General features: G+C 41.5%; 1 protein-coding gene and 1 long non-coding RNA gene across 10 annotated transcripts; one reads left to right on the forward strand and one right to left on the reverse strand.

Moving 5' to 3' along the window:
• Positions 1 to 30,565: 30,565 nt before the first annotated feature.
• On the reverse strand, positions 30,566 to 38,734 carry IRX5 (iroquois homeobox 5). 3 transcript variants are annotated; one of them, XM_075940305.2, is made up of 4 exons: positions 38,388 to 38,734; positions 36,492 to 36,725; positions 34,725 to 35,130; positions 30,566 to 34,362 (listed from the first exon to the last, which is right to left on the reverse strand). In XM_075940305.2, the coding sequence occupies exons 3-4, from the start codon at positions 35,101 to 35,103 to the stop codon at positions 33,566 to 33,568; spliced, it is 1,176 nt and encodes a 391-aa protein (XP_075796420.1). In that variant the 5' UTR covers positions 35,104 to 35,130; positions 36,492 to 36,725; positions 38,388 to 38,734; the 3' UTR covers positions 30,566 to 33,565. The 3 variants fall into 3 exon arrangements, with proteins under 3 accessions (XP_075796420.1, XP_075796421.1, XP_014428029.2); XM_075940306.2 differs by lacking the exon at positions 38,388 to 38,734 and adding an exon at positions 38,164 to 38,262; XM_014572543.3 differs by lacking the exon at positions 38,388 to 38,734 and having other exon boundaries at positions 36,492 to 37,173.
• A 1,752-nt stretch (positions 38,735 to 40,486) lies between these two features.
• Positions 40,487 to 96,184, forward strand: LOC102443395 (uncharacterized). Of its 7 annotated transcripts, XR_012906744.2 has the most exons (9): positions 40,487 to 40,665; positions 41,827 to 41,890; positions 48,107 to 48,218; positions 48,445 to 48,522; positions 50,035 to 50,143; positions 51,346 to 51,411; positions 57,262 to 57,375; positions 95,603 to 95,886; positions 96,025 to 96,184. It is a non-coding gene; the product is annotated as an uncharacterized LOC102443395 (long non-coding RNA). The 7 variants fall into 7 exon arrangements; XR_012906747.2 differs by lacking the exon at positions 51,346 to 51,411; XR_001368119.4 differs by lacking the exons at positions 95,603 to 95,886; positions 96,025 to 96,184 and adding an exon at positions 56,797 to 57,069 and having other exon boundaries at positions 40,489 to 40,665; positions 57,262 to 60,082.
• Positions 96,185 to 144,179: the final 47,995 nt, after the last annotated feature.

The raw sequence follows: 144,179 nt of genomic DNA on the forward strand, positions 1-144,179 counted from the left end.
TAAGTGATCAAACAAGTCAATTTTGAAAAGACAGAAATTTTAAACCTCTTATTCCCTTTACAAATGAACAGTTTACTCACAGTCCCAATGGCTGCAGGCTTCAGTTTCACTTTCCCTAGGCCTCTGCAGTCCCATCCATCCTCACAATAGGTTGTAGTCTTTTGTTCTTTACACAGCAATGATATGAATGAACCCTTCAGGCACATTGTTCTGTTTGCTACCTCTTTGACCACTTGAAATACACCTTTTCTTAGTTAATACATTTATTTCTGGTTTATAATACAACCCAGTTTATGTAATTTCTAAGGGAGGGAGGATGAGAGACTGTACATACCTTCCTTCTCATTGAGGAAGGAGGACTTCATGCTTTTGGGTTTGTGAATGAGTGGGGGTGAACATCCCAGTGCTGTAATAAATGTCTTAAGCTGAGTTTATGCAGAACTGATCTCAGGGACTGTATCTGCAGCTGGCTGTGACCCTGCCTGTATGCTTTGCTGGAAGAAGCTGGAGAACCTGGCTTAGCAAGACCAGGTAAAAGGGGACCTGGGTTCACTGACTAGGCAGGTTCAGTGATATCTTTAAGCACTTCAGTTGGCCTTCTAGGGGTCCCAAACCGTCACAGGGGTGATCAAAGTCTAATTCATAGAATCATAGAACCATAGAACTGGAAGAGACCTCAGAAGGTCATCAAGTCCAGCCCCCTGCTCTAGGCAGGACCAATCCCAACTAGATCAACCCGGCCAGGGCTTTCTCAAGCCAAGACTTAAACACCTCTAGGGATGGAGACTCCACTACTTCCCTAGGTAACCCATTCCAGTGCTTCACTACCCTCTTAGTGAAATAGGTTTTCCTAATATACAACCTGGACCTCTCCCACCACAACTTGAGACCGTTGCTCCTTGGTCTACCATCTGTCACTACCGAGAACAGCCTCTCTCCATCCTCTTTGGAACCTCCCTTCAGGAAGCTGAAGGCTGCTATCAAATCCCCCCTCATTCTTCGCTTCTGCAGACTAAACAGACCCAACTCCCTCAGCCTCTCCTCATAAGTCATGTGCTCCAGCCCCCTAAGCATTTTGGTTGCCCTCCACTGGACCCTCTCCAATTTTATGTGGGGTTTTCTTTTTTCAAAATGTAGTAGTAGCAAATCATTGACCATTCTGAAATGGGCTCTGGTCCTGCAATGATCTCCAGGGAAGCACCTCTCTCAGCTCCATGCAGAACCCCTCCGTTGTGTTCATAGTAGGATCAGAACTTAGGATGTCAGAACTTAGGTATGCCTGATGGCTTATTGTAAGGTCCTATATCACTAGACAAATTAATGTTCCACTGAGACAGCATGTTCTCCACAATGCAAGTTTATGAACATGCACAAATCTTTTGTACCGCCGTTCTCATACACTCGTCTCTAAATGTAGTGTTGTCCATTCTTATGAGAGACTTTGAAGAAGGATGCCATGCTGCCACAGTCAAGCACAACTCATTTATGCCTCAGCCTTATATTTTATTTTAGCTTTATTGCTTTATTTCATATGGCAGGATCACTGACAACTCCACATTTCAAACCATTGGAGCTGCAAGAACACAGGGAAATATTATTTGTGCCTAACTATTCAGCAGTAATATAGATTACCTCAAGCAAGGCCATTTGCTGTGTATCTGCAGATAACTTAGCACATTATCTGTTACAGCTCTGCAATTCATTCTTGTTCTCTCTCTCTTTTATCACATTACAATATGTGTAGTCACTTAGAAGTGCATTTTTTAAAACATTGCATGTGTGATATGTGCAGGAGGGGAAACTAAGAAGCAAATATCTGAAATGTTTTTGAGCACACAGCTCCATGTCTCGGTTATTTTGACAGTTCACCTCTTCATGTCATCTGTCTCTCAGTCATCTTGAGTCCTACTGTGTTATCTCAAAACAACATATTTGGAGTCATTATCTCCTTTTAAAAATATCCATATATTTATTTATTATAGTCAAAGTAGATATGTCTGCCTACAGAAAATATTGGTTGGTTAATTCTTGTTTCACTACCTCTTTAGAGTTCTCTCTCCCCTATTGGTAGCCAGGGAAAAGGTCCATATTCTAATTAATCCACTTAGTGCACAGGGTCAAGGTCAAGAGATCCATCTGCATCTGGATACTACACTTCTAGCTTCATCGTGATTTCACACACATTCATGATGTAGCCTATTGTTAAACTTCTCCTTCCAGATTGTGAAAGATAACAAGGTAGCTAAGAATAGGCAGAGATGACAGTGGTATAAAATATTAATATAGCTTTATACAAAGCAATCTGCAGACTTCCTGCAAATGCTATTGTGTTTTATAGTTTATCATATTAAAGGGACGCAATCAGCTTGCAGTCTAGCCCATTTCAAGAGTTACCTGTAGATGTAGGTACTGCTTCAGCCAGTGAGTACCCTGCTAATTTTTTAGAACCAAGTTTTAATGTTTTTTGTTGCTGGGAAAAGGGAGACCTACTCAAACAAAAGGGGAACAGAGTGAATAAGCATTTACAGTGAAATTGTCCCCATTACAATGAAATTGTCTAAATACACAATGCTGTAAAATGCACAAAGTAAATACACCCACGGGTGAGGGGATAAGAAGAAATATTTTCTCCTATGTCTCTGTGTAAAATTGCTATTGTTTTGTTAAAAGTAACACAAGTAAGTAAATGTATTGTACAAAAGTGTCTTTTTTTTAAGTTTCATCCTTTAAATGATAGGATTAAAAGGAATAACATACCAGGCTGACTGATTTTTCTGAACATTTTATTATCCTGTCTTGGCATGGAATTCATTTGCCACGTTGTCCTAGTTTCCATTTCCTGTGTTTGAAACAATAACTTAGTAAGACAAATTATACATGATTATTTACATTTTTTCAGATTCTTCTAGGCACTTGTTTGGTAGGCTGTGTTGGGGCAGGTCCCATATTACAAGCGTTGATTACTATGCCAATGAGATGATGTAATGATAGTACGGGAGTGACTATGTAAATACATGTGTCAAGACTCGGAGCATGAACAGAGTCTCATTCAAATCCATTGTAGCCAATGGACTCCTATTGATCAGACTCCCATCCTAAGAGAGTGTCTGCATTGCAATTAAACATTGGTGGCTGGCTCATGTCAGCTGACTGATTCAAGGGGATCAGGCTGCCGGGTTCTAAACAATTTTGTAGAGGTGTTTGGGACTATAGGGCCTTACGAGGTAAATGGATCCCAGAGCTCAGGTTTCAGCCCGCACCAAACAGAAACCTCAGTGGCCCGTTTGACCTGGCTTTTCTTATAATTAGGACAAGTACTATGTTTTCTCTGTCTCCAACTCAAATCCTGAGTGCTTGCTAAAGAGTACAGCTTTGTGCAGGCCTGGGCAAAATAAGGCCCGCAAGCCATTTCCAGCCCACCAAGCCCCTGGATCTGGCCCAGGAGGCAGTAGGGAGTGGAAGGCAGACTCCCCTGCTTGCCCCACAGCCCCATGTGCCATGCATAAAAGTGGCTGCAGGGCTCCATTTCTGTTTCGAAACTGGGAGGAGGGGAGTTTTAGGAGCCTTCCCACCCCCAGCAACATTCCCATTGGCCCGTTTCTGGCAGAAACCAGCCAATGCAAGCTACTTGTTAGAATAACAGACAGCTAAGAAGAATCACACCCCCTCTCCTGGGCTCAGTTATTCATGAAGCACATGGCCCGGCAAGCTGGTTGGCTGGGAAACATTTTAAGCTTGGCAGGCAGGCAGGCTAGTTTGGCAGCTGACAAGTAAGTCTCTTGACCACAGCCTGCTTCTGGCACCTCAGCCCTTTCCTGCCCCAACTCTCTGCCTCCCCTCCCCCACTTAACATACCCAACCCCTCTGTCCCCCTCTTACACTCATACCCCCTCCTACATCTAGCACCCCAAACTCCTGCTCCAGATCACAATCCCCTCCTACCCTAGGTCACATCCCAAACCCCTGCACTCCAGTCTCCTGCCCTAGGTCTCAACCACCTGCTTCATCCCAACTCCCTCCCAGACTCCAATCTCCCTCCTGCACCCCAGTCCCTTACCCCAAGCTCCCCTCTGCCCTCAACCTCCATTCCAGACCCCGCATCTCCATCAATATTAGAGTGCGACCCTCGACCACTTTCCATAATCTAAGAGTGGCCCCTCCATCAAAAATTATTGTCCACCCTTGTCTTAGTTCCATGAAACACCTAAGGAATATGGACTCAGAAGAACTGTAGTTGTCAAACAGACTGACATTGCAATGTTTTGAAACCATCCAGAAGTAAAGTGTGGCTACCGCTAAGTGCAGGAGGAGAGGTGTTTTGTCTAAACAATCCGCCTTGCTCCCAAGACCTGTTATGTTTCTGTAAAGATTATCTAGCAACCAGAGAAACCAAAACAGTGCTGCCCCCACTAGCTCCACAGCTGGGAACAAAACAAGAGGAGGTCTGAAATAACTTTCCTTTCCTTCTTATGCTGCTGGAACACCTCCACTTCCCTCCTAGCCTTCCCCAAAATGCATTTAAAAGAGCTGGCAGAGGTGAGGCCTATGATCCTATCCACATTAGCCCATAGAGCTAGCCATGAAGCAGTTGGACCACAGGCTATCCATGCACTTGGTGCTATGTGTGTATATTCCTTCTCCAAACTGATGATTTAGGAAGACGGATTTCTGCCTCTTCCATCTGTAAAGGAAGGTGAATTAATCTTACCTCTCTGGTAGAGCTGCTAGAAAGATAAATCTGTATTAATACAGTCCTTTAACAAAAACAAAAAGGTATCCAATCCTATTTATGATATCTAGGATGTTTGTATCTGGTGTCCACCCTCTGGATATTACAAAAATATAAAGTAAGTTATAAAAGCTAGATTTAGGTTAAGGATAGTAAAAGATTCGTGGAGACCAAATATTAATGGCAATGGATATATGAATTAATCATAAGTTAGTACCATAAGGAGAACTGGTTTGGTTTGGTTTAAAATAGGTTCTACATTACAATGAGACTGTTTCAGACCTCAGAAGTATGATGAGGGTCTCAAATTTATTGGGTGGATTCTGCAGTTATTTTAAAGAATAGTCTTCTCTAGTAAAAAAACATTGAGGAATCCTGTGGTACCTTGAAAACTAACAGATTTATTTGGGCATAAACTTTCACTGGTAAAAACCAGTTTGTCAGAAGCAAGTGGTTTTTACCCACAAAAGCTTATGTCCAAATAAATGTTAGTTTTTAAGGTGTCACGGGATTCCTCATTGTGTTTGCAGATACAGACTAATATAGCTTCCCCTCTGAAAGTTCTCTGCTAAGGCCAACTTTAAAAGATATTCTTCAGCAATGCTGACCTATACCTGTGTGATCCTGTACTTGCTAAGAGTTATGCTACTGAACTGAAAAGAAGGGCATCAGTTATGTGGTATGACATATGGATCTCTGAATAATAAAACATGGATTCAAAAATCTAGTATGAATGGTACATCTGATTGCATTTAGAAGATTCCTTCACTGCAAAGAGTAAGAATTGAAGCCCCAATACGGGACTTACGAAAGCAATTTAACATGTGGCTTCCATCCAGTTTCCCTAGCATTTTCCCCTCTTTGTATGAAACAATAACAACAACATATTGCATGCATGGGATTGTGGCTAAAAATAATAACTGGGCTGAGCAGCTGGAACAGCCGTCGTAGTTTAGTAGCAAATCACTGGCCTCGGAGGCTAGAGACCCAGATTTAATTCAACCAATGGGTTTTCCATGTAAGACTCCTGTATTTATTGCTATGTAATTCTGTTTACCCCAGAGAAGCATATAATGGCTTCCAGTCAGGCTTTGTAATATAGTCTGTGATTCTTAAACAGCAGGACTCTTGTTAATCTTTTTTTCCGTTGTTATTGACACATCTCCCCAATACCCTCTAGGAAAATTATCCTACATCTGAAATGTTGGATTCTGCCTAGGTCTTATCTTTTTCTAACTCTGGAATGTTCTTATTTCCACTCCAGAGCTCTCCTCGTCGTTCTCTGCTTGCTTGAGTCGTCACTTGTGATTTCTGTTCTTTCTGCTTTAAGAATAAAACACTACCTTCAGAGATATCAGTAAGAGAGGTCCCTCAAAGCTGACTAAGGAGCGGTCCAGATGTAGGCAGGAACTCAATATGGGAATCCCCCCTCCAGTACCCAAGAACCTACCTCACAGTGGTTGAAAGAAAGTGGCACAGAGCTAGATTCTCAGCAGGTGTCAATTGGATATTGCTCCACTTATCTTCTTCTGGTGCAAGACACTGCTTCTGTGGAATTCTTATATTCTTATTTCAGTTGCAATGGAGCTGTGCCAGTTTATACCCTACTTGAGGATCTGGTCTGCAGTCTTCTTCATCCATGCCCAGTGCCATGAAAACCTCACATCCCCAAATAAGGAAACCCTATGATCTTTATTTATCTCATTTGTTTTCAGTGGCGACACCCAGAGACTTCAATAGTCGAAGCTGTTGAAAGTTTATCTTAGAATCAAGCAACAGGTGTTAAAAAGGTTATTAATGTTTTCCAAGTAAAATTCTGTTTACTTCTCAAAGTCTCCGTCAAGTCTGTTTGATGGGTATTCATCGCCAAATTCTCTGTAAACTAAGTACAATTAATCTAGGTAGCAGATTTTCTGATATAATTTGTGACACATAATTAACAGATCAGAGGAGGGTCTCTTTTTCTATTATCTGACATTTTCAGAGTAACTACACTTGAATTCTGCTGCTCTTTATTAATACATATTCACATTTTATCAGCTTTGCAGATTTGAATGTTACGCCATTCTCAATACTGGATTACCCTGAAATAAAATAAAATTGTAGGAGTTTCCCTATGAAATGTTACTCTAATAGTAATTGTTACATCCTGATCTATCACTCCCTATGGTACTTTGGAAAAATATGACTCTGTATCCCCATCATATTAGAAATGCAGAGGAGTAGGGAGGAAATCATATTACTGACAGAATGGGGATGTGTCAAACAATGTTGCTCTCAAAATAGTCAAACATGTGGTCATAGCAGTGTAGCTGGTGTGCAGTTCTCACTGGTACTTTGGAAAATCTGGTGCCTCTTTTACATGTGTAGAAACATGCTAGCCTTATATTAATTAATCACAGTTAGATCTTGCATGTTGTGTTTCTGTACAGCACAGTTATGTGAGATCTTTTGAGGTTCTCTGTTCAAACAGATCTCTGTTTAATTTGAAAGGAGATACTCAGGGCTGTTACATTTTTTAAGCAAATCATAAATATTAACTTACGGGACTGATTTTTCAAGAAGTCATTGTGCATCTAACTTGTGCATACTATTTATAAAGTGCATTCTTATAACTAAGGACCAAGTTCAGCCACCTCTGCTCATTGTTGCTTTGTGAAAAGCTCTTTGGGGGGAGGCAGTGTCTGCAATGTAAGATTACAATTCAGTGAGCGCAAATGTGGCAGAATCTAACTCTAAATCCTCAGCTGGTGTTGAAGGAGGGCTAATCAGCCTGAGGGCTGGACCATTAGCTAAAGTAGATTGGCTTTAATATGCCTATGTCACTATGCAATAGGAGTTTGCATCAGCTGAAGATCTGGTCCCTCTTTTACATGAGTAGAAACATGCTAGGCTTATATTAATTAATCACAGTTAGATCTTGCATGTTGTGTTTCTTTACAGCACAGTTATGTGAGATCTTTTGAGGTTCTCATAGTTAGAGCTTAGACTCTATCCTTGGAAAATGTTTTCTGAATGTATTACAGGTGAAGCTACAACCATGAAGTAGTGAAATTTAGAAGAAACCATACAACAATGTGTATTTAGTAACATTTATATCCTGCAGATCGTAATACAGAGCAGTATCTTTCTTAAACTTCTGTAGGCATTCAGTTCAGGTTTAATTTAGATAGATTAAGAATAGAAAATGAGAGACCTTATTTCAGTTACTTGAAAGAGGCTTATATTGTCATGTCAGAAAGGAAAACAGAGGACATGTAAAAATACATCATGTAATTTAAAGAGTAAGCTTAAAAGCCCATGAGTACTGGTTAAAATCCACCTATTCCTGTTCTACTCCTGTTCTCAAAATATTGATTGGCACAGAACACTAAGGAGGTGGCTTCAACAAACACAATCTCTGTAACAGGAGCTTGAAAAAAATGTATAAACAGATGCTTTTTCGGTACATCAGCCTCCTAAACTAGATTCTGTGATGACTTCTATTTTAACTTTTCGAGCAAATAAAGATCTTTTTAAAAGCAAGGAAATTGTTCATATTAAAGAGACTGGGACTTTTCCCCCTACAATGATTAGATTAGAGTCTTGAGTCTGGCTGAGCTATACACATGACAGCACTGGAGAGAGGAGGGCAAAGTGGCTTTATGCCCCCATTTATGCCCCTGGTTCTTGGGACTTTGTCAAAAGCTCCTTTTGCTTATGCCGAGATAGCTGGAGAGCAGAGGCAGCCTGGCCATACCCCTTTTATCCCAGAAATGAATTGCATAAAGCGATGAGAAGAGGGGATGGCACAGAGCATCTGTATTACCAAGGAAACCCCTTATGTCAAGAACAGATCAGAGAGCTGGGGCATAATCTGAAAGAAACAGTCATAAATTGCACCTCCGTATAGCCCTAAGCACCAAATAAGTGCAGCAGAAATACAGAGTCACATGCCCTAAAAAAATTTATCCCCGAGTCACAGAATGGAAGAGTCAAAATTAGAAATCAAGTTATTGCTCTCCAGCCTTGTCTACAATACACATGCTGGCAAAGATTACTCCCTATTGTAGAAGCAGCATATGCTACTCCTTGTCGGTGTAGTAGCATCACATCTCCGAACAACATGAGCTATGCTGCCAGAACCCCTCTTGCGTCAGTTGCCAAAACCCTGGAGGGGCATTTTCAGCCTCCAGGGGTCGATTTTGGCCGTCGCAGCCCGGGGGGGCATATACAGTTGCCAGAATACTTGTGTCAGTTGAAAAGGTGTTTTTTCACACCTCTGTCCTACATTGCCAAAATTTCGTAGTGCAGAGGTGGCCTCAATCATAAAGTCAAACCAATATGCAAGCCACCAGCTCATTGCATTTTTGTTTTATCTACATACTGCACTGACACAAGAGACAGAGAATGCAGGATGGTGTGATGTGGTACAAAGTCTGTTTGTGGAAACCATGTTAAGCAAGAGGAGAAACCACAAATGAATTAATAAAGAGATTCTAAAGAAGCGCTAATGAAACCTTTAAGTCACACCATACTGTATTTGTATATGTTCCTCACACATTACAGAAAGTTAGTTTAGGGATGTTTTAGGTTTTTACATATTATAGGATTTTTTTAACCCTTTCACCTGTGAAGCTGGATATCTTCATTATCATGAGGTTAGCTTGCTTTTAAAAGGTTTTTATTGCCTCTCTCTGACCCATAAAGTTAATTTAGCATTTCTGTTGGTAATTACGTCATGATTTTAAGTCTTATGGAAATACCAATTTTTCACGTATCATTTTCCTTTGTGTGAAGTCCAGCTCTATAGTGATTTCCTGTGCAGGCATTTGAGGAGGAAGTCAGTATGAGAACAGAGTCAAGGCATTCACCACCACCTGAATCCAATTCTTGCTGCCTGCAGAATGGAGGTATTCAGGCACTGTGAAGCCTCCTCCATCTATGATGGCCTATTCCAAGTATTTCTCCTGAACGGATGAATGTGATCCTAAGCCCTGGCTCTGACACTAGGGCTACGATTTTTCTTCTTTAGTGTACATCTGAGGTAGCCTGTCAGGTGAAGGCAATTATGTCTTATAATCTATTAACTAATAAAGATTTACATGATACATTTTGATTACATCAAATCCAGTTTTAACATTTAGCCAGGTGCATCCCTTAGTTTGCAAGACAAATAATTGCCCCTTGTGTCCAATGGGTTAAAAAGTACATCATTTCTACTGCCATGTCTATTAAGTAAATAAAAGACATGATCCAAACCAGAATGCTTGCCCCCAAAAAATATAGCCAGATCTAGAGCCAATGCATTCTGCTGCATAAAAATACCATGCTTGAAGTATGTCTGACACACATACCAAATACTGGCTGCATAGTTAGTAGAATTCAAGAGTTTTAGAAACAAGGTATGTATTAATGCTCACAAGATCTTAAACATGTGTTTAACTGACAAAGCAAAACACCTATTTCTGTCTCTCAGGCTATGTCTACACAGCAACATTATTTCAAAATAACGAGCGTTATTTTCAAAATAACATAGTGTGCGTCTACACAGCCGGCAGTTATTTCGACATAATGTCGAAATACTATCAAGCTAGAGGACTTCTTACCCCCAACTCCTGTAACCCTCGTTTAATGAGTAAGGGAAGTCAGAGGAAAAATGATCTATTTCGAAATAAGTGCTGTGTAGACAGCACCAAATTTGAAATAAGCTATTTCTAAATAACCTACGCAATTGATGTAGCTTATTTCAAGTTAAGCCCTGCTGTGTAGATACGCCCTCAGTTCTTTGGTAGATAATAATTGGGTAATATTTGATCATTTAAAAAATAAAATGAAATAAAAATAAATTCCTGTGGACATGTGTCCCCTGTCCCTCAGGCCTTATATCAGCATAGGTCAATGTTACACTGGTGTAAAAGTGGAATGGCGAATCGGGACGATTATTTCACATTTAAGGTCATGTTAATGATAAAAACAACCAGCTTTAAAATTCTCAATTCAAGGAGTCTCTTCATTCTTCCCATATTCCTTCCCTAAATTGTATTAGTTTATATCACAGACCTCTCTTTGTTTAATCAGAGTGTTTGCATTTAATATTAGTTTCCCCACTTCCTCCAGTCTCATTACTTACAATAATTCTTGCCTCAACATTGAAAGGTAATGTGGTTGTGATGGTGCCAATAGCATTTCAGGATAATTATGATGACAACTGTTAGGAACATCAACTGTCATTTTAAAACATAAGTGTACATTTATGTGTACTAAATAGAATCTCAGAATTTCATAAGTGAACTTCAGCAACAACTTACCTTTCCTTGCTCTGCTACTAAGGAACAGTGGTAAGTACCTTTGGTTTGATTCTCCAACTGCAAGATATAATTCAGTCCTGTTGACTTTAATTGCAGCCACTCGTATCCTATACAAGAAACTAGAGTCCTTCCTGAGCAGCTGATTATTCAAGGTCTGCTGTGATCCTACCAAAGGACAGAACACAGCCTTTGTGCAGAAACTAACCACCAAGAGCACAACAGAATCCATGTTGTCAAAACCTATACTCACTCTTAGGGCATGTCTACACTAGGAAATTATTTCAAAATTAATAACTCCTGATAACTGTTTCAAAATAGTACGTCCACACTACAGGGAAGCCTCAAAATTATTCTGAGATAGGCTCTGTTAATGTGGACATGCTTCCTTGACTTAGAGCCCCAGGAAGCACTGGGGAATAATTACTTTAAATTACTCTAGGGCATAGGGCATGGGTTCCCAAACTGGGAGGGCATGAAGAAATTCCAGGGGGGTGCGAAGCGACCCAGTCCCCCTTCCCCGGTCTGTTCCTTTTGGGGGGGGGTGTCAACAAGTTTTGCTGCTATTTTTGGGGGGGGGTAGGGAGAGAGGGAGCATAAGAGTTTTTCAAAAATCAAAAAGGGGTAGTGATGCCAAAAAGTTTGGGAACCACTGCTCTAGGGAGTAGTTATTTCAAAATTGCAGCAGTGGAGCGTCCGCACTACCTCTATTTCAAAATAACTATTTTGAAAGAAGTATCATTCTTTGTAGAAATCAGGAGAGATTATTTTGAAGTAACCAGCCCATTATTCTGAAATAACGGGCTTAGTAGTGTGGATGCTCTGCTTGTTATTTCAAAATAAGGGGAGTTATTGAAATAACTCCCTAGTGTAGACCCAGGCCTATATTGCAGTACTTCTAAGACAGCAGGTGTTAAAAGTCTGAAAGAAACAGGCATTGTGGATTGTAGGGAAAGTTTTTGGGAAAGGTTATGTGAAGCACAGAAAGTATATTTCAAAATGTCAAAGGAACATACCACAAGTGCATTAAAAGGATGGAAGTTGAAAATAAGAAAATAGTGAGAATATTTTATAACATTCTGGCTGAAGTCAAAAGACAGCAGTGGTTCTACGGTTAGCGTCTGATAAAAATTTGTTCTGTAACTGCTGCTGAAAGACATTCTAACTTGCCCCATATTTAAGATGGATGAGAAGTTTGTTATCAAACAGCCCAGGCTTAAAAGAGTCGAGGAACTGAAGGTTTGATCTTTAACACCAGATGGAAAAGAGAAAGATGAAAGAAAAGTTAAGCAAAGACTTTTCCTAAGCTGTACTGATTACTAGAAAGCTTATGACATGGTCTGCAGTATAAGCAGAAGTGAGTGGTGACCCTTGATATTAACCAGCTCACCCAACAGTTGTAACCCCACCCCCACACATGCAACTTTAACAGCTCATACTGCTGGTATATTACTACATACTCCACTGTAGAAGCTGACACAGTATTTTCTCTTCAAGTTGGCAAAATGTTGTGACACCTTTAAAGTACAGTTAAAGTCCAGTTAGCTCCTCCGAACACTCAGAATTTCGTAAAATCCCACTTCACAAAAGAACATTATTTCTCCTTTAGTACAAATAGCAATCCTTAGGTAAGTGTATTTGTTCAGTTATTTACTTACAGAATGTTTACTGACTCCAAAGAGTTAAGTTGGCTGAAGATGTCTTGACCCAGCATGATATCCCCAGTGAAGATTTAATTATTGTATATTGGTTCTCTTTGAAAAGGTGTAGCACAGGCTGCATAAAACACTACCTGTCCCTATTTGATTAGAATGAGGAAAAGAGTTGTAGAATTTTATTGCATCCATGATGTTTTCTTCTGACACTGGCCTTGGCAGTCTCCACAAAAACGGGCTTGGCTTGTGACGGGTCCAGGACCTACCCCTGCTGCAGCTCTGCATTTAAAGTGTATTATGAGCCAGGTCCATGATTTCAGATCTGCCCCCACCCAGCAACCAGGGGCTGCTGCCACCCCACACTGCTGCCTCTTTATCAGAGGCAGCAACACAGGGTAACAGACCCAGATCCATTAAGGTATTTGAATGCCTAAGTGTCAGATTTAAGCCTGGTATTGGTTCCATTCCAATCCACAAAACTCCTACCAAATCCTGTAGCAGGTGCTTAAACTCACTCTGCACCTAAAATCATTGCACCTAAACTTTCAGGGTAAAAATTCCCTAGCTGGCTAAGTTTCTGCCTCTGGACATATGCACTTCTGCTTTTTTCTAGCTGTCTGAATTCCTATATCTCTCCTATGCCCTGGAGCAATTCAAAAAACAAGAGAACGTATGAATGAATCTGCTACTGATGTTTGTGGGGGACAAAATGATTGTGGTTGATTTAAAATTGGGATCCCATTCAAAATTTGATACAGGAAGTGGTGATGCCCACAGTACTACTTTTACTCCAGTGGTTAGAGCTTGGGGTTATTTTGATGATCCCGATTCAATTCTCCCTTCTCTTCCAGAGGAGAAGAAAGAATATGAACAAAGATTTCCCTCCTCTGGGAACAGCGTTAAAACCCTTGAGCTATGGGATATTCTGATGTGAGCCTCCTCTATCTGTTGAAACTGTTTTATTGATTAGAGCAGCACAAGTAGACCCATGGTCCTCCGCTTCCAGATGTGTACAGGTGACTCCTGCACTTATAACCTAAATGATTCCTGGAGAACCATCGTAAGTCGAGCCATCATAAATCAAACCCTTGTTTTCCATTGGCGCAATGTTGTAAATGGCGGTTCCAGTTCCTGGAAACCCATTTCATACCCTAAAAACACAACCAGGTGGGATGCTACTGTAACAGAGCCAGTAACGACTCCTAGCCCCACCCGCTGTGATTCCCATGAGGCCACGTGGTGGAAGAAACAGCTGTCCGCTTTGCCTCCTGGGAGTTGTAGTCCCCAGCATGCTGGGCTTGAGAGGCCACTCTGGGCTGGAGCAGGGCGGTTGCTAGGGCCAGGCCACACAAATGTGCCAGGCCCACAGCGGTGCTGATCAGAGCCCAGAGCAAGGCCCCAACCTGGCAGGGCGACAGTTCAAACACCGCCTGCTGCTGGCCGGCACTGGTACTGATGCGTGGAGTCTGCATTGTATGCCATCGTAAATGCGGGGGGTCGTAAAGTCGGGCGGTTGTAAGTCAGGGGTCACCTGTACTCTAATGCAGTGGTTCTCATCCTTTCCAGACTACTGTACCCTTTTCAGTATATGACTTGTCTTACACAACCAACAAGTTTCATCTTACTTGAAAACTTCTTGCTTACAAAATCAGACTTTAAAAATGTAAAAGAGCGCACTGTTACTGACAAACTGCCTATTTCTCATTTTTACCATATAATTATAAAATAAAATGATTGGGATATACGTATTGTACATACATTTCAGTGTATAATATGTAGAGCCCCCACAGACATAAACAAGACATTGTGTGAAATGTAATATGTATTGACTTTGCCAGTGCTTTTTATGTAGCCTGTTGTAAAACTGGACAAATATCTAGGTGAGTTGATGTACTCCCTTGAAAGACCTCTGAATATCCCCAGGGTACATGTATCCCTGGTTGAGATCCACAGAGCTCTGGGATACTACAGAGTCATTCTCTCATATTTAGCATCTCACAACCCTTGTTAAGTAGCAATTAGGAAGTAGCATTATCCCCAGTTTAGAGATGGAGAACTAATGCATGGAGAGGTGGTCATTTGCTCAAGTAGTCACTCAGGCCGTGTCCAGACTCAGGGTTTTTTTCGGGAAAAGTAGCCTTTTCCCGAAAAAACTTCCCCTGCGTCCAGACTCAAGCCGCGTTCTTTCGAAATTATTTCGAAAGAACGCGGCTTTTCTTTCGATGGCGGTAAACCTCATTTCACGAGGAAGAACGCCTTCTTTCAAAAGTTCCTCTTTCGAAAGAAGGCGTTCTTCAATGTAAAGAAGCCGTCTTCGAAAGAGAGCATCCAGACTCGCTGGGTGCTCTCTTTCGAAAAAGCGGATTTCTCTTTCGAAAGATCCGCCTGCAGTCTAGATGCGATCTTTCGAAAGAGGCTCTTTCGAAAGATGCTTTCGAAAGAGCCTCTTTCGAAAGAAGCCTGCAGTCTAGACATAGCCACTGTCCGTGACAGAACTGAGACCTGAACCTGAAATCCCAGTCCAGTCCTCAACCACAAGATCATCCTTTCCCCCATTTCTAATGTCTAAAGTTCTATCGCTCCCTTATGAGTTGAGCTATTCCAGTGGTTCCCATACTTGAAGCAGTTTTCTGTTCATCATTTTGTCAGCAGATCCACGGCATGGATTTTTGACTCTTCCATTGAAAGCATATGGGCTTTTACAAGCAAACAAGTGAATCTTCGAGCTTGGAATCGCATGTGAACCAAAGTTTGACTCTCAGCCAAACAATTTATTCTGGCTTTAATCAAGATGTCTTCTTTTAACTTCAAATATCATTATTTTTTTAAATCCCATATCAGAACTTTTAGTATCATATTATGAATTGAATAAATGCTACTAGTAAAAGATACTTCAAAGCACTCTGAGTGATAGCCATTATGTTAGTTAAAATACTCATCAAAGTGATGTAATTAATATACTGGCAAAATAAAATTAATAGTAACAACGAAATATGTGATTTATATTTTGAACTTGCAAAGCCTTCCACACACACAGCTTGATTTTTATTTGTTTTATTCCTGCTTTTGCAAATGAGACTTCTTACTCCCTTCTGCCTCTCCAAACCATAAGTTGCCTCCTCACATTTGTTGAGACTCAATCATGAATTCAGTGCCAGCCATGTAGAGTGTAGACTATAAGCAGTCCTTTGATTTACGAAGTAGTGTCCGTAGAGTAGGGCCTTTGGTTCCACCTTAAATAAATGATCACATCTATGATGCAATGGACTAGATTCTCATATACCTAATTGTTTTGGTACTAATTCAGGAAAATACCTCATACAGGACAGTTGTTGAAGCATGCATTTAAGTCCCATTGTCTGGAATGGGGTTGAAGCATGCACCTTACACTAAGCACCTAATCAAATGCTTTCTTGGAATAGTACACCATGTACTGAAGAATATAAAAATCTGGCCCTATGTAACACATTTACAATAAACTTATTTTATTGCAATTTTTATTTAGCACCTACATCATACTTACATGATAGTTTTTGACCAATAATTATTTTAAAACTCCTTATAATAGTTGACAGAGTAAATGCTGTTCACACTAAACATTTTTAACAGTTACATTTATTTCTTCCTAGATTCAGCTGATATACTTTTTCTTTAGATTTATAAAATAATCAATGGGAAATAAGAATCTAAAAACCTGCAAGATCTAGGCCCTAAATAGCTTAAAATACCATGAAGAAGCGGGAGTCATGGAGTAACACAATAATACTGAGTAGTCAGCAGCACAAAAAGAAACCAAATCCTGCTATATCTGCCATTCATGAAAGTTGATGGTCACAATTCAAAAGCCCAGTCAGCTAATGGAAGATGTATATGTGGCAGCCAGGCAGCGATGACTAATGTAGATTGCGCAGGCTGTTATTTCCGGCTACGTTCCACAGTGCAAACCTGAACCATCATTACACTCAGCTGCAACTTCCAATGCAAGTTCTGAGCCTCTGTCGTTCTCAGTCACCTCAATGGTCTTTGTGAATGCTCCCCACCTCTGTAAATCAACCTTCTAATTTATAATCCAAACTAAACAGGGATTTTGGTGCTTAATTTTGGCACTCAACTTTGAGACGTTAGCTTTTATTTAGGTAAAAAAAAACAACTGAACGGTAGCTGCAGCCCAATCTTTCCATACCATAGATAACAGAGAACTGGGCTATCAAGATAGAATAGCAAGGGAATCCCTTTCTGCCATCTAGTTCTGCTCTGCTGTCTTTTTGGGTGCTATTTTTATTGGTCTCTCCCTTGTCACTGATTGGTTGACCAGGAAAGGAAGACCTCACATTTAAAGTGCATGAGAAGTGGGCCATTCCATTCCTCTTTCTCCACTCACACCTTAGGTTAGCTCATCTGTCAGCCACTATCACTGCACTGATTTATCAATACACATATTACAAGGAGGTAAACTGGTAAGATTGTGTGTTGTATGCATTCATCAACTTTGGGTTCCTCTTTTCCTTACCAAGTAACTAGGGCTGGTCAGAACTTCAAATATGAGTTCTGTGGGACATTGCAATGTTTGTTTTCATTCCAAATTGGAACAACAATATCAAAAAAGTTCCAAGGAAATAAAACTTTTGTTTTATTTTCCAGTGAGTCAAACATTGTTTTGATAAAAATCAAATGTTTCTTTCAGATTTCAACTTTTTCTAGAACTATTGTATAATAGAATCGAAAATTCTTTTTTAAATGAAAAGCTGTTTCAAATCCAAATGTTTCATTCCAAATGAGGTCAACCCACATTTCACCCTTACCTTTTGAAAATACTTTTCTAACTAAAATGTAATCAAAATTGACACCTTTACACAGAAAATTTTCATTTTTGGTTTCAACAAAACAGCATTTTCTCATGCAAAATTGTTGAGCTGAAAAATTTTGACCAGTTCTATGAGTAACATCTCAACACTGGTCTCTCAGTATTTGGCATTCATGGTAACTATTTGCATAGTTATTTCATGATCTCATTTTTCTGTAGTGTGAACAGCTTGTAATATAGATCCTTGCAAGGAGTTAAAACTTTGTGATGGCCTCAGCTATAGGGTGATGAACAGTGTCTGCCTTAGTATTTTGATAGAAATGTAGTCGTGTTAGTCTGGTGTAGCTGAAACAAAAACCAAAAAACAGGACTACATAGTCCTGTTTTTTGCCTTAGTATTTGGCATTATTCTATGCTACCAGCTAACTTCAAAACCTACTAAAAGTAGCAGCTACACCTACCCTGATAGCAACTTCCTATTTCTACAGGAGTGAAGCATTCCAGGCCCTAAACACAGGCTGCCCTGGGACTGAGGCAGAGTACACTCTGTTCCAGGGCCTAAACACAGGCTATACTGGGACTGAGGCAAAGTGCGCTCTGGATTTCCCTGCCAAATTTATGGTTCTTTGGGGACTGCAGCCAGATGGCATAAATTAGAGCAATGGAGAGAATCTGAGAAAAAGTTTGAGAATCTGGGCCTTAGTGGGTTTTTTTAATAATCTCTCTTGAGGGGCTTTATCAAAGACATTTTGAAACAGTCAACCGTTCACTGTTAGCCTTTATCCACTACTGAGTAGCCATGATCCTAAAGCCACGGTTTCCCTTTACAGAACCATTCTTGGGCCATTATTTTCAGCTAAATGTTTACAGCTCTATTTTGAATGATCCTGGTATGACTCATGTGTCTGTTATTGGTGGGGGAGGAGAAAGGAGTTTGTGAGTGTAAGTAAAATAGGTACAAGGTTTGCTGCTCTCCCATCCTTCCGTTTCATGACAGATTTGGGGCAAATATTTTTGTAAGCAACTCAACTACTTCATTCTTAAGTTCTTTCAGGAACTCTTGATGGATTATAAATGATCACTCACATGTTTGACTGTTTGTTGTCAGCCTGCATTCCCCATAATCTGCATACTCACAGGGACTTGGGCAGACATGTATACATATATAGGATAGCATATAAATGCTATCATTGCTAAGATACAGATCACGTGTAGATTACCTAAACTATTAGTAGTCGAGCAATTTTTCATATTGTTATGTAACTAGATACCTGTCATTTTGGGTAGAAAGTGAACTACACCCAAAGGCAGAGTCTCATCCTGATCTGTAAGAAAATGACATGCATTAAAAAATCCACATAAAAGGAAAATAACAGGTTCCCAGGTGTCTGGGTTTTGTTAAAGATTTCACAGTGCCTTTCTGAATGTCCCCCAACTGGGATATAAGACTTCTATTCCTGACACAGAGGTCATATTCTAAGGTTTTAACTTTTTAAAGGAAATCTTTTGTTTTGGAAATACAATAAATTATCATGGTTTGATTTCTGCCCAGCTATACGATGTGAGATGCTACCTCTTCCATTTGCATCTCACCATGCAGGAATATGCAAGAATGGACCAAAACTGTCTTCTGAAGGTATAAATCATTGCAAATGCATTGTAGCTTCTTGGAAGGTGTTTCTTCTTTCTGGTCACACACTGGCTCCAATCCCTGAAGTCAGCTTTGTAAATCAAAGTCTTCACAGAGCTCATATCAGAATTGATCTACCTTCATCTATTAACCATTCACTTAGTGGCATTGCTTCCTGGACCCTTTATGTATCATACTTTTCTTATTTTTCTGTGAGAGATTTACATGATAGTTTGATCTGATAAACCCTATTCTGCATTGGTGATACAAATCAAAAAGAGCAGTGATTAAGAACCCTAGAAGCATTTCATACATATATATTTCATACATAAATATACATAATTACAGCTCTTAGCAATGACAAAATGCTTTGTTTTCCTAGCTCTGCCTTTGAACATCTCTAATTACCACTCAAACAGCATAAATTTCACATGGTCAAGAACTATCAAGCTTCTGGATCACTGGATCCTTGGTGTTTTGGCATGAAAGTGTATATGGATGTAGTTCATTGCCAGAAGTTTTTGAAAGTAAAGAAAAATTAAGTTTTCAATGTAATTTTCCCACTATTGGTTTCAAAGACAAAATCAATGGGGACCCTGCTACAAAGGAGAAGTCGAGGATTGGCAGAAACATTATTTAGTCCTACTTTCAGGCAAAAGAAAAGTGTATTTTTTTTCTTTTCCCTGTGCACCATTACCCCTCACCTCTGACCTAAGAAAGACTTTACGTGGTGTCATAATTTAGCAAATTACTTCCTCAAAGGAAGGTCAAACATTTTACCATTGGATCAATAGGAAGCGACTTACAAATCATGTGTATTGATCATTGTAATCATTCAGAGGAATGTAGGGCAGACACTAAAATCACATGCACTTAGTCTTAATTGCCCACATTAAAGCAATTACGCCCCAAAACTGTCATTGTCTAATGCTATGCACACTATGCAGCTTGGTAACTTTTAGCAATACATATTTAATCATAAGTCAGCCTTTTAGGTTTGTTGCTCTAAAGATCTACAATATTTCTGTAATTATTCTATGTCTTTTTTTTTTCTCATCAGAGTGTGTTGCTGGTTGGGGCTGGGATGGGGAATAAGATAGTATTGCTGCTGGTATTCAGTATATATTTTTTACAGCTGCACTATGTGCTAGTGACACAGGTACCAAACGTGACCTGAAATTGCTAATGAACAGAGAGCATTTGTAAAAGCAGTCACAGGTCAAGGACTTGAAGATAAAATTTGTTGAGCTGTATGTTGATGGTAGGTTTGTGCGAGAGGTGTTATTTGAATGTGCTTCTAAACATTTATTTCCTGAGGGATAATTTTACCTAAAAATGTCTCAAACAACTAGACAAGCACCAATTTGCCAGTGTTAAAATAAATGTTTTTTCTGCTTATTTAAACATCAGGTGGATGCCTCCTTCCTTATGTCATGGGAGCTGAGGTACAGTCAGGCTCAAGAACTTTTTGTTCTGTTTCCGTGGACACTGCCCTGAAAAGAGTTATCAGGAATTTCTTGCGGTGCTTTTACAGAAATCATTTCAGAACAGGGCTGTAGAAACATACAAACATTTTTGAAATATTGAACCCAAAAAGTGTTGTAAATCTTTGCTGTTGAATGTAAAGCTCTGTTAGAGTGCAAACAACGTCTACCCCAAATGTGCCTCCTCTTTACTATTTGGAGGAGACGGGTCTGATTCCAAAGCAGATTCATGAGAGATTTTATCCTGCTGACTTTAGTGGTGCTAGTTCAAGTAACATATTTGGTACCAGGGCTTTAGGAAAGAGCACACTGTCATGACATGAGAGGGAAGCTAACCCCACGCTCCCTCCCAGTGGATTCACCAAGAAGCTGGGAGACCCTTGGACCAGGTGGGCCTCTGATACCTAGGCCAAGGCAGTAATGCTCATGGCCTAGGAGAAGCAGTTATACAGGCTGGCTAGGTGAGTGCATTGACCGCCCCTGTTGCTTCATCTGGCACGGGCCTTTCACTTTCCCAGTGCCTTCTAAGGATCACAGCACAAGCCATGTTCTCTGACCGGAATGTGGCCGGAGTCATAGGAAAGGCTAAAAAAAGCCCACCACTCTCCTCTCCCCAAAATGCTGCTGTGATCTCCAGGCCCTTTTGTACTCCAGTTGCCTACTTCTCTGAACTTCACCAGATGCTCAAATGCCCCACACTAGTAAAATCATGGAGCGTGTCTCCCGGCTTGCTTGAATCTATCTCCTGAGACACGGGGCTCCTCCCAGCACTGGGGACCCTACGTTGGTGCTCCAGCCTCCCATGACTCCTGGGAGGGCAGGAGTGCACAGAATCTACTAGCCTGGGTCCCCCTAAGCTGTGGTGTTCAAGGGGAATGTGGGAAGTGTCTTTCTCCTCAGTCAGGGGCCAGGTCAGTGAGGGTTGTTTTGTTGGTTGGTTGGTTGGTTGGTTGGTTTTTTTGCTTCTTCCTGTGTGAGGCCTCCAACCCCATAACTGATTTGTCTGTGGGTCAGCAGCCCCTGACCCAAAAACAGATTCCCCACCCTTGACTTAATGTCTCTCATCTGAACTCTTAAGGAGAACATGATCACGTGCTCCAGAACGATCATCCAGGCACCCCATTCAGGGACAGACATTTCAGTCTAAGAAAAAAAACCTGTAGTCACTGGGAATCCAACCGCTTGTGATGAGTCCCAGCAGAGTGCTGTGTTACCAGCAAATATTGTGAAAATGGGGTAGGTTGTGCTGTGCTGCGAAGGCCTTATCAGACAACGTAGTCCAGTGCGGTATGTGCACTAGGCATTCTGTGTGGTTCCTTTCGCTCTTTCATTCAAGCAGCAATAAAGTTGCTTGGCTCGATCCTTTATGAAAGTTAAAATTGCTTTGCCTCCCTCCCCCCCCCCGCTTCGCTTCTCGCACCTTATCTAGTTTCTACATTCTTCCCACTTCAGTAGTCAAAGTGATTGAAAAGCCGAAAACTGAGCAGATCCATCCCTGCAGCAACTTTCCTCACATTTCTCATTTACCATTTTATCAAACGGGCCCTTTGTCTCCACGGTCCCCTGATGTTGCCTCTGTTACATGGAGATATTCTTCAGGTCATGTGGGTTAAAAGGGGGCTAAAAAGGAGATCATATTGGACTTGCTTTACACAGACATGTAGCATTAGCCCCACCATCCAATAGAGGAAAGATATACTACTCCTATTTGATGAGCAGCAGGCCAATAAATTCATTAATCATCATTTTATGCCTCATCAAACACTTCCCAAGTTCCTCCATGGGAGTTATACAAATTAGCCACTGAAAAGGCAGTAATTTTAGTTTAGCTAGGTAAGTGCTTTTTGATTGCCTTCCTGAACAATGCTTCCCTTGACAAGCTAATAAATCAGCCCTTTCTGAATCAGAAGTGCAGCAAGTGCGAACAATAACTCCACATAGTTTCTCCCCTGATTTCAGCTGGAAAGGCCTAAGAGGATGATCTGGGATCAAAGTCTCTTACTTTATTGCAGAGCAAAAGCTTTCTTTATGAAGAAGAGCTAACGGTGGGAGGGGCACTTTTTTTAATCAATTAATGAGCATTAAAAAGGTCTTGAAACAAAAAGGAGGGCTAAGGCCAGTCTCCCACTGCAGTGACGTCGTCAGGTGACCTTGTGTGTAGCCGGGCCAGGCTTCCAGCTCATCCTGTTGTCCTGGGGAAGTGGTAGCAATGTTACAAATGTAGCCCTGCTGGAGCTTGGTGAAATATATTCCGTGCAAGCCGGGTGGACAGGTGAGGGGTGGCTGCATAAATCTAGAGGCTGCTGTTGTCAGGAGTAACAGATTACCAGGGGAAGTCATAATAGAGACTGTATTTAATCTGCGACCAATTGATTCCTTGAGTGTTTCAGGTATTTGTAATGTAGGTTTAGATTTGCTGGGTGGCTTTCCAGTAGAAAGCCTTGAGGGTGTGCAGTCTTATCATTTTTTTTTCCAAATTGCTGCCTTTGACGGTATCATCTTTTTTTTTTTTAACTTGGCCGTAAATCATTTCACTAATCAGCTGTCACCAGCCAACATGCATACATTGGCATTCAGCCGGAGAATTTGTTTTGGAAGGCCTTTAGCAACCAAAAGTATGTTTGTATCAATAACCGTCTGTTAATGTCTCATGCATAGGGATGTAGAACACCAGAAAGAACAAGGAAAGACAGAATTAAAGGGGGACAATTTTGGAAGAGGTATTAATTGCCTGTTGAAGCAAATCCCTTCCCCTCAGGTAGCCTAAGGTAAACTAATTGCCTTGAGCAATTACTCCATTAGAAAAACCGCAGGGTTTAGTGATTCAATATCAATAGAATGCTCAGCTACAACTGAAAGGGAAGTGAGTTAACACGTGCAAGGTGCTAGGTTCCAGTAGTTTAACAGAGTGTTACTGATTCAGCTTCTCCAAACACCACTTGTCCTAATAAGCAGCAAATAATTACTCTGCTCAAATGTGGTAACGGGTAGGCGTCCTCTCAAACTAGTCTAGACCCAAGGTATTTTAAGTACAGTGTGTCTCTTCTCTTCATTAACTTTCCTTCCACACATCACTGCATGCCTCTGAAAATAACTTGGCAAACTAGGAGTCCCTTTATCTCTTATCTTGGGACCTGATCCAATTAAATAAGTGCACATTTAAAGTTATATCCATCACCAGGCATGAGTAGGGGGAGTTCTGTGGTTTGCTTTAAGTAAATAAGTCAACTTCATTAAGCAAGAGGTGTTGGGACAAAATATACCAGATGAGTCTGAATAATGGTGATTTTAGCAGTCCCTGAAGTGAAGGTAGGAGGCAAAGGAGATTTGAAAACAATACCCTGCAACAGGTGAAAGTCAGCAGAAGGTGTCTGCCAAGATTCTCATTAACCAAAACACTTTTTTCATAAGTCTACCTAAAACACCACAAAGAAAGAAAAAGATATGGATGGTGATTCCACAACAGTCTGCATCAACCACGCAGACCTGTTCTCAGAACTCTATACTAGTTCCAGCATGCTCTAATTATAACAGATGAGTAACGACGTGGTGAGGACATCTACGTTCTGGTATTTGGGGGCGAAGTGATTTCTGAAGCTTTTACAAGTAGTCTATCAAACCACTGGAGTTCTCTGGGCATGAGGTTTACTGTCACTCAAAAAAGACTTTCCAAACATAAGACATTTATTTTAAATCAATGGACTCAACGTACAGAACATTAAGTCTTTTCTTGTCTTGCTCACTTACACATGGTTTTGCCACTGGAAACACAGCAAACCTGCTCTCTTGAAAAGAGGGGGGAGGAGAAGTGGCGAAGAAAAGTTAGCCAATAGAAAACAAAGGAAGGAAAGGCTTGGTTAAATTAGTGCCACAAAAAAGCGCAGAATTTGTCCCTTCGTTTCTTAGCCTGTTTGCAGAAATGTTGTCTGCTTAATGGAAACAATGAAAACTCAGATAAATAACTACTTGGCTGCCTCTCTTACTGCCCTTAGTGTTTCTGTAAATTAACAGTACAAATAACACAGATTGCTTTCATCTGAAGTAATTAGGACTATTAAATAAATCCACCACCCTCGAAACTATCTACAGCAAAGTGATTGTTTCCTGAAGTATTTTCTGGGAATGGCAATAACTCTAGGCCACATACCGGCGTATTCATACACACCCGTTTAAAAAAAAATCAGCTACTTTTATACCGATTTGATTTCAAGCATGTACTGTATATAAAATCAGACTGAGATCAACAATCTGATGGGTTGGGTAGCTAAAGAATTCGTTCTAATTGCTGGCTGCTGCTAATCACGGTTGAAAACTCTTTTCCAAATCCTCAATTCTAGTTCCCTCTTCAAAACGAACAAGCAAAAGGTCGGTTAGTGATTTTTTCGGTGTCGAGAATCTTGCGAAGCCACCAGCGCAAACTCTGCGGCTCGAACCGAGCGCTGGTTTAGAAACCACGGTCCCGATCCTGGCCCCGGGGAAATCCAAGACAGCCTTGGCGCTGATTTCCACGACTGCAGGTTTGGGTGTGATGGGCCCGACCCCGTGGTTGTTTAGCATCCCTTGCGAGCATGCTGGGTCCGGAAGGAGTCCTGGCCCCCTATACAAACCCAGGGAGGAGCAACTGCAGGTTTGACCGAAACGTTGGACTTGTTTTGCTAGCAACTGAGCGGAGTCCCATGAAACAACGTGCCTACTGACGAATGTCACTTACCTACGGTAAAACGGGTGACTAATGTGATCAGACTATTGCACCCAAATACATTTCGAGTGAAGGGGAACCCCTCACTGGTGGTTCGGTACTGACTTGAGGAGGGAAAGAAATTCCTTCTTTAAAGCTGAAATCGAATTAATTTTCTCTCTCTCTCCGACACTGGGGATGCGGCTGTCGTTGGCCGCTGCGCTTGTGGAAGCCATGCTGCTGTGTGACAGTGGCAGGGGTAAATGGCTGGCGGTGAGTTGACAGCGCACGTCGAGGCACGGGATGCGTCCAGTTCTTCTACACTGAACTGCACCTTTGCAGTGCTCACCCCGCTTCGCGCTGCCGTCTCCTCTGCGAGGCCCAGGCTGCGGCAGCCCGCCCTGCAGGATCGGGCCCCGCCTGCCTGCCGAACGGCTCCCTTTACACCAGAGGGTCGCTGGAAGTTGGCGCGCTCAAACATCAGAGGAGTTGGCAGGGGAAGGAGACATCGCGCAGGCAGGAAAGTGCAGGGCTTATTAATAGGCGCTGTCTGGTGCAACGCATGGATTTTGTTCCTGTGGAGGAGCTTTGCTATGAGCCGCCAAACAACTGCGAGAAGCATGTGCAGCCTTTTCGCAGAGTAGGACTGAGATTTAGGGAAGCCTGGGGATGGGTTATTTAGTTGTGTTACTTTTGTTTGTTTTTACGGCTACGCTACTCTCAGAACCTATTTAAAGGAGCAGGCAGGGCTGATCAGACTATTGCCCTCTCTCTCTTGACTCAGACAAGGATTTATTCATAAATACTGGCAAAACAGCTTTAAAAAAAACAGGGGAGAGAGGGCATTTTAAGAGCCGGATCATTAATAGTAAAGAACTTGCTGGGACAAATTATTTAAAAGAAAAATCCTGCCTAGGTACAGGGTAAAGGAATGCTGGGGGACAATAAACCATCTGTCAGTTACAGGTTCATTTCGTGGCTAGAAGTATCATTGAGGGGGAATGATTTATAGTGAATGTGATTTAGAAGATCTCAGCGTAGACTTGTCTTTGTTGGAGCCAAGTAAAAAGAAACAGCTGGCCTGAATTTTTAGCACCCATAATTAATTAAGAGCTTCATTCCTGGGATTTGATGATTCAATAAAGCAAGACCCTTATTCCCCTATGTGATTTCAGTGAATATCTACTCCACTCCAATTCTTTTGGGTCCCAAGATAGGGCAGATTAACGCTCCCTTTCTGTGGGAGAGAGGGCGAAAAATGCCTCAAGATTGCATCTGAGGCACACACAAAAGGTAAATTCAAAACTGCCACTTGTTCTCTGCAAAGAGTCCTTATTCTCCGTTATTGATGTATTTGTGCCAGGTTTTAAAGAAACCAGAGGGGGGGATGAAGAATTAACATATTGCTCATTTGGAAAAACAGCCGGTTCTGTTTTTGGTAACACTTGTTCCACTGCCAGCCACAGATGTCCTTACTAATAATCTAAGCAAGTCATATAAAAGGGGGGAAGGGAGGGAGGGGGAGAGATCTCTTTACACTTTCTGTGCTGAATTCGATTCTGCGCTAAGAGACCAAGCTGACTCGAGTACGTTTCTCTAGTGGTTTGTTAATGCAAAGCCGGACGTAAGAAAACTGACTTCTACATCTGCGTAATAACAATAATTAACAGCACAGCGCTCTGTTTGTCAACAGAACTGAGCTGTATGATTAAACAGCCAAGCTGTCCGCAATCAGCTGATTGAGTTGTGGTATCGGATGTCTGGCTGCCATTTACAGCGTCTCGTTTGAGCTACTCTACCTTTTTGACCTATGTAAACTCCCTTTCTGCAGTCTATCTTCTATCAAGCCTATTCTTATGGGGTTTGTTGGGGAGGGAGTTAACATTCATACTGGCCAGATTTTGGAAGAAGCGAGGAATCAGTTTTAAACAATGGTTCCTTTGCTTCCGTAATGAAGGCTAAATTTATTCTCAATCGCCTTTTAAACCTGCTGACCAAATGAATTTCCTTGTCCTAGAAGAGCTTGTAAATCATTCTTAGGCACGTCTAGAAAACATTCTGTTTAGATCATCTTACGAGAGGAAGGGAGGGGGGAACAATCCTATAACCAATTATATCAAAATAGCTTTCTATGGAAGACCTATATTCTATTACCATGAGAGCGATTAGTATACTAGTAGGTAGCCTAACTGGCAGGGACGTGCTATATGGTTAATAGAGACAATTCAAAAAAGCAATAATTGCAGGGAAGGCGGACGGCCGCATGTAAACGCTGTACAGTATAATGCGGATCAGAATTACGGTTCGTTTTAGATTTCGAACGTACGAGGGAACCAGCAAACTGCAGGCTAATGCGATTCATTGGCTCTCGCAGAAAAACTGAACTTTGGTGAGGGGGAAAAAGAAAATTTTAATCCCAGATGACTCGCCGATGAGGTAGCCTTGGAATTATTCCATCCAGGTCCTCTCAGCAAAGACATGAACCATCCAGGCCCGGGTTTTGTTAATTGTTAATTTTCCTAATGGACTTAAAAAGTGAGCCTTAATTTGCTGTGAGAAAATATGGCGGCTAGGGACCCATTAGTGCCTAGTGTTCCCTTACCCTTATTTGCCAGTCCTTTCATCAAAAGCACATCTCCGTGCCACAGCCACCCCAGCCTGATTGTGTTTCAGATCCTGTGTTCAATGAAAGCGAACTCGAGGGTGTTGGCTGCGGGATCCCACGCCACGAGGGCAGTTGCAGTCAAAGGAAAAGTGACATCGCTTGACAGGTGGGTGGAGGGTCTCTCCGCCCGAACAGGTGAATAGCCCCCCTGCTTGGACGCTGTTTTCACTTGCAGTAAACACGCTTCAGGGTTGTGAGGGGCAGACACCTCTCCCCCTCACCCCCCAAACTTAACCCTCGCCCGCCCCCATCGTGTGCCAGGTAGAGAATCCCCTCTCCTGCTGCTAGCGCTGTCTGGCTCCAGCCCTGAGGGAACCGGTTAGAAGAGTTTAAAACCCGAAGCGAACTTTCTGTTCCTCCCTGAGCCGACCTGCAACAAGGCAGCCTCGGCGTCTAGCGCGGTTCTAGGGTCCGGGCTGCATCCTAAGGGAGCTTCTCCCCCGCCCCCAATTACAGCATTGCAAGGAGGCCTGTCCCCTTGCTAGGGATGAGCCGCAATGACACTGCTTTACCAACCGCTTTTAACACCTCTCACCTCCAAAGGAGGAAGGGGGGCCCATGTGGGCCTTCATTTTGATCCTGTTCAAGGCCTTCACTAGTCCTGCCGCTGAGGACGGCAGAAGTCAGTACACCCGTAGGCAGCCCCAAGTATCCCAGGCTTGGGGATTGGCTTCCCGCCCACGCCCTGCGGGCCTTACAAGCTGCCTGCGGGCCTTCCCGGGACAGCGGGGCCCCTTCCAAAAATTCCCACCTGGCTACAGGGGGGTGGGAGCAGGAGCCAGTGGACCGGATCTTGCTCCCGTCGGGGCTCACGGGAACGTTCCCACTGGCTACAATGAGAGCAGGAGCGGGCTCTAAGCAGCTCTATAGCAAAGTCCTTCCGCGAGGCGAGTCCGTATGAACCGCCAGTGCAGCCACGGGCTTCGCGGTGCCGACCCCGCAGCGACTTTCGGCTCCCGCGTGGTTCTGAATCGCCGCCGCAGGACCCCCGGGGCGCTCCTTCGGGCCAGGACAACGGGGCTTCCGGCAAAGTTGGGTCGCTGCCGCTGGAGGCTTTCCCTAGCGTCACTTTCTTGCCCTCGTCTTTAAGGTGAAACTGCGCTGCAGCGGAAGGAACCGACGCCACTGACAGCGGGAGGGGGGATCTGGTTTCAGTGGGAAGGAATCTGAATGTTTTACCTCGCTGGCAGCCTGTAACTGACGAGCGAACAGGCTTGTTTCCTATGGAATAGTGAATAAAACACACCATCCCGTCGCACGCTCAGCCTGGTTCCTACTGCAGAGAACGCCTCTCTTCACCCAGCCGAGCGGCTTTTCCCGCACCCGGGTGTGAGCGAGCGCAGGGAAACGCGCAAGCCCGCAGGCAGGCGACACAGCTTGCCAGCATCCCTGCTTCTGCAGACGGGGGGACGGGTTAACCCACTGGACTTCCTCACAACAGCAGCTCGTTCACAGAGACCCCTTACGTCAGCCCTACTCCAGGTCCGCCAAAGGTCGCCCTGCAAAGTGTGCAACGCTCACTCCGCAACTGGCGGAGGGTCCGAATGTTTCTGGCCCCGTTTCTGAGCACTCGTATTTGGGCTAGATTGGTGAGCTGCTTTTCTCTGCACCAGTCCAGCGCCAGGCTCTGACTGTGCCAACCACTGACAATGCCTGGCCTGGCCTCGAATTAAAAACCAAGAGTCGAGAGACCGGTATTAGGCTTTATGATGATGACTTTAAAACCCATTCCTGTTTCGAATGTGTTTCTATTCCTGTTGCCACGGAGGTTTTGAAGGCTTTTAAGGATTTGGATCGACCTAGCTGCAAGTAGCAAGACGCACCTGAACTTCTAAAAAGAGCCCCATTAGCTATCACAGCGATCCAACCCCGTGCTGTGATTTAGCTTTGAGGGAAATGCCATCTGCCAACTGCTGCTTGAATAATACCAGTGTCCACCAAACATCTTTGTGCCATGGTATCCCCATTGCATTAGGCTAGTCCCCACACTTCTCAGGGGCGGCCTAAGCCTTACATTGTTGCGCCCCTATTGCACAATGAAACACTGTCATTTCAGAGTAAAATCAGAGAGCTGTAGGCTGGAGAAAAGGCCAAGTTTTTCTATCAAAACATCCAGTTTGAAAAATCTGCCAGGGAGCCTCCCCCCAAAATATTGAGCACAGGGTCTTATATTGACTGTATTTAAATATGTATCTTTAAAAATCGCTCTGAAACCACTCGAGAGAATCCTGGTTGTCATTTCTTATCTAGTCTGCGCTTAAACCATCGATTTAAATTCATCGATTTAAAGTTAAAACTAATGTAAGAATTTATCATAACAAAAATAGTCAAACTCATGTGCATATAGTACGTATACACATACTTGTATGCGGCTGTATAGAGCAGCCTCATGTAAATACTTACGATGTAACGATGATATTTATAAATATTCCAGAATTATTCGTGAATGTTTTTCTATATTAACCATCGAACACTGCCTCAGCAGTCTGAAACAAGTTGACCCTAAATAAGATATTTCAATTTAGAGAGATCTCTGAAAAGTAACCTCCTAGTTGCAAAATTGGGAAGTCATCTCAACTTGTCAAAATACACGATAGCTGCTTTCCTTTTTGAAAAAAAAGAAAGAATGCTCCTTTACTACTCTTTAATTAGGAAAAAAGCAACATTATGCGTCAGTTTTAAGACCAGAGCAATTACCGTCGAGATTTCATATTGGAGAGGAGTAAGAGGGAAGCTCATAATTGTTTTGTTAAATTGACATCTTCAATCGTAGTTAAAACGTAACTAGGTAAAAATAGGCGACAAGCTGAATAGCTGCAACCTAGAGGAATTGGATTAGCTCCCTTAGGAATTTAAACATCAAACGAAAACCCTATTGAGATTGCTAGTAGACCTATTCAAAATACTCCTTGTTTTAAGAAACTTGCTTTTTTAACAAACGAGATCCCTAAATGTATTCCCACGGTAGTTTTTCAGAAATAGAAAGATCGTTCAGGGAAAAGGTATATCTTAACACTTAAATACCCATCGCTAAATAACTAAGTAGAAAAGATTAATTTTAAGAATGCTTGCTTAACTGAATAACCTGTTGTCTCCAAAGCACGGTTGTGTGGCCTTATCAACTCTGCTATTCCAATGAGAACTTTATAACTTTTAATATAGGGTACATATTATGTCCATATTTAATAAAAAGTGCCTGGAAAGATAGGTTTTATAATACTGGGGGTTTTTTTCATCCCGCACTGATGTCACTGTTTTGTAATTCATCTACCAGAACTAGCCAAACTTTCTCTCAATTTAAACAAAGCAGGTAAATTAAATAAATCTTATTTATTCTCAATCCCTTCTCCACCCTCCAAAAAAAAGCAGTTCAGTAGATCTTTCCCACGTGTAAATAAATGATCTGAATGTGGAATTCGATTTTTTTTAAAAAACCATTTATAATTTATAAAGTGACAAAATAACATACTATTACCCCATGAATATTTGATTATTTACACTTTCAGTTTGAAACAAATTTGACTTTAAACCAGATTATCTACAAAGATGGTATAGCAAGTGAACATTTACTGTATCTTTAAAACATAATATACAAACTACTATTTAATATTCAGTAAAATGTAAATATGCATGAATAAACCTATTGCAGCTAATAAATAGCTCTGGCAAATTTGAAGCAATTACAAAATAATTATCTGGCTTGTAAAAAAAACAAAATAATTTAAAAAAATAAAATGGGTGTTTTCAGGACCGTTCTGTTTAACAAGGACCAGATCTAGCCCAATCGAACTAATGTCATTGGTATGCTCATGTACAGCTGACGCCCACAAAATCCGATGTGAATAGAGCAAATTTGATCCCATAGCTTTGGGATGTAACTGTATGTGAACGTTAGAAAATTTGCTCTGGAATGAAACACACTACTTAGTTAATTGCAAAGACAGAGAAAGTCAGGATTTGAGAACCTGAAATACCCAAGGGAGGTAGTTTGATGTGCAGGCTTCGATTAATGTAGAATATCTAAATTGACTATAGATTTCCTTTCTTTTTATATACTTTGGTTATTAAAATGACAGAAGAAAGGATTTGTTGATAGTTATAATTGCTTCTTTTTGAAAATTTACAAGAGAGTTTACAAAATTCCTGAACTGGTAACAGAGCATTAAACTTCCTAGCCCAATTTATATCTAGTAATGCGGAAATCTGTCTTCCTTTGTTTTCGAGTCGTATATTAGAGTTGTATGTTTGCAGACTCCTTGATTACGTTTTGATTCTCCCCTCTGTCTTTCCTTAACACCAGTTTCAAAGTGGGTAGGTTTGAAATTCAGGACAAGTGTGACACCTACCTGTGAATGTGGGGAAACATTCCAATGCGACCCTCAACCTCCATTTATCTATGGTAATCTCTGGACAGACAGATGTACAAATCCTATCAATGCTTGTAATATGCAGCAGCAATGAAGCACTAAGTTAATCAAATTAACCAAATATATCAATGCAAAATTCTGGTGTGGGGAGGTGATGGTGAAGTATCTTTCCCCTAGTGTATATTTTAATGTGTATTCCCCGGTTCTCTTCTTAATAACTCTGCAGCACCTTTGAAATAGTAATAAGGGCTAAATCTGGCATAAAATCGAACTCATTAGCAAAGTTCACCAGCTGATTATTTTGCATAAAACACGACACTGATTGGAAGTAATTAGGTTAAAAGATGGTACTGTACTTCGATTTGGTGTTTCTATGATGTATTTTTATATATTTCCTTATTTAATCACTTACACATAAATGCATCTCTTCATTTTATCTCTTATCCTACGTTTTCATTCTTTGACTAAGTTTTTTCCCTCAAATTAGCCTAAATTACCACACCAATTAGGCGCTCTTGTTAAAGGGTCCCAGCATTTAGAAATCATCTTTCACTTTGAAAATCAATTGCAAGTATTTAATGTTTTAAATCAAACCCCACTTTTAAACAAAGTAGCATTTTCCAAGGTTTTTGGTCACCAGTTATTTGTCTATATTTTCTCGGTACAAAACCAAGTAGCTCTGATTCTGCCGAAAACTTCTATTAAAATATTTGCATTTTATGTATGGCGACTGCAGGGTTTTTTAATCTAACAAGTCTGACCTATTTCCTTTGTTTATTAATTTATTATACTTTAGCTCACAGCCAAGGAGGAAAAACCAATAGGCGTCAAAAAAGTTCAAATAAACTTGTATATATATAATATATATTTAAACTATGAAACAATTCGGGAAAAGACACAAATGTATATATTTATATTACGGAAAAACAACAATGCCTGTACAGGTGTCTTGATTTCATAAGTTACTTCAAAGATATTGTATTATCAATTTAAATACAAAAGCTACATTAAATATACAGAATAAGATTTAATACAAATTTTTCTCCTTTTTTGTATGTAATTTGTTTTTTTCTCAGTTGATTAAGACATTTATGAGTTCTTTTATGCTCAGCCATTTCCTATGAACTATAAACTTTTGACTAGGAGTGTGTCATTGATTTTGTTTTGTTTTGTTTTTCTCTTGATACTGGAAAAATAACTGCCACCGCATTAAATAAATTAAAAAAACCAAAGTCCCAGGGGGAGTTATCGGAGAAGAAGCCAATATTAAATGTTGGACATACCTTTCTTCAGTTCGTAAGGTGAGTCTTTGCAAAGATCTACTTGGGATTGGCTTCTGATCATTTTAGTTTCTTTAGCCAAGGTTTCTGCTCTGTTTAAAATAGTCTGGTTTAATCCATTGAAATGGCTGCTGGGGGTTCCGGCTGCCGGGTTGGTGCCAGCGTGGCTGTGAAGGTGCCCAAAAGTGCTGTAGTTCGTGTAGCCCGGATAGAAGGGAGAGGCGTAGTAAAGGGGCCGGGAGAGGACGGCGCTGTTGGGGAAAGGGCACTGCGAGGAGGGAGACCGCGACGGGGAGCGCGAGGTGCTGCTCCCGGCCAAGGGAGGGCCCGCGGTCTGCCCGGCGCCTGGAGACACCTCGCTGCTGCTCTCTTTCGATTTGTCCGCGGAGGTAGCGATCTCGGCCAGGGACCAGAGTTTGGGTTTGGAGAGGGCAGCCTGCTGCGGCGAGTGGATCACCGACGTGCTGTTGCTGGAAGGGCCGATGGGGTGCACCTCCCCCGGGTGGGGAGCCGCTGCCGCCGCCGCCGAGGGGGGCCGGTACTGGTGCTGGTGCTGCATCTCCTCGCCGGCCGCCGCCTGCTGCAGGATACGGCTGGCAGGGCACTGCACCAAGGCCGACGGGCCGCCCGCTTTGGGGGGCCCCGGCCTCCCCTCCAGCCGCTCGTCCGGGGGTTCTTTACAATCCGAGTCACTCAGGCCGCCCTCGGCCTCCTGGCCCGCCGGGGAGGGGGGATCCTGTAGCCGCTCGCAGCCAGGGGCCGCCTTCTGCTCTCCTCCTCCTCCTGTGCGCAAAGGGGGGAGAGGAGGGCGACAGAAAGTTTGCGAGGGCACCGGAGCTGAACCCGAGTCCTCCCCTCCACCTTCTCCCCGCTCCCCGTGAGCTGCCCGGGCGCTGCGCTCAGCTCCGCTCTCCCAGCTCTGCGCGCAGCTGGTAAGTGCTGTTCCGCCCTGGCGCCGCGGGCCTGGCAGAGCGGGAAGAGGCCACAAGGCCGTGCCCGGCAGAAACACCCGGTGCCCTAGAGCCAGGCCGCTGCCTGCAGAGACCCCTCTCCCCCATGACATAACCTCTTTTCCCCCAGGCGCCAGCTGTCCAGCCCTGACTGTGCGCCACCCCGGGGTGTGCTCTCCCCTGCCCGAGCCCTACCTGTCTCGGGAGCCTCGGGATCGCCCTTGTCCTCCAGCTTCTGGGGCTCATCCTCGTCGTTTTTCTCCAGGTCAATGTTCTCCTCTTCTTCCTCGTCCTCGCTCCGGTTCCGAGGGGTCCAGGTCATTTTATTCTCCTTCTTGAGCCGCCGCCGGGCGTTGGCGAACCAGGTGGAGACCTGGGTGAGGGTCATTTTGGTGATGATGGCCAGCATGATCTTCTCGCCCTTGGTGGGGTAGGGGTTCTTGCGGTGCTCGTTCAGCCAGGCCTTCAGCGTGGCGGTGGCGTCCCTGGTGGCGTTTTTTCGGTAAGCGGGGTCGCCATAGGGGTAGGAGCCCAGGGGCGCGGCGTAGGGATGGTACCCCAGAGACCCGGCCATGCCTGGTGTGTGGTCGTAGGGTGAACCCTGGAGAGGGGGGGAAGCGGACACAAAGCAAACAGTGAAATCGCCAGTAAGGGAGCAGCGCAACTGTCCCAGCACAAGCAACCGTGACCCAAGAGCAACAAAATGAGGAAAGAGCCCGGCCAGTTAGCCACGCTCCCCCCACCCTCCGAAGCAAAGTTTAGAAAATGGGGCCATCCCCGAGGCTTTGCCTGTGTGGGAGCACTCAGGCCGGGGTTGCCCCGCTGGCTGAATGAAGCAGAAGGGGAAAGGGCCTAGAACTTTTTTGGGTTCATGCGCCTGTGCGTGTAACAGACACACAAAGGCGACGGAACCCAGCTGTTCTGTCCCATCTTCACACGCTCGTCCACAGGGCAGAACTGCGAGGGGGCAGAGACTGGTCTTCAGTCCCTTCCCCCAGCCATAACTACGTTTGTGACTTGTGAAGAAACGCGAACCTGACAATCCATTTCTGCGCTGACATATTATTGTGCTAAGCAGCAACAAATTGCTTTCCCCACTGTCTAATTGAACATAACCTCTCACACAACCACCGCACCAGGACATGCCCTTCTGCAATGGAGCCCCTGGCTTTAAAAGAGAAAGCGGGGAAACTCCGCTAAACTCTGCCGAAATCCACGCTGGGTGGGTGAGGATGGGCCACTGTTAATTTTCGAAAGGGCTGCAGGGGTTTTCGCTGCAGTCAGAGACTTGGATTTGGCGAGAAAGAAAAACAAACTAGACTAACTTGCTTTTCTAACAACTACAAAAATAATACCAGCTCTCCCTTCCCCCAAATAAACACTGCTTTTCTGCTGCGGTAATAATGTTTGAAACCAGAAAAAAAAGCAAATGGCCACGCCGTGTCATTTTTGGTTATTAATGCTTCCAAAGCGGATTGCAGAGATGGGATTACGGCTTTGCAGTATTTGGGAAGCCTAATTAAAGTCGTGCAGAAGGCACTTGCATATGCTTGTCAGCCTGATTCCGAGACTGGTTGATTTAGTTTATTTTTTTACAATTACAAATATTTAGGGGCGGTGTCACACCGATGTTTTTTCCCAACACAGCACTAAAAGATTGGCTTTGACCTGGCTGCTTGGTTCGTGGTTCCGCTGGCAAAGCCCTTAATTGGAAACACAGGATTTGTATTAATTGTCACTCTCCTGCTTCTTTGCTATCGCCCCGCAGCCCACCCTGCCCAGAGGCACTTTAGGGTTCACCGCGCTGGGTGCAAATCCCCAACAAAGTTGCGAGGGGGATGCTAGCAACCTGCTTCCCGTCCCCCTGGCTCCGCAGCGCTGCCCAGACGAGCACAAAACATCCCCGCTGGAGCGCGGGCGGGCGGGCTGGCCCGGGTGGCCGCGGATCATTGTTGCTCTTACCACGTAGGAAGAGAAGGCGGCGGCGGCGGCGGCCGCCGGGTCCGTGCCGTACTGGAGGTGGGAGTTGTAACCCGGCGACGGGGCGGTAAAGGCGGTAGATCCGGCATAAGGCGAAAAAGCGGAGCCCGAGGAAGATCTCCCAAGTTCATCGGTCCTGGGGCCCGAAATGACGCTGGTGCTGTACGCCGGGCACGAGTAGAGAGCCAAGGACGCGGAGGGCTGGTACAAGTAACCCTGAGGATACGACATGGCCAAGCACATACATATACACGGGCAGCGAAATAGCCGGGAGCTGCCGCTGGCTCGGATTTGTCTAGGCTACTTCTGTCCAGAGCCCCTCCAGCCCTGTGGCCAGGTGGGGCGGCTGGCGGCTTAGCAGCAGCCCAGCACCTTGCTTCTGCTTCTCTGCTGCCGCCGCGGAACTCCCCTGTGCGGCGCCTGCTGCTCGCTAGCTGCCTGGGCTCTCCCCCTGCGCACGGAGGGGCTTTTCCCCCAATATCTCTGCTTCGGGCTCTGAGAAAGGTCCTGCCAAGATGCTAAGTTGGAAATTGAGGATTCTGACGCCTTCTCCGCGGCGCGGGCAAGCTCCTCCTTCCCCGGGTGTTGTCAGTGGAAGAAATGGCAGGATCCTGCGGGGCTTGCCACAACCAAACCCAACCAGCAGGACAGCCTCTCACCCCCCCCCCCCTCCTCCCCAGCTCCTAGGCTCAAGTGCGCCGGCCCCTGGATGGCAATCAAATCCAAGCCATTTAAGATCAGCTCCAACTTTCTTCATTTGCTAAATACTGTGTGGACTTGGAGGCATCACATTTTCCCCTTGATTTATGGCCGGGCTGCACTGGAATGCAAGCCAATCAGTTTATGAAAAAATATATATTTAATAAGATTTATTCTCCATTCTTCCCCCCCTTACACTCTGCCCCCAGTCCCTTCCTCCTTTCCTCTCCCTCCCCCAACCACGCTATAATTTGATCCGATCCCTTAAAAGGGAGAGGGAAGGTGGGGATGTGAAATAGACTTTCAATTTTAAAAAAAGGAAAAAAATCTATTTTCAACGGGAAAATTATGGTGAGCTGCTAGGACGGGGAGACTTAAAATATGGCAACGCGTTATGAATAGAGGCTCCCACTCCCGGCTGGTGTGTGTGTATGTGCGTACACACACACACAATATGTAATAGAATCTGATTTATATTTGTCTTCCCCACAGTTTAAAAACGCGTTCAGGCCAGGAGGCTATTTACTTATTTCACCGCTGTCAGAGAACTGGCCCCGGACAAGGTACCTGTTGCGATTTTAAGAGAAATGTGAAATGCTGTCCGGATTTGCAACCCCAAATGTTGCCCTCACCTCCCTCCCTTCCAGAGATAAGAGCGAACCGGGGGGTATTTGCAAATACGATTTTTTTGACGACTCATGAAGCTGTGACTTGTCGTTGTAGGAACGTGTGAGCATTTCTTTTCTCAGCCCCAGTCCCGGGAAGAAGGGAAGAGGGAAAGGGAAGACAAAAGGGGTGGGGGAAGATAAAGGGGTGAGTAGAAAGCCTTCAAAATTAGGGTTTACCAGCGGATCTAGAAGAATAAAACAGGTATTTTTTCTCTCTCTCTCTGAAACTCATAAAGGGGTAGACGCGAAAGCAGATTAAAACCATATGAACTGGGATAAATCCCTACCGATCAGAGGATGTAATCTCCTTTGATTCCACCAGATCTATTTCCCAACAGGAACATATCCCGATTTATTCTCTCCTCTACCCCCCTCCCCGCTTCCAAAGCAAGCGCTTTCCCTACAATTTGTGGGCTCTGTCCTCCGCCCCTTCTTCCCACCAACTCCATCGAAACATACTCGCACGCGGGGGGAGGGGAAGCCGGGGGCGGGTGTCCAGCGCAGCTCTTACCTGGGTCGCTTTCAGATCTCGTGGTGCCTTTCCAAAATAGGCTGCATTTTAATTATTCCCGGATGCAGCCTCTCCTCCTAATTACCCTTGTACCTGTTCCGAGTGCGTCGGCTGGAGAATTTTTTTACTTAAAACTAGTCGGCTCTTGGAAAATCCAACGCGGCGTCGATTTGAGTAAGAAATCTCAGCTGCTGCTCAATGGAGCAGATGAACAGAAATCACGTTAAAAAAAGTTGCGGCCAGCAATAGCCAGATCGCAGTAAACAAACGGCTCGAAAAAATGCTGAAGTTTAGCAGCCGGGTGAAGTTTAATTCACGCCATGTGCTGACCAGAGAAAAGTCCTAGATGCGAAAAGTAGAGGTACACGCTACAAGATTTTTACTTCGAAAATCATGGCTGCTTTAGCGTTGGAAAAAAGAGCAAAGATGAGCGTGTTCGTTTTATTCATATGTCAACCAAATGTGTTTCCCTTTCTTTTTCTTTTTCCTTTCTTTCTCCCCCCCCCCTTTTTAAGGGGGAGGGGGGAGAAAGAGGTGTTAGGGAAGAGAAAGCGAAGATTCCTCTTTATTTATTTGGCAATCTGTTTAGGGTGGGTGGGACAGTAGTGCATGAGGCTATGCACCCACTTGAGTTATAGGGGTCGCTGGTAGCGACCTCTATGTTGAGGTTAGCTAGCGCTCTCTATATGAGACCCGTCTTGTCAATGGCTTACACTGTAGGTATGCTTCCATGCGGTGCACGTTTAGAAACGTGCTAGTGCGCGCTCCCAAAATAAACCCCCGTTCTTCCAACAGCAGAGATGTCAGATTGCTTCATGTTCTGACATAGTGGTCCTCTAATTTCAGGCTAACGGGGATTGACACCATGTGTGTCACCAAGCAGCAAAAGGTTGAAAGCCCCAGCAGATTCTGCTGAACTCGCCAAAGGCACATGTCTTTCCCCTACTTTGTTTTCTTGTGGCTATTTACTCTTTCGGTCGACGAGAGGGAACGAGGCGGGGAGCTGACAGTCTCTTCCAGCAAGTCTGGTAAAGGATTCAGAGCAGCCGGGTCTCCTGGGGATTTTCTTATCGATTCCTTTCTCTGATCGCTGCTGCTGCTAATGCTCTTAGTTATAAGGAGGTGCTTTCTTCACCGAGAAAGGGCCTTTAGAAAACAGCACAAATAAAAATGTGATTAGCCAGGGGTATTTCCCAGAGAAGGGAGCAATGAAATGAACATATGTGGCTGCAACATTTTAGGGTAGGGGCTTGCCTTGAGCACATTCAACATCCGAGTGAATAGATCGTTGTAGGGCTGACTAAAATCAGTGTTTGCGATGGTTGCGTTATATTTTCAAAGCAGCTGTGGACACCCCAACATCTTTCCTACAGCCATGTCTCACTCCAACAATACCGGACAACTAACTTTTGGGTCCATGTGCTCACAACAGTGGCACATATACCGAAACTGACACCATTGCCACATGAAACAGAAATTTCCCTCTGATTGCGCTTCATCTCCCCTCCTTTCTCTCTGCGTTCCTATAACTAAATAGCGGTCTATAAAGAACAATAGTTTCTGTTTAAGTGCATTTGAAAACCTCTGGGTCAAAAAGGCTGTAACCAAGATCTTGCGGGACAGAAGTTTCAAGTGATTTGCAGAAGCGCTGAACCTTCTTTACGCCCTTCAGTGCTACAGGAAGGACGATGAGGGGAAGCAATTATTGCTGCGGGCTCGCACACAGTTGAAGCATATTACAACGGGAGAGCCTGGCACTTTATAATGATTAGGAAAAGGCGAAAGAGATATGCAACAATGAAAGGGGAAGGAGAGAAAGGAAAGAGGATAAGAAGGCGGCATAGGAGAAAGTACATATATTGGCACAAAAGCAGGAAAAGGAGGAGAGAAAAACCCAAACAGAGAAAAAGTAGAAAGGGATGGAGGGGGAATGAGAGGACAGAGCAGCGAGTGCAGTCGTCCCCTCTGTACCTGCGCCTGGACCACAGACAGAACTACATTTCCCAAGAGCCCCTCTTCCTACAAAACCTGCCCCTCCCCATCCTCGATTCCCGGTTGGTTACTGCCTTCGGTTTCCTTTTTCCGTCATTCTCTCATTGGCTCCTCAGGTTGTCACTCTCAGTGGAAGGCGGAACGCGGCGTGTTGGATGGGGAGTCCGGAAGCGGCGCTGGCAGGAGGGTGCATGAAGGCGCTAAGGGCCAATAGAGACCTGCCCGGCTGCCTGCTTCCGCTGCGGGGGGCTGCGGTGTCGGCGTCGCCCGCCGCCCTGGCCGAGAGGTGAGGAGCCGGGTTCCTCCGCCGGGGCGGCCTGGAGCCGGGCGCCTCTTGGTGCCGAGGCTCATTTTTCGGGGCTCCCGGGCTCTGGCGTGGGCGGGGCGGGAGGTGACCCGGCTCCAGGGCAGCCCCTGGTCCGTCACCCCTTGCCTGGTGCCGGAGCGCCACAGGGGAGTGCGCGTTGCCCCTGCTGGGGATGGAGGGAGCTGCTCGCGGATCCCCTGGGATTTCCCCGCGAGCCTGCCCCTAAGTTGTCCTTGCAGCCCCCAGTGTCTCGCCCCGGCGCGCTGGCTTTTGTTAGACCCGGTCCTGTGCGTACCCAGGTACAAAACGGACGTAGTGGGTTTTTCAAATTTCACCTCTAATTGCATCGGGGCAGGGAAGAGATCAGCCCTTGGGATTAGCAGCCAGTTTGGGGCTAACCATAGCTCCGGGGTGCTACTCACTTTGCGGCTCTCCTTATTAACTAATAACTTAAACCTACATCTGTTAAAGCTTCCAAATTCCTGTGCGGACAATCTTTGTCGTGGAGGATTTAAGTCACATCTGTTGCCGTCTTTGTGCTTGTGCTCAATTTTCTAGTTGGCAAGAGCAAATAAAAGAGGTTATTTGTATTATGTTTTGTAATAATTCATGGAATTTATAAAAAAATGTCATTGAAATCTTGATGAGATGATATGCTTCTGGAATCAAAGCTGCAAAGACTGGTATTTCTCTTCCACTTATCTGATAAGTATATAATGAGGCTTTAGGTTGGCTCTCCCAGCCCCTTTTGTCTTGTTTCTTGATCATTATTATTTTTTAAGGAAGTTGAACTATGCATGTTTTCCTTTAAAAAATCATGTGGGTTTTGCCTGTAGTAACCATAAAGGTTTGTTAAATCCAGGTTCGTACACATTCTTACATACTCAATCCACACAGGTGTGCACTTTGATCAGTTTTCAGCTGCAGAGTCACTGGTATTTGTCACACTGGGTTAATTTTAGCTATCGTTCTAAAGTACTCTGTTTTTCCTCCCCTTTGGAAAGAGCTTCTATCATAATCCTCTGACAATACCTCTTGTTCAACGAGTAAGATATCATCTGGTAAAGTTTATGTGTTTAACATTCAGTTTATATGTGAGTAGAATAAGTAACCCATTCTATCTTACCAATTTATTTGTAGAGCGAAGCAGAAGTTTTAACTGCCTTCTTTCCTGTGTAACTGCCTTTTTGAGGAGGAGGAGGAGGTAAGGTTAATGTCATGTAAAATTATCCTCTTAATTTTTGACGGTCTGCTAAAGAAACATTTTTTCCTGAATTGTGCTGAGTTTATGCACAATTTCATGTACTGCAGTATATTACCAGGCTTGATTAATGAAATGTAGCAAGAGAGGGCTTATGCCATCATGAACGTGTCTATCAAACAGACATCCTTACCACATTATTCCACTATTGTATTCCTTGCAGTTCTAAAGGAGCTGGAGATAATTCTTCAAGATATTGGAACATTTAGTTTATGGTTCTATTGCTGTGGTTGTCACCTTCACTTTATGTCATATATGAGACTCATTTCTTGAGGATGTCTCTATTTTCTGCTTTATTTGCACATTGATAGCTCTACTGATTTCTAGTCACTTTTCTATGATAGACGTATATTCAAATGGGAAAGCCTAAGATTAATCTGCTTTACAGGACTGTTCAGCTCTTTGATTCAGGGAAATAGGAAGTTGATTCTAAGGCTTTTTTGTTGTTGTTTTAATGGTTATATTAACAAACATTGGATTAACTTTCCCTTAACAGCCTTGATGATGCATATGCTTCCTCTTTAACAGCTTTTGGATTTATGGGACATTTCTTATTATCAAGAGTTTGCTTTTTTAAAAAAAATGTCAGCAAAGCTGTTTTAATGCAATTTTACTTCTTTAAAATCTTGTATCTTTCTTGAAACCACACTGTCAACTATCCTTCTGTTATATTATGATTTAAATCTTAGTTACTGATGGGTAGGATTTACAGGCTTAGTCTGCATCTTCATTTTATTTAAATTAAGAATTTAAAACTGCCTTTACAGAGAAAAATGAATCTGCACTTTTTGTATGTCATGTGGTCTGAAGAACTGATGCTGCAAATCTTTATAAACAATCCTTGCTTTCCTTCATGGTCCCGTTGACTCCAACGGGATTGATGGCATGCATGAGGACTTGGAAGATCAGACCTGAAATGACTGCATAGAATTTTGTAACACAAATGTAGCAGCAGTTGAATCTACATATGTTTCTATAGTGTGGTTTCATTTGACCAACTTCATTTAAAATGTGCAAACATATGGTGCACTTTATAAGGCAGTAAATAAAGCAAAGTTTAGGAATGTGTAACAGGAACTAGCTGTTCTTTTCCTAGAGCAGGGAAAATATTTTGAATAGATACTTCAGAACCATAGCACTAATAGTTATAAATAGATATGCTGTACTCTGATTTTTTTTAGCGTCTGACAGTAAAAACAGGTATCTTGGATGGTTACTAATAGTTGTTTTCAGTGCGAAGTCCAGCACTCTTATTTCTGTTACTATCTTTAAAGATTTAATCATTCGTGTGTGTGTGTGTGAGAGAGAGAGAGAGAGATCTAAAACTAGTGTGAGGAATGGCAACAGATTGGTTCTGTCATGATTTTGTTGTTTTTTGAGTGTGCTTAAAAGATTGATTGATAAAGCTGTCTTGCCAAAGAATGCCAACACAGGTGTTCATCATTATCTTAATTAAGTTCCTGAGAAAATGTCATCTTTTGGCATAAATTATGAAAGGAGGTGTAATTCTTATTTTTTTGGTGGGAGTAGAGGAAAAGGAAGATTCCAATGTTTATAAACCTTTTCTGATATTTTTCTGCCAGATGATTTGACATTAGGTGTTTACTAACCGACTACAAAATAAAATCTTGATGTGCACATTGTTATTTAGAGGATATAACTATAGAACCTCAAAGGGGGAGAAGGTTTTTTACAAGCATATTTGCTTAGAGAATCTAAACTTCAAAATGTAATAAGCAAGAATATACTAAAAATTGATTTATCTGGGTGAGAGAGGATAGAAGAGAGGAAAAAGTCGCTTAGCATGTTTGTTTACAATAATGTATTGAGACTTTCAGCGGTTACCCCTGCCTTTTGGAAAGAAGTTGAATTGCTATGGTTATAAAATGTTTGTTTAAAAACAGACATAAAGGGAGGAGAGGAAGAGACAGGAAAAACCTATCATTATCACTTTCAAAATTCCATGGAAATTAAATTGATTAGTGCAGAAAAATTGGAAATTATGTTCTGCTACTTTAAATCAATGTTATTAGCTGAGCAATAACCAAAATAATGCACCCAAAACATTGATAGTTGCAGCACTTGCTCTTGATAACTATTGACTTCCAAATGATAACTTATATAAGTAAGACTTGTAGCGTTTGTATTTAAGACAGGAACTATTCATGTTTAATGGTTGTTTTATACATAAGAGTTCTATAGGATGCGTCCTTAACTCCTTCAATATTATTCTTCCTGAAATAACTAGGTCTGAAAATCCACTTTTTAACTCCCTCTGTTGTTGCTTATAATCATGGAAATGTAAGAGTAAACTCATAGGCTCACAGATGGAAGCCCTATGGGTTTTTGGCTGCTTTATGCCTAAACTTCAGGTAGTATGTAGTTCACAATGTCTTTTTTCTCCCCATCAGCAGTCTTTAACATACCTTTTTTTGTCTCATACAAAATATTATATAGTGATTAACTCATAAGCTCTCTTTTTACGGTGTATAAGGGTGTGTCTAGACTACAGGGTTTTGTCGACAAAAGTGGACTTTTGTCAACAAAACTATACCAAAACTACACTGCCGCTGAGTTCTGTCAACAGAACTCAGCAGTTTTGTCGACGGCAGTAAACCTCGTCTATGAGGAATAACACCTTTTGTCGACAGAGTTCTGTCGACAGAAGGCGTTATTGCATTTATACTGTCCTTTGCATCTACACTCTCATGTCGACAAAGCGGCTTGCTTTGTCGACAGAACTGGGTGTAGTCTAGACGCTCTTTATCGACAGAAACTTTGTCGACAGATACTGTCGACAAAACTTCTGTTGACAAAAGCCTTTAGTCTAGACGTACCCCCAGATGCAAACAAGCCGCAAACTTATTTTTTATTTGGGGGCTAAAATTGTATTTATATAACCAGAAATATCTTGATGTCATGAGTGAACTTGAAACTATTGGTTTTCTTGTATGTACACATAATTAACATAAATAGTGCTTTCTGCTTAAAATTTTACTTGCTATATGCAGCATTAATATGTCTTGAGAGAGTTTCCTTTCCATATGTGCATTTAATTTTTGAGTGCAGTGCATATATAGAGAGAACTTCCCCCTAAAGGTAATGTTAAAAATGAGTGAAAGTTTTTGACTTTTTCAGTAATTAGGTTTCTGCACTTAGACTGAGCCCTAATCTAATTTCAGTTCAGCTCACAGTTTGAAAGAGGATGCACAATGCTGTTGTCTAGTGTTTGTGGCCAAAATTCAAAGGATAGCTGAGCACCTGTGACCTGTATTGATTCTTGTGACTCTTAGCATGAATCACAGATACTCAATATCTCTCAGGATTGGGACAGGATTTTCTCTCCAAGTTTTTAAAGAGATTGATCTTAATAACAATGTAATATTTAGGAGTTGTATTTTATTTTCATCCGTGATTTGATTCCATAATTATTTACCTTATTTATTTACCGAGTCAAAAACTTTCACATGTGTTTAACATTACAGTTAGGGAAATGTCCATATATACACTGAACTCAACAAAAGCTAACTGCATATAGGGGAAGGAAAATCTCTCAAGATGTTTGTGTTGAAGGTCAATTGTATCTCTTGCTTAGGAACTTGAGGGAGGCATTATTAGCTTCATATCAGAATAGTTCTTTTTATCATCTGATACTTCAATTTAAAAAAAATAAGGAATAATTTCTAGTTTCTAATCTGTAATGTGATAGTCATCAATCACCTCTTGCTATTGTCTCCTGCACGTTAATTGTGATGTGTGTTCATCTGCTATCTTCATTTGTTGCTATAATAATTATTGTCTTACAAAGAAAAGCTAGCTAAGTGACTCATGCAATGGTAACTATAATAGATCCAAGTATGAATTTCTCTTTTCTCCATAAAAAGAGTACAGCTGATGATTCTCACTCTTTCTGATCCTCTTCCACACTAAAGCAGTTAATTTTTCTTCTTCTTTACTCCTTCTCTCAAATGTAATATTGAACTTCTCCCATTGATACGTAGGTATTTCCTACAGTGTTTGTAAGCATTTCTGTATCAGACCGTGAATCCCGAGGTTACTTTTTTGAAGTATTCTCTCTAGCCTTCATGCTGTATTTTTATAGACTAACACACAGTGTCGTATTTGGATATTCTGTTTCTAGTTACACGTACTGTGTTTAGTTTCCAGATATCTTCTTTCATATCCTATAACAAAGTAGCAAGATGTGGATTGCTGTGTGCAGGCCTGTAACAGTTACAGAAATAGCAGCTACTGTAAAGCCAAGAACTAACATTTTAGATAGCACAACAAATAAAATGGGGCTGTGACTTTTGCCATATTGAAGTTGCATTAAATAGTGCTACAGTGCTGTTTATTACTGGTTTCAATGGATCATTTGCAGCTATAAAACTTGCTTGAACTTTTTATTAAGAATGCTGTCATTCTTTTAAAAAAAAGTCTAGCACTTTTTTATAATAATAGTAGAGGAATTACTTTTGTTTATGCTGACTTCCTGCTTCTTACAGGGAAGAACCTTTTTCTCTGGGATGCTGTTTACTTTAGATGACTTGTGAGTTTCTATGGAAAGAGACAGCTCATTCAGTTTGAGAGTTTGAAATCTACTTTCTTATCCATGGATAGCTCAACAGCTAGCTCAGTTTAAATACTTTAAAGCAAGTTCAGACACCTTTTGTGGTATAACTTGTACCATTAGCTCTTTGATTAAACCTTAAAAACCACCAGTATACTTATAAATGTGGGATTACAAAGCCTTCTAGGGCTATGTCTACACTGGCGGCTTCTTGCACAAGAATATCTTGCACAAGGGTTCTTGTGCTAGAAGTCTTGAGCAAGAACACACCCACACTGCTATGTGCGAGCTGTGCTTTTGCGCAAGAGAGCCCATGGCAGTGCGGATGCTCTCTGGTGCAAGAAAGCTCTGATGGACATTTTAGCCATAGGGCTTTTTTGCACAAGAAATCCCTGCCTAGCGTCCACACTGCTCTCTTGCGCAAGAGCTCCTGTGCAAGAGGGCCTACACCTGTTAAAAAAAGAGCATAGCTCTTATGCAAGAAGTCCTCTCTTACCATGCTGTACTGTAAATTTCCTTGCGCAAGAGCGGGTGGGCAGTGTGGACACTCTGCGGATTCTTGCGCAAGAACGACCATACTTGCGCAAGAAGCCGCTAATGTAGTCATAGCCTAGGAGTTTCCAAACTGTCTGTTTTGGGAGACATCTTTGAGAGACTGTCAGGTAGCTAACTGGGGACTGTGCATTCTATTTCTGGCTCCACCATTGACACATCTCTTGATTTAATATTTTTATCCCAGTTTTATCTATCAGGAATGTTCTAAAGTTCTTTAAAATGTTCAAACCAAAGTTGCCCCCCCTATAGAAATGCATACAATTTGTTAGGCTACCTATTTTTACTGAGCAAATGCTATATTTTTGGCTATTACTAATCAAGCAAGATGTAAGTATATGAATACAAGTTTCACACCAAAATAGGTGGTTTGTTCCTCACCTCTGTACGTATCACATGCATATTGTGGTGTTTAACATGGGATGCTCTTTTCTATATTCACTAATGAAATGTAGCTGTATCTTCCCCAGTACATTTTTGGATGTGAAAGCAAAACAGATAAAAGGAAAGTAGGCGAAGAGACTGTATTTTCCACACACATGTATTACCAAGTGAAATAGTGTTGTTTTAATGGGCAACAAGGTTGTTCCTTCTCCCCACCTCCCAAAACAAAGCCCTGTTCTTCAGCTTGGTTGAGGGCAGACAAAAGTAAAAGCAGCAAGATCCCCAACAAGAAAGTTGACTCCAGCAGTCCAGCCTACCAAAGGTGTCTGAATATAGGAAGAGGCCCCACGAAAAGCCAGAATGTGTGTGCTTACTTTGCAGCTGTCTTTAATCCTATTAAATCTTATTTAAAAATCATGGTAAGTGTTTTGTTTTGTGCACATAATATTTGCATATGTCAGATTTGTCCATCACACTGGTACATTTTGTTTTTTGTTTCTTTGGTGCTGGGTTGTCTTTTACTTTCATGTAATACAAAATTAATGTCTTCTAATGCAGAAAGTTTGAGTTAATTGATGGGATTTGCATTAATAGTGAGATGTACAGAGGTTAACTTTTTTCTATAAGTTAACAACTTCATTTTTCTTTTTCAGACCAGCAGAGTGAGGCTGATCTGAGAGACTGAAGAAATTGTTTTGGAGGGAGTTAGTCAAGAGATGTATTCTTCACTCCCAAGTGCCTGGGAGATTTTGTAAGATTCATTAGGTATGGTATTGCTAACATGAATATCTTTAGACCTCTTTTACTACATAAGTATGATGGTAATGCACTATCCATAATATTCATGGAGCAGGTGAAGTTGCATTTAAAAGTGCCTTTGTACTGATATCCATGATGTTTGAAAATCGGCACTATAAGCAAAATAAACTAAAACATTTGGATAGGGAGGGGAAAAAACTAATCTGAATAAAAGTGGTGTTTTCTCTTTTAGATTCTTCCATCAGTGCTATTTTCTCCCTGTGCCAAGGGGAGATGCTAAGAAAATGATTAGAGGATTCTAAAAATGGAGGTAATTATAAAATGACTTCATTTTTTCCTCCTTCCTTCCTCCTCTTCCCCCAAGAAATCCCAAGCCTTTGTAGTATCTTTAGGCCTGGTTCAGCAGAGAATGGCATCTGTGGTGCTGGCCCATGCAAACCTTATAAAAATCCCAAACTATGCAGCACTGTATGCTGCGCGCGCTCTCTCTCGAGGGTTTACTCCACCCCTGGAGCAGTTGTGTAATGCCTGGCATTACACAACTTCCTCTGATCTCTCACTTTCCAAGGATAGAGTCTTTGAACTTTTCTGGCTGTAACTTCTGGAATTCTGTATTGGGCAAAATACTGAAAAATGTGTGTTAGAGAAGAGTCCTGTGTCTGGGGAACCTAATAATGACAGAATTGACAGGTTGTTCACAAAGAAGTGTCATTATCCCCATTTTACAAATAGAGCAACTCGCGTGCGCATACAAAAATTCTCTTCCCTTAATAACTTCTGTGATTCTTGATCTACTTGATTAGTAGAGCCCCCAAAATCCGCAGATATGGATGTGGATGCAGATACAAATTTTGTATGTAGAACTCTGCAAACCTGTGGATATCCACTGGTACCCACATCCACAATGTCAGTGCAAATATTTGTAGCTCACTTTTGGGGATACAGATGCAAACACAAATTTTCTATATGTGCTGGGTTCTACTGATTCTGTCTGTGTGTTAAATGATGTTCTCATTGGAGAAGAACTGACATGTTATCCCTTTCTCAATGACTTAACATACTAGTTAGTCTTCCCTTAGCAAGTGCTAGTTAGCCAGCAAAGAAATGTAAAAGAACTGAGCAACCTGAAGATGTCTCTTCCTGAAAGCTTAATTCTAGATCTCATCTAGAGAGATAGAGAAGTCTGACTTCGTGAGGTCATGCAGCTCATTCACAGATGCTCTTCTCCTCCTCATTGATTACTTTTTGACTTTAAACAACAGTCAGTTCTTTCTACTGGATAAGTAGATTCACTTGACAGCCAGCATTAGCAGTTTTCTTGGACTTATGCAGTTTCTAAGGCTTTAACTGTTTCTTCATCAGGCTTTTAGTAATTTTTTTGCTGGAAGCATTTTAACTTTTATCTTTTTTTCAATAGGTTTATTTTGCTAACAAAAATTGAAAATTCTCCTTTACTACAAACACAATGTTTAATTTGTATCAGTGAAGATCCTGCCTTAAGATAGTGTTACTATGTGATAGATAAATGGTTTTAAAAGTATAATTACATTCCAGTGATCTTAGCTAGGTTTAAAATATGCCCTAATATTATAAATATTTATTATGGAGAAAAAGATGAATTTTTCTTACCTGCAGGCAAATATCTGCCTTTGACTTTTGTTTGAGATAAATGTAAACAAAAATGCTCACAAATAAGAATCTGATACAGCTAATATGGTTGAAATGAATTGTGTGCCCTGTACATAGTGATTCTCCTGACCACCTTAGTGAATTAGGCCCTTTTTTCTGTTTGCTGCAACTAATCTCTCATGCCTCCATTAAGGTCCACGGAAGTGTCAGACCTTTCAGAATATCAAGAAGTTAAATCTGTTAGAAAAGAAAAATGAATGAACAAATAACTTGTTGGATATTAGCATCATTCTACAAAATAGGTTAGTTTAATTTTACACAAATGATTTACTTACAAATATCAGTTAATAGCTCTTTAACTACATAGTATGAATTCTTATGTATAAATAGATCAAACATAATTCTGTATATAATAGTTAATCTCTGAATGCAATATGAGAATATGTTTCTATTTAATTTATTTGGGTTATTATTTTTTGGTTCTCTACGTGTTCTATACATACTGAAAATTTGAAGTTGAAATAGAATATGTGATGGACAGAAATTCTTTGTCCTTAAAGACAAAGTGCTTATGGACAATTTTCCTTTCTAGTTCTCTAATGAACTAGCTTGAGAGAGTGAATTTGAAGATGGAAGGATATATCTGGCAATACTGTTGGCTGAATATTAATATCTGATTTGTTGGTTTATGTTAAAAAGCAAGCTTCAGTTCCTCTTAATACTCATTACATCTTCAAATGCTAATTTACAGTGAATATGTGGAAGATCAACATTGATTAGCTCAGTTTCTGCATGGGAACAAGCATAGCTCTTCTGTCTGTGAAATTGACTAATGCAACAACCATTTAAATTAAATGTTTGCTTACACAAAAGCAAAGGCATCTTCTCCTCCTCTTCCTTCTGGTTTTGTCCAACTGGATGTTCTGAGTGGCGGTTGCAGTGACTGCTAAGTGTTTAAATGATGACACCATTATGTGAAGTGATTTTGAAATGAGAGATTCCAGCCAAGAATTACATCTGCTCTCATCTCCTTCAAATCATACTCTCTGGCTGTGCAGATTATGATTGATTTGTTTGTGACAGATTGCAGGAAACAGTCATTGATTTTTCAATATTTTACCTTAAAATTATTTACAGTTGTAACCATGGGGAGGTATTTCCATAGGCTGTCAGCCCCTGAAAGACTGGGATAATATTCCCTGCTCCCTGACAAGACAAATTACCTATAATGAGTGCAGTAGCTGAAGGGTATACTTTTATTTTAAAATATGTCAATAACCCCAGTGACTAAACGAATATTGATTCAGCATAATGAAGCCTGAGTAATGTGAAAATGAGCTCTTCAAGGAGCAGGGTAAAGACTTTCTTTTAGCTTGTAGCGAGAAGCTTTCATTCTTTACTGTAGGTTGGCTGAAAATGCATGGTCTTATAAACACTCATTCTTAAACAGTAATAAAATACAGCCTAACAACAGAATAACTTCTTGCCAATTCCTTTTCTTCAGTTTCAAAGAGTTCAGCAGATCAGACAATTGTTTTTAATGAGTACTATGAAGAGAGGTAGAAAAACTGTAAGTATTGATGTATTTTGCGGAAAAAAAATATTATTCAGCCAGCCTAGTGGCATTCTTCAATGTGTTTCACAAATGTAATCATGGAAACATCAAAACAAAATTTGTAATGAATTGTATATTTCCAAGTGTCCCTGAGCATACTGATGTTTATTTTGTATGTTGAGTCTTTTAACAATTTAAAAGGAAGGTTTTATAAGAACCTTGGTTCAATGTCATAAATCTTAGTTACCATGATGTATGTGTTTTGTGCCTTGTAGCATTACATGCCTCTTACCAAATGAGAATCTTCAATTGAGATTTCATTTAAATTAATATAATTTATGCAGTATTATAGGTGTACATAGCATCTTATAGCTGCTTGAGCCATGACCCCTCTCATACAGAACTTTAGATGCTGTTTTCGTATTGCAGTTTGTGTTGATCATATGGTGGAATTATTATTTTTTTTTTTTTAAATCCAGGTTTTGAGTATATGTATGGTGTCTAAGGCTGAGTAACAAGGTGTGTGTGTGTGTGTGTGTGTGTATGTATGTATATATATATATGTATATGTATGTACAAGTAATTTAGGTAGGGGTGTGTCTAGGGCTTCATTTGTATCAATGTGGGTGTGTATCCTGTTTAATATCACAAATAATATTGTGGTTAGGATCATCTAATCAGTCTGTAACTGTGGGGTAACAGATAATGTCTCATGAATGCAGATTGCACTTCAATTCAATTAGTGTGTCAAACTCTCTTGGCAGGAAGATGTTTTCCTGTCTTTATGAAGGTGAAAAAAAATTCTTCCAATGTTGCAGGAGACAATTTGGTAATCTCTTGGGGTTAAATGGCAGTCATGGAATAGGAGGTGCACATTCCGGTTTCACTCAGCAAATTGAAGCAGGATCTGATACGAGTTACATCTGTTAGTTTGCAAGAGGCTGGGCTTGTGCTTGGAAACCTGGCTGTCTGACAAAATAGTTGAGAGGTAGTAATTACAATTGCAGAAGTAGAATCACAGTAAAAATGAAGGGAATCTGGAACCAAGGCTGGACTGGTTGGCCTCGGGTAGTTCTGGGAGTATTTTTAAGGTGTCCCAAGTGCTCTCCATGACTGTTCTGTCCATTTCTGCACTTTTGTGTGGCTAATGCAAGGAGTTAGGAAGGAATGTCCCCTCTGTGTTTAGGAGCTTTCCTAGCAGCAACAAGAAGAAAGGAAGGAAAAATCTGTTTAGCCACATGATTCCTGAGTGATGTTGCATGAGCTCTGCTATGCCCCCAGCTGGAAGCATTGAACAAAGAGGAAGTTTCTTCATTCAGAAATAAACTGATGTGTTCTCGGCCTGAAAGTCTGTTTGTCCTGTTTCTAGTTAGGCGGTAGCTTTGACCCTGCTGCCTCTACTAGAAATAGATCCCCCTCAGCATATGGCTGGTTAGTTGGAACACTAGGCCAGGCCCGTATATAATCTGTGCCACTAAAGATGCTGAGGGTATATCTATGTTGTGGTGCTATTTCAGGATACCAGAAGTATCCCAAAATAGGCATTCTATATCTTTTGGAGCAGCCTGTTATTTTGAAATAGATTTTGAAATAACGGGCAGCTTATTCCAGCATCCTGGTAACCCTTGTTCCATGAGGATTAAGGGGAATTTCAGAATAGCGAGTTATTTCAAAATTTAGTTCTGTCTACACAGCGCCAAATTACCAAATAAGTTATTTTGAAATACAATCAAAATAAGCTACGTGACTTGCATGGTGCAAATTGTGTCACTCATTTCGAGCTAAGGGTGCTGTGTAGATGCATTCTGAGTCGTCTTTGCCATGTGGATTGTAACTGGAGAGCAGGTGCATTGAGACCATCCAGCAAGTTCACCTACTTCATGGTGTTTGTGGGAGACTTTTGGTTGTTGTAAACGATGCCCAAAAGGAGATGCAAAGTACTTGAACATGATTACCAGTCTTGTAGGTGATTGGCAGAAATAGTTTTTCTTACTTGCATCAGTTATAGCTCTGTGAGCATTTTAGGATCTAAAATACAATTGACTTTATTTGGACTCCTAAATTCAGCTCTCACAAAGCTGTAATTTAAAAAAAGGTAAAAGGACAAAACCCTGACAAAGGAGGAAAAAGGCAAGAAGTAGTAGTGGAAAGCAGTGTAGGCGTGTGTGTCTGTTTTACCTGTCAATGTTCAGTAGCAAAGAAGGAAGAAAATTAGGCAAGGGAATCCTCTTTATATACGCACCTAAAGTTGTTCATCCCCAGGTTCATTTAGGAGCTGATCAGTGGAAAGGTTCCATTTGTTTCAATGGGTGTTGGTTCAAATCCTTGGGGTGTTTTTGGTAATTGGAAGGTTCTGAGATACTGTAGTTGTAAGAATGGAGCCAGACCTTAGAGAAACATTATCGGTCTCAAAAACTTGCTTAATTTTTAGATTCTTCATGAATCTCTTTTTTTCCAATAGCTATCTAGGAGGAGAGATGCTTTCAAAACCCACTTACTTAAAATAGTAAGCACCCATGCACAAGGCTTTTGTTTAGCTACTTAACCAAACTGTACAGTTGAGTACATTGTGTAAGGCTACGTCTACACTGGCCCCTTTTTAGGAAGGGGCATGCTAATTTTGAAAGTGGGAATAAGAGATCCTCTGGAATAGGGCTTTATTCCGGAGGATCGGGCCAGTCTAGATGCTTTTTTTCAGGCTTTTCCCCAAGCCGGGAAAAAAGCGGCAGACATGTTTATTTAAATCTGCGGGGGATATTTAAATGCCCCGCGGATTTCCCTATTCCCACTTTCAAAATTAGCATGCCCCTTCCGAAAAAGGGGCCAGTGTAGACGTAGCCTAATAGTATAGAGATATAAAACTCATGAGACGTGGTTGGAGTGGTAGCATATCCACCTGAAATACAGGCTGTGCCGGTTTCTTGAAGTGGGATGCTTGCATGCAACTTTGACAACCAACATTTGTGCAAATATACATGGAAAGTATGGGCGCTCAAGTTTTTAAGTATTATGGTCTTTTTTATTAATGTTCACTGTCTGCTTTGTCTCTTATTGCCCTCTTCTCTCCCCCACCCCCCCCCCCCCCATTATATACTTACCTGGCATTTCCTGGGTCCTTCAGGGCAGGGGACTGGTGGTGTGGAGGGTGCAGGAGTCAGGGTTGGGAGGTTGAGGATGGGCTCAGGGCAGGGGGCTGGAGATGGGGGGGTTGGGAGTCCAGGGTGGGGATGAGGAGGGGTTCAGGGGGTAGGGATTCAACAGCCAGGGCAGGAAGTTGTGAGGAAGGGGAGCTCAGGGGAAGGTGTGGGTAGCACAGGGTTGGGGTAGCCATCAGCTTAGCCCAGCCCACCACCCCCAACTCGGGGACGACTGCCACTTTGTCTGTGGGGTGGGGGCCACACACCCTGGCTACCAGCTTCTCCTCAGGGAAAGTGGTGCACACCCTGGGTCTCCATGGGACTAGCCCGTGGTGGGGACCTGCAGGCCTGGGTGGTGGGCAGACACACATTTCTAAAATATGCAGTAACATGAAATAACACAGCTGCCCCAAAAGAAGTTACAAAATTAAAAGTAAAAAATATGTAAACTATAGCTGCCTTATAGTGGGCTCACAGAGGAGAAGTATAGACATACTCCCCAATTAATAAAAATCTGCATTCGAGATGTAGGCTGTATTTCCTGTCTGTAAGCTCAAAGAAGAGCTATAGATGCTGTAAAAGTTATTTCCATTCAAGTAGCTAGCTGTACAGGTTCAGGGCTAAAGTGGTGAAGCATATGTGAAAAATGGATCTGATTTCAAGGAAGTACTGTACCCACAAAATCCACTTCACTCTGCTCTCTCCCTCCCAAATCTATGCAATGTCTGCTGGTCTACAAACATTCTCTTCTGTGTACAGCACCCATATTTGTATAGTACCTTCTTGCCTAGGTAGGAATGCACTTGTAGGTATTTTGAAATTAGAAATCATGCTGGAGGGGGTGGGATGGACAAGGTCTAAGGAGAATAGGGAAGGATGATTTTCTTTTGGGGAAGAAGAAAGCAAAATTTTTAAAAAATCACAATAAGCAAAGGTAAATGTATAGTTGCTAAATAATTTTGCTCTGGAAGTGAGATCCTTTGGCTTCCCAAGGCAGCTGGGAGAGCTCTTTGTTTGTGTAGCAGCACCATGTTACGCTGACTCTTTGTAAGAGTCATCCTAGTGTTTGCATCCTCTCATTCTGTCTTGTGCTGTCATATGTGCTTGGGACAGAAGAGGTCATGCTTGCTATGTAAACAGTACACCTTTCAACAAATTGTATATTTGTATTTGATCTATAATGGCTAATGGCTGGTGTAAAATTAATAAAAAAATCAAGTGTATTTCTGAAATGTAAGGCAGTACAGAGGTCTCACTAAGTCATAAGAGATGACATTTTAAAAAAAAAAGCGAAAGGTCCATGATGCTCAAAGATTCCCACATGACCATACTGAATAAAAATTCCATGGAAGGTTCAAATGTAAGTGTCTAGAATTAGAGAACCTGTAGGAGATAAGCAAAGAAATCAAACTTGAATTGTCTTTGTAAGTATTTTACCTTTTAAATGCTTGCGAAGAAGGTGATAAAGTGAACACTTCTCTTTAAAAACTCACCTGGTTGTTTCTCTTCCTTTTTATAGGAAAAAAATTAACTTTTTAACATAAAGCTTCATTCCCAATGTGAAATGTCCTTGGGATGGCGGCAACAGCTGGAGCTTCATGCTTCATGAATAATTCAGAAATCAGAGTAGCTTTTTTGTCTCTTTTTGCATCTTTATTATGTGTGCACATTTAATTTTAGATATGGCACACTTCTCATTCGTTTGATCTCTTGTTTGCACTGACCTGTCATATTTATTTTGATGCCCCTTTTAAGAACCATATGTTCCTTTCCTTAGTTAAGCTGCTCTGTATGAAACAGGATGTGATTGCTAATCAACAAGGCAACTAACTTCCTGCTTGGATGAAGATCCTTACTCTTTATATTCACATAAATGCTGCTGGAAGGCAGCAGCAGAAATCCTAAACATCAGGTCAACACAGTGAATCAATAGGCATGTGGACGGTGAGAGAAATAATGAAATCATTTTGCTTTGTGATGGTTTCTCCTACCTTCCTCAAACTTCAGCTGGCTTTATCTTGTAATATATGTGAGGAGATTCCGGAGTGTGGAAGGTGGCAAAAATTTCAACAGAGTGAAAGTAGATCTTACCGTGAAAGTTGCAATATGATAGTGTTATTGATCTCTTTGTGTGTTTTGAAAGTGAGATGGTACTACACCAAATCTTCTACGATGCATTGCAATGATCCTAGTTATGCAAAGTTCAGAGGTGTGTGGGGGCAGGGGAAGGGGTTAAAGCATTCCTTGTTCTCCTTTCCTCTAGATATGTTGCCTACCCATCATCTGGCTGGGCAAGCTGAAGTTTTTGGGAGGACATGCAGCATGATATGTTCTATCATAAATTTTAGCCCTTCTCCTCCACATTGTGGGAAGAAAGGATATTTCTTTCTTGAGGAATAGAAGATTATTCAGCTGCATCCTATAAGTAATATACTACATATTCATATGTCTTCTGATGTCAGCTGATTTCTATTAGCAATTTATATTAGGTTTTTATAGAACTCTGCCAACTTCACCGTTTATGAGTTGTAACCAGGTAAGATGCAATCTCTGAAAAATTGTCATGGTATAAGATGCAATATAACAATAATCATTAATTTTGTATGAAGCCGGTTGTGCATTGTGTTGATGCTGGTAGGAGAAGGAACCTAAGTGCTTTTAGTGAAATACAATAGCTAGAAATTGTGGATGGGAATGATAACTGTGTACAAAATTGTTTCTTTTCTAGATCCTGCCATCAATGACTGAGCCTCCCTGAAATCTTCCTTATCAGTTACTGCCAAGATGAGAAGGATAACAGAAAGGAGGATTGCTTGTGATTTTAATGATATTCGATAAATAGGTGAAATAAGTCATTCTTAAAACTTTTCAATTTTTGTACAAAAAGACACTCTTTTGGAAGCTGTTTTTGTAAAACCATTCTCTTTGGTTAAAAAAAATCAGAGATTGTTTATTTATATAAAATGAATGATATAGTCATTGAAAAATTTGTCAAACTTCTTTTTTGGAAATTTAAACTGTGTACTCATTTATTAGAAGGGTGGTGAATGTTATGTGAGGAAGTGTTTCTTGCAAGAGTCCTCTTATGCAATAGAATAGTTACTGATGACACTCATAATTATCTAAATTACTGTTGCCTCAGCCTCCTGCAACAGTAAATTGCATACCTTTTAAGAATTTCTGAAACAAATATGCAGTGAATAGGAGTTTGTCTCCCTCCTTTCTTGATTTACACATTCTTTCTTTGATCAAAGCTTTTCTAGTCTCCAGAAAGGGAGGCCAAGAAAGATGCCTTACACATACTTCACTTTTCTGAAGCAACAAGAGTGGCTTTGGTTTTTTATGTATGAAGATTGCCCAGATCCAAATATTTGAAGAGGAGAGAGAAATGGTTAGGGTGTAGTCTCACACAAAACCAAGTCCAAGTGTTGCTTTTGCACATCTTTGCTTCATGCCAACCCCTTGCACTCCCAGCTTGGTTTTACCAGTATAATTCAGAGTTAGAGTCAAACAGGAGCCTACAGTTTACAGGATCTTTCAAAAAAGTGCCCTGTTTTTGAAAGAACCGAGTCTAGACTGCGGTTTCAATTTCAAAATAGCGCTTTCGAAAGAGTGCCATTTTGTGATTATGCAAATGAAGCACATGATATTTAAATCCCGGGTTCATTTGCACTTTTGAAGTGCTTCATTTACATCCTTCTGCTGACAGAGGGATGTAGTCTAGATATAGCCTAAGAGGCCGCCTAAACTGATCCCTAATTTATAAGAGCTGCATGGACACATGAAACATTGTGGTACCCTGCTTTACTGTTTCATAAATCTATGTATATGTGGGCTGCTACATTCAGATCCAGGACTGCTCTTGTCCCTACAGCCTGCTGCCTCCCGGAACCAGAAGAACTGCTCTTAATAGTCATATGCCCAGATTAGGGTGATCTTATTTCTCTCTGGTAATGGAGATACTATTGGGTAAAAGCAATAAACACTGCGAAGCATGAGTCACGAAGGAACTCCTTCAAAATAGATGATCATCTGAAACAGGTTATTGAACTTGCATGTTAAGACAGGATTTTCCATTGTGCAGGCTGGAAATGTCACTGGCTTAGTGCTGCAGAAAAAACAAGAGGAGAAATGGGAAACCATTTCTACACTCGGCAGAAGAACAGTGTGGAGTAGCTGAAACTGTTGGCCAATAGGGTGGGATAAAGGGAAGAGTTCTGGCTGGCTGAAGGAGAAAGTGTGCATGTTCCCCAAGTAAGCTAAATGGGGAAGGCAGAGGGGATACCATGCAGATCTGTAACCCTGATACTCTCTGTTCATTATGCTCCTAGTATTGGTCCAGAAAAGGAAAAAGGGATCTTGGAGAGGGAGGAACAGGGTCTGTTGGCAGGAACAGAGCAGTTCCCACAGGCAGCAATACCATTCCTCCCCCCCACATCGTTTTACATACGGCCCACTAGTACCCGAAAATTTCCATAACACTCTAGAATTGTGGCATTAGGTAGGTGAGCACGTTCTTTTAGAGCAATAGCTCAGAGATTTGAGCAATAGCTCAGAGATTTGATTGAAATTACATTTACAAGTAATTTCAATAGCTGTAGCACCTTTTAGAAAGTGGGCACCACCAAAAAAGTGTCAGACTAGAAGCCAGTATTCAGGAGCAGCCATGTGGAAAACCACTACTTTCATGCTAGGGCTAAAGATTGACAGACCGTTCTGCATAAGTGTTGCTAAGAAAGTTCTGATTGCTGAAGTCAAAGTTGTTTTCTGTTGATCCATGCATATAGAGTATTTCCCACATTGGCAGAGTCTGAGAGGGCAGAATACTGACTGCTTGATTTCCAACATCCTCCCTGCATCTCTTCTTCAAGAGGGGTGCAATGGTGAAAGAAACGGGGCTTAGAGCTAGGCTCGGAAAAAGTGCCATGAGCTCTCTTTCAGGTTACTGATCAGCTCAGCAGTGGAGTCAGAGGCACCACGATGCTGCAGGGACAACAAAAGGCCTACTACTGAACATCCCCAACTACCATTAACTTAGTGTTATGAATGCTCAGCTCTTCTAAGTCAGGCCTTAATTCATGTAAACAGTGCTGTTTAAGTCTGGCAATTCTAGGACCGATATTAAAATGCTCATGAAATGCTTGGGATTTCTTAATAATCTTTGTTGATCTACACAGTAGTAATACCATGTAGTTATAATTAAACCAATTCTGTGCAATATCATATGTTTGATATATAACACAGAACATTAGGTCATTGACTTAAAATCTTACCCGAGCACATAAAATGACTGAGTATTTTAGTTAAGATTGTCATACTGTTTATGTAGCTCTAAAAAAGAAAGTGTCATTTCAGAGCAGACAATTTTTTTTCTTTATAAATACTCCAAATAACAGGTTGGTTTCAACTAGACTTCCTGGCTCTACAATGACTACTGTATTTTGTATGAATATTTCTGGATCTCAAGCTTTTCATAATCTTGTGTTATTATTTTAAACATCTATTTTTTTCTCCACAAACATGTTTGACTAAACACATGGTTTACCTTCTGGAGTAGTACTGTGAATTTACTTTTTAACTTATTGCTTTAATACAGACTTGTAGTGAATCGGCAGAACAAACTGTGTAGTCAAGAAAATGTATCTTAGTATCACAATTGATTTTTAGAGAGAAGTTTTCATACTTCAGGTATAACAAAATATTTCCAAGGCAACAAGTGTCAACAGAATAGGGATTATATAAATAAATTTATTCTTGGAGCTGGACTTCTAATACTTCCAGTCATCTGAAGAAGTGGGTTTTGCCCATGAAAGCTTGTGATATCATCTACATGTTTTGTTAGTTGTTAAGGTACTACTAGACTATTCGTTATTTTTAAAGTTTTTCCTGTTACAGACTAACTCGGCTACTCTGCTGAAGCTATGTTAATAAAGTTCCCATTGAAAAGAAGATGCAAAGTTTTAATGAGAGTCACAATTGAAACTGATTGCCAAAGACTAGTAAATTTTCGATTATCTGAAGTCTTTAAATCACTACTGGATGATTTTCAACAAGAAAGTCTGTCATAGACACTCAGGTTTTAGGGCTACATTGAGGAATCTCTGGATAAAATGTTATGGTGTGCATCAAACAAGAGATCAGACTGGATGGTGAAAACAGCCTTGTCTGACTTTAGGGACATGGCACAGGCCAATATGTTGCATTTATCAAATATCCTTGTCAACAAATTTCTCTCTTCCCGTGAAGAGCTAGAGTAAAGAAGTGTCTTTATTCTTTAGATGGAAAAAAAACACAAATTTTCCAAACAAAAGTTTCTAAACTTTTAATTTTGTAAATTCTTTTTAAGGGCCCATCTTCCTTTACAACACCTCAAATTCCCTATTCAATACATTAAACCATTCATTTTTGCAGAGGAGCTGGAGAGGCACTACAGCCCTGAAGGAACCCCTCAACACCAGTTTTTGATAGGGCCCGAAGGACTACCATGTGAACGTTAGTCAGAGAGGCAAGAGTGCTACCAACAGAGGGACTTCTGAGACAGTATGCCTGATTCTTGGAGGGGTATTGGCCAGGGAATGGCAGGTTGTGAGTTCTGCATATACTATTGCTTGATGCAGCATGTTGCTTGACCTCATAAAAGTAACCATGCCACATGTGAATATTTAGTGCAAACTTCTTTTTGCCCATTTCTACAAATGTAATAATGTGGGGTTTATTTAGAAATAATTATTTAGTTTAAACTAATGTAACTCCTATAGTGCTATGCATATATTAGATTGTCTCTTTTCCAAGATTAATTAGCTGGTACCCATTCACTAAAAGCTCTTTAAGTTCTTATATAGCCTGGAAAGCTGCTGCTGATTCCTCTGTGGTGTTTGTTTTTTGTTTGTTTAGATTTCTAAATCCTGTAGCCCTTTCTTTTTGGCTGACAGATATGTTTTGCTGCAAGTAATGCACATTTCATCAGTGAATCAGAGATGCCAGCTATAATTAACTTATTTGTTCTGTCGGACTTTCTAAAATTTAACCTATAAAACTTGTATGTACTAGATTGGTTTCATGCATAATCGTATTTCTTACATTGAAAGAGCATAGTTTAATCCAGAAGAGTGGAAAATGGATTTTAAATTGTGTACTAGCCTTTTATATTTCAAAAATATTGCATGAATCTTTATTTTTTTGTTTAAAAGTCTAGCCCAATAAATTGTAAAGTTTTAATGCAGACTTTGTAGATAACTTTACAGTCGGTCACTGAGAATTATAGGCTCAGTGGTTCGCATTTTTAATTTTCAGTATATCCATTGTTAGATGCTGAGACGTCATTGCACATAGATAACTGATTTTTCTGGTCTTTTACATTTTACACTTTAGGAAAAATACTTTGTTAAAGCAGCTCCAGGTGAATGTACTAATTAAAGAACTGTGTTGCTTTTATTGAAGTTGACACATTGTGCATGTTTTTAAAATGGTGTATGTGAGAGAAAGAAAAGGGCAAGAATAATGTTGTCATAGTGGCTATCATTGGAAGAAATTGGTTTTATTTAATACTGTAAAACGTATAGTTACTTTTACTGTTATTGAAAAGCTACTTCTGTATCTTTTCTGACACATTCTGCTCACATACACCATTTTAAAAAGAACATGACACCAACAAATTGAAAATGTTTAAGTTCTGAAAAAATACTTTGAACGAATACACATACATACACACCCACCCACCCACCCCCCCTTTCAGGTAAATGCCTTACATTTCTTAATGTAAACTTTGAATGGCCATTTGCTTGGTGATGAAGGAATCTGTGCTCTCTCTCTCTCTCTCTGAGAGAGAGAGAGAGAGACTCTGCTTAACAGTTTCACAAGTAATATATGACAAGTACATATATTACTTTATCCTGCATATGTAATGTACCATTGTGTAAAATATGGTAATTTTATAGTTGATGTGGCATAGCTTGGTCAAAAGATTTGCATACTTCATTAAGTTCTTAATGTGTAATTGAATAGATATGCTCTTGGATGTATTATGGGTTGAATAGTATGATTGTTGTTTAAAAAACAAAAAATATATGGACATAAGTCTGGTTGTGTCTGCTTGAGAGAAAGTGATGGGTGTGGTCTTTTGAGTGAATAATGCATGTCTCATAACTGTCCTATTTCTATCTGAAAATAAAAATACTGCCACCTTAACTTACATGGAGTAATCCTGACACTGCTAACAATCCCATTGCAGGTATTCCTACCTATTTCAAAAGCAGGTGCTACAGGACATAAGAAAGGGCCACAGAATCTTGGCCCACGATGGGTAAAGATACCATCAGTAGATATAGATAAGATAGAAGGAACCATATGGTAAGAAGACACAAGGATAAGGCAGAAAGTTCTTGGGGGAGCTATATTTCTTAGTGTCTACACTGCCAAGTTAGGTTGATGCAAGGCAGTTTGACGACTTAACCCTGTAAGCATCTAGGCTGTGTCTACACTGGCATGAATTTCCGGAAATGCTTAAAAGGGAATACTATTCCGTTTTCAGTTTTTCTGGAAAAGGAGCGTCTACATTGGCAGGCTGCTTTTCCGGAAAAGCCATGTTTCCGGAAAAGCATCTGTGGCCAATGTAGACGCGCTTTTCCGGAAAAGAGCCCCGATCGCGAAAATGGCAATTGGGGCTTTTTTCTGGAAAAGACTACTGGGCTGTCTACACTGGCCCTTTTCCGGAACAGTGTTCCAGAATAAGGATTTATGCCCGAGCGGGAGCAGAATAGTTTTTCCAGAATAGCGGCTGATTTTGTACAGTAGAGCATCGTTGGTTTTCCGGAAATTCAAGGGCCAGTGTAGACAGCTCGCAGCTTATTCCGGAAAAGCGGCTGATTTTCCGGAATAAGTGGCCCAGTGTAGACACAGCCCTACATTAAAATTCAGCTCCTGCTGATGTAACTTGCTTGCTACTTCATCTTAATAACCCCACTCCATGAGAGGAATAGGGTCCATGTTGATGTAGGTAGATGGACATAGTGTTAATGTAGTCACTGAGTGGCTAACTGTTGCTGGCCACCTCAACAATTTAATTGGTACAAGTGCTCCTGTTGAGGACAAGTTCCGACAACACGAGTAGACATGCACAAGTTATATAATTACTGCCGGAGCTGTATCCCAATATAATTTAAGTTGACATAAGTTTAGTGTCAGAGTGGTCTTATTCTGTACATAAGGTCTTTGGATTAGATATTGGCCAATTCTGAATTGACCAATATGAGAAGGGCCATGTTACAAGAAGGGCTCTGGAGAGAGTATGGACATACTCTACAAAAGAGCACTTGGACAGAAACTGATGTTGGAATGGTAGTTGAAAAAAGGGAGACGTTGAAGAGGGTTTTGAAGGAAATGACAATAACTATGGTAAAGGTAACTGTCCCTCTTCGAAAACCTATCATGAAGATGTAGATCAGTAAGATATTCCCTTTCCTACCCCCATTTCTCAGATACCGTGTGTGTCAGAGGTGTGGGGAGTCACTGGGCCCTGCACACCCATCTGCGGCCAGATGTGACTCTAAACCAGCAGGTTGAACAGAAGGTTTATTCACAGGGATACAGCATAGAACATTAGCACAGGAACCAGAAGCAGGGGCGGTCCATGAGAATAGGCAAACTAGGCAGTTGCCTAGGGTGCCGCCGGCCCGGGCGCCCCATGATTAGGTCACGGCCATTGACAGCTGTGCAGGTGGGGGCGCCAATCGTGCCTTCTACCTGGGGTGCCAGCTGCTACAGCTGGCCTTGGGCTGATCCTGACCAGAAGCAGTCAGTACAATCCATCTTTGGGGGAGAGGGGACTCACAGCCAATAGCCCTGCCCCCCATCTCTGCACCCCAAGCCAGCCGAAACTAACACACACACTCAACTACCAGTCTTGGGCCTGCAGGCAGCCCAGCTTCCTTTGTCCAGCTTCCCCTTCCTTTGTCCAGCTTCCCCGGGTAAAATGTGTCAGCTGGTTGCTTTCCCCTCCCCCCTCCCAGGCTCAGGTTACAGAGAGCCTTGGCCACTGTGTACATGCTGGGGCTGCTGCAGTCTTCCTCAGTGACAAGCACACCTGAAATTCCCATCCGAATCTAGGTATTGGTGCAGTGCCGAGGGAAACTGAGGCGCACACACAGGGCTGTTATAGCACAATGGAAATCATGTGCAACATAACAGAGTGAATACAATCTTTGCTTTTTCCTGATAGTGAAAAATATTCTTGTCACAAATAATTTCTGGCCTACCTTTATACCTCAAGGCTATATCCCTTTGATATTTGGTATAATATGAGATTGGAGCTACCCTTAACCCTGGATTCTCTGATGGAAGCCTGGCCCTTTGTGTTCTGTTGATTTTCTGTGTGTTTTTGTTTGTTGCACATAACCTTTATAATAAAGGAGACTAACTAAAAGTCATATTTAAGGAAAATTGTCACAAAATGATTAAAATAATGTTTGCCATTTATATAGTGGCTTTTTGCATTTAGTTTTCGTTGGCTGTGAAAATAGATGGATTGGTTTCACCTTCTGGATACATAGTGACTATTATGCTTTGTTTTGGATTTCTAATATTGCTTTTAAAATGTGTGTGGATATGTTTGCGAAGTGGATACTGTTATAGAAGTAAGTCACTGAATTATAGCTAGACAGCAGAGTGGAAATGCTAGGTACAAAGTTTTTTGTGGGTTTTTTTTTAACCCTCTATCAATATATTGCAGAAAACAGGTTTTGCAGTTTCTGAAAATTGAAAACAAAAATTTGGGTCCAAACTACTTACATGTATCTCTTAATAATCTTCAGAGTAGATTCCTGTTTGTACTTTTCTGTAATAACAGTTAAAATATTTCATGCAAGTTTCATCCAATCTAACTAAAATATTTATGATGTGATTTTTTTTAAAATTTAATTGACATTAAATGAACCACTGGCATTCATACAGAGAACATCAGTGAATTAAAGAAATAATGTAAGTTTACTTTCATCTGTAAAAGATGTTAAAGTCAAGTTTGGTAAATTCAGTAATGTAAGTTTTATGCATCATGAGTGAGGATTATTTTTGTTTTACTGTAAGTTGACAAATGCTTTTGGGTATATTTGTTATGCATATTCTGTCCATCATAAATATTGCTGTTGTAGAAAATTTTTCCCAAGAAACAACTACACCTTTACAAATAAGGAAACAGTACGGTGTGTAACTATTAGGATATAATGTTCATTCTACAGACTGTAATTTAATAGAATAACAGTGAGTAGAGTAGTGTATCAGTTAATTTTCAAAACATTTTATGCCACACAAATTAGCTCAGGTCCTGGAGGGCAAAATGACAAGAGGTTACTCGTAGACTATGTATTTAATTAATTGAAAAATGCTCAAATTGCTTTTACAGTTGTTATTAAAAAGTAGAATCAGTGTTGCCAGTGCTCAACCATAATTAGAACCCCGGGGAATTAAATATTTAGCATTAGTAATGTAACAGCACTTAGGACACAAATTTCTATTTTTGTAATGAAAGCAATACAGTGTAAGTGCAAATGGCTGAAACGACAGCTGTGACAAGTGAAACAGCCTGGGATATTTCAATAAGACACCTCATTGGACAGCAAGTCTTGCCACATTACTCGTTTGTAAGAGATCTGCAAGTTTAAATCCCAATAGTAACGCATTACCCCAAGTATTTAGATTTCTAATTGCTTGCAGGATGAACAGTTGGGCAAATGTCTTGCCATAAGTGGTTGAAATGTATAGTGTTTTCCTACATAACCCTAAAAAGTTCACGCTTTTGTCAGCTGGGGGAAAGGGAAAATGGGAGAATGTCAAAGGGTGGAGAGAGGAAGAGATTTTGTTTGTTTTAAGTTTAATTACATTTTAAGCATAAATGCTTTCAGTGATACAACATGAAAAGTCAGATATTGGGCTCTAATGAGCTGTAGTGGTAGATGGCTGGGGACCCTAAGGGATTCATTCACTAAATTAACTGGATAAAAGTACGTGGTTTGGGCACAGTATGATGGCTGAGCTGTGCTTAAAGCCCAGTTACAGAGCTGTCTCTCATTCCTGTTTTCATTCTAAACAGGCCATGCAGAAACCATAACTGCCGCCTGTTACAACTGTTCAGCTTGTCAAAAGGTATTATATTAGCAGCTAATAAGTAATAAAGTGCATTTGACTTCATTTCTCTTTTTTTGTGTGTGTGTGGGGGGAGGGAGGAGGTTAAATTGAAACCAGTTGTGTATCTATCAGTTAAAAAGCCACACAAAACCCTAAGTGGTACTTGGATGAGGGGTAAGTTTGAATTTATTAAACAAAAAAATTACTTTCTTGAAATGCCAGCAATCGGAAATAGTGAAAACATCTGTTGATGGAGAAGATGTACTCATTCTGGTAAACATTTGTATGCAGGACATGTTCTGTGTATGTACACAAAATCTGTACACTGTGTATATGAGGGAGTTCTCTCTCTCTCCCCTCATCTTTTTGTCAAATCTCCTCTTTCATCCCCCTCCCCCCCACACACAGCTAACTGGTTTTTGGTCCTAATCTCCTTTCTCATCATGTCCCTGTCTCCTCAGTGTCTCCCCCAATTTACTGCCTGAAACTCACCTACAGTAGCTTCATTTCAATCTTCGTTTCCTTCCCATCCTATCCAAGTTCCCATCTGCCTGATTTTCTTGCCCAGCCATTCAATCAGTCCCTCTATCCAACTCTCAGTTCCAGTTTCCCTCCTTCCTGGCAACCTCCAGTCCCAGGTCATCCCAACTGATTCTTCTCCCCTCCCACCCGGGCCAAAAATCTGTCTCTTGCGCTCTCTGTATTCAGATTAGGTAGCTTTCTTCCTCCTCTTTGTCTCTTTCCTATGCTTGCATTAGCTCCCTCCTTCTGTGCCCAGGCAGTCTTCTTGCTCTCACTGTGGGAGGCTGGATCAGGACCTGGCAGAGCCTGTGGTTAAAAGTTAAAACTGCAGGCAGTTCTGCTCAGCTCCATGGAGCATGTGCAAGCTAAGACTTTTTTTAGACATTTATAATTTGGCCAAATTTAGGTGCAGTTTCACTGGGACAACCAAAGCCACATTGTTGACAGAAAGGCCATCCTCTGCCAAATGTCAGGCCTCTGCTAGAGCTTTTGAAAGAAGAGGTTGTAAAAATTTAACATGAGTAAAACAATTTATTTTCCCCTACTCTCATCCTTGCAAAGGGCTGGGCCCCGGTGGCTGAAATTTTCCCCTCAAAACTCAGCCTGAGGCAGACACCTGGCCTGGTTAATTTTAGCCTAAATATTTCAAATATGGCAAAATTATAAGCAAATATCCCCTATTGAGCCTTACTGGCAGCTTTCCTGTTTTTTCTGTAGTGGTCTCCTATCACAAACTTGTCCCCGTTGGGAGATATTGTGAGATTACAAAGGAATTTAGAGTTTTGAAAAATATTGACACCTGTAATTTAACAGACTTGGGGGTACTTCATAGAAAATGGCATTACAAAAATGCAGTGTGGTGCTGGTTTAAAAGTCTTCACTGATGCTTAATTTTCCTATAGAAAAGAGTTGCTATACATGGTGTTCTCCTCACTCCCTTTTATTTTTTCCCTATTTGCAAGGACTTTGAGGCTTTACTTCTTCTCTCCCATTGGTTTTACTCCAGTGGACTCCATTGACTAGTGGATTTAATTTTGATTTATACCAGTGTACGCTACCTCAGAATCAGTCCTTTTGTGTGTCTAAAAGTTGCAGTGAGCCTCCAGTGTGGATGAGCAGCAGCTATACTGACACAATCGTGGTGTCTGTGTAATGATCTGGGATCGACACTGGCTGTGTTCTGGCCAGGGACAATGCATTTATCTTTGAGTCTGTTTCCACAAAGCTCTTGTCTTACAATGGTGCTGAGGCCTGGATCACATCTGGCATTGCCAGAATCAATTCCTGTAGGTTCTGCACCAGCCTGTCTCTTCGTGAGGCTGTCAGCACTGTAGCAATGTGGACCTCTCTGAGTTGTCAGGTGATTCGTGGTCTTAAAGAAATCTGTCCTGTTTTTAGTTGTATTTTTGTCATCTCTTCCTCCAGCCCACATAGCCAATGTTCCCAGTGCCATACAAATCACAAATGAAGTTAGCGACCCTTTTCTCATCCTTCACATTCAGAATAAAATACCGAGACAAATGCAGCTGCTCTCCTCTGATCCAAGTTGTCATCTTATTCTCTTTGCAAACATGGCAACAAATCACAGGAAATTAACTCCTCCCAGCAACCAGATACTACTTAAAAAAAAAAAAATAGAAGTTCACTTGAAATACAACTAAACCCACCAAAAGAAAATTCATTAGTAAAGGTAACATTTCATGCGGCACTTCACTTGCTCTCTAGATAATTCAGGAGGAATGTTTTCTGTTCTCTGTCTTATAAAGAAGGAAGGTTGGCAAAACTAATGCTAATGTGTAATTGCAGACTAGCACCAATAAATGTGTTTGGGTGCTATAGACTTACCAGAGTATATCTTTGTCCCTGAGCTGGGTTCATAAGAAGCAACTGCAGCCACCATCACAAGCTCATGGGAGACAGTAAGGGCATGTCTATGCTGCAGAGGTATTTCAGAATACCAGAAGTATCCCAAAATTACTATTTTGCCTTTATTGAAGCAGCCTGTTATTTCAAAATAACGGGAGGCTTATTCTGACATCCCGGTAACCCTCATTCTACAAGGGTTAAGGGGCATTTCAGAATAGTGAGTTATTTTAAAATTTGGCATTGTGTAGACAGCACCAAATTATGAAGTAAGCTACAGGCAGTCCCCGAGTTCCTGTATGTCGGATCCGCAGTTACGAACGGACCAGACCAGGGAGAGGGAGCAAAGCGGCGGAACACGCGGGCAGCGGACAGCCCAGACACGTCTGGGCTGTCCGCCCCCGCGTGCTCCGCGGCTTTGCTCTGCTTTGCTCCCCGTCCCCCTGGTCTGCAGACAAAGCAGAGCAAAGCCACGGAGCCCGAAGGCAGCAGGACAGCCACGGCGCGTCTGGGCTGTCCTGCTGCCCCTGTGCTCCGCGGCTTTGCTCCGGACGCCTGTGGTACAGCAGCTGGGGCACTGCCGGTTGGCCCCGTAGCGCCGCTCTGGGCACTACTGGACCAACCCGGCAGCACCCAGGCTGCTCTGCCCCAGGCATCCTGATTCAGCCACTGCTGGTCTGTTTCAGCAGCGGCTGAATCAGGACGCCTGGGGCAGAGCAGCTGGGGTGCTGCTGGGTTGGTCCAGTAGCGCCGAGGAGTGGTGGCGCTACTGGACCAACCCAGCAGCATCCCAGCTGCTCTGCCCCAGGCGTCCCCAAGTCAGCCGCTGCTGAAACTGACCAGAGGCTGACTACAGGAAGCCCCTGCCCCGGGCTTCCTGGAATCAGCCGCTGATCAGTTTCAGCAGCAGCTGACTCTGGACGCCAGTTCCGACTTACATACAGATTCAACATACAGATTCAACTTAAGAACAAACCTACAGTCCCTATCTTGTACGTAACCCTGGGATTGCCTGTATTTCAAAATAGTATTGAAATAAGCTATGCAATTTTTAACATACTTCATTATAGTTCACAGATTTAAGATAATATATGTATCTGAAGTTTTTTTCAGAAAGAATACATAGATTAAATATTTGAAATATGTCCCTCACTATCCAACACAGACCATCATTTGCAATTCCTGAACTAGGCATGCATCCTGAAGTGGCATGTTTGAAAATTTTACTTCTGGACAATATCAATGTGTCTATGTCCCATTTTCACAATTTCACTTTGGAATTTAGGCTTCTACATGCCAGATGTCTTGTCTGTGCTAGAAAGGGGTTGCCGGCTATACTGGCAAACCTTTCTCACGTAGATTCAGATTGTACTGGCAAAATTGTTTCTTCATAATAATCAGACCCTTTAATGGCATTATTATTCTGGCAAAGATTTTTAGAGCGAATCAGTCATGAATCGCTCTTAAAAATGGGAGTTAGGCTCTCTTGAAATTTTTGCATGCCTGACTCAACGTCCTTCTTTAAGCAATTATTTTTTTCAGTTTATTGTAACCTGTTGCACTTCAGTCACATAGTTCAGTTCAGCTTGGTAATTAATGAGCAATAATGTTCTGGTGGTGGCTTAACGTGAGGCAAATTAAAATGACCTAAATGCTAGTTTAAAATGTAGCCTGGCTTAGCTTTATATATCTGGGAGGGAGAGGCCCTTTTTTTGTTGCTTGTTATATTTTTGGTTTGGCTAATTTTGACAGCTTTTTATCACTGTCACAGAGGGTCAAATGCAAAAGTAAGGAGGTTGAAGAGAATGGTGACTGACTTTGTTGTAAATTTTCTCTCTAGCAATATCTAGATTAAAAGGTTATGTGTTTGTCTCCACCTTATTTACTGGATGGCTTAATCCCCCTAAAATTATACTATGCCAGAATAGGACACTGCTGCTTGTCACTGCACGCTCTTTGTACTCTGTTTACTACAGAGGGCATTCTGTGCCAAAAAACAGAATTTTAAAAAAATTCTGCATGTTTTGTTTGTCAATAAATAATTGGAAAGGCTCCAGTATGGCAGTGGGGAGCACAGCTACTTGCTGCACGAGGGTGGGAGATCACCCTGCAGCCCTTCCACCCTCTGTATATAGGGTTGCCAAGTGTCTGGTATTCACCTGGACAGTTGGTATTTCCCCCTCCTATCTGGTAAAAAATTCAGAGACTACCGGACCCCTAAAATGTCCGGTATTTTCTGAATTTTTTCCCCCCGGCCAGGAGGTGAAAATTACGGGCACCTGGCAACCCTGCAAACACTCAATGCCCAGCTTCCTTCCCCTCTGCCCTGGCTCCCAACCCCCATGCTTACCTGGTTGCGCAAGGCTGTCAGCACAAAATGGCTGTCGACTAAGGGGAAACCTGGGTCTTAGTGCTCAACCTCTCTCCTGTTCCTATCCCTGCACTCACTCTTAAAGGGAACATGCTGTTTTCATGCTGTTTTATTTAATTTTTTTTTTGCTTAAGTCTTGGAGTCCCCCCCCCCCCACTTTTTTTTTTACTTGGTCTCTCTCCCCCCTTTTTTTTTTCCTTCAACAGAATTTTTTCCTGGGTTTTTTTTTGGGGGGGGGGGAAGGTGGTGTTCGCTATTTTTGTTTCAACCATCTGGCAACCCTATCTGTACACTGACTCAGCAGTGAGGCTGCACCTAATCCTGACACAGTACAAGGCCTAGGCTTACCACAGAAACAACCCTGGGGCCCTGCCCCTCTGTTCCAGGCACACCAGGTGTGGGCAGTTAGGATTCAAGTGTGGAGGGACTCTGTGGGGAGATCCAGGTTTGGATGAGAGGGTTCTGTGTGCCATAATCTTAGTGTGGGCAGCTCGGCTGAGGTGGGTGTGGGTGTGTGTGGGTGTGGGGATATGGATGCACCGAGGCTCATTGGGAGGAGGTTCCAGATGCATGGACTCTGCAGGGGCTTCCATATGAAGGTGGTTGGGGCTCAGTGGAAAGGGGGATGGGAGTCTGGGTGCAGCCAGTTAAGGATCAGTAGCATAGGGGTCTGGATGTGGGTGTTTAAATGTGGTGTAAGGTATGTGGGGCTTGTCAGGGTGGGTTTAAGTACAGGCAGATGAGTGGGGGGGGGTCTAGGTGTTGGGGGGTCCAGAGGCAGGGGTCTGGGAGCAGCAGGAGGGATTGAGGTTCAGTTATGGAAGGTTAGGGAAGGTCTGGATGTACTGGGCAGGGGAATTTGGGTGTGAGAAGTCTAGATACACGGGTTGGAGGATGAGCTCCCTGTGTGTACAGTGATTCCTCCTCCTACAGCTGAGGCGCAATAGGGGAAGGAAATGGGGGGTGATGCTGAACTTCATGAGTGGGAGGAGGTTCTAAAGGGTGGGTCTGACCCAGCTCCAGACACTTCTTGCAGGGAAAGAAGAAATTCTACCCACTCCTGTCTCCAGCCCAGCTGGGACTAGCAGCTGATTTCAGCTCAGGGTAGAAGTCACTGGCTAGGATGTCTCTAGCTCTAAGGTATTTACACCTCTGCTGGCTGCTCCAGATGCCTGAAATGATGGACCTGCACTGCTATGTAGTGGTGTGTGACTGCTCTTGCAGCTTCCCTTTGCTTTTCTATCACCAAGTCATTTTTCTGTGTGGGGAAGCAAAGAAATCTATGGGGGACATGAATTCTGTGTGCGATATGAACTCTGCACACGTGCGGTTGTGCTGAATTCCTCCAGGGTGTTTCTTACAGTGCAGAAAATTTAGATCCGAGAAATTTAAATCCAAGCACCTACTGTGCCCCTATTTAAAATAATGTTCTTTAAAAGGTTTTATAGCCATTGTTAAACCTTCTTGTAGGGTGGAGTTATTTTTTGAAACATTTCATGAAGTTGAAGCAAAAATTGGGAGGAGAAGAATTTCTAAAATATGTGAAGATCAGCACCATTTTTTTTCTCCGACAAAGCATGTTAACAATTTTTTTCAACAAGCTTACCATAGTAATTTCAATAGTATATGACAAAAATGGAGGAGGCATCTGTAAAATAAAAGAATATGGATGTGCACATTTCAACGAGTTCCATGTGAGCACAACCCCTGTCTCCCCCCCTCCCCCCCCCAACGAACTGATATACCGGAGGTGTGAGTCTGCATTTTGTTGGTAAAATGCAATAATCCTCTTGCAGACTATTTTTGAGTGTCACAGATGTCACAGCATATGTAATACTTTGTACTTTCAACCAAGCATCTCTTGGCAATTTATAGTGATGGGCAGGCATTGTAATCAAATTTATATAGGTGAGGGAAACTGAGATGCACCATTTGAATGACCAAAGGTTACACAGTGCATCGGTGGCAGAGCAGGGAAGGTAATCAGGCCGTCAGAGAAGAAAGCTGGAATCAAACGATTAGACAATGAAGGCAAATGATTTTGTGGTCATAGGGTACTCTTTGTGCTAAGTCCATGTTTCAGTGTTAACCTCGTTTATTATAACCCATGAGTAGAGGTCTTTGAATGGGCACACTCTGTGAAAAGAAGTGTTCCAGAGCATGCTCTAGAAACTCTCTGTGGCATTTGAACAGCACTTAGTATTCTCCTGAGAAATGGAGCTAAAACAAGCATTACAATCAGGGACAAAAATGTCTTTTCCTCATTAGGGCCATTTTTAAATGATGTGGTATCTTTGGGTAGACTGTCCCTAGAATGTCCTAGCTGTTGAAGTTTAACAGAGGACTAGCTGCCTGATTAGTGGCCCTATTACAATTGGGGAGGTATAAAGGCTCAGAAGGGAGGCCAGGTGTGACTGTTGAGATTCTTAGGAACCACTGAAAGCAAGATCCTTCAGCAGTAGATTGCTGGGAAGTTGCTCAGGTTGCTAGACCTCCAGAGAAAAAGGGTAACAGAGGAAGAGCCTGCTAGAGAAGTGTGGTAGGAAGTAGTCAGGGATTCACAGAAACTGATTCATAAAGAGTCTCTTGCTTGGAAGCCAGTGCAATGGATGGGTCTTTTGGGTTCCCTTAGCAGCCCCAGCAAAGGGGTTATTCAAGCTTGGAGAACAAAAACGCTACATCTACACTATAAGGTTTTTGCGCAAAAACCTGTGGAGCATCCACACCTCAAATGAGCTCTTGTGCAATTAAATGGGCAGTTAAACAGCAGAACAGAAGGCTTTTTCTGCCATAGGTAAACCTCCTTTTTTTGAGGCATAACTGCTTTTAGCACTACAGCTACTGCTCAAGAAGGCAAGTGTGGATGCTCCAGAGGGGTCTCTATCTATGGGAAAAAGCACAGGTGCTTTTCTGTGAATGGCTATCAGAGCTTTCTTGCTCAAGAGCATCCTGCAGTGTGGATGCTCTCTTGTGCAAAAGCACATCGCTTTTGTGATGCGCTTTGATGTGGGGATACGCTCTTGTGCAAGAAATTTTTGTGCAAAAACTCTTGCGCAAAAGGCTTCTTGCTCAAGAAGCATGTAGTATAGTCATAGCCAAAGTGTGTGAACACTTTTACTGCCTGACTCATGAGACTTGTTGCCAATCCAAGAAGGGAGAGACTATTAACAATGAAAGTGAAGGAGTCAAATTGAGGTACAATCAGGTGTAGCTAAACAGCAGTTGACTGAATCAAGGAGAAATTGTGGCAGATCTGCTCAGCCACAGTGGATGGCCAGTGAGTGAAAGCAGTCCTCTACGTTCCATTTTTGTGTGTTTATAAACATGAAAACACAAGTAAATTTTAGGGTTTATATGTGCTTGTTTAACCTGAATGGTGGTGTGTGTCTCAGTATAAGCCAATCATTGTTGCTCTCTTTAGCAAAAAAATCCTGCCTAAAAACTAGGCTTTATTTAGAAAAAAGGGTTATTCTGAATGATGCTAACTTACAGTAATCAAAGATATAACACAGGCTTTACATACTTTGGGTGGAACTGTTATTCTGTTTAGTTTATTAATATCATGTGGCCTACAAAAAGGGTACTATTATGGTAACAAGTACCATATCTGGTAGTGTTTGTAGAATTGAATCTTTTGAAATTGGCTTCAACTTTGCTTTTAATGCTGACAGGTTTTCTGGCTTTTTTTTTTTAATAAATAGGGTAATTAGACTAGAAAAAAATATTCAAAAACTGTACAGAGAACCCAGAAACTGGGCTGACTTATGATGCACTAATAACTTGCATGAGTTTCCAAGGAGTTGGCAAACCTAAACTTACATTGCTTTTAAAGTGCTACCAGACCATTTGTTGTTTTTTTCTGAACAGACTAACTCAGCTACCCCCTGAAGCTGCTTTATTTAGGTCATAATGAATAAATGAAGGGGAGAATTTCTATTTCAGCTCTCCATTTTTGTTTTGTTTTTTTCTTCGAGGGTTATTAGTTTCTTAATGTTACTTTCTCATCATGTATGTGACTGAAATGATTTAGTTAATGAGTGCCTAAACATCTGTTCAGAGTCTGGTGGATACTTTGCCTGGGTTCAAGTTCCAAAAGGAGGATTAGCCACCTGGCGCAGTGTTCATGACAGGCTCACAAAGGAGACACCCATCTTCTCTTAATGCAGATGATGAACGTATTTTAGAAAATTGCCTAACTTAACATAAGATCTTCCAAAAAAGGCTGCAGGTTTGGAAAAAGTACTTTGGTATTAAGTGATTGGTGACTTTAAATTACAAAATTCTAAAGTGTCAATTATTATTTATAGGAATAATTCCAAGGAGATTGACATATACTTACTGGACTTCTTGCATAATTTCTTAAAACTTTCTTAAAATTACAAAAGAATTACAAAAGAAAAAAACCTTAAACTACATGGGATAGATAGGCCTGCAAATTGATGCAATGGTGTAATCTCTTTGGTGTAATCTGTTCTTGTTAATTAATATGGTACAAAATGTTTGGCACACAATTATAACAGTATAGTATGTTAGATTAATATAAACTAAAGGACAACGAAGCATGCTGATAAGTAGTATTTTCATGGGACAATTACCATACATAGCCTTAACCTACAAATAGATTTTATAAAATGCCTAGATTTTTCACCATGGGTTGATAAAAGGCCTGCCCTGAAAGACTCAGATTTATATGATGGTGGTTTTGCTTTACAAATAACACCATTTAGTAGAATATTGATCTATATAACTATACAAAAGCTTTATAATACAGCAACTTAGTAAAGTTATAGAGTTACCCATTTGTTGCTTCACTTTACCATGGGTGAGTGTAAAATCCTAAAACAAACTTGAACTACATGGGATAAATAGGCCTGCAAATTGGTGCAATGGTGTAATCTCTTTGCTGTAATCTGTTCCTCATCAGAGGTGCCATCTCTGGTGAAACCAAGGTACTAATAATGCTATTAGCATTTGCTGGGTGTTGGACAATTTTTGGAATAAAAGGGGACTTAGATGAGTTCCTCAGTGGACAGGTTCTCTTAACACAAACTATCACCATGAGTTCTACTGACTTATACCTTGGATATCAGAAGATGAATTTTCAAGCGTTCTCACCATTCTGTAGACGTTTTGATAGAGAGTATGTAAAAACCTTGTGTAGTACATTTTATTTTTATGGTGCCTCCCCCTCCTCTCCCCCCCCCCCCCAAAAAAAAATTAGTAACATGCTAAAACCTTCAAATTAGACTAGAGATTTCCTGGGAGAAGTACAGCCAGCTGACCAGGCTATCATGCTTGCAACACTGCCCAGAATCCAAATGAGTTTCTGACTCCATGTGGATTTGACTGTGCATGTTGAGGTGGGCTGGTTCAAGGACTCTTATGAAGGGAGGATGAGGACAGGGTGGCAATGTGACAGGACTCGTGGGGTGGCTGTTGAATAGCAAGTGCTTTCAGCTACTCAGAGTTCATGTGGGATTTCAGAAACTTGGACAGAACATGAGTTCTTATAAAAGTGCTAGGGACAGATTCTAAAGACAAGGACATGTCTGGATTTCAGGGAGACTCCTAAGTAAATGAGACAGTTCCACACAGCAGGACTCAGTCCTCTGCCACAAATAGGGATGTTCATGGTGTGTACAGGGGAAGGAAGCCCTTGGACAAGAGGCTGGTCATGTAGATGTCTCTTTATATCTAAGAACCCTATTGTGCTCCATATTCCTGTCTGTAAAATAGAGATGATGAATCCTGCTCTGCTGTGTACAGTATTCTGAGATCTACTTATTAAAAGTGCTATAGAAGAACTAGGGTTTATTTACTTATTTTGTTAGTGTCATGGGTGGGGGGAGAGTTCATGGCTATGTACAGCCTCCTTTAGTCTCGCAGAAAAAAGGATTCAGGTTTGGTACGCTTAGCTGAGACATTTAAAATATATATATTGTCACTTCTCAGGTTAAGCTTCAGCATGGCCATGAAATGAACCCTTTCCTCTCTGAATCATATCCCCGTCCAGACTGGACACTGCCAGGATAAAGAATTCCATTTGTTTCCCCTCTGTTGTTCTGCCTGGATACATTGCAAGCCTTTTATACCTGAAGTTGGATGACACCTTTACCAGCGTTGTGTGTGATGCCTCCAGTGTTTGAGTGCAGTTCCCCACCATAAGCCTCATCATACAAGTTGCAGATTTCATCAGGGGACCCATTTTATAATCAAAGTGACTCAATCTTTTCTTACATATGGTCATTTGTGGTCATCATGTAAGTGTCTGCATCGTGCTTGTCCTTAACTAGTTAGCATTATTTGGACAGAGAAATCATGACATTTTCCCACCTTCACCTTTGGTCACATGATGGTGGTTCTGGATGCTCTAGAGGTACATAGGTTTCAGAATATTTTCTAAGCTAATAGTAAGGATTCTTGAAGTAGATTGATGACTTGGGTTTTATTCCTGCTAGGGAGGTTAAACATTACACATTGTCCTACATTGAGGCTTTGTCTTCACTACGGCTTTTGCCGGACAAAGCAATGCAAATGCAGTGTTGATTAGCATTTTGTCCTTCATTTGCATAATCTATTCTGAGCTGTTTTTGCGCAAGGGGTTTTGAGCAAAACAAGCAGTGTGGCCATGTCTGTTTTGCGCAAAATCCCCTTTTTCGCAAGATCCTTATGCCTCCCTGGAGAACACATTGTCTTTCTCATTAAAGATTTTGTCTTTTCTGAGCATTCTGTGGGCTTGAAAAGTTCATACATTAGGAAGATAATTGACATGGTTAACCTTTCTGATAAAAAGGAGCTATTATTTTTTTTAAATGGCCAATTTTAAGTTGTATTTTTAAAAACAAAAATGCCACCACAACATGATTTTTCCTCTTCCTCCTCCCAACCCCCCACCAAAAATGTTTGTTGGCAAAACTTCATTTTAAAACTATTTCTAGTTTTAGGAAAGCAATGAACAACATAACATCTTTAACTGCACAACTTTTTAGTTCTTGTGTAACAGGACACTAAGAATTCTGTGGGATTTAATGCTGCATCTGGATCCCTCAGATTTAGTAGAACTAATGACTAGATCAATTTACTCTGGTTGTTTTTGGGTGTCAGATTCCAGCATTCCCCAAAATATGCCTTTTATACAATGCAGTATAGTGCACATGACATTTGCCAGCTTCAGCTGAAATAAGCTTTGTAGATAGCTCTGAGTTTCTGCATATTTCTTGAATATCCAAGCTTGCCAAGAAACAGATTAAAGAGGCATCTTCCTTCTTATTTTGTTACTCAAGCTTCCAGTGTCCTTGTCCTAGCAGGAAATCACGGCTGTGTTTTATTTCATTTTATTTTTATATTTTCAAACTGAAATTTAAACCTTAAATCACCTTTTTGCAGTGAAGCCTTGACATTCCTATCCAAAGGTTAATTTAATGAAAACATAGATCACTGAAAAGATTTTCAATCTGATATGCTATGCCATTAAAAAGATGTAAAACCAAATGTATGTGACTGGGTTACACACAACACACTAGCTGCACTTTCTGAGTCAAAGGGTTTTCACTTAACCTTTAGTGGATCTCCTTGATTTCTCTGACGATTTTGTTGTAAGCAGGTGTGCCTCACCTCCCAGCCAGTGAATCTGTATCTCTTCATAGTAAGTGCTTGAGGGTGTGCGCAGAGAGGCTAATACAGGGCTACTCAACTTTGGAAGCCCCGGGGGCCACAATGTTACTCCCAGTACATAACGAGGTCCGCAACTTAAGTGTGGTTGCATATACATGCAAATATATATGTAAATAGCTTCTTTCACACTGACGGGCATGAATACAAAGATTAAGGCAAGACTATACAACACGCAGGACCCATTTAAGTCAGGTCTGCTGATATTAATAAAATGTAATATTTACCCAATTTCCACCCATATGACAGCACTTTTAATGAGAAATGACAGTCCAGGAATTTAACTACTAAAATGCATATAAACTGAAGACCATTATATTGACTCGCTGTTGTGGAGCATGTTCCCAGTTGAAGCCATGTTCAAAGGATCCCACTTATAAACCCCACATAACACTGCACAGCAGGCCGCAAACAAACAGACCACCAGCCACATGTTGGCTGCGAGTTGTGTAGGCCTGGGCTAATAGGATCCTCAAGGCAATCTAGGTTGATGCTTAAAATGTAGTCCTTTATCTGCTTATGTCTGTGTGTATCTCACAACTTTCTACTGCTAGCTTTCAGAAAGGGTTTTTAATTGACAAAACATTTTTTCATTGGAATGTGCCATTTCTTCAAAATCAGAATGTTCTGAGGGACCATGCCAATTCTGAAGAAATGCCACTGTAATCCAGACAGGGTTTGGTGGAAACCTTGCCTGGCTTCCCGTAAGCTGGAAGCTTTGGCAGGATCTGAGAGAGCACACCAAAAGGGCTTCCCTGTTGCCAAGGCTCCAAATTGAGCTTCATGAAGAATGGGAATTCTGGTTTGCAGAGAATTTCAAAACTTTGGTTTTGTTCTGAATCTGAATAAAACCAGAGTTTGAAATCTTAAAATCCTCCATGAAATGGAATTGCTGTTCTCCATCCAGCTCTGCTCATAGCACCAAAACACACTCCTTTTACCAAACAATAATTTGTCAACATTTTTGGTGTTGGAGCTCTTCAAATATTCATTGTCATCCTCAAACACGTATAGCTTATTGAGGACAGCTGTGCCAGCTCAAGAGACCATAGTGGATGGCATTGCATCAGCTGTCCTGTAGCGAAGTTCACAGATCTGGCTCAGTCCAGCAAATTCACACATCTCTCTGATGACCGTTCTGGCAGTGCCAGGTAGGCCCAGAATGTGCACCTCTTGCATGCCGTTGGAGAGTTTGAAAGCATAATGTCCTGGAGTATCTTTGGCCGTCTTAGCTATGTGGCTGAATAACAAGCAACACCTTTATTATATGAAATCTCTATGAGAATGTGACATGTTAACAAAGCCAAGCCACTTCCAGTAGTTCACAAGCTTGCCAGATCCTGAACTTTGTCTCAGCACAAAGGCAGTTTTTGTGTGTACTTACGCCAGACGTGGACTTCATGCTGGAGACAACAGACCCTATTCGTTAAAAAAATGTCTGGTTTGCTGTGCCTGAACTCTGCTCGAAGCCTAGCTAGACACGTTCATCGGTGCTTTCCACACTGCTAGACCCCATTTGCACTGATGGTTTGGGAGCTCAGCTCTAAGTTTCTGGATCTTGGTATTCAAATGGACTCTTCTGTTCTCTTCATCATTGTTATAATTTAGCCAAACTTAGTTTCTCCCACTCCTCTTTTAAAAATCATCTCTTCAAATGCTTGATTATTTTTGTGGCACTGCTCTGAACATTCTCAATTTGGTCAGTTTCATTCTGGGACAAAAGCAATGGCCTCAAGTTACAATGAGGGAAGAAAAACCACTCACTGGAATGGGTTGCCTAGGGAGGTGGTGGAATCTCCATCCTTAGAGATTTTTAAGGCCAGGTTTGCCAGCTGGGATGATTTATTTTGGGTTGGTCCTGCTTTTAGCAGAGGCTTAGACTTGATGTCTTCCTAAGATCTCTTCCACCTCTAATCTTCTGTGATTCTGCAACCTCAGACCTGGGTAAAGAGAGTTATCCTGACTCTTTGATCTGCTGTATTCCCCTTTGCCATGAGAAATTGTAGTGATTTAAAAAAAAATCGTAGTTGATTGTTTGTTCTCCGGAGTCACCCACTATTCTCCTTCAGTAATACTGCTTCCACCATTTCTGCTTCTCACTAATTATAAATTTCAGATTATTTTTCTCTACGTGGCATTTGCTGGCCATGTTTCTAATCTCTAAACTCTTCTGTATTATTTTTGCTTCCAGGTGTTTATAACTCCTCAGAATATGTTCATGCTCATGATTCTGAATTCTACTTTCTATGAACTTTTGTGCCCATGATACTTTGTCAAAGAATAGGAAACATAAAAATGTGAATTCATTGGAAACAAACTAGAAGGCTATCCCCAAATATGTATTTTAAAGATTTGCTGTATCTCATAGGCTGCTTCTAGGCGTCAGGTCTGGCATGAATGAATTAGGGATGATGACCTTATATCTAAAGTGAATGACTGGAAATCAGGAGATCTGAGCTCTACTGAAACTTTTACATATTTATTTTGTGACGGGACCACTGCTTAACCTCTCTCTACCCTTGTTTCTGAGGTATAGTATTTCCCTATCTCGCAGGAGTGCTAGACACTTAATTCATTAATGTTTGTAATGCTTTCAACTCCTCAGATGGAAGATGCTGTATATTTGCAAAATATTAATATTTATTAAGTCTTGTACAACTTATATGTCCAAGTCTGAGGATATCCAGATCATCTAACGCTCTGAGACAAGGACTCTGGTTGACTTAGCTTTTCAGGCACAATGGAACTTTCTATCATAGGGGTAAAGGTCACTTGTGCATAAGACAGAGCTTTCTAGGTGCTGGTCCAGTCCTGAGGAACAAAGGCCCAGCAAACACCTCCCCACCTTCTACTCCACTTCTTCAACCCTGCCTCTTCTGAAATAAAATGCATACATTAAATTAACATGAACTACTTTGGTGACGAGGGAAGCATCAGACCCTATCTAGGATAGAACGTCTTTCGTTTTTAAATAATAGCTCTGTGGAGGATGGATTGAGAACACACCACACAGTGTAGAGGTGCTCACTCTACACAGACCTGAAGTGTTTTCAGGAAGGTGCTGGCAAAAGAAGTACTTTTCAAACCATGCTTGTTGTCCCTATTTTTTTCTGACCTATTTTAGAGCTATTGGTCGATGTTAGTTATTCAGGTATGTGTAGCTTTTAAATGTTATCATATTCATTGTGTTGTGGCATGTCATTTTCCATTGGCATCATGTCGTAGGCCAGTGTAATATGTCAAAAATGTTTTATTGCAATGGCTACATCACTTAAATGAGACATGGCAGGTTGAAAATCAAATGTTCTGTAACTGCCTTTAACATGTATACTAAATACGCTAATGGGCTAGATGGCTCTGGCTGAAAGTCTGGGTTCAAATTCTGGAGTAGGTCATAAGAGAAAACAAGGTTGGTGGTCACCGCTACTTGTTCCTCTAACAGGATCACAAATAACTTGAAGGAAGCAGCGATAGCTCAGTATAAGAAAGGTGAGGGCTGGAATTGCAGTGACATTGCAGGTTTAGACAAGGCCAAGCAAGGACATGGGAAGCATGTACAACAATTGTCCTTGGTTCTTTATAGTGCTATTCATTTTTTAGCTGCAGGAGCACAGCGTAACACAAGCCCAAGCCCTACAGCATTTTCCCTACCCCAAATGTAATCTTCTAGTTTGTCAGCATTCCTCCAGCCCTCCCATGAGAAAAGCCTGAAAGAACAGGTGTATCTTGGAGTGGGTGCTGAGGAGCATCATACCAGGGCTCTGATGAGCCAGCAAGGGAAGTGAAATAGTTACAAGCAATTCTCATTCTTCATGACACGTTCTGAGGTCTCTGAAATTTATGCAAGGAAGGGGCTGTCAACTCATGTGCCTCAGATTATTCCAAGTATGGCAGTAATGCACAAGGAGCAAAGCTGTCTCTCTAGTAATGAGGGCCAGTTTAGACTTAAAAGTTAAAAACAAGAACGTTAATCTTCTTACGGAAATCAGTAGGCATTCAATAAAAATGAGAGAGCACAGGTACAATGTGCTGTCTATTTGAAACACCTGTTTTCTGTTGCGCATTTCCTGATGAGTCAGAACAATGTATGGGAGACTTTGCTCACTGGCACTGATTTGGGACCTATTGATGGCACTTACGCATTGGAAAGTAAAGCCAAGAAGTGCATTCTCGCTTATTTTGGCAAATTCAGATCATCTTTAAATTGCTATAAAACTTCCTCCAGCTCTAATAATTGTCCTGTTTGACATTTGTAGAAGGAAGTAAGCTTGGGCGATATGAAACTCTGCTATTAACTCTGTGCTGAGAAGAAGGGTGAAACCATTGTCTTTTGAGGGAGATATACAAGGTGCCCAGATGTGAAAATTCTACTGTAGGGAAGTAGTAGGTAACACAAAGTAAAATCTGAAAAGCTGTTCTTAAAAATTAAATTAGGTTTATTATTTACCATTAGCATTGCTTTTGAGATTGTGTTTAAATGTGCATAGTGCTTTTCTAAAGAAGTAAAAAAAAGGGAAGTCATTACTTTTATAGTCTAAGGTTCTGGCTATAAGTGTTTTCAGAATTCAGATATGAACAAGTGCGGATAACAATACAGAGAGGGTTAAAATGTGGAAAAGATAAGGTTAATGGTGGTGTGAGCATATGGTCACTTGGGAGATAAATTACAGAAGTGCAAAATTCTTCCCATTTGCAGTATCACATGGCTGAAAGTCATTTATATGGGGGATCATGCCACAGCTTTTTAAAAACTTTTTTCATTGGGTCCGTCTGTAAATCAGTTCTATAGATGTGGACATGTCAGAACAGTGTTATCATCTTAAGATGAAATCCTAGATAGTGAGGCTCTGCAGGATCAGAGAGATACCAGCACTGCCTCATTTGCTTGTTGCCTTAAGAGGGAAAAAGTGTTTCAGTCATCAGATGCTTAGTGTAAGGAAGGCTATTAGGCTGGCCAGAATCTTTCTCAATTAAATAAAATGAGTGGCTAAATAATCATAGTGGTTTTTCACTTCTGGAAGGCTGTGGGATATAACCGCAGATGTTAATGGACTTCTGTACTGAGATTTTTTTTTAAATGTCTGCCTTTTCACAAATATATTTGTAGATTATCAGATGTACAATTTGCAAGCTGTATGTGACTCGTGTGTTCATAAAACATTAGAATAAATAGATTTTCAGACCAACTATCTGCGCTATCTCGCACACGAGCGCGCGCGCGCACACACACGCACGCACACACACAGATTAGAGTGTGTCTGTCTGTCTGTGAGTCTGTCTGTTCAAGAACTCCTCCTAAATGGTAAGAGCTAGGGCCACCAAATTTGGTATACAGCTTCCTCGTCTCCTAACATAAACAAGGTCAGGGGTTGGCTGTGCCAAGATAACCAGAAGTCCCGGGAAAGGACAGTTTTCCATAACATGGAAAGGGAGGGGCTGCTGTTTGGAGGGTCATGATATGAGAGTGGCCTCTGTGGCAGGGAGCCTGCAGGGAGGAGCTATATGCAGAGAGTCTACTGGGGGCAGCCACACCACCAAGGGAGTGGGCAGCAAGTGAGACTCTGCCATCTTGGGCTGTTGTGGAGGTGGCCTGGGCAGGGAAGGGAGAGAACAGGCCCTGGAGGAGCTGTGGGGAGGAGGGGGAGAACAGGTCTTAGGTGGGCTGCGGGGATGGCGATGGGGAACAGGCCTTGGGAGGTCTGTGGGGGTAGAGGAGGGAGAGAGCAGGTCCTGGGTGGACTGGGAGACTTAAATGGGAAAATCATTCCAGGGAGGACATTTTTGAGGCAATGTAGAGCAAGGTGAATCAATAAGTAAATTGTATGTAGTCATTCCTTTCAGATGCTATTGAATTGTTCGATCTGCTGCCTGTCATATCGTGGTACATAAACCATACAGCAGGCCTTACCTGCAGACTGCAGGTCTGATTTTTCGAATTGTGGCTTACATTTTGCTCACACCCAGAACTGCATCTTTTCATTATGTATTAAATATTTATGATGTGCTTTCAAATAACTTGAATGCATTAACAAGCACAAACAGTTTACTCTTCAAAACGATTTTGTTTTGTGGGTTCAGATTTAAAGACCACATACATGTAGCCTCTCCAAAGTTTGGATTGCTGTGTGCACATGCGGCTACACATGCAAGTGAAGGCAAGGTGGAGAGCTGACTGATAAATGGGTCCTGAATATTTGAACTACTTAGCATGATAGCATACTGGGGAATGGTTTGCTTTGTTTTGGCTTTTGTTTTGTAAAGTATTCTTTTTTTCCTGCAGTCTCTATCTTATTCTCATCACTCTTCTCCAGAAAATGAGCATCTGCTTGTTACCTCTGGCTTTATACATGTTTTATGCACATGCGGTTACATGTTTACAAAAACCCCACTTTTTAACATCCCTTGTTTTTAGTAGATTTTGGTATTTCTCACCAAAGGCTCCTGCCATTGTCTTAGGTCCCCTTGGTGTGTAGGAGCTATGAAACAAAACCATCTAAGGCAGGAGCTCTTTTCCTTTTGCTCCTCCCTGCTACACAAGTAACCACAAGTCATATGATTCAGACAGCTGAAGAGGCTGCACGGTGCCCATTGCACAGAAATCCCATCTCCACTCTGTCACCAGTGCCAATTCCAAAACATGGAGTTTGCAATCTGATTGGAAAGACAGCAAGTTTAAGGCTGTTTTGCACCTTGGTGTTCAGCTTAGTACTTGAGCCAGCTGCTCCCTTCTTAAAATATTCTGCACTCAACTGGATTTCCTTTCAACGCTGTCCATGTACTCAAGAGACTAAGCACTTAACAGTAACTGGTGGGACTCTGGCACACTTCCTAATAAGTATGTTAAGATTTTGGCCCAGTAGCCAACCTTATTGGAAGAGAGGCAGAAGTACTTGAGGTTGACACAGGGACATTTTTCTAGGGTTGGCTGGCTTGCTGAATCTCAAACTATGTCTATCCTATAAACAGTGCAACAGCACTGCTGAAGAGCAACTATAGACTCTTGCTACAATAATGGAAGGAGTTATCCCTCAGAAGCTGGTAGTTCAGTTGACTTAAGCCCTGGAATAGTGACTGCTAGGTTGACAGAATAGTTCTTTCATCCAACTAGCTACCACTTCTTGAGGGGATGGATTCCACACAGCAACAGAACATGTCTCTCTCCTCCCGGCTCTGTTGCTGTAGCAAGTATCTATGCTATAGTAGCTGCGCTGTTGTTGTGCTTGTAATGTAGACATAGCCTATACTTGACTACATCTCTTAAGGTTGTGGATTTCTCCCATCCCATAGCTATGTTGACCTATGTCTCAGATAATTTTTAACGGAAATAAGAAATGTCACTGTAAAAAACTATAGAGGATGAATTGCAAGACGACTGCTAGTTCCAAACCCCATGTATTCTAAATTGTTTATTAATGGTTAATTCTTGCACAATTGATGAGACCATTCTGAGTGCTTTTTATCAAGTCCTATCACACAGTATGTTTCCATCATATAATTAGGATCTTAGTTTCTATGCTGGAGAGGAACTCATCTGCAGAAACATTTCCCAACATTTTGGGATTTGCATGGCTTAGAGTCGACAATGGCCATATGGTCCGTTTGAATGGGGAATGAGCTGCTGAGAATGGAGGGTTTCCATTCTCTTCCGTGGGATGTAATCAAGCCCTAAAAGTATTACAAACTATAATTTACAGCTTAAAAAAATACCCAAAGACTTCTAGTAATCTGAGTTTGTCTAGTACAAATATAGAAGAAGGAGAAGATAGAATGAGGCCTTCTAAGTCTGTCTCAGTTTTGCATGGGTGAAAGGGGAGATAATGGAGAAGCAGCATGAATGTCTGATTCCAACTTTATGGTAAGTTCCATTTTCAATAACTCAGATATTTGAAAGCTTAGAGTGGATAGAGTAAGAGGCAAGGACTGCTAATATTAGTGCCTTTTATATTGTCAATTTAACAGCTGTAAAACAATTAGGGGAAATTATGTTAATATAAGGTTTTGTTCACACATCACTTGCATAATGCTTTTTCAGAAAATGTCTCTTCTTACTATGATTTTTTGTGGGCATGGGAGCAGTGAAACTCGGAGTCTTAATGAGTCTGGCCAATGTGGTCCATTACACAGGGTTTGGAAATAGATAATTTTAGCACATCAGTTTCCCCTTTCTTTCTGTATATTGCATTCCTTTAATGTTGTTTCAGATACACTGATGTTTTCAGAACGTTAACCAAAAATATGCTTTGGGCAAGGATAGCTACCTCATTCAAAGTGTTATGGTTGTGCTTTTCTGTGATGCTGTTGAAAAGATTTGTTATCTGGCTCCACGCTGGCATATCCCATTGCCTTTTGGAGTCTGATTGTAGGGCATCTTCTGTGTTAGAGACATTAGTTTGTGGATGCATCCTTCTACCAAATACATTTGTACTGGTGCACAAATTTGCCCTGTTTCATGTTTCTCTGGCCATTCATCAATGTAAGTTACCTCACTTCCAGGTTAGATAACATTTCCTTTGACTTTGGCCACTCAACTGATGGAGCCAATGTGGATGCACATCCCACTGCAGAGGTTTTTGTTTAATATTACTCCTGCTATTGTCCTATAGTACATTGCAGAAATGGCCTGTTTCATCACTCACTTGCTAGGCTCAACTTTTTGAGCATCATTGGCACTTCAGTTTTCTGTTAACTTGCTTTCAAGTCACAGAAAAGCTTTAGCTCTTAAAGGATCAGCCCTAAAACAATTAGCACTTTAGAACCAAAGCACAGACATAATTTTGGATTCAAAACACAGAATGATTATTTCGTTTTACCAAATTAAAGCAAAATAAATACTCATAAAACCAGTTTTTCTTTTAATACTAAAAGAATTAGTAGGGCTGAACATGTTTAATGCTGAAACATTAAAATAATGAGCATGTACAGTTGATCCTTTAAGAAAGAAGCTCCCACAATTCCATTTACCTTCAGAGTTATCACTCTGCACTTTTAGTTGTCATGGCAGTGTATGCTTTTTCATGAATTACTAGTGCTGTTTGTTTTTTCCTTTATCAGTCATCAGCCCATCAGCCCGGCCATTCATAATGGTTTTTTGGCAGCTCATCAGGGGAATTCAAAGTTATTGAATAGTGCTGTATCCACTCTCACACCTCATTGTGTGAAACTGTTTACCGTGTTGCCTTTTTCTGTAAATATTACAAGCAGTGCACTAAAAGGATAGATGCGTGAAAATGAAATGACTTAACCTTGCAGCAGTTAGCTGTGATGGCAGCCTGTGTTGACTGATAATTCACAAGTCCTTGTGTTTCTGGTACTTTGCTAAATAACATGTAGACATTCTGCTTTGAAGTCTTGTATAGGATAGTTAATTAAACAACATTTAATTTGGCTTAACATTTGTGTCAGTTTTGTGAAAGTGAGACTCTATAATTAGGAAATACAGATCAGGTTTCTGTCAGACTTATAACCTCTCACTCTAATTTAATGCTTACTTCTACAGTGCAATGTCACATTTGGTGTGCAGATTTTTTTTCCATTGTCTTTTACGCTTGACTAGTAACAAAGTTGCCCATATTACACAACTGACAGCAAATGGAATCATTCACATAGATGTAAGGTTGTATGATTTGCCAGCATTTAACAGGAAATTTGCTCATCAAAATAGATTACATGATTGAAATCAATGTAAATAATATGATCTGTGCTTTTATGCAAACCTGCAATTTAGTTAGAACTATTCCATATTTCGATGGGACTCTTTACAATTTTTATGGGGCATTCTAATAGATGTGTATAAGGAAACATTGCAAAGAATGAATGCCTTGTAATTAGTGAGCAATTTTCTGTGTATTTGAGTCACTGATTTACTTTCAGTGGAAAAATATAGTTGGGAAGATAATGCTGTTTACTGGAGGCTGAAGGATAGGACATCAAACACATATATAGAATCATGTTTTATACTGTCTTATATTATGGATGATGGCTAATATGTCTAGACTGGGGGGAAAAAACCCCACTGATGTTCACTAAAGTCACCCGGGTAGTAATAAAAAAAAAAATTAGTTCTGAACTTGTGGTCAGATCCAGCATTGTAGTCATTCATTTTCAATGGTCTTAATAGATTTAAGGAACTAATTCTTTTAAAAGGAAATGAAGCAATGCCATGCAGTTTTAGTCCCCTTTTTCCTCTCTTCTAGCACAGAAAGAAGATCTCAGTGTTATGCCTATTGTGTGTGTTATCAGGCCAGTTATCACCCACAGGCTGGGTGTTGCAACCACGTTTTTTGTTAGCTAGAACTGGATATATGCAGCTTTTCTCCAATGAGTGGCAACCTCCCTAGCTTGTTTTTATCAAGTTTATATTAGCTACATTCCATGAATTAAAAGCTACTGAAGTACTGAATGGGCTGGTAATTTTTTTTTCATTCTGAAACACTGTGAATTAAGGTGTTCTGAGGCTCACAAATGGATCTTGCATGAAGAAAATACAGTAAATCTAAGCAAAAGCCATACTTAAGAATACAGTCCCCATTAACCAAGCTATGGAGATCTTTCAGTTGAGGAAAGTTTAATTAGCCAGCATAAAGGATTTTTTCTCTTCTGCGATATTGTTTGAGACTTCCTGCTTCATAGTACAGTACAGTAAAATTCCGATAGTCCGGCACTCCTGATAGTCCGGCATAAAAATGGAAGAGCCTAGTGAGTGAGCTTCGGCAAAAAATGAGTCACAAGGTAACAGCGGCAGCAGCTGAACTGAGCAAAAAGGGTAAAAAAGGCTTAAAAAAACTAAAACATTATAGTATACTGTATACAGTATGTACAATAAATAGAGTTAAGTATATAATATATCCAGTATATATATAACCATTTTATAGTACCTCCTGATAATCCGGCATATCTGATAATCCGGCACCACCTAAATCCCATAGGTTCCGGATTATCGGAAGTCTACTGTAGATAGTTGTGAATGCCACATCACAATAGGAGGGGGACAGAGGACTGGACTGGAAGTCAGGAGAGTTTTATTCTTGGCATCTGTCACTGGCCTGGGTGATTTGTAGCATGTTAACCAAGGCAATTTGATATTCATATCTCCTCATCAACTTCTGTGAATGAGCCACTTCCAGCCTTACTTGTGTTAATGAGGCTAAACAAGTAACTTCTTTCTTTTGTTGTACTTTTATATGTATACCTCTGCCTCCGTTACTTCCACTCCACTTCATCTGATGAAGTGGGTTTACCCACGAAAGCTTATGCCCTAATAAATCTCTTAGGCTGTGTCCAGACTCAGTGGTTTTTTCGAAAAAAGTAGCCTTTTTTCGAAAAAACTTCATCTGCGTCTAGACTGCAGCTGCATTCTTTCGAAATTAAATCGAAAGAACGCGGCTTTTCTTTCGACGGCGGTAAACCTCATTGCACGAGGAAGAACGCCTTTTTCGACGGTGATCTGTCAAAAATAAGTGAGTGTGGACTTGGGGAGGCCATTATTTCGAAACTAATGGCCTCCAGGAAGAAGCCCTGGTGGACAATCTGGGGCATGGCTTGCATGTCTCTGGTCCTGTCTGCAGCCATTTCTTAAAGGCACAGGCACCCTCACAGCCACTTGTGGCAGCAAAGCAGCCAGAGCACACGGCTGGTGAAGTGCAGCATGTCCCAGCCCCAAGACCCTCCTGGCCCTTCTAGAGAGCCTTCTGGGGATCCAACCAGGGGCTCCAAACGCCGGGCACCGTCATGGTCTGGGCCAGAGATCAAGACCCTTCCTGAGCTCTGGGGAGAGGAGGAGGCCTTACAAGCCCTAAAAAGCAGGCGATGAAATGCAGACATTTATGGCCGCATGGCAGAGGCCCTGGCCCAGAAAGGACACTACCCCCGCACCCAGGACCAGGAGCGCTCCAAAGTTAAGGAGCTGCGCCAAGGGTATGTAAAGGCCAGGGAGCATAGCTCCCGTTCTGGGGCAACCCTCTACTCCTGCCCTTACTATAGTGAGCTGGACCAGATCCTGGGTGGTGGTGGTGAAGCACGCACACCACGGCGTCTTGTGCAGTCAGGCTTGGCGGACCCTGTGGTGGACGCACCAGAGCAGGACCCAGAGCGGTTAGGAGACAGGGACATGGTGCCAGAGGAGGACAGTGAGGAGACGGCGACCCTCACCCTGGAGCCAGTCACACAGACCCCAGAGGCCTCCCAGGTGTCATCTGGCGCAGGAGATGAAGCAGCAGGTGAGTGCAGTGAGGTTGTGTAACACCCGGGGGGGAGGAGGGAGGTAGGTGGGTGCACAGTGGGTGATGCACAAGGGAAACCTGTCATGCTCAGGCTGATGCCCAGGTCTCACACAGTGTTACCTTCAGAATGTCTGATTCCCCTGTCTCAAGGAGAGGGCATGCCCTTTTGGACAGCTGTTGCACACATGACTGATTGTGATAGAAATGTAGCCGTGTTACTCTGATCTGAGGAAGTGGGTCTGGCCCACGAAAGCTCATCCCCTAATAAACTATCCTGTTAGTATTTTAAGTGCTACAGAGTCCAGTTTTTTAGGACTGATTGTGTCTTCCTCTTTTCCTCCACAGCCGGACCAGCCGTGCAAGAGGGCGGCAGCACCCCAGCCCCACCTCCATCTCAGGGACATGGGAGCCGCAGACACAGGCGTGTGTATGTGGACATCCTGAGGCAGCATGTGGAGGCCGTGCAGGAGCTCAACACCATCCTGCGAGAGAGGGCGGAGGCAGAGGATCGGTGGCATGACCAGCTGATGGAGGAGCTGGTCCAGCAGCGCACGTCCCTGACTGCCACTCTCAGGGAGGTCTGCGGCTTGCCTGCTCCTGTGCCTGGGCCTGCTCCTCCAGCACTCCATGATCCTGCCCCACCAAACCCCCCTTCCACAACAGCATCCCTTTCCCCCCCTGGCCCTCCTCTCCCCCAGGCCTCCCCGTCCCAAGAGCACCTACCCGCTGTTATCCAGCCAACCGACAGGTGCACCACCCGATCCCGTGGCCATGGTGGACCCCAAACACGAGGCCCAAGCAGGATACTGAGATCAGGCAAGCACTGTGCACCTGATCCCCTTCCCCACTCCAGGTTTCAAGTCCCCTTCCCCCCTCCAGGTTTCAAGCACCCCCATCACCCCAGTTAAATGACAAGGAAAGTGTTCAACAAAATGTTTATCGTACATAGTTTGGCATGAAACTATATTTTCTACATCAAAAATGAACAAAAGCTTTTTTATGTTTGCAACAGTTATACTATTTTCCAGTGAGTGATATTTAAAAAAATAAAACAGAACTTATTATTTTGAGACAAACCCTGGTGTTTATTATTTCTCCAAACAGGGTCAGGAGATGGGTTGTGGAGGGAAGCTTCTTTTGGGCCAGGGCCCAGTCCCCAGGCAGAAGCCCCTCAGTAGAGTCAGTGGCCTCCACTGGAGAATTGCTCCCGTAGGGCCTCCCGTATGCAAACAGCAGACCGGTGAGCCTGGCGGATGGCAGCTATCCGGGGCTGGGCAAAGTGCCTCTCCTGACCATCAGTACCTGTACCCCACCCTGGTAGGAAGGCCTCCCCTTTCCTCTCCACCAGGTTATGGAGAACGCAACACGTGGCCACCACCTCAGGGATGTTGCTCTCCCCCATGTCTAGGCGTGTGAGCAAGCACCGGAATCTGCCTTTTAAACATCCGAACGCACATTCCACCTGGTTGCGAACCCGGTTAAGGTGAGCATTAAACTGCTCCTTGCTCGCATCCAGGTGGCCGGTGTAGGGCTTCATCAGCCACGGCATCAGGGGGTAGGCCGCATCAGCCACTATGCACGCCGGCATGTGCACATACCCAACCGCAAAGTTGTGATGCGGGAAAAATGTTCGTGCCTGAAGCCTCCGGTAGAGGTACGAGTTCCTGAAGATGCGGGCATCATGTGCCCGCCCTGACCACCCAACACAAATGTCAGAAAACTGGCCACGATGGTCAACCAGGGCCTGGAGGACCATAGAAAAGTAGCCCTTTCTGTTAATGAATTGGGCTGCTCGATGGGGCGGTGCACGGATTGGAATGTGTGTCCCATCGAGCGCTCCTCCACAATTCGGGAAACCAAGGGCAGCAAAGCCGGCCATGACGCTGTCCAGATCTGGTAGACAGACGAGCCTGTTGAGCAGCTCCGAATTGATGGCCCTCACCACCTGCAGAACGAGACAGACAACAAAATGTTAGAAGGGGTGCCTTATCTCTTAGGAGGAGAACCCACCACCCACCTTCCCTCTCAAACACCCTGGGAATCCCCTCCTCAGAACTCCCTCCCCCCCCCAACAATTCAGGGTGAGTGGAGGAGCTCCCTCCCACTCACACTCGACTTTGCCCTTCCTGACAGTCTCCCTTCCCCCCACCCCAAACTGTGACTGTCCCCAGACAATGACTTACCTCCATCAGGATGGATCCAACAGTAGACCTGCCCACTCCAAATTGGTGTTCCACGGAGCGGTAGCTGTTGGGGGTTGCCAGCTTCCAGAGGGCAATGGCGACCCTCTTTTCCACGGGGATAACGGGCCGCAGGTGGGTGTCTTGCCGTTGCAGAGCAGGGGCGAACCAGGTACACAGCTCCTGGAAAGTGGTCTTTCGCATCCGGAAGTTGCGTAGCCATTCTTGGTCATCCCAGAGCTCCATCACGAGCCGGTCCCACCAGTCAGAGCTGGTGTCAAGCCTCCAAAAACGCCTGTCCACAAAGAAGTTTGGAGGCAAGGGCAGTGCGGCTGCTTGACGGATGATCCCTTCGTACCTCTGGTCTGGGTCCAGATGGGGAAGTAGCCTCATGACTGTGTCATGCAGATGCAGCAACACTTGCAGTATGATGGCGTGGGGCCATCGCCTGCCCAGGGGCAGCTCTGGCTCCATGCCAAAAAAATGAGCCTAAAACAGAAAAACCTCCACACAAAAAACCTGCTGGGGTGTCCCAGGAAGCTGAGCACTCCAAACCAGCACTGCAATGCCTTGCTTACCTCCTCGAGGGACAGCAAAGACAGCTGCAGAAGCAGAGCAACGGGTGTTCAGGGGCGTCCCTTTAACCACGCGTCTCTGCAAAGGGCAGGCAGCAGCACCCGGAAGGAAATGCTGCCCCCATGCCCTGGCAGAAGCGGTTCCGGGTGGCTTTTAATTTCGAAAGAGCGTCCAGCAGTCAGGACGCTCTTTTTCGAAAAAGCGGATCGATTTTCCGATCCGCGTATTGTAGTCTAGACGCGCTCTTTAGAAAGAGGCTTTTTCGAAAGATACTTTCGAAAAAGCCTCTTTCGAAAGAGGCTTGCAGTCTAGACATAGCCTTAGTCCCTAAGGTGTCACAGAACTCCTCATTGTTTTTGTAGATACAGATTAATATGGCTACCTCTGTGAGACTTTTCACCAAAGACTGAGATGTTTCATGAATATCCCTATGAAGTTGTGTGTTGCTGTCTGCACATGATCACCTGAATGGCTTTAAATGGTGTCGGTAATAAAATAAACGAAAGTTCATTGTATAACTTCATTAAAGTGAGGTTCTAGGGTTGTGTGTAGTCTCCTCTTCCTTTTCTCAAAGCTCTTGAAATCCTGCTTTGTATAGAAATCAACATTATGTCATTTTAGTCACAGAACATTTCCCTTTTCATCTGGATATTCATACCCTGCCAGTTTTTAAAAATGATGTCAAGTTATTTTTTAAAAGGCCAGAAGTAGAAACAATTAGCAAGTAAGGACTCAAGTGAAATAATTTCTCTTTATAATTAAAGGGTCAGATTACAATCTCTGATGCACAGTATGCCTCACAGTGTAAATTGAAACAATGAATGCTGTGCTTGTACACACATGTATTGCAGCAGATGTTTTTCAAGGTATGTGCGGATGTATGCTTTGCATATTAAATGGGAACCTAAAGACTCACAGGATACAACAAATTAAACTATATGGAGAAGGAAGGAGAACAGTGGACCAGTGAACATAATTTTTTTAAACAAATTGTAATAAAAAAAATTGTGAAAATTCAAAATTGTGTATATGAACACAATTATAATAAGACGAGTATCAATTTAATATAGATATTACTCTAATGTTCCTTGCTAGATAGACAAGATAATTCATTTACTGGATCAACTATCAGACAGATCTATTGAGTTCAGTATTCTGTCATTAACTGGGACCATCAGCAGCTTTTTGGAGAAAGCTCCATAAAACTCTGTAGTAAATCACTGAAGGGTAATCCTCATGCTATTAATGATAATATGTTTTAAATTATTATATTTTCCTTGATGTGACATAAACTAAATACACAATTATTATTATTATAATAGGATGTTTACTGATTTTTTTTGTAAAGGTTTTCTGTAAATAGGTCATGAAAATAAATGAATTTTGCAGCATCTTTTCCCTGAGAAAAGATATACACTTTGAAATTTCACAGACGTAGGTATCATGTTTTCTTAGAATTCTTTGTGTATAAAATATAGTTCATGGCAAGCTAAAGGGAATTAATATCCTAGTGAAAGACCCTTTATGTCTTGTATTTTCTTTGTTCAACAGGGAACAAAGTTTGTCATCCTAAGACACCAGACCTTTAACGAGGCTCAGGTAACCTCTGACAGTGCTTATGGTGTTAACAAAGAGTCCCTGTCAGTCTTTGTAGAAGACTTTGAGACTTCAGTCAGCAATGACTTTCCAGAAGACAAGGAGTATGTTGGTGAAGTGGTAGACTGTGGTTCTTTGGATATATCAGTTCATGGAAGAACAGAAGAACTCAGCATGCAGATGAAAAAGATGACAGAGGTAGCAGTATCCAAGAAGTTGTGATCACACAGGCAGATGAGGTGGGTGACAGACAATACCTAATATAAAATTCCTTTTAATCTTATCTGTTTTGTGTTCTTAGCTGTGATCAGGAATGCAGCATGTTGTTTCTAATTAATTCTTTAATTTTTCTCTTATTTATGTTTTGCATTTAACAGAATTCTATTTTATGTTGGGAACTTCCGGCAACTAAAACCTGAAATGCATTGAAGACTGCTTTCTTCAATCACTGGCATTTTTAATCTTATTATATGGTCCTCAGAAATGAATTTCTTTGTATTGTAGAGCACATATTTAAATAAATTAGTGTTATCCTTGGTTATTTTTTCAACCACAAATTTATATGCTTTTAATTTTATCACAAAATAAAATCTCCTTTATAATATATTTCAACTATTTTTAGCATAATAGAAAATTACCTTGGAAAGAACTGCAAGAGTCAGTGAAATCTCGCATACATTTTTTAAAACAAAAATGCGTACAAATATTGAGCCTGATTAACTAATACATTTTGCTTGCCTCTTGTACAGTGACACTTTTAGTCAGTGTTTCAGAATTCATAGTTTTATCAAAATTTGAAAAGTAAAATATTTAGTACAATATATCTATTTAGTACTTTGAAAAATTCTAAAATATTGGTTTTTTTCTCTTATTGGTGATATATTATAATAAATGCAGATATGTATAATTAATTTATTTATATTTTTCCACATGGTTTATTTTAAAAATTAAATCCATAGGAAATAATAGCTGTTGGAAAAACCTATACCTTGCAAAACACTTACTGCTCAGAGCAGGGCTTGTCACTGCAAGTAGTCCCATTTGGGCCCTAAAACAGGATCCAGATGAATCCGTAAGACGGTAACTATTAAACATGATCAAAGTTCATTACAATTTTTGTTCTAGTTGGATAATTTCTCTACATGTTCAAGGTAATCTTAAAGTAGTTATGATGATCTTCATGTGGCTGAAGCTTAAATATTGGTATTGTTGTTAGATTTACTAGCAGCCATTAACAGTATTGATCATGAAGTGATGTTGACTTTCCTGAAGTTGACTGCACGAATAGATGGGATTGCTTGTGATAGATTCACTTCCTTTTTGGATGGGAGTTCTCAGAGTATAGTGTTATCCTCCCTCAATTGTCTTCCACATGGAGTTATGTAGTTCCCTTCCTTTGGTTTAACTTGTATGTGGAGCCTTTGGGGAGTTAGCGAGTATACTAATGGCATCCATTCTAGATTTACATCTCATCTAACCTAGATAAAGATGTCAGTTGCTTTACTCAGCTCCATTGGGTTTAGGGGCGTGGTTAGACTGCAGCAACTACTAGATCAGGGAACCCAAACAGCTGGTATGGGTTTTTTTTTTCATTTGTACATGTGGTCCTTAGTGTTTGCCTCTTGCATCCATTAATCTAAAAACAGAACTTAAAAAGCAAAAAAGCCCCTGGTTCTCCTTTGGAGGGATCTCCACAAAATTGCTCAACTGGTCTTCAGTCTGGGGCTTCTCTTGTATTCCTGTGTTGCTGCTAGGTGCCTGCAACAATTACAAAAAATATTTTTGGTCTATGATTAGCTTGAGGCCGCTGGACTTAGCCATTTTCCCATTCATTCCTAACCTCCAACGTGAATTACTGCAGTGTAGTGTTCATAGGAATCTAATAAATAAATAGAACAACCAGCTAGTCCAGAATGCGTCAGCCCTGCCAAGACATGTGAAAATAAAGGGTGGAACTTGTGAATGCGGGAGAGAGCATATTCTTGGCAGTAAGGCCAAGAGTCAAGGAGCTGATTAAGAAGATATCTGAACCATTAGCCATCTTTGAAAAGTGACAGAAGATAGGAGCAATTCCAGGAGACTGGAAAAGGGCAAATATACTGTCCATCCATAAAAAGGGAGATAAGGACAACCTCGGAATCAAATTACAGACCAGCCGGCTTAATTTCTGAATCAGGAAAGATAATGAAGCCCATAATTAAGGAATTCATTTGAAAACATTTAGCACATACTAAGGTGATAAGTAATAGCATGGATTTGTCAGGAACATCTACAGGCTCCGACCCTGCATCTTTTACTGGACATGGTTCTCCATTATTGATCAATGGGAGCTTCACGAGTGGTGTCTTCAGGCAATGACATCTTGTGGAGACCCCCTGCTCTGACTTTCTCAGGGGCTGCAGGAACATACCAACCACTTCCAGGAGCACAATTATCACAGGGCTAATTACTTCAGACATGACAAATGGTTTCAAAGCAACCTGATACCTTGTCAAAGAAAGCTAACAACCCTTGTGTATAGGGGGAAGCAATAGAGCTGATGTATTTAGATCTTAGTAAGGCTTTTGTTACAGTCTTGCATGACATTTTCATTAACAAACTAGAAAAATGCAACCTTGATGGAACTACAATAAAGTGGCTGCATAGCTCTTTGGATAACTGTTCCTAGAGAGTAATTATCAATGGTTATTCAACAGTTATTCTGGAAGGACATAATGAATGGGGTTCTGCAGGTATCAGTTCTGGTCTGATTTTGTTCAATATTTTCATCAATGATTTAGGTAATGGCATAGAGAGTAGAATTCAATAAGGACAAATGTAAAGTACTCCACTTAAGAAGAAATAATCAGTTGCACACATGCAAAATGAGAAATGACTGTTGAAGAAAGAGTACTGTGGAAAGGGATCTGGAAGTCTAGTGGACCACAAGCTAATGAGTCAATAGTGTAACACTATTGCAAAAAACCCAGCATCATTCTGGAATGTATTAAGAGGCGTGTCATAAGAAAGAAATGAGAAGTAATTCTTCTGCTGTACTCCATGATAATTAGACCTCATTTACAATATTGTGTCCCTTTCTGTAGAACACATTTCAGGAAATACATGGACAAATTGGAGAAAGTCTAATTAAAGGTCTAGAAAACATGAGGGAAGATTAAAAGAACTGAATTTGTTTAGTCAGGAAAACAGAAACCTGAGAAAGTACATGATAATAGCTTTCAAGTACCTAAAAGGTTGTTACAAGGAGGATGGAAAATTATTCTCCTTAACCTCCAATGATAAGACAAGAAGAAATAGACTTAAATTGCAGCAAGCGAGGTTTAGGTTGGACATTAGGAAAAACTTCCTGACAGGCTGGTTAAGCACTGGAAGAAATTGCCTAGGGAGGTTGTAGAATCTCCATCATTGGAGATTTTTAAGAGCAGTTTTGATAAACACCTGTCAAAGATGGCCTTGATCGGGGCGGGCAAATACCATCACATGGGCCGGATCCGGTCTGCCAGAGTTAGCTCCTGGTGAGTCCCCACTGCTATGTTTACCTGCACAGCCACAGGATTGCCATTCCCAGCCAATGGGAGCTAGGGGAAACAATGTCCTGGTTTAACCGCTGGTACCTACAGCCATGCAGGTAAATATAGTGGTGACAGCTTGCTGGGGCTAACCCTGGAAAATTGCCATTGTGTTATTGCCCACCTTAGTCTAGATCAGCCATGGCCAACCTGTGGCTTGTAGCTCTTCCCCCTCCCCCAGGCTGTGGCTCATGGAAACCACCCCCGCGGCTCATGAAGAAGCCCCTGTGCCCCTGGAAATGGCCCCTCCCTCCTGGCTATCTGTGCTCACCGGGGCAGGGGAGCCATCGGTGCGGCCATTAAAAATGGCATCTTCAAGATGGTGTTGGCCGGCAAGAGCCTGATGTGGCCAAAAAGCCTTTAAATGCATTTCTATAAGGAGTAAGGGTAATTTCGAAAGAAGGGTTTTCTTTTGAAATAACTGCAACTAGACAGCATTTCTTTTTTCGAAATAGGGTATTTTGAAATAGCGCCCAGACGCAAGTATGCAAATGAAGCATGGGAAATTCAGATCTGCATTTCATTTGCAATTTCTCCTAGCTGCATTTGCATTCCTCTCTCAAGAGAAATGCAGAGTAGACATACCCTTTTAGTCTAGTGAAGGACTGTACTGTGCCCCTGCATTTCTAACCCAATCTCTGTATTTTCTCACTTTCAACCTGCATCATCTTGTTTTTAGAGCTGAAGTAGGATTCCCAGCATTGTATTTAAAAAATAAGGGACTTGTTTTTAGGACCTCTGCCCCATCATTCCTCCTAACATCATTATTCTATCATTAATAATATAATAAGTAGCTGCCACACTCACCTACATTCACCAGGGAATTTCTTGCTGCTTTTTGTAGCACTCAGCAACTTCCAATTTTGTTGTACAGAGATGAAGAAATCAGGGATATCCCTCAGAATAAGGCACTATTGGCAACCCTAGGTTCATCCTTCTTCAGGGCCTCAACCCAGCCTCCAGCTATGCCTATGCACTCTAGTGCATCAACACCTGAGGTGTAATGTCTGACAAAAATACTTTCAACCCCCCTCACGTGATACAGGTATTTGATTTTTAACTCCTTCATAGTTGCACACCAAAGTGGGCATAAATAGGTGTGTCTGTGTAAATTTGCGCACTCAGAGTTGGAGCCACAGATGAGAAACGTAGGCCCTGAAGTTCTGCAATGAATGTACATATATTCCTACTGTAGCTCTATATAGGGGAGAGTGCATTTTGAACCTCTAAAATATATGTCTAAATTCTGATAGAGAGATAATTTCCTCCTGCTGCTTGACATTAGTGGGTTCCAGAAGAGGAAAGCCAAAGGTGATAAATTTTCCCCATGTTCTTATGTATAGTTAGCTGAGTAACGTAATGTCTGTGTGCGTGCATGCAGTTGTGGATTATTAGAGTTCCACACCAGTCATCTAAAGATCTTTTTTTAATTTGTACTCAGAGCAGATACCATCTTGCCTAATGTATCAACCATTTGTGCTCTAATTCTATTATTCAATGATTGTTTGTTTCTAATCTTGCCAAGAAAACACAGATTTGTGGACAAGTTATTGAAACTCAAGTGTTGGCATAGAGCTATTAGTCTTTTCTGTTGCCTATAAATAGATTAATTTTTCATAGTCTTCACAGTATTTGTCTGCCCTATCTGATGTATAAAGTCATATTTTCATTTTCTCATTATTAAACATGTATGTAGTTTATTTTAACTACTGTTGATGTAATGTATATTTTGTAAGTTACATACAAAATAGTTTGTATGTTTCTGGACATGATATAAAGAAATACCGTGTATGATAATCATCCAAATACACGCAGTCACCAAAAATACAGCAACCAAGACAGGAAAGTATGTAGCACTGTGCACATTGTACAAGTATATAACCTTCTCTGGGTCAGTTTTATATAACTACATTCTCTAAACATTTTATTTTTTCTTCAGTTCTTTCTAGACATGGTGAATCTGAGAAATTCAACTCTCTTTAGAGCTGATTCAGATTGTAATAATGGCAAAAACTGTTTGATTCCAAAGCTTGTATGTAAAGTATACAGTTCTAGCATTATTCTGTTCATGGGGATCTAAAAACCACACTGCTCTTTGAAAATGACTTGCCTACTACTGTTCTAAGCAACAGTTAAGAATACTGTCATTAAGAGACACTGGAGGAAAACAAATGGTTCTCTGCCTTTTTTTGGTTTTCTTTTTGGTTTGGCCCCCACTTTGTGTTGTCAGTTTCATTGCTTTTCCTGCACATTTCAGGGCACTCTAGTATTCTGTGGAATCTTCTCACCTGTCAGTATAGGAGGGAGCAAAAAAGGGTAGTTATCCTGGAGCTCAGTGATTCAAAGAGACCTAGAGCATATGGCTACTGCGGCAGCTGTGGCAATCAGACCCTGGGCCCTTTAAATCACTGTTGGAGCACTGCACTGTGGGCTCTCAGCATTAAGGTGAGCATTGATGGCAGCGGAGGTAGGGGGCACACTATGCTCCAGGTGGCATTAAGGGCTGCCTGAGGGTGGCACTCAGGATTGGCTTCCCTTCAGCCTGAGGCCCTGCCCCTTCTGGGAGTGCAGTATTGGGCTCGCCCATACTTTGCCCAGGGGACCCAGGAGATTGTCAGCACTCTGGGGAATCTTAGTTTTCCCTGTTGTTTGCATGAGTCTTTCATACAACAGAAAGGGAAAGAACAATTCAATGGTAAATCTTCAAGGGAGCAGAAGGACTCCAAGGAAGTCAGCGGGCCTGAAATTATTTTTCAACTCCTTGTTTAGTTACTTGTCTCCCCTCTAGCACCTAAAGATCTCAAGCACAGTGTGCTTTTATGTTTTATCTGTTTGAACGCCACTGATTATGCTGATGGCTGAAGCTCCAGTGTTGTGTAGGCCTCACTTTAATATTTCCAGATTATTTTATAACCTATAAACGAGATGGCTAATTGTTTTGTGTTTAGATTTTGAGGATTTTTAGTAGGTGAAGCTACTAAATTACTCTAGCCAAAGGCTCTTAAAGCAAAGGAAGTTGTCCTGGGATAAGAGGCCAGGTCATTTCATAGATGAGTAACTGGAAACAAAGGTTTGGAATGAATAATCTAGCTTTAAAAATGGAGAAAGGTAAAGTGGTGTCCCCCACAAGGATCTTTCCTGGCACCAGTGCTCTTCAACATATTCATAAATGATCTGGGAAAAGGGTAAACAGATAGCAAAATTTGCAGACAATACAAAATTATTTAACTATATTTAGTCCAAAGCAGACTGTGAGGAGTTACAAATGGACCTCACAACATTGGGTGACTGGGCAACAAAAAGGATGATTACATTCAATGAACATAAATGCAAAGTAATGAACATTAGAAATATAATTTCCACTATGCATACAAAACCATGGGATCTGAATTAACTGTTACCACTCAAGAAAGACATCTTGGAGTCATTAAGCTGATATTTTCAGAGAGTTATCCAACATATAAATCAACATATAAATCTTGAGTACTGGGTGCAGTTCTGGTCACCCTATCTCATCAAAGATATAGAAGAAATGAAAAAATACAGAGAGGGGCAACAAAAATGATTAAAGATGTGGAGCAGCTTCCAAATGAGGATAGATTAAATGGAATAGGACCATTCGGCTTTTTCTATAGACATCTATAAAATCATGAATCGGATGTAGAAAGTAAATAAGGAAGAGTAATTTTCTCCTTCACATAATACAAGAATAAGGTGTCACCTAGTGGGTAGCAGGTTGAAAACAAACAAAAGGAAGTATTGCTTCACACAACACACAATCAACTCATGGAACTTGTCACCAGGGATGTTGTGAAGGCCAAAATGGTACCTGGGTTTAAATAAGAATTAGTGATGGATCATCAATGGTTATTAGTTAAGATGGTCAATGATGCATGCAACCCCATGTTCTGGATGTCCCTAGCCTCTAACAGCCAGAAGCAAGGAATGGATGATAGGGAATGGATCCTTTGATTGTTTGTTCTGTTCATTCCCTCTGAAGAACTTGGCACTGGCCACACTTGGAAGACAGATTACTGACATAGATGGATCTTTCGTCTATCCCAATATGGTCATTCTTCTGTACTTTTCAAAGAAACTATAAACCATGTTGTTAACATATTGTATAGTTTATTAACATAGATCTATGTGATTTACATGACTAATTCAATTAGATTGTTTTAATATCAAAATTAAAACATGTCATTTCTTTTGGATTTGGAGGAATGATGACTTTTGCACATGTGTGGATGCTGGTGTCTGACAACTGCAAGTGTCAAATTTGCATCAAATGTTCTTGCAAGGATGAGGGGAAGACTTATTATTCCTCCCCTAATAGCATCTGCACGTTCATGGAATAGCAATGCTTCCCCTTGCCTATTATCACCTGTGCTTATAATAGGAGTTAAATTTAAGGGTATTAGAGAAAACAAGCAATGATATTAGATCTCATTTGATTGTGGAAGTCAAAGAAGTATTAGTAGCACTAATTAATACCAACTTGCTCTTATAGAGTGCTTTTCATGAGTAGATCTCCAAGCTCTTTACAAAGAAGATTTAGATGGTTCCTGATGGGTGTCTAAATATCAATCAGAAAAGAGATCTCGGCAGGGATACACCTTAATTTCGGTAGCAATCCTGAAGAAACATGAACAAAATAGGGCAACAGAGAGCAAATAGACTACAGAGGCTTAGCTACTCTGATACAAACCCACACTTCATTGCTTCTATCATCAAGGTTCATCAGTGAAGATGTACTTGGTACAGCACTGGAGGTACATTTTGTTGTCCATTGATTCTGACCTGACAGGGGATCCCTTTCTGTCATTCAAAAGTTTCCTCTTTTCCATTCTGAATTAAGCAGTCTTTTCCAAGGTTGAGAAGTTTGTGACATTGGCAGCCTTTCAACCTGCCGAGACCCTTCCCAAAGTACAAAACTGTTATCAAACATGCAATTAATTTCAGCACCACTACTTCAATCTTGCTGCCCTTTGTTAGGTTCCATTTCTGGCTTCTTTTACTGACTCCCCACCAAAGATTACATGGCAGCTATTCAATTCCCTAATATCTTTTGACTGGTCATCAATGTACAAAAGTGAGTAGCTCACAGAAGGGAGAATAAAATCTCTTCAGTATGTCACAATAAAACTCCAGGGTCATTTCTTCATATATCAGACATTTGGGTCATATAAGAAGCATTCCAAAGGCAAAAATCCCGTTGCCCATCATGACTAGAGGATAAAAAAACAAACGCATGGCAGTTTACTTGTAGCAGTATTCTATCAATTTAGCAGTATTCAGGGGAGTGAGTGCTATCTGTCCAAGCAAGGAAATATTCGGCCAATTCATCTATTTACATGGTGAAACATTATGTTGGGAGGTGCTGAACCCAGTTCCCCACCATTTCACACCTTATTTACCTCGTTTTACATTCTCAAAGTCAAATGTGAGTGCTGAAATCTTCAACACCGAACGGCTGTATATTCCTCACATGCCCTCTCAGTGGTGCAACAACATTTGGGTGAGAAGGGAAACCTGCTGATACAGAGGAATACAAATGCATTAGTCTTGTGTCTGTATTAAGAGGGACTTCACTAAGCAAGTAAGAGGTTGGGTGTGGAGGCTTAGTTCAGATCACCTCCTTAGTAGCTGAAGTTTTACTTTTCTGAACCCAAAAGACACAGAACATTCTGTTTATGGTTTGATTTGCAAAAAGATGAAAGGAGTTATCTGTCCAACTGCTATTAAATATTTTGGGAGTTTGGTACCTGACTGTTATAGACTTCTTTGAATATTCCATTCTGAATTTGTGGTTCTTACTTTCTCCTCAGTTAAGGGAAATATGTAACTACAGCCTAGACACATTCTCCTAATCCAGAAAGCCTAAAAGGCTGGTTCATTTTCAAATCATCCAAGGACCTTCTACTATTCTACGAATAGTGTACAGGATTTTGTTTGTAGAACTTCCGTGATTTTATTAATATTCATAATATTTTATTAATCTTTATTATGACACATTTTGCAGTATTTGTTACCTGAAACTCAGAGTTCTGAAAGTGATTTCAGAATCTTCTGCAACTATATATTTGTCTTGCTGATGTATATGGTGTAGATTATCATACAATATTTTAATGTGCTCTAACATATCGTCAGATATATGAAAAAGTGAGTTAATAATGAGAATGTCTGCTATCCTGCTGCTTTGTAAAACCATTCTTAATTTAATCCATACATTAAGTGTGCTTTCTAGTTACAAAAATTTATGATATGCATCAGGCAGAAGTGAAACCGTGGTACAGAATTGTGACTGATGTAAAACAGACATACAAAATGAGTAGCATTAGGATATTCACTTTGAAGTTTGTTAAAACCAGTAAAGTGATATCCACTTTAAATGAAACCTGCTGTTAAGGATACCTACTGGATTTGGGGAACATTTTACTTCTGAACTTGTATGTTGCACTTTGTCTTCCCATTTACTATATTTTGCAGCATTTGGGGCAGGTTGGGGCCGGAATGGTTGACCTACTCAGGTATCCATAGTATCTTTGCTTGCGGATTACCAGATATTTGAACCCATCTGGTACCTGGAAAAAAGTGACATTTGAATATTTTTTATATGAATGAGTAAACTGAATATGACTAAGAGTCTGAAATAAATAATGTTTTATCTGCATTCAGCATATTTTTATAGCATGAAGATTAATAAAGCAGCCACTGTACAGCAGGTACTCAATAGAGTTCTCAAGGGAACATCTGACTCACGCAGTTTGGAGGCAGGCATAGTAAGGGACTTGCCAGAGCATGATCCTGTGGACAGGCGGGGGAAGAGGGTCTGGTCATGCCAGCAGGGCAGGGCGGCTGCTCACACTGATTTCCACCTCTGTGTCTGACATAGCCTGCTTCCCAGGAGTGTGCTACTTTCCCATCCTGCAGGTCCCGATGGATGGGCTGTCAGATGTGATCCGGTCACACCAGTGGGGCAAGGTGGCAGCTCAGCGGCTTATCTTCTTTGTGTCCACCACACCCTGCTTCCCAGGTGAAAAGCAGGAGGGAGAAAAGGGGTGCCAGAGGATGAAGCCATCATTCCAAGATATATGAATAATTGAATACATTTAAAAACATCCAAATTTGGACGTGAAGTAAAAAGACAGGTGGGGTCAATCAGTATGGCTACGTCTAGACTGCAGGCTTCTTTTGGAAGAAGCTTTTTTTTGGAAAAGATCTTCTGAAAAAACTTCTTCCAAAAGAGAGCATTCACACTGCGAAAGTTCATTGAAAAAGCGATCTGCTTTTTCAAAAGAGAGCGTCCAGACTGAATGGACACTTTTTTGCATGAAAGCTGTGATTGCAATGGATGGAATGGCCACCAGGGCACCTGTGCTTTTTCCTCTTTCCTCTTCTTCCGAAAGAACTCCCTACTCCCTGTCCACACACACCTTTTTGTAAAAGAGCTTTTTCGCAAAAAGGCTTCTTCCTCATAGAATGAGGATTAGCGATGCTGGAAAAAACCATCTGTTCTTTCAATTTTCTTGCAGAAGAATGCAATTGCAGTGTGAACGTTCCTCAAGTTTTGTCGGAAAAACGGCCTTTTTTCTGACAAAACTCTGTAGCATAGACATATCCTCTGTCTGTATACTCCTTTCCTTCTGCCCCATATAACTACTGTCTCAACTTTGTCATGTCCAAATCTGTTGTGAGCGTGTGCGTGTGCTCTCTCTTGTCCTTCTATAGTTCATATTTTTGTGTATTTATTCTTTGGACTATGGAATAAACTGAATGAATTTTATATTAGATTTTTCTGCCTGGAGAGTTCTTTTGTTCATCTCTTAGCAAAGTGAAACATTAAGTACTTCCATACTTTCATTAAACAAGCTCCTTTTATTCCTAGTCAGTGGTACTGATAGTGTGTTCATAGTATATTGTGGATGGCTAACCACTTGGTTAAAGAATTTTATTTTTATAATGTTTGGGCATAGCAGACTTCTCACTTAAAAGTATAATGAAAAGTTTTTGACGCCTGTAGGTCTCAATCTTAGACCTGACATTAGACTTTAGTTCCTCCTGTGCTGCTGGCACATGGGCCAGTCCAGTTCCTCCATTGATTATGGTTGCTCACTAGTTGTGGTAGTGCTTCCTAGGCAATGCCAGCACATTCACCCTTCTCTTTCACTCTTTTGCAAGTTCTTCCTGGGTTTTACTTTTTCAGCTCTTGTGTCCCCAATGTAGTGCTTGCTTAACATGTCTCCCGTCTTCCATTGGAGATACGTGTTCCTACCGCTTGAGCCTTCTTCCTTTGGTCAAATTTTCTCATATGTCTTGTTAGAGCATGGAATTTTAATAACAGAAGGACATAATTTGATCACTTTATGTAGGCTGAAAGATTGTAAAGGCCTGCCTTATTTCATTGTATGTTAAAGAACATGAACATATATTCTTTTGAACAGTTTCTGCGCGTTTCTGCAGTTTGCCGACAATTTTTAGTGTAGTCTAATTTTTCTTACACCAGTATTTTTTGATTAATAATCAAATTGGATTATTTTCTAGAAGAGTTGTAAACCGCAGTATGCTACTTCCTAAGAGAACGTATCAATTATATTCCAGTGGGCAGAGTACTTTCCAGCCTGGTACTTGCCAACAGCAGCAGAGATAGGGCAGGGCGAGGCGAGTGGGGCGGCTGCCCCGGGCCCCATGCTTCAATAGGCCCCGCCCACATGCTATTACCTGTTGGCTGTGGCTTTTGTGCAAGCGCGAAATTGTGCTGCCCCCGGCCCCATGCTTCAATAGGCTCTGCGCCTTGGGCCCTGCAAAATTCTCATCCTCCCTGGCTTGCCAGACGAGGTGCGAGTGAGGTTTATGCTACTCCATGGATTTTCAGTGAAGAGGAACCTCCAGCTTGAACTAATAGATGGAAATAGTTTTGAAAACTAGGGTATGTCTAGACTGCACCCCTCTGCCAGCAGAGGGATGCAGATTAGGCTGGGTGAAATTGCTAATGAAGCGGGGATTTAAATATCCCACACTTCATTAGCATAAAATAGCCACTGTTTTTTTCCGGCACGGAGCTTTGTCAGAGAAAAGCAGCATTCTAGAGACTGATCTATTGCTAAAGAAAGCCTTTTCCAATAGATACCTTATGCCTCGTAAAACAAGATATACAGGATCTGTCGAAAAAGGCTTTCTTTAGCAATAGATCAGCCTCTAGACTGCCACTTTTCTCCAACAAAGCTCCCTGCCGGAAAAAAGCGGTGGCCATTTTTATGCTAATGAAGTATAGGATATTTAAATCCCTGCTTCATTAGCAATATCGCCCAGCCTAATCTGCATCCCTCTTCCGGCAGAGGGGTGCAGTCTAGACTTACCCCTAGTGTCTGAGTTACTATGTTTTTGACAGTGAAAAGCAGTAGATAGCTGGGCTGAATACTACAACCCCACCCCCCCAAACCACTGCCACTGGTATTCACTTAAACATACAAACACACGTATGTAATCTGTGCTGGGAATCCTGGGTCAGATTGCGCAATCAATCCAGCCGGGATTGGTCCACAAGCCAGAAGTTTGAGCTGGTCCTGTCATGAGTTCAGGAGACTGGGCTTCATGACCTCTAGAGATCCCCTCCAGTTCTATGGTTCTGTGGTTCTACTTAACGCCTGTACTGTTGGCTACCATTACTGCTAACAGGAGTTATAGAAGCCACAGGCGAATATTCTTCTGTGTCTTCCCTTATGGCTTATGTTAAATCTTCACAAACCATGAGTTTATTTGTATATATCCTCATCTGTAAAATGGGAATAAGACAGAGGAGTTGAGGCACACAGATATGCAGGAGCGGCCCGAGGTGGGCTGCAGCAGCTGGCGCCCCAGGTGGAATGCGTGATCAATGCCCCCGCCTGCACAACCGTCAATGGACTGATGTCATCATCAGGCGCCCCATGACGTTATCATTGGGCACCCCGTTGAAGGCAATGCCCTAGGTGACAGCCGAGTCAGCCTATAGTCACGGGCCTTATCTGCAGATATGAAGGTAAAAAGTATCCACTAATTTGGGGTGTCCAATCTGAGATATGTAGGACCTAATTTTTTCACAGTAATTAGCATTAAGTAGCCCCTTCTGTTTGAAGTGGAGCTCCCACAGACTTCACTTGCACTTGTGAGTGCTCAGCACATCTTCAAATCATACCCCGGAGCCTCCAGTCAGGCACCCAGAACATGTGCACATAGTGTGAAGTTTGATGAGAGTGACTTGCCCAGCATTAAATAGAGACCTGTGTCAGAATCAGAGAAGCATTCAGAACTCTTAACCAGAAGACCATCCTTTCTCTTCCTGCTATTCTCTGTCTCGTTCAGTGCTTTTGCAATGAATGAAACAGGGATCCTACACATTATACCACACTGAATGGGGTCCCAATTAATCCAATACTTAAAGCTTTAAAAAAGGCTTACTTTGATGCTCAGACTGTAAGAGTATTGGAATGGTCATATTAATTCACGAGGCCTTTCCATACTACTTTAATTAGAATTTTGTATAATTTGTATAAAAGATCTATGATGAGATCTATTAACCTATGAGAGAAACAACATAGAAATAACTGCTTCCTTGCTAATTTCCTGAACCCTAATAATTCTCTGTGGTGCAGAGTTGGACTTCCATAGAATTGCTTTTTCCAGTACACCTTTCTCAGTTTCTGGTAGCTCCATCTCAAAAAAGATATCTTAGACCTGGATGGATTAGGGTAGCAGTTCTCAAACTGTGGATGGAGACCCTGCCCAAGAAGTGGGTTGCGACCAATGTTCCCTCTAATTTTTTATATTCAGCTATGGAATGAATTTTGTTTTGTACACCAGTATGGAGGTGATATGTGGTGGCTGTGGGGTTTGGAGTATGGGAGGATGCTCAGGACTAGGCATTTTGTGTGTGTGTGTGTATACACTCTGGATGAGGGTTTGGGCTCTGGAGTGGGGCCAGGGGTTTAGGTGGGGTGAGGGGACTCAGTACAGAGGGTTGGTTTGCGAGAGGGCAAGGGCTCTGGTTGGGGTTACAAGCTCTGGGGTGGGGCTAGGGATGAGGGGTTCAGGATATGGGTGGGCAGTCAGGCTGGGGTAGGGAGTTGAGGTTCTGGGAGTGAGAGCTCCAGATGGTCTAGGGATGAGGAGTTTGGGGAGCAGGTTGTTTTGGCAGGGCTGGCCCACAACATTTTGACACCTGAGGCAGGGAGCTTAAATGATGCCCCCTCTCTAGAGCAGAGAGAATACATATGCAGCGGCAGCAGACACCATTTTCTACACTCTGGGTCCTAGTGGTGCCCCCCACAGTCTGGCCCTTGAGTCGGCCACCTCAGTTCACCTCATGGTGAGGCCAGCCCTGTGTCTTGGTTCCATGGTGGGAGACAGGACTCCCCTCAGGCCTCTCTCACTGTGGCAGCCCAGGGGTGGGGGAAAATTTCTGTGCCCGTTGCAGCAGCTCCAGAGCGGGGAGTTTGAGAACCCCATACGAGGAGAGATTAAAAAGACTGGGACTGTTCAGGTTAGAAAAGAGATGATTAAGAGGGGCTATAATAGAGTTCTATAAAATCATGAATAATGTGAATAAAGTGAATAAGGAAGTATTATTTATCCTTTCACCTAATACAAATGTACTAATAGAAGGTAGGATTTAAGGGAATGTTTAACTCTAGGTTTATAATAATGCATTTAACTCCACACTGGCAACATATATCTGTAGAGCCCTGTCAGTTTTTGGTATATCCGCCTTATATCCATGAGTATCTGCCCTTTATCCCGCCTGCCCCAGGGCTTCCTGGCTGTACCTCATCCTGTCCCTCCCCAACCGGACCCATCCATGGGGCGGCAGGTTCCCACATAGCCTAGGGGATAGGACGCTCGCCTGGGGAGGACAGGGTCAGGGGTTCAAGTCACAGATCATTTTTGTGCATATGTATGCAGATACCAATTTTGTACCTATAGATCTGGGCTCTAGCTTTTATCATGCATGGGGCCAGTGGGGATGGGACAAGGGACAGCCAGGCAGCCCTGGGGCAGGTGGGATAAGGGGCCTCCCTGTGGTAAGGTGACAGGGCAGGTTCCCGCATGGCCTAGGAGATAGGATGCTTGTCTGGGGAGGGACAGGGTTGTGGGTTCCAGTCACAGATCATTTTTGTGCATATGTATGCAGATACCAATTTTGTACCTATAGATCTGGGCTCTAGCTTTTATCATGCATGGGCACAGCCATTTTAACAACTGAAACAAAGAACTGAGAGCATTTAAAAAAATTAAGAGTGAAAAGGAAACTGTCAGAAGAATAGAGGTTTTAACCCACTGAAGATCCTAAGTCAGGCTGAATCTGGGGCTGACTTTGCTATCACTCCAGTGTAAATGGGAATGAATTCCTTGATGTCAATTGATTTTAAACTGGCATTAAAACTATTCTTCAAAATTCCATATGGAGTTATTCTGGAATAACTCTTCAAACCCTAAACTTCTGCCCATAATCCATTAGAGAGAGAAAAATCTGATCAACTGAGGGTTTTTTACAGGAACCCTTCCAAAGCCTACTTTCTTGGAACACTATAGTTAATTGTATAGGGCCTGATCCAGTCTCCAGTAAAACCAATAGAAGCCTTTCCATGAGAGTTAGTGAAGGCCCACCCTGCTGAAATAATCTATGAATACAGCTTGTAGTTCTGTAAGAAGGTTATTTCATTTAAAAGTGGTACTTCCATTTGAAATCCTGGGGCATGATGGTCATAGCTATGTCATTTGCTTTTGGAGTAAACCCACAAAACACAAGTAAAAAAATGTAAACTGAAATTTTGCCCTATTGACTTGAACTGGGGCCAAGACTTCACACACAAACTCTAAGGGAAAAAAGTCTGCACCTCTCTCTTTCTACAGCTTCTGTTTAGCATGCAAGCTCCAAAACACAGGAGGCATGCTTGGTTTTGCTGAGCTGGGGACCCAGACTGCAGAGGAAAGGAGACTGAAAATAATATTCTATTTCAGAATGGTCTGGTGTTGAAGCGTGCCCAGCTTGTTCACACGTTTACTAAATGAAGGGTTGCAGCTCAGAGGCTATCGGAGTTGCTGTGGAGTGGCTGTGCAGGTGCTCCATCAAATGGCTAAGGAAGATTGGCTTCCTATCTTTGCCAAGATGATTTACAGCTGATGGCTTTACCCAGGCTTTGTGTGAGTTATAAGACTTTCCCCCAAAGGGCTTAATCCTGCCGTTTCTTACTGAAGAGCATAACGCTTACTGTCATCAGTAGAGCCTGAGTGCAACCACTGATAGGAATAAGTTCTTTCTCGGGAACTTGTCTAAAATTGGCCCTGTATAACTTTTTGCTTTTTTGTATCTATTTTGTTTTAATGTGTGCATACATATTGGTATTTGTATGTATTGGATCTAATCACAAATTCCCAGCTTTGGGGTACTGATGGTTCATACACTACAATTCCCAGATATAAATGTATACAAGATATTTGATTTTCTTGGATATGAAAACATTTACACATTTCAAATGTTACATATTATATGGGACTCTCAGGAATGAGAACCTGGGCATTTTAATCATGTGTAGCCATACTCCTGATAAACACCAGGAAGATTCAGTAAGCAGTACTGACTCTGGATTTTTTTTTTTTTTTTTTTTTTTTGCATGTAAAGGATAGTGTAGTATAGCCATTATGTAACTGCTACTTGATGGGTGTATTTGTTGTACAGTAGCAGGGGCGGTAGTATTTATTCATTTATTTATATTACCATATCACGTAGGAGCACAAGCTGTGGATTAGATTCCATTGTGATAGGTGCTGTACAAACACAACAAAAATGAGCTCTGCTTGATAGAACCTACAGACTGTGATAAAGGTATATCTAAGACCCAACCACATATTTAGACTTTGATCCTGCAAATGAAATACATTCATGTGGAGCCCCCTTGATATGGAACTAATTCCACATGGGTGCAACAGTTTACCTGAATGCTATCAATTGCAGGACCCAAGCCTTATATTTTGGTAGCCTTTTTAAATTTGCATTTTTGTTTTCTACCCAGCAATTAGACTGATGGTACAGAGACAATACCTGCTTCTGAACTCTGGTACATGAGATGATGTTGTGTGGTAGATTTCCTAGATATGATTTTTGTAATAATTGTATTTTAAAAGGGGCTTTAAAAAACTGTAAGAAATTGTTCCCTATCCCTTCCCAAACTCAGAATATGGCCTGAAAAATTACATACAGGAATGGTGCTTCGAAGACTATTCTCTTTCTGAAGCATTTAAGGGTGGCTAATCTAAAACGCACAAAGTATGTGCTTTAAAACTTTAAAAGCATGTGTGGTGGCTGTCATTACGACAGATTTAAGATAGCCAAGAATTAGCATATAATGAAATATAAAAATGCATAATAGACCTGTTACACCACACAATTCCCAAATAGAGCATGAAGTGATTTCATAACAGGCAAATGCCTGATAAAAGTTTCTTATGTCAACTTAAAGTTTTAACACTTACCTTTGTTTAAGATTCTGTCAGTATCTTATGATTAGATTGTTTGTCTAGAGTAGAATATGATAGTTATTTTTGCTTTACCAGAAGCCAATTACACAGGCTGGCTCCAGTCCCTTGCTAAAAAGCTTTTTCTTTTGCCATTAATTTTAATGTTTAAATAGCATGTGTATTTTCCTAAGGCTGCATAAAGATACGTATAAGTAGAAGGCTAGTCTGGTTGGGAAGATCCAGTGCTCAGTGAAGCCTTTCACATATATAGAATACTGAATATCTAAACCATTATTTAGCATCAGAATCAGTTATGGTTGTCTGACTGATGGACAATTTTTTCCTGACCCAGTCTCTTTGCAAGTGACCTATACTGTCTAGACAGTTGCATATTATTTATACATTCATTTCAGATTTATAGTTCTTTTAACTAAAGTTGAGGGTGTTAGTTTGCCTCAGACTTCATATCCATATAGCTATTTGAAATACATTAAAACAAGGTTAGTTCCTTTATGTTCCTTCCATTGTTTCCTGTTTCACCCCTCCCTACTCCTCCGTTCTTTCTCTCCCCTCTGACCCACTCCCTCTCCCCCCAAATATTAATCAACAAGCTAAAAAGTGCAAAACCTGCTAATTTCAAAGAGCTGAGATCAATTCTGACTGATCCCATTGGCTGGCTAGGGAATCGCAGAAGCAATATTTGCATCCAGTTTCCAAGTCGAAAATGCCAGGAGGCCTAAAATAAAAGACTTCTTTGTGGAGCTATTTCCTAAAGGCTAAAAAGGAGGTCATGTTAAAACAACTCTGAATGCACTGTGTGAAGGATCTGCACAAAAGTAACTTGCAATAGCCCTTTGTAATGTGTGAGTTTCTCCCCAGAATCATGATCAACTAGCTCCAAAGTGGGTGCAGGAGAGCATGAAATAATGCAGTGCTGCTGCTGCTGTTAAACTGAAGTCTTCTCTATGACCTGTAACCACATAGTTGATAGTGTTATCTATAAACACGTCTGTTGTTAGATGTTTTACTTGTTTTAAAGAGCATGATGAGACAAAATATGAAATCACTTATTTTCAGAATATCCACATTTGTCATTTAATGAGACTGGTTGTCATCAGCTCTTTTTTTTTTAATCTTGTTTCTGGATGTGCATGCACATGCACATAAATGTGCAATACTGTGTGCGTGCATCTGTAAGGGTGTCTATAGAAGGAATACATATGGGCGGGATGTAACATAAAAGCATCATTAGCATGAGCTTGGATGAACCCACACTGAGGAATGGTGCAGCCATGAGTGAGTTTGCAGGTCGTTCCAATCAAGGGCCAGTGAAACTCCACTACTGTGTGCTTTTCATATGCTACCTGTTGCACAAAAGATTTTTAGGACTGAGTTAAATTGTGTCTCAGTTTTCATTGGTCCTATTTCTGAAAAGTCTTTATTAGCTCAAAAAAACTAACCTCAAAATATGTTTAATTATATTGCCATTTTTTAGTTTTTAATGTGGGATTGAGGTTAGGGGATCTTAGATGATGGGAACCATGTAACGGAAGTGAAGTTGGACTGGATATTGGGGCTGATGAATTGGGAGAGGTAACCAGGGTATAAAGCTGTGGGTGTGTGGGGCGGGGTGCAAACCAGGGCATCCTGGTCAGGTTAGCAAGGTAGGTTGCTATAGTCCAGTGTTTTTCAACCTTTTTCTATTGGTAGGCCCCTATATAATTTCAAATAGAGGTTTGGACCCCTTTGGCAATTCCACCTGTGGTTTGTGGATTCCTATCATAGAAGCCTCTTAGACAGAAAACTGAGTGAACAAAATTAAATTATAAATGTTGGTCATGCGCAGTATGGCATTTTACCTAGCATAAGAATGTGCCCTAAAACATGGACTTCTCTGGTAACAGCAATACTTGTGTGTTTTACCTGGAGGTGGGGATATTCACATACATTTCATTGGTCAGAAAACTGGAATGCCCATTCTGGGATCTGAAATTTTATTTCATAATCACCTTTTGCAGAGTCCTAAGACACAGTCGGCAGATGCCCGGGAGTCTGGAGATCACAGATGGAAAACTATTGCCCATTTCTATTCATCAGTTCTTAACTTCTTCCCAACTTCATTCCACTTTTTGTCATATTTATCAGTGCTGCTGTTAACTATTAATATTTACAAATAGAAGGGAAATATACAAAAAGACGTGTGTAGGATAGGAGAGCTATTAGAACAGACAAGAGAAGGAGGCCTGGAAGGGGGAAGCAGGTGTCCTACATATGGTAGAGCACAAAGTCTCACAAGGACAGGAAGGCTTCAGGGAATGAGGGTGAGGTTTTGAAGAGGAATGAAAGGAGCAAAGAGAAGGGTGCAGAAGAGAAAGAAAAGAAGGGTGGTTAAAAAGAAAGTGGCATAAGAACAGGAGGGAAATGGGCTACAGCTTAGGAAGAGGAACTTGAAAATGGGAGGAGAGGTGCACATGCCAGGAGCTTGGAAGCCATAAGGATGGGGCACAAAGATTTGTTTATCAATTTGAGTGAAGGGAGTCTGTGTGAAATGATCAGGGTGGACATTCAAGGAATCGGATTTCAGCAATATTAATCAGCAATACTTGCTTATGTGGGTCCATTTATTGTACATTTGAAAATGACTAAATATCAATAACTGAAGATATCAAAGGAACCACACTTTCTGAAGAAAAAAATAGTTTTACATTTCTAAATCATAATCCTAAACCCTCACATTTTCCAGATAGCGGGAAAGGGTGGGAATGGACATTTTCAGAGTGTTACTTTCAGCTTCAGAATCTGTCTGTTTAGCTAATACAGTAAAAGATTAATTCTCACACAGCACGTTGCCTGGAGTTCAGTGCACATGTTTACTGATGTGTACAGCTCTCAAATAAGTTTAGTGCTTCTTTCACCCACTGTTAGGAAGTATATTTAAAAGAAATTGCCTTTTATAGATTTAAATTACAAAAGTACTGATATCATGCAAAAAGCACTTCAACTCATGCAAGCATACAAATGTGTAAATCTTAAGGAAAAAGATACCCAGGACTAATATGAATGTAAATAGGATTAGCTGCTTGCATTAGTGTCTGCAATGCAATTTAAAATGCTTCCTGTCTGGTTATTCTTAAATATATATATTTCAAAATATATCTTGCTAAGGACCCAAATATAGCACTAATTGTTGATTTAAAAAAAATAACAATACACTCAAGATATTTTTGCTTATTGACAGCTCTGTTAATTCAAATATTTTTAGTAAAGTATAGAAAAAGCTTTACATTGTCTGCTATATAGATATTTTAAAGATGAGGACAGATTTGCCTCCTGACCCCCACCCCAGCCAAAGGAATACATGGTAATACCAGGCACCATCCTCTTACTGGAATATGAGAAACAACTCTAGCCATCAGATTCTCTAAAAGTCCATGAAAAAGAATAATTTTCAAATAATAGTATTGGTAAAGCTGCATAAAGAAATGTAGCCAACATGTCATTAGAGATTTCAGTCCTCTAGGCCATGACTACTATGGCAAAGCAAGTCCTTTAAGCAGGCTTAGTGATAGCGTAGGGAACTTAATTGTGTTATTATTTATGTTAGATTGATAGAGGTCTGGGTTATAAAAAATCTGTTATCTGGCATGTGCTTGAAACTAGGAATAGGACAAAATTTTTGATTCTTGGGATTTTACACATTCCTTATTGGGGCCACTAGCCGATAGAGAGCTGATAATCCCTTTTCTAGAAGTAACCCTAGATTTTTCTACATTGTTAATCTTATGTGAGAGGTAAAATGTGGCAGCATGATTTTTCTCGTTATACATAACATATATAATTGAATAGCACATTAATAATTCCATATGATTTCCTAGAAAATAAATTCATATATCTTAATTAGGATTGTGTATTTTATCAAATTAGGCAAACTGCTGTGATCAGAAATGTCACTATTTTTAGAATGTAAAAGCTAAAAGATAATGTGCTGATTCCAAAATAAGCACTTTAAAAACATCAACTGGCTTGAAAGTTGAGAGAGAGAGGATCCTAGTCTTGCATCTTTAAACTGAAGCTTGCTGAATTGTTTAGGAGCTTTAAAAAAAAAAAAAGAATGATGACTTTTCAGTCTGAGTTTTTGCACCAGGCTCTCCTTCAGAGATCCCTTGTTGGAGTGGCTAAGGTTAATAACAAAGAAAATATCCCATACTCTTTCTTGATTCCACAGGCGTGTGTCCCCACAATCCCCCTCCCCCTCTCCCTTCCCTTCCTTCCAGTGGTAGGAAACAAGCAGGCATTTTGATTGCTCTACTGGAAATTTTGGAGTGGTGTTTGAAGAAATGGTTTAGACACTACCACAGATCAGGAAGGCAATGGGAGGTGGGTACATGTATCAAAGGTAGAACTTGACTTGGTATAGGATGGGCTGGCCAGATTTATTGGCCCTCTGAGCTGCATACAACAGTCTTCAGAAGTTCAAGAGTCAGGGTACACTTGCTGGGGTCAGCCCTGTGGGAGGTGCCTGATGGAGCTCCAGGCTTCAGCCCCAATCCTGCTGAAGCCTCAACCTGTAAGTGTGTCCAACAGGGCTAAAGCCCTGAGATTCCCTTCCCTTTTGCAAGGCAGCGATCCTGAGTGCTCCCTCCTACCCCCCTTCCCCCACACACACTCAGGCAAAGACTAGGAGGGGGTGTCTCCGCAAGCCACATTTAAGAGTAAAAGAGTCACAAGTGGCTGGCAAGCCATAGTTTGGCCATCCCTAGTATGGAAGAACAAACTCATATATTTATGGTAACAGAACAAGTCTAGAAGCTCCTGAACTTTCAGCCATGGTACTGAATGGAAGTTTTGTCTACATTAGGCCGATACTGCGTTTGAATCAATGTGCAAGCCTGCTGCAAAGCTAAGATTTGTGACAGCCTTTGGTTTTCAAAGTGTGCACATATTTTGGGGGCTAGATAATGAAGGTGGCCTGGTGAGCCCACAAGAAAGGTTCCCCTGGGTTTTGCCCTTTGCATGAGGCTTAATGGCATGATTTGTAAAACCACTTACTTGATTTAGTAGCACAAGTTGCACTGGAAGATGATGGCACTTGTGCTCCTAAGCCATTAGATGCTTTTGAAGATGCCACCCTAAATCCCGTGATAGAAATGTAGCCGTGTTAGTCTGGGGTAGCTGAAGCAAAATGCAGGACAATGTAGCACTTTAAAGACTAACAAGATGGTTTATTAGATGATGAGCTTTCGTGACGTGCACTTGCACTTATCGCTGAAGTTAATTGGCTTGATTATGATTTTACAGAATTATCAATCAGTAGTAACTGCAACGAAGTCAATGTAGTTACACCACTGAGTCCAGAACCAAACCCACATAAGATTACTCATATGAGCAGAGTAAGCAGGATTTGCACCTTTTCACACACATCCTGCTTCTTTTCCAGCCCTGCTGGGTTTCTCAAGTAGTACACCATATTGTAAGTGGAGCAGTTGTCATTGTTATATAATATAAAGACAGTCTGCTACATCACTTTTTTAATTATACAAAAATAAAGGGAGCATAAATCAGACCAGAATAGAGCTTTGAGTGTTTACAGGAATGAAAATAAATGAGCATATTTTTTTAAAATAATATTTTCAAATGTTCAGGTTGAATTAATTTGAGAAATATGAATATGTATTGGTAGTGTTAATTCTTTGGGGTTTTGAAAATTCTTACAACTACATAATTAAATGAGTGCCTTTAGAAATACTGATAAAACCCATTGCCATTCAAATATCCATACAAGACAACAGGGGCTGTAAGCTGTAGGCTTTAGAGATTAGTTTGGCCATAAGCCAGTATTTATCATAACATTTCCATCTTAGAAGATAAAATTTAATCATTTTTATTTAAATATAAATCAAAATTAATGCAGTTTTAAGAAAAGGAATGTATAAACTAATCACAATATCTTTATTTTAGAGATGTTTGCATGTATTGTCTCTATTCAGACATGCAATGCCAGGCTTTGTTGTGCTGTTCTCTTTTCTTCTTCAGATATTTTTTTCCTACAGGGTGCATGAGGAATGGGTGGTTGACCCAAATACAATCCTATCTCCTAATTTTGCCAAGATCAAAGACATTTCTAGTGTTTTATGTGCTGCCTCTCCAATTGGTGAAGTCTAAAAATGGTGCATTAGGCATTTTTCCATTTCCTAAACACACAGTCAACCCAGAGTCAGTTTACTGTTTACCTCTTATTTTCTGTGTTCTGCTAGTAACATAGGCTGCCTACATGTTATTTGTCTTGCAGACAGTAAATTAAACTTTCAAATATCTTTCAAGGTATCCTATAACATGCCTTTAAAATAGTATGTGCAGTTTTATGAATGCAAAATCTTGAGAGTGTTTTCACATGCCGCATTTGTGCCTGCAAAACAGGTAGTCCTTTGACTATTCCATGTGCATACGCAAAAACATGGGATGAAAAAATAAGTATAAAATATCCATGTTGTTTTGAGACCATTTTTGAAAAGGTGGCACATCTTCCTTCCCAGAACATATGACCAAGGTTCCTAGGGGTGAATATGGAGAGGCAGCAGGAAATTCTAGTTGATTAGCCAATATTTTGAATTGGGAACTTGGTTGCCCCTATTGACCCTGATTAGTTGGCTGGCTGAGAAGTAATTCCCTTAAGTAAAGGGAGCTAAAAACATTTGGGCTATTTTGCCCCATCTGTCAGCTACTAGTGACTTTCTCACCTACCCACATGTGCTGAAGTAGAGTTGAAGGTTAGCAATGCATGTTTTCAGTGTTGGCACTCTCACTATATACACTGCTATACTAACTACTGCATTTTCTATACCAGAAATATGGAGAATCCATGCAGTCAAAACTGATTGTCTGCTTTGGCTTTGGATGTTGGTATGAACCTTGTAGTGCAGCTTGTTTGAATTGAGTTTAAGACTGGGTAGTTGTTACAGAGCGGTTAAATTACAAAACCAATTTCAATCCAGAATGGGGCAAAGCTGATCTTTATCTCCAAACTTGCCAATTAGGAGATGAGAGGTTACTTCAAAGCATGGAGGATTTGTGAAACCATCTAGCAGAGGTTGTTGGGGTTGTCCTACTGGTAATTCTCACTCTGATATGTCGTCTGACTCAGACGGGTAAAGTCTAAGAGGTTAGGGGCATATGTTGTCTTTGGATCACCTGTTTTTTGTGTTGTTTGGTTCAAGAGATTGCCCTTGACTGATAGAGAAATAGCAGCTTTTCCATGCTGCAAGGACTGTTTACATTCATGTATGATGCAGCCTGATGCACTTACTGCCTTTGTATCATTTCACTTATAATGATATTTTGACTCCCTTTTGCCCCTGATCTAGAGCCATGAAACACAAGCGGATGTGTGCACGCATGTCTATGTAAATGTGTCTTTTGCCACAAGGCTGGTCCTCTGGGTAAGTTAGAGTAGTTTACTATGGTGTTCCTCTTAATTCCTGGCTGGAGAGCTTATATTTAACATTTTCTTTAAATATTACGTGTAACAGCCATGAGAGCCTGCAGTAAGCCTCAGCCAGTCACAGCATGCACTGTCCACTGAATTCCTGAACTTCCGTAATACAGGATGATGTTTGCCTTCGCACTCAACATCCTTCTGTCACAAAGGCAGCTCTCCTATGGCGGTACAGTACTGTTTTATGTCGGCTGCCTAAAATTCTGGGTTGCTGAACTAGGGCAGCAGATCTTGACTCTGTTATTTTGTCCAATGAGGAACTGGAGACATTTCCCCCATATCTATGATAATTTTTGTCTGGCAGACCCCTAACCTCCCACAATAGAGTTAAGAAGCCTGCTTTCTCCATATTCTCAGGCAATGATTTTGTGCCTTTTAACAAAGTAGTAACTGCTGGCTGGGTAATGGCATCTCTTAGGAGAACCCAATTACATTTAACTGATATGATTTTTTCTGTAATCAAGCATTTGCTGTAATCTTAGAAATTCAGCTGGATACCGTGTGAACAGCAGGCAATTTGATACACTTTTACTGTGTAATGTTTAAAAGCAGCCCTTTGTGTTAAAATTCAGTTTGAGTATGTACATAGTCAGACTATTTTAATTAGCCAACAATATTTTAATTTCCTCTGTATTAGGAGAGTTATCAATAGAGCACTACATTACATAAACCAAACTGATTTGGTCTCTACATACAAATTATCAATGACCATCTGGAAAGTTGTTGTCCAATGGTAGTATGAGTGATAGGGTGTGTCTAGACTACTGAGTTTTGTCGACAAAAGTGGACTTTTGTCGACAAAACTATACCAGCGTCTACACTACCGCTGAGTTCTGTCGACATAACGTCGACAGAACTCAGCAGTTTTGTCGAGGCTGGTATACCTCATTTTACGAGGCATAACACCTTCTGTCGACAGAGTTCTGTCGACGGAAGCTGTTATTGCCTGTAGGGTTGCGTCCAGACTACGGAGTTCTGTCGACAGAAGGTGTTATTGCCTGTAGGGTTGCGTCTAGACTACAGGGTTCTGTCGACAAAGCAACTTGCTTTGTCGACAGAACTCAATGTGTTTGGACGCTCTTTGTCGACAGAAGTTTTGTCGACAGATACTGTCGACAAAACTTCTGTCAACAAAACCCGGTAGTCTAGACGTACCCATAGTCTGGTGCTATAAAATGAAATAACATGATTAAATGGAAGGAAGAAACAGAGAGTCGGAACATGACATTTTTTTCTTTCTGTCTTTGGGCCATGTCCAGGTCAATGGCACTCTTCATGTGAGTAAGGCAAGCAGGATTTGGCCTTTAAAACAAAAGTGATTTTTGCATTCTGTTAATTCAATACTGTCCAGTAACTTCATATTTAGAGCAGCACATTGACTTGAAATAACCATCTTTATCATTGGTACCATGTGGCATTTCTATACTCTTTTATTATTATTATTATTATTATTTTATTATTATTATTTTCCATGGTGTGCCTGTGTACTGGGTACATTGCTTTTTGGAGAACATCAGTTAATCTAATGGAGACAGGGGAAGTAAAATGATTATTCAAATAATTGTTGAAATTATTAGATAGTGATTAAAAAAAAGCTGTGGCATTGTTTACATATCCCAGCATCAACTGCATTTATCACCTAAGTGTTTGCTATGATAAATCATAGCTCCTACTGTCTTCTATTTCTTCAGTAAACACTATAGAATTCAAAGCAGAACTGAAAGTGGTTCTATTTCTTCAGCTTCAATGGATTTCCTGGCTTGATTTGCAATAGCTCTTGAATACTAAATGGCAGTTTCTGAGCTCATGCTTCTTGACCTAAGGCTATGTTGGTATTAGTTGTTATAACCCTTTAGCTATTCAGAGTAAGTGGGACACTTCATTAGCTTCTGCTAAAGACAAAACAAAAATGTTTGTTTAAACTAGAAGATCTTAAAGCACTGGGTTTTTTTCACACCATTTAAATGATTTCCCACAAGCTTCCCCCTTGGGATTGTCTTAAAAAAATCAACATTTTGTCAGGTGCTGCACAAACCTGAAAATACATATGTGTGAGTGTGTGTGATATCTGCATGTGAAATGTGTTAGGCTTAATGTGGTCTTTATTTTTTTTTTTATTTCCTTGGGGGCAGTATCATACTGCACAAACCACACTTTAACATTTCCCTCCCTAACACATGAGACTGGTTTATAATTAATTATTGATATTAGCTAAAGCTAGCCAGCCAGGATGATGCTGCAATCTACATCTCTTTCTCACTGAACCCCAGATACTATGGTTGAAATCACACACAGTGTCATGCATTTGGGCAATTGCTTTGGGCTCAGACTGGGTAAGAAGGAAATAATGCTGGTAGATGCAGTGAGCTATCCAGAGAAATAGGCTATGCCTGAGAGAGCACCCTCTATTGGTGATGTGTTCCCCAATCCTTTCCAATTTGGTTCACGCTTTTGCAAGTCGTATGGAATCAAGTACTGCTCCTGGATTCCCAGCTGACAACATTGTCGCTTAGAGTATGACTACACTATGAAATTAGGTCGCATTTATTGAGGTCGACTTTTAGCATCTAATTTCATAAAGTCAAAGGCGCACGTCCTCAGTAAGCATATGTGGTCACCAGAGTGTGAACCCACTACCATGGCTAATGTTGACTCTATTGGTAGCCTTTCCACAGTTCCTGCCACTCATTTGAATTCAGTCATGCTAGGCACCGGATAACTTTAAGCATAAAGCTAGTTTATAACTATGGCTCATAAAAAGATTCAGATCTAAATTTTTGCAGTCTCAATCTGATGGTTAATCTTTCAAGGTATCAAGCATTGTGTAAATAGAGGACCAGACAGGATAATGGATAGAAACATTCTTAAAAGTGGCTAAACAGTTGAAGAGCGGTAAGAAGTTAGCTGAGAAACTTGGGTTCTTAAGAGAAGTTGGGAAACCAATCCTGGCACAGGCTTGATTCACTCTTGTGTCAGCAGAGTCCAAAATCCTGAGTGGTAAAAGGCCTCCTGGAGCGAGGCCCGTGGTGTACGCACTTGGTGGCAACAGCATAGAACATGGTATAACAGCATGAAAAATGAGGTGAGTGGGTAGCTGTGTATGAGTGGCTGAATCAGGACATCCCAGGACTGATTCCACCATCTATAGAACCAATGTGAAACTAAAAACGGATTCCCTCCTAATGGAAATAAAGTGCATTTTCAATGGTATTGTTACTACTGCGTTCTTCAGATGGCTTTTTCCCACCGCCTGGCCCAGAGGCCTGTAGGCTGGGAAGCATGCTATATACACTCTTTTGTGCCTGATGAGTTGAATCAAGCTTGTGTTTGAACTTGTTACAGAATGAAGTAACAGAACAAGAGGTAACTGTTGCTTAAACAATGTGTGCAACATTCAGGTGATTAATTCCTAGATAATCCTTTGTGTTTGGAAAAATGGTCCATCAGCATCGGGATAACTTAAGGAAACATTTAAAGGAGAACACTGAAATCTTAAAAAGAAAAAAACAAAAACAGAAAAGAGCTTCACTGTAATACTATCACGTGTTAAAAGGGGTATCAAAGACCTTGAGATTTTCTGTTTGTGATTTGCATCAAACATCACTGCTTATTAAATGACTCAGGCGGAACTTGGACTGCAGTTCAATGTCTGGTCCTGTTGAACACACTGGGAATTGTAACCATCATGTATATCATTGATTTTCTGGATCTTGAGGCACTATTCAAGGGTGTCAGTTCCTATGCAGTTGCCTGTCAGCAAAAAAGATAAAGTGTAGGAAATGCTTCCACGTGTTTTCCTGGATCAATTGCTGAAGCTGGTGGAGCATCAGTAGGAATATTCACAGTAGTGTCTTAATTTCTCTTTGCTCTTTGAAGGCACTGTTACTTTAGAGAAGCTGCAGGAAGGCAAGAAAGGGGGTCAGGAAAGAGATTTATATGGATTGGACCTATTATTTCCAGTGACATTTATTTAACTTGCTTGCTTTAAAATCATCAAAATGTGGAATATGAAGTTTATCCCAACCAGCCCTCACTGTGAAAATTGTGTCTTAAGAAGTGTATATATATTGAGTCACTGTGTTGCCACAAATTCGTGCAGCTAATAATGATTTTTATGGTGGATACAGGAAATAGTTAATCTGCATATACATGTGTGCACAAACACACACACTTCTCAAGAAATATAAACTGAATTCCCTTCTGTACTTCGTTCAAGTGATATGAATTATTGTTCTGTCCAATGTGTTAAATGAAAGGCTGATAGTTCAAAAAATAAAAATCTGCATCCTTTGTCAGCTTGAGCATCCAAATATAAAAATACCCAGAATCATTAGAATATCTCGGCCCCAATCGTTTTCTTTTTAGAGGTGTAGCACTTATTGCGTACCAGTACTGCAATGCTTAAGCTAATACACTGGAGCTCTCAGAAAGAACAAGGTTAGATGTTACTGTCTAATTATTGTCTGCCTTGTGAATGGTAGGAGTCAAATCTTACCTTCATCTTTTCCCCTTCTCCTTCTCTCAGTGTAATAACACCTCTCCCTTCCTTTGTCTCACTGTTCAATTGTATTGCCATGCCTTGCTACAGTAAACTTCCGATGATCTGGCACCTTTAGGACCCAGGGGGTGCCAGATTATCAGATATGATGGATTATCGGAAGGGGGGGCTATGAGGGGTCTGGAGTAGAGTGGGGGGGATGCGCCCCTCGGCGCTGTGGGACCAACCCAGCAGCACCTCAGCTGCTCTGTCCCAGGTGTCCCCAAGTCAGCCGCGGGTCAGTTTCAGCAGCGGCTGACTTGGGGATGCCTTGGGCAGAGCAGCCGGGGTGCTTCCGGGTTGGTCCCATAGCGCCGCCCTTCGGCGGTGTGGGACCAACCCGGCAGCACACCAGCTGCTCGGCCCCGGGCTTCCTCGAGTCAGCTGCTGGTCAGTTTCAGCAGTGGCTGAATCAGGGAAGCCGGGGGCAGAGCAGCTCCAGTTGTCCGGCTGCCCGGAGCACTTCCAGGTTCCAGATGTGTACCAGACCATTGGATGCCAGACCACTGGAGTACCAGACCATTGGATGCCAGACCACTGGAGTTTTACTGTAGTTAGATAAATAACAAATGGTCTGGTAGCACTTTATAGACTAACAAAACATATAGATGGTATCATGAGCTTTCGTGGGCACAGCCCACTTCTTCAGATGACCGGAGTCGTCTTCATCTGAAGAAGTGGGCTGTGCCCACAAAAGCTCATGATACCGTCTACATGTTTTATTAGTCTATAAAGTGCTACCAGACCATTTGTTGTTTTTTCCTGTACAGACTAATTCGGCTACCCCCTCAAGCTGGTTAGGTTAATGTTAGCCCAGGTAGGCCTATCACTGCTACAATCAAATCTTCAATTGAAGAGTAAATATACCCAAGAGGGCACATGTAGCCAACTAGAAAAAAGATGTGCATGTGTGTGGAAGAAATGGGCCACTCCAGGGCTGTGTCTAGAGTGGCAAGTTTTTCTGCAAAATCATCTGCTTTTGCGGAAAAACTTGCCAGCTGTCTGCACTGGCTGCTTGAATTTCTGCAAAAGCACTGACGATCTCATGTAAGATTGTCAGTGCTTTTGTGGAAATACTATGCTGCTCCCATTCGGGCAAAAGTCTTTTTTCGAAAAACTTTTGCGCAAAAGGGCCAGTGTAGACAGCAGAGATTTGTTTTCCGCAAAAAAGCCCCGATCACGAAAATGGCAATCAGGGCTTTTTTGCAGAAAAGTGTGTCTAGATTGGCCACGGACGCTTTTCCGCAAAAAGTGCTTTTGCGGAAAAGCGTCCTGCCAATCTATACGCACTTTTCCGAAAATGCTTTTAACGCTATCTCGCATTTCAGACGTGATTACTATGGACAGAGTGGCCATCACGGCACCTGCGCTTTTTCCCCTTTCCTTTTCTTCTGAAAGAACTCCCTCTTCCTCGTCCACACACGCCTTTTTCCGAAAGAGCTCTTTCAGAAAAAGGCTTCTTCCTCATAGAATGAGGATTACCAACGTCGGAAAAATCCTCTGTCCTTTCGATTTTCTTTTGGAAGAACGTGATTTTAGCGTGAGCGTAACTGAAGTTTTTTCAGAAAAATAGCCTTTTTTTCCTGGAAAAAAAAAAGCTGTAGTGTAGACATACCCTTAGCATAAAAGAAATTCTGCCCAAGACAATAGGGATGTGTTATGTACAAAGCCATACTTATGCTTTTAAGAGCCCACCATGCAGCAGATACAGCACAGAGATCTTAAGGGAGCTGCTGGAAATTGGTTTGGTGGCTGACATTGTAAGGGACAGGATAGGCCTCGCCCTTTAGCTTCCATTTTGAAAGTATGTTTGACATGCAAGGTGCAACTAGGAGCTAGGCAGCTGTCTGCATTTGTAAAAAGTAGTTATGATCATGAGCAGCACTGCTGTGGGGGAAGAGGGCCAGGCATGGTGGCAGAGCAGGGGCTTGCGCAGTCAGTGTGTGATTGGCACCACCCGCTTGCTGGGATAGTGCAACTTTCCTTTCCCACAGGAGCTTGTTTGGGGGAAGGAGGGCTGGGTGTGATGGTAGAGCAGGGGTCCATACGGTCACTGTGTGTTCAGCACCACCCTCCCCATTTGTAGGGAGAGGGCAACTTTCCCTTCTCGCAGGAGCCTTCTGGGGAGAGAGGGGCCAGACGTCATGGCAGAACAGGGAATCACATGGTCAGCAAACCATGCTATACTGGAGATAAACAAATGGAAGGTTCCATCAGGACCTGGCAGCAATACATCCTGGGAGGAGGGGACTGACTCCAAAGTTTTTTTTAAAAAAGTCCTGGCTGCTGACCATTTCCCTCTTCCTCCTCCTCCTCTTCCACATCCACAATGTCCTCCCCACCATTGCCCGAGGCTGCCTGAAGAGTCTCTTGGGAGGTATCCAGTCCATAGACTCCTCTGGGACACTGGTTGGCTCCTGCTAGAATCCTATGCAGCCACTCATAGAAGTGGTATGTTTGTGGCACTGATCCAGACAGTCTGTTTGCCTCCTTTGTACACATGCCTGAGCTCCTTTTTTTTTTTTTTTTTTTTTTGGTGACACTGCTGGGCATTTTCCACCATGCTCTGTGTGATCTTGGCATAGATATCAGTGTTTCTTCTGCTGCTTCAGAGTTCTGCCTGAACACAGTCCTCTCCCTACACAGCAATCAGGTCCCGGATCTCCTGCATGCTCCATTATGCTTCATTTGCAACTCTAGGCATTCAGGATCAGGTGTGCTGTGGAGGTGGGATGCCTCTTGTTCTCGCAATGCTGGCTAAACAGGAAGTGACATTCAAACTTCCTGGGGGGTTTTCCTGTGCACCTAGAAAGCAGCAGAGTTGAAAGTGCTGGACAGAGCAGTTACATTGGGGCACTGTGGGACACCTCCCTGAGTTGAAGAACATTGAATTTCACAGCACTGCTTCTGTACTACCCTAAACTTAGAATAATAGAATCATAGAACACTAGAACTGGAAGGGACCTTGAGAGGTCATCAAGTCCAGGCAGGACCAAGCACCATCTAGACCAGTGGTCTCCAACCTTTTTACACCCAAGATCACTTTTTAAATCTCAGAACAGGCGAAGATCTACCGCCCCGCCCCTTCCTTGAAGCCCCACCCCTTCCTTGAAGCCCCGCTCTCTCTATTCTCCTCCTGTCTATCACTTGCTGTCCCCACCCCTTACTTACACACTGTGATAAACAGTTTATTTTTAAATTATGCAATATATAAAACTAAAATCACGTGTTTATAGTTATGAAATAAATGGTCTGTTTTTTATTCATGCTATTTAAATCTAAAATGAAGTATTTATAATTATACATTTTGTGGGGACAGAGTTCTGTGGCTAGGGGTAGGGGAAGGGGAACAGGGTGCTGGGAGGGCAGAGGACAGGGTTCTGCAGCTGGGGACAGGATGCCAGTGGAGACAGAGTTCGGGGAGTGGGGACAGAAATAAGGACAGTGTTCTGTAGTTGGAGACAGGGGAGTGTAGCCAGACATGACCCCCATCTTGTTCCCCCCCCCCCCCTCAGAGAGCAAGAGAAAGGCAGTCAGCCTTTGATGCCCTGGGAACACAGGTGTGCTGCCTGTCCCTGACTCTACCATAAACAGAAACTAGACAGTAAATGGGCTAGCTGATGACCTGGGGCCTCCTGCCGCCCTGATGGCTAGTACCAGTAATTGACACGCCTGCACTGTCCCAGGAAAGGAATCTTCACCCATCACATACCAGAGGTGCCCATTGTCTGCATTTTCCCAGGTGTGAATTATGCTTTGCACCCTTCGTGGGAAACTTGGCATTCAAAGCCATTTTTCCTAATTGGCCACTTGAGACCAGGAAGAAGCCTACATGACCCTAGGGGTATAAAGAGGGGTTTAGCAGCCCACCCCATTTGAGCTCCAATCATCTACACCCGCTGACAGGTATTGATTGTCTCCCAAGGTCTGTGGGATGCCCAACCTCGCCCTTCTTCTTCCCGAGGGATTGAGAGAAAGACGCTGGCCACGCCAAGTCTGGAACGCAGGGGTGAGAATATATACCTGCTATGTGTCTATTTGCATGCATTTAATAAGAGCTCAGAGAACCAAAAGGGTTTCCTGGTACCTGTAAGTGACTTATTAGTGTAATTTCTGTCCTGTCCTTTGTAGTGGCTGTGTTATCTGTAACACAGTAGTAGCATTTAACAGCTAAGTTTACCCTGTAACAATAAAATAGTAACTGTTTAAGCTGTGACCTGACTCCTTCAGTTGCTGTAACAGAACCAAGCACAATTTTAAAAAGAACTTCAGCCGGTCATAAGGGACAGATATAGGGAGAGCTTGAGCATTGGATCGTGTCACTCCCAGGTGACAGATCCGTTGGGGCATCTCTCAGTCTTCCCTAGACTGCCCGCTGTGAAGGGATCCTGTATCCTAGCAGCTGAAATCTGAGATGTAATAAGCTCTTCCTATAAACTCTGGGGCGTCTGTCAGCCTGTTGGCTGCCCTCCGCAACGGGACTCCGGTCCTAGCGGTAAAGTCACGGACGTTAAACCTTTTCTCGGACACACACACACACACACACACACTGCCCTGACCGACGGCTGACGGAGTGGGGACAGAGTTCTGTGGCTGGGGACAGGAGAGTGGGGACAGAGTTTGGGAAGTGGGGACAGGAATGGGGACAGCGTTTGGGGACAGCGTTCGGGGAGTGGGGATGGGAGTGGGGACAGAGTTCTGTGGCTCGGGACCGGAGAGTGGGGACAGTGTTCGGGAAGTGGGGACAAGAGTGGGGACAGCGTTCTATAGCTGGGGACAGAGTTCTGTGGCTGGGGAGTGGGGGCTGGGGACTGGGGTACCAGTGGAGGCAGAGAGAGTCCCCTGCATCTGCCTGCTCCCAGGATTTCCCCCCCCCCCCGGGAAACCAGCACATGCCTGCCCAGGGGCCGGCTGACCCCCCCCCCCCCCATGCTGGGAAGCCCCGTGCGCACTTGCCCCAGCGCCAACCCCCCCGCCCCGGAGCAGGCAAGCCCCGAGTGCGCCTGCCCCGAGGCTGAGCCCTCTCCCTGTGCAGGGAAATTCCGCGTGCGCATGCCTGCCCCGAGGCTGACTCACCCCCTCCTGTGCGGTGCAGGGAGCCAATGCTCCCTCCCACAGTACACCCAGCAGAGCAGCTAGCGCACTTCCGGAATTGCCGGAAGTGGCGCTAAGTTGAGGGACTTCTGTCCATCCCCGGGAAACCGGCACTACCTCCATTTTCACTTGAGGTAGGTAGTGGAGCTTCTCGGGGGTGGAAAGGAAATGGGGGTGGGGTGGACAGGATGCCTCGCGATTGACTGGTTGAGGCCTCGCGATCGACCAGTTGATCGCGATCGACCTGTTGGTGACCACGGATAGATGTCTATCTAACCTGCTCTGAAATATCTCCAGAGATGGATATTCCACAACCTCCCTAGGCAACTTATTCCAGTATTTAACCACCCTGACAGTTAGTAAGATTTTCCTAATGTCCAACCTAAACCTCCCTGGCTGCAGTTTAAGCCCATTGCTTCTTGTCCTGTCCTCAGAGGCCAAGAACAACAATTTTTTTCCCTACTCCTTGTACACCCTTTTAGATACTTGAAAACCACTATCATGTCCTCCCTTAGTCTTCTCCTTTCCAATCTAAACAAGCCCAGTTCTTTCAGTCTTCCTTCATAGGTCATGTTCTCTTGACTTTTAATCATTCTTGTTGCTCTTCTCTGGACCTTCTCCAATTTCTCCACACCTTTCTTAAAATGGAGTGCCCAGAACCGGACACAATACTCCAGTTAAGGCCCAATCACTGCAGAGTAGAGCAAAAGAATGACTTCTCGTGTCTTGCTCACAACACGCCTGTTAATGCATCCCAGAAACATGTTTGCCTTTTTTGCAAAAGTTGACCATGCATGGCCAAAGATACTATTACTCCTCTCAATAACCATGAGTACTGAAATCAACTTTAGCAGCTCTTAAAGTTGGTGGAATGAGCTTGGTGGTGTGGACTCATGGTTTAGAAAATTGATCTAATTCAGCTTAAGTTTGACGTAAACTCAGAGTGTAGACCAGGACTTAGTGCCACATTCTGCCTGACTTTGTTTGAGTAGCATTTTGCACCATGAAATTATTTGAAATCAGTGGAATAGGTCAGAGTGAGATGCTACAGGTTCTAAGTTGGGGAAGCACAATCTGTCCCTTTCTGATATAGAGTGAAATTCTGTTGCTACTGAAATTAATGACTAAAAGACCATGGACTTCTGTGACTAGGATTGCCTCCTTGGTATTTATATGGCAGAGGACAGCATTTTGGAGTGATGATTATCTTTTTGTTCTGTTGGTACAATGCCTAGCGTAATGTGGTTCAGGACCATGGTTGATGGTCCTAGGTATTACTCCAATACAAGTAATTAATAGTAATAGTAATTAATAATGGCTACTTGAGAGTTGTTCTGGGCAATTCAGTCAATACATAATGAAATAACGTAAAATTTATAAATATAAAATAGTTACAAAACTTTAGTACAAAATAAATGTATTTGCAAAAATGAATAGTGGGAATCAGTCCATTGCCCACAAAAGTAAGACTATTCAAAGTTTAGGCCAAAAAAATAAGGCCTGATAACATACATTAATTTTTATTCCCTGGACAGGAGTGAGTGAAGGCTGATGCATTAGTCCTTATTTTCAGACATAATTCTAAATGTCCTTGTATTTTGAACGCATCATATTTTAAGTACTGTATTAATGTATTTTTGAATGGTTGAATACAAAGAGCAGGAGGTCACAAAAGGCATCACCTTGTTATATACAGAGGTCAAAGCTAAGAGAGTGTCAGTTTCCGTTTTAGGCTTTTGTGGCATAGTTGACATTATATATGCTGTTAAGTATGCAATGCAAATCACATTGCTGCAAGCTAATTATAGGATAAATGCAGCCACTTAACTAGGCAGCAAGCATGTCGTCTCAGCATGGAGCTATCGTATTATATACATTTGCTGTCTGCTGTGTAATTAACAGGATAAAAATATTACTGCCAGATACTATAAAAAATTAACACATTAACTTAATTGTCTTTGCAGCTCAGGTATAGCCTATTACCATTTCAAAAAAGACTTTCTCTAATACACTAGAATTTTAAACTTCATTTGCTGAAGATGCAATTAATCCCTTTTCACACTTTGATCTACTATTCTGATACCTTTGGACACTGACTTTTCTGTTTGTTCTTTTGAACTCTCCTTAAACTATTATTGAGAATTAGTGGTTTGAAATCTGAGGTTACATAGAACATTGTTTGATTTTTTTAAAATGCTAAATGACATTACAGGAAGGTTTAACATAACACAGTCACTTGCTGCCCGTAGCAAACCTTTCCTGTAAAACGGCTTGTTTCCCAGGGTTGTGTTTTGGATAACACTTTTGTTTAATCCAATTATATTCACAATCTTTTAAATCTAACAATCTGTTTCAGCTATTTCTAGAGTGCCATTCACTGTTGTTTTTGTGCCCTATTGTGGTAGCATATGAACACAGTTTCTGAGTCAGAAACTACAGAATGTTTCATTACCATTCATTACTGGAATATATTTCCATCAGTATCGATGACATTTTTAAAGCTATAGATAGGCCTGATTTTTTATCAGCATCAATTGCTGCCCCTAATCTGATATCTTCTCCTATGTTGATGTTATCTGTGGTTTATAACTCAGATTTAATGAAACTCTATTGGCCATCTCAGGAGAAAATGTAATATTGTTTTTGCTGTTTAAAATTAGCTGTATAATGGATTATGTGGGAAAGAAGTACATTTTGAATGTCTGTTTTCAGACTCTCATTCCAATAATTAAGGCTTAAATCTTTCATAGTTTATCAAATATTGTTTTTGAAATTTGTTGTTGTCTACAAACTGCTGGAGCGCTTTGAATCACATATTACAATATCTAGATAAAAGATGGAACTAAAAGCAGGGACACTTATTCTGGAAAAGCTTTCTTATTTGTTATGCAGTAGGTATACAAATCTTAGGTGGTTCTTGTATATTTACGTAAATGTTGACATCAAGAATGACACACATGGTCAACAGATTTTCCACATGTTTTCCTCTCTGGATGACATCTTCTTACTCCATCAGGACTCAGAGACTGATCACAGAGGCTGTTGATTGATTGCTTAGAGCACATGAGGTTTGGGGAAAACACAGGGATGACAGTTTATATAAATATCCTAATGTGCCACTTTTTCTAGGTTTGCCATAACTTTTATTTTTCTTTGACCTAAAAATTGTGTTGTATGTGTACAAAACCCCAGATGATCTTTAGAAACATCATTGTCTCAGTCAGCTTGTTAGCATTTTGTATTTAATTGCTTCTTCCTCTCCTTCCCCATGAGGGAATTCTACATGCCAAGAAGGAGCTAAACATTATTTGTTCTAGCTAGACCTAATGGGGAAAAAACCCAAAAGAAACCAATAGCTGGTGTTCCAAATTATTCTTAGTGCTCTGTAAGGAAAAAAATGTGAATTGTGAAGCATTGTACATACCTAGTAAAAACTCTTAGCGGAGTAGCCCTGTACCACTGGGGGTCCTGTGCAGTAGGTGTGCAGGTGAATGAGCCCCTGATGATGTGGTCCTGTGAAGGTTCATGCTACTGGATGTGCAAGTGGATATCCTAATAAACCTGTTAGACCGGACTCCTTGTTTGTATAAAGTAAGATGGTTTTTAAAAAATCCTGTATTCTTGTAGAAGGTGTTGCTTCTGTCTGATTCTTGTGTCAAAAAAAAATGAAGTCTGTTTTATCCAGGCCTTTTTTGTTTTAGTCCAAGGAACATGGGGGAGCTCTAGTAGTATAACACAGCCAACGCTTTAATAGCATATAGCCAAAAAAAAAAAAAAAGTCCTCAGAAAAATTAGACAGTTTCAACAACATTTTCAAATAAATCTTTACCCCCCCCCCCAAAAAGGAATGTGAAGTGCGAGTAGAAATTCTTGTTGAAGCCATTGCCAAGAGCAGTATTACTTTCTATTTTGATCTGTTTAGTCTCTCTCTGGATCATTGAGCTTCAGGAGAAGTAGTAGCTCTTTGCCTTAGCTTATTTTGGGTGAGGGAAATGAGGGATGCACCTATGTGATAACTTGATAAGGTGAAGAAAGAATAGCAGATCGAAAGGAATCCTTTCTAGCACGGAAAAGGAGAGAGCTGACAATCTCATTTCAAAAACTTAAAAAGACAACCAATAGTCTAGCAGCTCCTTGAAGGTTTTACCCATGAACATGATTTACATGTTTTGTTAGTCTTTAAAGTGCTGCTAGACTTTTTGTTGTTTTTTAATTTTTTTCCAGTTACAAACTAAGTCAGCTACCCCTCTGAAGCTTTTAATCTCATTTCAGTCCATCCTACAAGTCAAGACCATTTTTGTTTGTCCTTCCCTGCATTAGGCAGGAAGGGAGAGAACTGGGAGGAACTCGCAATGCCAGATGCAGATTCTGATTCATCCACTCTAGCTACAGTTAGAAGACAAGATTGATGATTTCCTGAGGAAATGGGAGATAATTATTTCTAAGTTTTCTTTAGAGAATTTGCCCTCAAATTCAAGACATATTAGCCTCTCCATATCTCCCAGTTGATTTCAAAAGAGATGTGATTTAAACCAATATAGTCACCTTCTTACAGGATTCATGCTCTAGTTCCTGCCACGTAGTAAGAGTAGAACGCAGGCAATTTTTTGGCCACTCATGGTATCAAACATAAAATGAAACTGGAACTTTCTTAAATCTCAATTAGTTAAACTTCTTTGTAGAATACAAATACGTGAGTATGAAGGTGGAGTTCATACTATCAGTTAGAGTAGTGGTAAGAGATTGGTATATTTTAGCATCCATGGATCAAAAAGAGAACAGTTGTGTCCCAGCAAAAGCATTTGATTTGATGAACAGTCTGCGATATTTCAAAGCATTATTCTCCCAACTGGCCATCCTGAGCCCCACACATTCTCCAGAATTTTGAGAATGATGTATGAAGTGGTATACAAAGAGGGAATTAAATAATTTAACCTCTATACAATTTGCTATTAAAAGTTGAGGCATCCTGAAAAAGCACAGTAGTTCAAAAGATGTTCCTCCATCCAAAGACTTAAAGACATATCCACCTCTGTTGTGGGGACCAGCACTTGGCTTTTGTGCTAATCAACTTAATAGTTTCTAGATTTTTCAGAAGGTGCAGGATTCTTTGATTGTGGCTATAATGACATTATCTCACAAAAGGCAATAGGCGTCGTCTCTTCCTTTCCTTGTACTGAAAGGGTTAAAAATGGACAACACAACCTTAATCCTGACAGTCATAGGTTTGAAGTCTGGATGCAGTTAACCAATAAACCAACGCACGTCCCTCTGCACTTGTAACTTCTACTTGCTTGTATCATCTTGATTTTCTTCAGCATCCACAGCAATTTTTCCCTTCAGCCTTGCTGGATGGTGAAGGGAGGGTGGGGGTTTCTGTGTGGGTCTCTCTGGGTTTTTCTGAATCCGTTACCTCCATCTTTCTTTTGTGTCCTGCTAAGAGCTGGAGAGATTTTTCAGACTGATGCAGTTTTTAAAAGGTTTTTGTGGAATATCTCACAGGAGAAAAAAAAATAACCTTGGCCTGAAGGATATTAGAAGATTAAGCAGCAGATCTTTGTGCTACCGGGGCTTAACATCAGTGCCCACCTCATCTCATCCATCAGTTCTAAAAGAAGTTAATCAGCTTAACCCAGTGGTTTGCAACCTGCTTCCCCACAGGCTGCTTATAGCCCAGTCAGCACTGAGCAGTGGCCCATGTGACAAGCTCAGGGCCATACAAGTTAGTATTGGATGGAGCCCACAACTGTAAATAGATTGAGAGCTACTGGTTTAACTGCTAGGCCTGCAAAACAATCCTTGTAGTGTGTGAGGTCTGAAATGGGAAAGGTGACTGTGGTAGCTCAGGAGGATATGTCTACACTGCCACCCTAGTTCGAACTAGGGAGGCTAATGTAGGCATTCGAAGTTGCAAATGAAGCCCGGGCTTCAAATATCCCGGGCTTCAAATATCCCGGGCTTCATTTGCATCTTGCCGGGCGCCACCATTTTTAAATCCCCCTTAGTGTGGACTCCGTGCCCACGGTTACACGCCGCACAGAGTAGGTAGTTCAAATTAGGCTCTCTAATTCAAACTACCGGTACTCTTCGTTCCACGAGGAGTACTGTTCCACGAGGAGTAATGGTAGTTCAAATTAGAGAACCTAATTCGAACTACTTACTCCGTGCCGCATGTAGCCGCGGGCACAGAGTCTGCACTAAGGGGGATTGGCGGCGCCTGGCAAGATGCAAGTGAAGCCCGGGATATTTAAATCCCGGGCTTCATTTGCAACTTCGAATGCCTACATTAGCCACCCTAGTTCGAACTAGGGTGGCAGTGTAGACATACCCACCACTCTCTGAGGGTATTCTCCTAAATTCTGCCCATTTAAGATGACACTTTCAGTAGATTATGCAGATGGTTTTGATCACCTGGCCTCTGCTTGTCTCCCCCTCAGCAGGAATGAAATATGTCTCAAGATAGGTTTGATTCATACATAGCTAAAATACTACATCCTGATTCCCAGGGTCATATGATGGCATCAGAATTCGCCGTTAATAGAGTTATGTGCAACTCAATCACAGAAAATTTGAGATCGGAAAGTTCTTTGTTCTTTGAGAGGCAGCCTGTAACAAGATGGCCTGCCCATTTAAAGGCCAGAGGCATTAATTAGATGCAGCTGAGAAGGAGATGGTCATGCCATATAAAGTCTGGGACTAACAATAAGGAAGGGTGGCAGAGGCTGCAGGGAGCAGGAGCATCAGCCTGGGAAAGACTTGCCAGAGTCCCTTGAGAGGGGAAGCAGTGGGAACTTGCCTAAAGAAAGAGGGCCTCTAGGGAGAAAATCCTGAGAGGCAGTGCTCAGCTAAAAAGATCAAGAAATAATCCTGCAGTAGGCCTTGAAGCAGACTGACAGGGAAAGGGATCCCACCCTCCCCCCAGATCTGTAGCCCAGGCTGTGCTGAAGAACAGTGTTTGTGTTTTACTTCTCTTTGTATCCAGTAAGGAATACAAACATGAGGCATTCATTATTTTACACACACTTTGAGATTCTTGCAAACATTTTTTTTTAATTCAAGTCTGAACTTTCTACCACTCTAGCAAAACTATATAGTAAAATAACAAATTACACAAACCACCTTCATTGTTGCTTCTTTCTGGAAACATCCTTACCTATAATCCATGCACTGAGTTGTTTTTATGACTTGGTCCAGTAATTCATCTTATTCCAGGGTGTTGGTTTAATTGTAAACAGGACCTTGGTTTAATTGTAACAGTATCATAATAATAATAATCATCATTACAGCATATATAGCTTATTGGTTACTCCCTGACTATTTGCAACAGTGATTTGCACTTAAATATGTACCTTGCAAATTAAGCTAAATAGGCTTAACCCAACAATGTTGACCCCCAAGTGAAGTGAAAAGCTCTGGCGTATTAGCTGTAACTAGACATCTGTTTTTCCCTTAGAAGCAGTGATAACTGGCTGTTACTGTCTGGCACAATGGAGATTTGCAGAAATTCAATCATTTATATTTAAAGGACAATTGCAGTAGTTTAAAAGTCATTCTAACACCATGAATGGAGTGGGAGTCTCTCATTAATGGTTAAATTTTGAAAATGTTTTTAGAAACAGCAGCTGTTGTTTCTATACTGCCATGGCTGTGAATTATCCTGTCATCACTCAATGAGTGCTGTTTATGTGTACTGTAATTCTATAGTCACCTTCCAGCAAGAAGTTTAGTCTGTCCACAGATAAACATGCAGGCTGTGTCTAGACTGGCCACTTTTTCCGGAAAAGCAATTGCTTTTCCAGAAAAACTTGCCAGCTGTCTACACTGGCTGCTTGAGTTTCCGCAAAAGCAATGAAGTTTGTCATGTAAGTTTGTCAGTGCTTTTGCGGAAATACTATGCTGTTCCCATTTGGGCAAAAGTCTTTTTCCGAAAAACTTTTGTGAAAAGGGCCAGTGTAGACAGCAGAGATTTGTTTTCCGCAAAAAAGCCCCAATTGCGAAAATGGTGATCGGGGCTTTTTTGTGGAAAAGCACGTCTAGATTGGCCATGGATGCTTTTCCGCAAAAAGTGCTTTTGCAGAAAAGTGTCCTGCCAATCTAGACGCGTTTTTCCGAAAATGCTTTTAACGGAAAACTTTTCCATTAAAAGCATTTCTGGAAAATCATGCTAGTGTAGGCGTAGCCACAGGGTAGTTATACCTATGTTGGTCCCAGCATGATAGAGAGACAAGACAAGTAACATCTTCTAATGGTGTGAGAGATGCTTTCAAGCCATGCAGAGTTCTTCAGAAAACATCAACTCTGCTTCTTCTGATAAGCTCTATGTAGTTCGAAAGTGTATCGCTTTCTCCTCTGTGCAGCAAATATTAGCCCAATAAAATATATTATCTCATCTACCTTGTCTCTTAGATAATCATGTACACTTCCACCTGACGTTGATGGAAGCTGCATGCTTGAAACCAAGAGTAGAATTCAAGTCATAGTATGTGATTAGACGGTGCTAGTCTGTAGTGACTGTATAAAATAGGATACTTTCATAACATTTTCAATGTGCAAAGAAGAGGGTTGCTTACCTGAACAAACTGGGCCACATGTTAGTAATTCCTAAAAAGGTGTGAAATTGTTCGCATTGTAGTTATGAAGTAGCTCCCTTCTTTTTTAAGATTTTGGCTAAGATCTTTAGATAACATCTGGAAAGCTGCCTTCCAGCTATCCAGATTAATCCTGTTTTCTGGAGAGGTGATGGTCAACAGAGAGCTACTCTATTGTTTCCGCAAAAGTAGTATAATGGTTGCCCAAGCTTTGTAGGTGCACAGAGCAGGTAATATGTTGAAATGAAGCATAACTTGGACACTTACTGTACAAAAGGACTAATAGCGCTGGTTACTTGTGCTGTTATAGACATTTCACTTTTCATTTAGCACATATTAAAAATATCCTGTCTCCATTATTGGTCATTCTGATGACAGAACTATATATCATACAACTGGGCATCTATTCTGGAATTTGGTTGTCAGTGTTCATCTTCCAAAAATACATTTATATGCAGAAATACATATCTCTAGTCTGCCTCCTTAAGTTCTTGGACGAATTTCTATGTGAACAAAAAAAGTCAGTCACAAGGGAGAGATGAGCCAGATCAGGGGAAGTAGGATGTCAATGGACAAGGAGGGGAAGCTCTGGGAGGAGAAGGTAGAGGGGAAAAGGGGAAGATATAAAGGATACAAAGGAAAGAAACATTATTTTCAAGAGACAGTTTTTCAAATCAGCCAGTGAACTTTGGAGCATTGGGTGATTTTTGGTTTGATTCTCTCCCATCTTTGAAGAAACTAAAAACTCACCAGAATGTTCACAGAACAATCTATTGGCTGAGGTTTTCCTTATGCCAGGGGTGGAAATAATTCTTCGAGTGGTCTATGAAAAATTTGTGGTCAAGGGCTGAACTCTTCCATGATATTAAGAGGAGGTGTGGGATCTGGGTTGTAGGTTGGGTGCAGAAGAGAGCTTGGGGGAAGTGACTGGGTGCAGGAGGAGATCTGGGAGGTATTTGGGTGAGGAAGGAGGTTGTGACCTGGGGCAAGGGATTAAGATGCAGGATCTGGGAGGGAGTATGGGTGTAGAAGAGGATTCTGACATGGAGGAGGAGTACCAGAGGGGTCGCAGGACCTTGAAGGGGGTTCAGGAGTTTGCATAGGATAAGAGTGCAGCAGTAGGGAGACACAGTGTTGAGGGAGATAGAAGATTGGGTGCCAGGTGCAGGGTCTGGTTAGAGGTGCTTACCAGAGGTAGTCCCCAGCCAGCATCCCAGTGCGACCCATGGGCAGGCCTGCTGCATTCCCGCATGCTTCTCAAAGTGGCCTGGCTGCGAGGTAATGTGCATCTCTTCACTCCGCACATCCCTGGGAGGGAACCTCCATACACTGCCTCTGCTGCAATCATGTCCCAGGCAGATCCCATTGGCTGGTTTCTGGCTAATGGGAACTGCAAGATTGTGTTGGGGGTGGGGACAGTGCACTAAGTCTGCTCTTCCAGTGCACAGAGAAACACACGGCCTCTGCAGCCAGCTAGGTCATGAGACAGCCCATGGGCTGTATTTTGCCTGTTCCTGCTATATGCCTAATCCGATTGGTCCCTAGGAGAACTGTCACTAGCAAATGGGTTTACTAGTTAGTTATAATAGGATTCAAAAAAAGAATTAGATAAGTTCATGGAGGATAGGTCTATCAATGGCTATTAGTCAGCAGAGGCAGGGATGGTGTCCTAGTTTCTGTTTGCTGGTTGTGGTGTCAAGGGATGGATCACTTGATAAAGGCATTGGCCACTGTCAGAAGACAAGATACTAGCTAAATGGACTTTTGGTCTGACCCAGGATGGCCATTTTAATGTCTGTATGTACCAGACTTCTCCTGCCCATCTAAGTTACAAAAAGGACTCACACAGGAGGTCCTTATTGTGTTTATGCAAAATATTGTGGCCAATTAACTTAAGTGGGATTTGGGAAATGAGAGAGAGAGTTCCTTTAGTGTTGAATAGACCTTCTTTGGTTTTAATTCTGATTGATAACATAACAATTAATTTGATATATTAATACCCCCTAGGTATTAATAGTGTGCGTGGTTTTTGTTCACATTCACCTTCCTCTACTTGTTACTTATTCTTAAGCAAATATTGGAGTGAGTAAATTACATGTAATATGACTTTTGTACTTTAAGAAATGAGAAGTGATTATTTTATCTCTTGTCACTTTTGAGTTTTCACAGCCATCTAAGTAGAATAATATGCTCTGACTTAGTACACCAGATTAATCCCTGCTCCATTAAATGAAAGACACAGCTGAAAATGCACTGAGAAACCTGTTTCTCAAATCAGTGATATTTCATGAATATAGTGTGTCCATTTTCATTGTGCTTTTTCATGTTTTGCTCCTGTTATGAACAACGCCATGAAATTGGTTATGTTTTCAATGAACTCTTTATACCCCGTTCAGTAACAATTGCTAACTAGAAGCTGTTTATAAATTCATATTTTATTACTGTAATTTTTAGCAAACTTTGTTATTTCAAAGTTGAATGCTAATTTTTAACAGACAATATAGCAGAGGTTGCTGGTAGATTTTTCTCTTGACAGATTAAAGAAAGACAACCTTTTTTATCTCTTTAGTATCAAGGATTCACATATTGCAATACATGTTTTCTTGTTTCTGGAAATAGCTGTCAAAAATTAACTTCTACTAATTGTAGCAACTCCAAATTGTAGATGCTGAATGCGTGTTTTCTATATATTGCTCTCATCACATAACAATAGTGACAAACTCAAACATAAGCCAGTGCATAAAATGCATAATGCATGACTCTGGTACCATATAGAAGATGACAAGCTTTCACTGAGCAATGTTGTCTTCGGTGAATTAGGTATTTTTAATTATACACCATCGGCTTCACATACTAACATCAGTTTAGACAAAAAGAGTCTGTTTCTCATTTCTGTTAAGGCCAGTTTACACCACTCTGAAAAAAATGGAAAAAAATGCCTTCAACTGACTTCAAATGCAACTTACCATCTGCTTTAAGGGATCTTTTGCCCAGCCAGAGCACTATAGAAAAGGCTATAGTGTAAATAAGAATCAGGTAAAAAAAATCCCCATACACATTGGTGATGGATATTATTTTTGTAAAAGGGAGCACAACTGTGGCATCATTGTCATCTTTATAACCCTCTATAAAATATGTGGTTAATGGCTCACCAATATCAGAAGAATGATTTCTGTTCAACTGTATGTAAAAGCTAAGGATCCAATTCTTTTGATATGCACTTTAAGCATATGAATATTTGCATTGATTTCAGTGGGACACTTTGCATACTCCAAGTGGCTTAACGGCAAATATTTTGATTCTTCCTACTTTGTTTTTGTTTAAACTTGGAAATATGGCATCGAATCAAACCATGCACAGTGAAGTGAGAATACCAAATCATGCAATGTGAAGAACCAACTGTATCATGATTTGGTTTGTATTTTAGTAGCACCTGAGGATTCCCAGATGCATGCTGGCAATGAATGGCATGAGGCACTGTACAAACACAGAAGAAACAATCAGCCAACCAAATGGAAACAACGAGAGAGAACTCTGTAACCAATGGGAAAAGCAGTGGTCATAACATACTAGCTGCTCAGCCATTGTTATGAATATTGGTAGTTATCATGGCAAGGGAGATTTTTAAATGGAGAATTAAAGAAGACAATGAGGTGGGTTTACATGTTTGTTAGGCATGCTTCCCAAACTTGAGGAGTGGCACTGGAGAAAGCAGAAAAGAGGAGAAAGCACAGAGGGACGGTATGTGAAGAAGGCTTCAACTGCAGATGTATAGGGCTTGGGTAAGAGAACGTGGAAGTAGTTGAACAATGAACTCCCTTCAAATATACATCAAATAGTCATTAGGTAAATGACTAATATTTTACGAAGGGTATTGCCAATGGGAAGAACAGAGCATGAGAATGAACACAACTTGAAATATTTCCCAGGGGGTTTGCAGTTAAATAGCAGGTAAGGAAAGTGAAATCAGGAAGGCAGAGGCTGAATATATTTTGTAAAGCTCAGGTGCAGTACTGGAGTCTTAAAACCCCACCTGCCCTTCAACTTTTTACAAGCAGAAATTCACTTGCTGGCCAGATGGAATTCCAAGACACCAGGACTACGCATTCTAAGATGGAAGTGACATTTTGCTTGATACGTTTTGCCAGTGTGGGCACCACCTTGATTTAATTTTAGTTTTTCAATTACTCAGGTGGAGCATCAGTTTTCAGCAGTGTCACAGTTTTAAGAGTTGATTTAGAGAGTGATACTTTGCAAGCATCATATCAAAATAAATGTGGGAAGTATATGGAGATGCATCACAAACCAGACATTACACCAGATCCTCAGCCAGTTAATATCACTGCTACTCCACTGATTTCAGTGAAGCCATGGCAGTTTGTCATCTGGTCTGGCCAATCTGCTCAAGACATTCTTGAAACATTTTGGCACTAATAACCAGGATTTGTATATTTATTTTAATATTTTATGAAACTTTTGTCTTTAGACTTTTCATAAAAGTTTGGACTTTTGACATGACACAATCTTTAGACAATTGCAGGATTTGTAGTTATTGTTTTGCCCTTTGACATAAATACAAAAATAATACTTAACACTTTTTCATCATGCCTTTAAAAATCACTTTAAGAATCTGACTTTTTGTATTACTGGAGGGGTAAAGACCAATAACTAGATCTAGTGATAGCAACCTTCAATTTCCATTAACAAAAACACCTTCAAAATCTCTTGGTCCCAGTGATATCTTGACAATGCTTGT

The sequence above is a fragment of the Pelodiscus sinensis genome, chromosome 12, assembly GCF_052426305.1.
Source record: "Pelodiscus sinensis isolate ZL-2025 chromosome 12, ASM5242630v1, whole genome shotgun sequence".
NCBI lineage: Eukaryota > Metazoa > Chordata > Testudines > Trionychidae > Pelodiscus > Pelodiscus sinensis.

Excerpts from the sequence above, each read along its gene's own strand:
- IRX5 (XM_014572543.3), bottom strand. The coding sequence starts at position 36,752 with ATGTGCTTGGCCATGTCGTATCCTCAGGGTTACTTGTACCAGCCCTCC. Across the intron at positions 35,131-36,491 it reads CCGCCTTCTCTTCCTACGTG|GGTTCACCCTACGACCACAC; the intron begins GTAAGAGCAACA and ends CCCCCTCTCCAG. Across the intron at positions 34,363-34,724 it reads TCCCGAGGCTCCCGAGACAG|GAGGAGGAGGAGAGCAGAAG; the intron begins GTAGGGCTCGGG and ends CTTTGCGCACAG.